The sequence below is a fragment of the Oryza glaberrima genome, chromosome 1 (assembly GCF_000147395.1).
Source record: "Oryza glaberrima chromosome 1, OglaRS2, whole genome shotgun sequence".
Taxonomy (NCBI): domain Eukaryota; kingdom Viridiplantae; phylum Streptophyta; class Magnoliopsida; order Poales; family Poaceae; genus Oryza; species Oryza glaberrima.
The window spans coordinates 31,262,240-31,402,215 of record NC_068326.1 but is presented as its reverse complement, the minus strand read 5'-3'; the positions used below and the strand labels follow the sequence as shown (position 1 = coordinate 31,402,215).

Below are 139,976 nucleotides of genomic sequence, written 5' to 3'. Positions count from 1 at the left end.
CAGCTTGACTAACTTTAACTGAATTCTCTCAAATTATTTCTTTAATTTATGTCAATGTATGACTTACTAATATAAACCCAGTACTCCTTCAGACCAAAATAATTCATGGAAAAATTTTCTTAGTTTCTAACAGCAATATGGATTGCTTGACAATAAAATGTTATTAGTATAGAGTACCGGTGAATGAAATTCCCACCTTTAATTTTCATGCAGCTGTCCACCTCACTTGAATTGTTCGAAAATTTCCATTAGAGTCAGGCTTAATTTTATTAACCCACTTAAATGGCCTATTTTTGACTCATCTAGAAACTTCTACTAAATTCTTTATTACATGGTTCGAAAACCATTTAGATGAACACTTTAATGTCTTATTTTGTTCATCAATCTCAATTTATTCTTACATGGTTCGAAAACCATTTGGATGAATATTTATTTTAAATGTCTTCATCGGGTGAACAAGCTTTATTTAGTGTTTACCACCATAATCCGATCTCATAACTTCATTTGATTTTAGCATTAGTATCTTAAATCTTAAATTTCTTAAAGGAAATCGGAGGTTGCTTATGAGTAAACATAGCCTTATGGGTAAATCCTTAACTTAGTGAATCTTCCCTTAAAGCTTAAATAACATCACTAAAATCAATCCAAGGGAAAGAATATCTCCAACTTATGAGATGTTCTAACCTCCCCTAGAAATGTGACATCAATTACAATGTCACAATTTCAATGACGTCTCATCTTTTGTCATTACAGGCAATTATTATAATAGTCACATGATCATCCAAAAGAACAAATAGGACTGTCGTGCACAAGGACAAGACCAATCACTTTATTATCACACTCAATATATCATGTTCTATTTGGAAAAATAACGGACATGACCCGTTTCTCACATGACTTTAAATAATTAAACTAGTAAAGTTTCTCTTAATAGGGTGAACAAATAAGGCATTATTGCAACTGCTGGAGAAACTAAGTGTGAGGTCTCCAACAACCCTTCACTTTCATCTTCACTCCATCAGTTACTTTGAGTGTTCACTCCCCTCTTTGCTACCGTTTGGACGGTGCGGGTTTCCTATAATGAGTTAGAAACATGCACAGCGGCATTGAGTCAAACTCACTAAGTATTAAGGGAAAATTCATCACAAGGGATTTATTTAATTTCATTTATACCTTTCTTGACTAACCACGCTGTGAAGCGTGTGCAATTTCTCTGTCAATGTCCATCTGACGCACAGAAGTGGCAGTAGGGACTTGTACTTAAAGGAACAGCTGAAGTGGAGGCCTTGATCCCTTCTTGCTTTTGCTCACCCTTTGGCTCGCTATTCTTATTAGAGGATTCCCCTTGATAGATCTTTTTGCCTTTATCAAAGGCATTAGTGAGGTTGAGCCGGTCTTTAATCTTCTGCTTTTCAGCTTTCTGGCGCTCTTCCTCTTCTACGGAGTGTAAGATCAATTCTTGTATGGTCCACTCCTCTTTCTGAGTGTTATATTTTATTTTGAATGGATCATAGTTAGGACCAAGAGATCTCATGATGATGTGCACTAAAAATCCATCAGCTATTTTCATATCCATGGATCTGAGTTGATTTGCCATATGAGTCATCTCAAGGATGTGCTTCCTTATACCACTTTTGCCATCGTAATGACTAGTGATCATCTCATTTACAAGCGTATTGGCATGAGTCTCAGGTGCAAATTCAAAACTTTCTTCAATGTTTGTCAGATACGTCTTAATGTCATTAGAGTCAATGATTCCTCCAATAACTTCTCGAGGGATGGCACCCTTGACAAAAATTAAGCACATTCTGTTGGACTTCTCCTAGTTGGCTAACTTCTTATTGTAGGCCCACATGAGATTATCATATTCTTCCCCAATTATATTGAGTTCTTCGGCCGGTTGAGGTTCCTCGGGAGGATCCTCTCTTATGGCTAAGTCATAATCCAACATGGCTAAGTTAATAAGCACATTATTTCTCCATTCAACGTAATTTGATCCATCAAGAAGCTGAATAGCCTTAAGCTGTCCTAATGCTGAAAAAATTAATTATTAATTAAACATTAGTAATGCAATTAATTTCCATTGGCTTAATTAATAACATACAAATAAATCTTAATTTTCATAATCAAACACCATAGGGTAGAAAAGATTATGAAATGGCAGAGAATAATGAATTACGGAAATTAAAATCCTAAATCAAATTACCAACAGTAGGTAGATATGATATAAGGCATAATGCCATTAGTAAATGACATGAAATTAAGATCCTTAGCCATATCACCGTTGGGCAGAAATGGTAAAGGAATTAAGCTTAGTAACGAATTAGAGATCCTTGATCACATCACTGTAAGGTAAAAGTGATAAAGGAAATAATGCACTAATGGCATAAGTAAAATTCTAAGTCAAATCACCGTAAAGGCCAAAATGACAAAGAAAATGAAAATAATGATTGACGATACTTAGATGTTTCCTTAATTACATCACCGTTGGGTAGAAATAATTAAGGAAATAACAATCTTAATTAAATCATCTTTCTTTCTAGATAAACTTCCCGTTGGTTCCATTAATCTAGAAATAATTTACTCAGTATTGCAACTGATCTTAAATAATAAGCATTGCCAATTGCATAAAGTTAATTTACATTGGCTTAATCGATCATATGCAAAATAAACTTAGAATTTCATAGTCAAAGCACCATAGGTAATAAATGATTATGTATAATCTTAAAATTAATTCCTTAATTATATCACCATTTGGTAGAAAATAACTGAGGAATAAAAATTATAATTGACATGCAATTATAATAAAGTGGGTTAAATATAACTTCACATCTTAATGCTTTCTAGTCGAATTTCTCGATGGTTCCATTCGACTATAAATAATTAATATACTAAGGAAATGACCATCATAATGATGTTGACATGAAATCATAAATACTTTCTAGTTAAATTTCCATTCAACTAGAAATTAAATTAAGTGGCTTAAGGAAATAATAATCTTAATAAATATTGACACGAAATTATATTAATGTTGGTCAAATATAATATCATATCATTAATTTCTTTCTAGCTAAACTTCCCGTTGGTTCCATTTAACTAGAAATAATTTTCTAAGTGATCAAATTGACCATAATTTTCCAGCAATTTAAATGGCTAAGAAAACTCATAAATAAATTTCTGGAAATAAATAAGACATAAATGACGGGCTTAAAACTATAATGCGGCCCATCACTTCCTAAGCCGGCCCATAAAAACGGGCTAAATAAATTCTGAGAAAATTAAATTCACGGGCTTAATAATAAATAAAAGGCCCACTCTTATTGAAAAGGCCGGCCCATTATGTGCGCGCGCGGCGCTTAGGCGGACGCGTCCCAGATCGGCGCGGCCCATGACGGCGACGGCCCGACGCGGGGTTGATCTTTGCCGTCCGATCCGATGGACGGCTCGGATTGATCCTACGCCGATGAAACCGCCAGCCGGTGGGGGGAAAGGGTTTCCAACCCTAACCCTAATCTCTTCCCTCTCTTCGACGGCTCTCTCATCCGGGCGAGTGTTCGAGCGGCGGCGATGGCGATGGCGGTCCGGTGAGGTGGCGCGCGCGCGGCGACAAGCGCCGCAGCGGCTCCATCTCGGCCGGCTGGGGGGCGCGCCCGAAGGATCTTAGGCTTTAGTCTACAAACAATCACCTCTTACTTATGCGGAAAAATAATTGATTTACTGACCTGTGTATGAAGCCATTGTTGTTCTTCTTTCTTCTTCTAGAGATGCCTCACGAACCTCTTCCAGTGTCTAATCGATCGGGCGATTGATTTAGGGTTTAGGGTTGGAGAGAGTTGAGTCGTCACTCAGCCTCCCTCCTTCTCTTTCTTTATATAGCGACACTGGTGGGGCTCGAGGGTTTATCTCAATCTAAAATTCGAATCTATTTTGTAGCGATCACACAAAACAGATTTATTTCTTAGTTTGTTTCTTGTTAGGATGTAGGATTTTAACCTTATCCTAACTAACCGGCATTAGCCGATAAAATCAACCAACAACATGAAGAACCAAGCTATCTATTTATACATCTGTGTACGTATGTTCAAGTTCTGTTGGGTCGCGTTGAGTAACCCAGCCAGTGGTGGAGCCAGGATAAAGCCCAAACCAAAATGACCAAAAGCAACTAAGAGAAATTTAGAATTGGGTTATGATTTTTTTTGGTCTTCTTGACCTTTTGGGCCTTCTAACAACCTCAAACAAAGTCTATATTAGCCCCTCATCTACAAATATACTCCATTCGTACTCGTAAAGAAAATCGTTTAGGACAGCGACACAGTCTCCAAAACACAACTTTGAAAAGTGGTATATGTATACTTTTATGAAAGTATTTTTCAAGACAAATCTATTCATATAATTTTTACATTTTCAAACTCAACAACTTGAGAGTTATTCACGATTTATAATCCAAGGTTTGACTTAAACATTATCCTAAACGACTTTCTTTACGAATATGGAGGGAGTATGATTAGAATTTTAAGAGGTTATTATGGGAACTCTAATGATATATTAGGAGGTAGGAGGTCTAAAGCCGCCCCTGAACCCAGCCTTCATTGATTTACTCATCAGTTACCAATCGAGTAGTAGCAAGTCTTGACAGTCCAGTGAATGATGCATTGACTGTCTTGGTGCTTGCCTATGATAACTGTAACCGATGGTGTGCAATAAAAGTGCCCAATCCTGTAGTGAGCGAAGAAAAGTTGCTCTTTATTAATTGAAAAAAAAAATTATCACATGAATTTAAAGTTTATGGTCTTTGCTAGTGGATATCGAAAGTTAATGAAACAGCCTTAGAACACCATAAAAATTTGATAATTTATTAAAAGACATCGTCACAATTATTTTATTATTTTTAGGCCAAAGGATAGAGAAACATGTCAAAAACATAAAAATAATCCCCTCGGACCATAGCATGTCAACTGGTTAGTATTGCTCACTCTCGTTCCTTCTTGACCAGAAGAGAGAATACAACTAAGGCTCTGTATGTATAGATCTGCATAGGCCCCACCTCAAAATTTTTCACCTTATCACATTAAATGTTTAAACAACTGCATGAAGTATTAAATATAGGCTAAAAAATAACTAATTGCACAAATTACGACTAATTTGCGAGACAAATCTTTTAAACCTAATTGCTCCATGATTTGACAATGTGGTGCTATAGTAAACATTTGCTAATGACGGATTAATTAGGCTTAATAAATTTGTCTCGCGGTTTACTGACATATTCTATAATTTGTTTTTTTATTAGTGCCTGAACACTCCATGCGACACCCTATATAACACCCGATGTGATACGTCGAAACTTTACACCCCTAATATAACCAACCCCTAAGCTATTATTAATCACTTACTCAGCCGTTAGCGACGACATGGCTGATGGCACCCATAAAACAAGAACCTGGCGCAGGAGTAGGATTAGACCCTGTTTAGATGGGACTAAAATTTTTAAGTCCCTATCACATCGGATGTTTGGACACTAATTATAATATTAACGTAGACTATTAATAAAACTCATCCATAATCTTGGACTAATTCGCAAGACGAATTTATTGAGCCTAATTAATTCATGACTAGCCTATGTGATGCTACAGTAAACATTCTCTAATTATAGATTAATTAAGCTTAAAAATTGTCTAGCAAATTATTATCTCTGTTTCGAAATATTTGACGCCGTTGACTTTTTTAAACATGTTTGACCGTTCGTCTTATTCAAAAAAATTTAAGTAATTATTAATTCTTTTCCTATCATTTGATTCATTGTTAAATATATTTTTATATAGGCATATAATTTTACATATTTCATAAAAGTTTTTGAATAAGACGAACGGTCAAATATGTGCTAAAAAGTCAACGGTGTCAAACATTTCGAAACAGAGGGAGTAACTTTATTTATATAATTAGTTTTATAAGTAGTCTATATTTAATCCTCTAAATTAGTGTCTAAATATAGAGACTAAAGTTAAGTCCCAGTATCTAAACACCACCTAAACAAGCAGCACCAATACCAATCTGGCCAAACAGAGCAAGATAACGAGGAGATCGAGAGTGGCCTGCAGGGGATTGACAGCCTCAAGCAGGATCTGGAGGTGCCTCAAGCAGGAGCACGGCGCTTGGAGCCTTGGATGGCCAGCCAGTAGCCACCATGGATCTAGAGACATGGCTGGCTATCCTCTCAAGACAGTCCTCCGGTTCCTCTCTTGCGGCGTGACGCCACCTGACCTGGCATCATCTCAAAGTCGGCCACCACGCTGCCGTTATCAACCTTTGGCATCAGAATGAAGCTTGCTAGGTGGTCGTCGGCAAGCTATCAGCACAGTGCGAGTGCTGTGGATGTGACTGGCGTGTACGAGGTATTGAGTGGTTGGGCTATATAAAACTGGGCCATATAAAGTGAAAAGGATATGGAATTAAGAATAGAGAACGCGCCCAGCCAGAATCTCTACGTCGTCATCTTCCTTGGCTCTCTGCCTTTTTCTTCTTCTCCAACAATCTCTCGGAAATACTCCTTGTATTTCGGAACAACTCCTGGGCCGTGACAAAATTTTGGGTTCCAGTTTGAGTTTTTCTAAGCTTCATCGATTGGATGAGCCATCTTTTTACTCCTATCCGCTTGATTCGCGGGGTACACTCACACGATCGAACCCAATTGGAGCGTAAAAGCACTCCTTGGCTCTTGCACAACTTCCCAACGCATCCAATTCCTAAGGCATTACAAAATCAGATCATGGCAATGCGACCCACTTTAGCCACCTAGCAACGGCTGATCCATCGCCGTACGTGTTGGGCACCCCCTGATCCGTTCTTGCGATTCTTGATAAATTTTCAAGAGGCTTTCTTCACACTGGCACATGATGATTGAAGAAGAGGCAAGCAGCTATTTATCTTGAGAATTTGGGTGCATTAGTAACTCGGCTAGGAGCCTAGGACACCACCACCGGTAGGGATGAAAACGGATCGAATATGGTCGGAAACTAACTTTATCATATTCGTTTTCATATTTTTTCTCGGAATCGAAATCGGAATATAAAACCCGGATACAAAAACGGAATCGAATATTATCGAATACAGATACGGAGCGAATATGAATCGAAACAAATACGGTAACAAATATTAATCGGAACATAAAAGCCCCTCAAACTGACCTTCACAAATCAGCGAAGAAATATAACTTGTTTTTTTTATAATAGAATGTGTTACAATTTCAAAAGATCAACGATTAATAATACCATAACGAGAAACATCTACAAACTTGCACATACTGACAAAGTCACACTGTCACACACATTACCGGTTACAAACTTGCACATGATGGCAGTTACACGCATTAACACATAGGGATAATTTCGTTCTTACCCTTATTTCGATATGCAATTATGATTTTGCCCCTACTTTATAGGGTTTTCGTTTATACCCCTGTTTTTTTTTCAAATTAACCAAGTGTTTACCCCTAGTTCTCACGGAAGTTAGTGGAGCTGTAATTATTGTAGTAAGGAAATAGAAAAGAAAATAAATAATGATTTTGCAAATTATAGATTTACCTTTGTACCCCTGGCCATTGTACAAAATCACGAAACAAAGTCTTGCTGGCATGAGCCGAGCAGTTCCCAAAACCTATCACTAATCCCCACACCGCCGACGGCGGCATCTCAGCCAGCCATGCCATGGGCAGGAGGCCACAGCAGGCGGTGTCCGGGCCAGGAGCAGCTGGCCACGGGCAGGAGGCCACAGCGGTGCTGCTGCCTGCTGGCCCCGTCAATGGTTTCCGGGCTGGGAGCAGGCGGTGGTCCGCAGGAAACCGTTGCGGCGAGCGGGAGGCCGCGGCGGCGGGCAGGAAGCCGCGACAGCGAGCAGGAGGCTGGCGGCTGCACGAGGCGCCGGCGGCAGTGGGTAGCGGCGGCCGCCTAGATGCACGTCATGGGGGATTGGGATTTAGGGGGCAGCGGCTGTTGCCTACTCTAGATACCCGGAAGAAAATCCCGCATAGTTTCCGACCGTTAATCCCGGAAAGTTTCCGATTGTTTTTCGATTTCGTCGGATATCACCTTTACTTATTCGTTTTCTATCCGAGAAAAAAAATCTGAATTCGTTTCCGAATCCGATAAATTCCGGATAGTTCCGACCGAATTTTTCCGAATCCGAAAATTGGTCCGAACGGACGGAAACTATCCGAACAATTCCATCCCTAACCACCAGAGAGTAATGTTCATTTGTAAGGAGAACACCGAGAGAAACAGATGGCAAAAGGACGCCGATTCAATTTCTGCTTCGGACGGTGTGCCTTATGTACAGTCCGAAGATGTAAATTATTTCTACTCCCTCCGTTTCATAATGTAAGACTTTATAGTATTGCTCATATGTATATATATATTAATAAATCTATACACATATATGTCTAGATTCATTAACATCTACATAAATGTGGGCAATGTGGACAATGTTAGAAAGTCTTACATTATGAAACGGAGGGAGTATTATTTAAAAAAATGGGGCAATTGCATCCATACCCTCACTTTCAACTCCAATTACTATTTTACCCTTATTTTTTAGGGTTTGCAATTTTATCCCACTTTTTGAAAACGAAGTGGCTGGTTGCCCTCAGTTTTGACGCCTTGTTTGACTGTGTTAGTTTTAGGGTAAAAGGACATTTATACCCTTGATAGTTGTTGCATTTTTGCATGTATTTACCTATTAACCTCTTCTCCACGAAATCTGCTCCAATTATAGGATTTCGGGCATTTGGTTGGTGCTAGAGAGAAAAACTGCAATTATGATTCAAATGGTTACTGCTAATTAACACATGTGTTCATGGCAAGAAACAAATCTGTGCATAACCGGATCTTGTCTCCAACCAAAATATTGTACTGTCGTCTAGCTTTCAAAAAAAATCATTCGTGAATCAAAGAAAAGAAAAAGAAAGGATAACATGAGGAAAGAGATGAGATCCCCAAATCACATCTGCATCAAGAAGAGAAGGAAGGAGAATACAAGGAAATTAAGAAATCCCCAAAGAATGAATGCATGCTAAGCAAAAATTGAAGGATTTCAAGATCCAGCAGTAATTGCTCCGTACCGACGGCCGGATCTAGCAAAGCAATAGAGAGGACATCTGATGAGAAAATGGTGGTTTTGCTCGACGACGACATCTGATGTAAATTCCGTCTCTCGCTCCTGATCTCCATGGAAGAAAAGAAGCAGCAGCTGCATCCACAGAGAGGGCGCGATGGCCGCTACGCTTGCCGCACGCACGCACGCCGCCGCCTCGCGCACGCCCGCAGCCCCGCGCACGGTGCGCCCGCGGCCGCCGCCGCCGCCTCCGCGCCGCACGCGCTCCCTCGCTGCCGCCGCCTCCCCGCCGCGCTCGCTCCCTCGCCGCCGCCTCCCCGCCGCGCCGCGCCGCCGCCACCCCCGTGCTAGCTAGGGTTTCGACCCGACCAGCTTTTCCCAAACGCACGGGTGGGAGACGCACCGGTGGAAGACTCAACCCTATCCATTCCCTCAGGGTACAAATGTCATTTCATAATTCCTAAAACCTTTTTTTATTTCCTTTTGTATTTCTTTAACACACAACGTGTGACCCACCAAACGGCTGTCACAAGTGAGGTGAGGGTAGACGGCCTGCTTCAGATTAAAAAAGTGGAGGTAAAATTACAAACCATAAAAAGTGAGGGTAAAATAGCAATTGATTTTCAAAATAGAGGTACATATATAATTGTCCCAAAAAAATCCACTTCAGACTACTAGAAAATGCATGTTTTAGGCAACAATTACATTGTTTATTATGCTTTATTCAATAAAGTTGACGGGCTCGCGGTTCCTAAAGAAAAAGAAAAATAAAAACACTGTTTCCATTCCATGAGACCGTCAAACTATGGCCTCGTTTAGTTCCTAACTTTTTCTTCAAACTTTTAACTTTTTCATCACATCAAAACTTTTCTACACACATAAACTTTCAATTTTTCCGTCACATCGTTTCAATTTCAATCAAACTTCTAATTTTAACGTGAGCTAAACACAACCTATGATTCAAGGCATCGGTACTACAAATACATTGTCGGAGGTACGTGGTAGATCTTTGATCACATTAAAATCTATAGGTACTATGGTTTGAACCTTGGTAATATGTACTCCGTTTCAGGTTATAAGATGTTTTGACTTTGGTTAAAGTCAAACTATTTCAAGCTTGACTAAATTTACAAATATAATAATATTTATAATACTAAATTAGTTTCATCAAATCATTTAACGAATATATTTAATAATAAATTTATTTTGGGTTAAAAATATTACTACTTTTTTTCACAAACTTGGTCAAAGTTAAAGCAATTTGACTTTAACCATTAATGTAGTTTGACTTTGACCAAAGTCATGAGTATCTACAACTCCTTCATCATATATCACCCAGAGGTCAATTTACCAGTAAGCCAAAAAAAAAAAAAGCGAGAGAAACTGATGGCAAAAGGACAATGATTCACTGTCTGCGTCGGACTAGAAACAAGACATTTATTTTCAGACTACGGATGTGTTAGTTTTCTGGGTGTAAATTTATTAAGTATACGGATATATATTTAAAGTATTAAACGTATACTAATAATAAAACAAATTATAGATTCCGTCTGTAAACTGCGAGATGAATTTATTAAGTCTAATTAATCCGTCATTAGCAAATGTTTACTGTTGCATCACATTGTTAAATCATGGCGTAATTATGCTCAAAAGATTTGTCTCGCAATTTACATACAAACTGTGCAATCGGTTTTTTTTTCTCCATTTAATGTCCTATACATGTGTCCAAATATTTGATGTGATTTTTTTTTTGCCAAATTTTTTTATCTAAGCAAGGCCTACAATTATTGATTTGATCAACACTGTTAACACGCGGAGACGCGAATCTTACACAACTGTCAAATCGCCCACCATGCAGGCGAGTTTGACACGAGCGCGTGCGGCGTGCGCGCGCGCGTGGAAGGAATGCACACTCTGCGAGGGCGTACGTCCGCGATCGATCATCATGGCTGCCAACAATTCAGTCCATCAAGCAGTCATACGCCAGCACACACGCCAAGCCGGCCGACCATCACGCGTGTGTAGCAGGTGAACCCTCTAGTACTGCTCGTTCAGAACGATCGGACGAGCAGACGGCACGTACGTCCCGCCCGACTTACCGGTCCATCCTGTTCCTATATCGGATGGATCTCGATGGCTGGCACTGCGCAGAATATCACTGCAGGACGGAAGGAAGTGGTTGATGGTGTTCTTTCACTGGGTCAAATCCATGATGCATGTGTGTGGAGAGAGGCTGCTCGGTTGTTGTTGTTGTTGATGGGGTTCATCGGGTGAATGGAGATCACTGACTCAGCCTTCGGTGTTCACTCCATCGGTTTCCAATTGCAGAGGACATTATCAATTGGAATACGGTACGGACTCCGACTGTCACAGTTTCAATGGAAGAAAAACACCATACAGGCACAGCAGAGCTATATATGTCCTACTTTCTTCAGGGTTGGCGGAATGCCAAAATTGCTAATCTCCACGACGTTCAAGTTTGTGTATAGTGCATCAAGGTACGAGGGGATGGGTGTTTCATTACATTGTGCTGCAGGCATCATCAACTCGAGGTGTGTGAGGGTGCACCTGGCTCGTCTCGGTTCTGTGCAGGCGTTAGTTTCACCTGCGGCGACGATGGACTCGCTTCAAACCGCATCAATCACACTGCAATCTGGGTCCAGGGCTCCCAGTGCATCCCATTCCCAAACGCTATAGCTCAATTGGAACTCACTATATGCACCGCTCGTCAGTTTTGCTGTAGTGTCTCGGTGACTAACTGGAGATGGGGAGGAACCCGCGGTTATTTAAAAGCGAGTTTGGGTGAAAAGGCCTACTGGAAATTAACTTTGCTGCTGCCTGCTGGCTCAGTCATATGCTCTTTTTCCCCCAAGATTAATTCCTCGATATATATGGTCACCAAGAACATTTTCAAGAGACTCTCCAAACTAATTTTTGACTATTTTAGTAACAAATCCCATTCCAACAGCCTCTCTATTAAAATGGCTAAGCCAGATGACTAGCCATATTCCTCCCCTCAATGGCCAAACTTGGCCAACCCAAACTACATTGTCATTCATGGGTCCCACGTGGAGAGTCATCTCTCACCCTGCACTACCCGCGCCCTGAGGTTGCGAGTGGAGGAGGATGCGGTGGTGAGGTGGCACGACGGCAAGCGTCACCACGGCCTCCCACTCGCCGGCCACCGGCGTCGAGGGCATGAAGGGAGCGACAGCGGCGAGGTGTTGTCGTCACCCCTCTTTCTCTTTGCCGCAGCTCCTCACCATCACCACAGTTGTGCTTGCCGCCGCCGCTGCTGATCCTACCCGAGTGGACTCCCCCGCAAGCTCCGACGTCGTTGTCTGGAAGCCTCCGCCCTCGCCAGATTCGGCCGATAGCGTTGATTTAGGGGAGCCACGCAACCTCTGCCGCCATCTGGAGCAGCGGCGAGGGACGGGGACGAAGTCGAGGAAGGCAGAAGAGGCGGCGCGTCGAAGGCTTCAGTCTTAGAGCAGTGGCGGCGAACAGGGACGGAGCTGAGGATCCTTCATCGGCGTCGTCGCTACCTCTCGATGGCGTGAGCAGCAACAACAACAACAACATCATCGCCGCCGCCGATTTCCACCACCAATGCCAATTTCCGCCGCTACCTCCGCATCCGCCCACCCACCTGCCGCCTCCCTCGTTGGCGCGAGTAGCCACAGCATGGCCGTGGCCTCTCGCAGGCGCGAGCAGTAGGAATGTCGTCCCCTCCACCTATTTCCGTCAACGCCGTCGCCCACCCGCTGATGGCATGGGAGAATCGACGAGGGACAGTGGCGTCGCCGCTTCCCACCCATGTCGCCTTCTGTTGCCTGGATCTGCTAGCCGCCATCGAGCTTGGAAACCGCCAACTGCCGCCCCTAACATGCGCTATCTTGGAGTGGCGTTGGTAGGTGGGGGTTGGGGTGGGGAGAGGTTGTGCGGAGAAGGGGAAAAACAATGAGAGAGAGATTGACATGTGGGTCCCATTGCTATAGAATAGAGAAATTGTTGGAGCGAAAGACAAATTTAGCTATCCAAATTTTTTACATGTTGGCGAAACGAAAAATTGGAGTCTCTTGGAGATATTCTTGGTGGATTTTGAAACTAATAAGAGCATGGAAAACGAGAAAGCTATCCGTGCATGATTAATTGAGTTTTAATTATTAGAAATTTGAAAAACGAATTTATTTGACATTTTTACAGCAATTTTATATAGAAAGTTTTCATACGAAATTTAATCGCTTAGCGGTTTAAAAAACGTGCTAATGAAAACTGAGATAGAATACGTATCTTAATCAGAAATGTATGCCGCTATACATATATGAATGAATGTATGTTGTCTCAGATTAAGTCTGCCGTGTGTGTCCATGACGAGAAGCTAGCGCTTTACCTGTGCTTAATTGCCGTATTCAGTAGAAAAACGACACCACGAGGCTCGTTACTGGTGTAGAAAAACGTGCTTAATTTTAATTTTCGCACAATCTTTACTGAAGGTAGAACTTCAAGGAAGTTGTTATGGTGCTTTGTAATGCAAATTTTTTAACTTGTACATGTAGTATCTAATTTAACAGGAAATTCAGACGTTTTTCTAAAGTCCCCAGGATTTTTTTCTCGATTAAAGAATCTATAGCAGTTTTCCTTAAGTACAAAAATAGAGAATTGTTTGCCGCTCTGTATATACCATTCGTATTAAATCTACGATAAGTTGGTAGCATGGTTGATCAGAGTTGATCGACGGTGCGCTGGATGGAATTTCACCAGTAGCTTAATCAACTTGCGCAGCACCAATCGGGCAGCCTCATTTTTTGTTTATGCTTATCCTTGTAAGATAAAATTTAAATTTTCAGTCAAAAATTTTGAGTTGATTTCAAGAGTTTTTTTTATCAATGTTTATTTTTCAGTTTTTGCTTTTAGATCACTAAGAATATGTATATAAAAATTGTATTTGCTAATTATTTTTCATTTACAAATGTGCTGAATGATGGAGCCGGGAGACGCACCGCTCGGCTAGTGTGGAGCCCTACCGTTAACAACAACAGGAGTAAATGGGTAGCAATGGGCGAAACACCAGCTCAAATGCACATGAGCTGATGAGCAAGTGTACACAAACAGCTCAGCTGGATTATCTGTTCCAACGAACTCCTGATGCTTCCCATCCGCAGTAGAACGAAACCTATATATTTTTATCAGCTTGCAAATTCTGATTCTGCATACGCCACACGCAACCGCAAGTATATATATATGCACCTTGTTCAGGTCGTATATATATTTGTGGTACCTGAGAGGCTAATCGCCTTGCCAGTTGTAATGCTAGCTCAGCCAACCTGTTCACAACTAGCCAGATACCGCACTCTGACTGAGCTAAGAAGAAATCTGCAGAACGTGTGGTGTTCAGCTAACACACCGGCAGTAACGCTGCATCCATGCACAGAGCAATCAGCTACTGAGGTCAGGTTCACGACGCATCCTATCCCCACGAGATGACGAGACGTCCCACGCTCCATTATTTTCTCTCGTCACAGTTTCACAAAACACAGAGAAAACAATAGCTTGGCTGGATATATAGCAGCTCATGTTGTCTACAGAACTGGATCGACAGTTATTTATCGGTGCAGTCGGTGGCTTAGTTCACGTTAGGGTGGGAACGGTTAGGACTTAGGATCGATCAATTTATCTATTGAATTTATCTATAAATTTGTTCTAAGGGATGTTTAGGATCGCTCTAAAACTGTAAATGGATTAATAGATCAAACTATTATAACTGAGGTCTAAAGGTACGGTTCAATCCAAAATGGCTTCACATATATAAGTGTCTCAGAAGTTTATATAAAATTGCTTCTCTATATAATATAAGTCATTCCTAAACAATTTAACTATTTAATAAGTTTTCATGCTGTGAATGCGAGTTCAAATATTTGAATCCATGTCTTACACACGTCTAGAATTTATGTGTTTATTAGTAATGCATTGTGGCTCGCATGTTTAGATGGCTCAAAAATTATACAAAGTTGCTTCTCCGTATAATAAAGTATTTCTACAAAATTCAATTTAATTTGGTTTTTTTTTATAATTTGAATGCGAGTTAAAAATTTTGGGTCCGAGTGTTACACACATACAATTTCTAGGTCAATTAGTAACGCATTGTGGGCATTGCATGTTTAAATGGCTCAAAATTAGTTTAAAAAAAAAACTTACTCACCCGGCCTTCAGTGATTTACTCACAGTCACCATTCACCAACCGATCGAGCAGTAGCAGACTAGCAGTTAATATTGACAGTACAGTGAATGACTAATCTTGTAGTTGTAGTACTATACCGCTGCTAAATACAATCGGCCATTCTCTTAATTGATGTAGACTCGCTCTTATCCTTTGTTAATTCAATCGCAGTTGTACATGAATGAATAGAGGTTTTTGCCTCTTGCTAACTTGCTTTTTGTGAGCCGAAGAAGACATTTATTTCAGTAAAAATGTCATTTGTAACTTGACTTCGTCGCCAACACAGCTAACACCGCCACCACGCGAACTGTCGCCTGCCTCGCCACCGCCACCTCGATGCGAGCCAACACGCGTGTCGTCGTCTTCGCCACCAGCCTTGTCATTAAACCAGCCAACACTGTCATCACGCGTGTCATCGCCTGTGCTGCCAACACACGAGTCGTCGCCTTCGCTGCCAACACAGCCAGCGCAGCCATCACATGTTTCGTTGCCTGTGCTGCCAACACGCGAGTCGTCGCCTTCACCGCCAACACAGCCAGCACTGCCATCACACGAGGCGTCATCTGCACTGCCAACACTGTCGTCAACCTCGCCTCCTAGTCGACGCGAGCCTCCACAAACCTTGGCAACATCATCACCACTGCATGCAAGTGCGCCACCATTGTCAACGCACGCGCAAACACCACCGGCGTCAACCAAACTTGCAGCAACTGAAGCTCAGCCCATGCATCTACGATTAATGTCCTCTCCTCCTATGCAGCAGGGTGATCTCATGCCGCCGTCAGAGGCCGAAGACTTGGAGCCGCCTCCCTGTGAGGAGGTGATGGGAGCTGACGAGGCGCCTGGCGAGAACACACAGGCGGACGAGACGGGCGACGGCGCCGATGGAGCCGACGCAGTGGACGACGGCGCCGAACATCCGGCGAACGATGATGAGATGCAGACTCCAGCGCCGTTGCGTTCCATTTTCAAGCCGGTGACCCCAGGGCTGCTTCTGCCGCCATCGCCAAGTGTGCGTCGCCGCCGGAACATCTACAGCCAGGAACCACGACGCAGGAGCGCAAGGTTAGCCAAGAAATCAGTTCACTTGCCAGTTGTGATGCAGGCACAAATCACCCTCTGTCGACGCCTCGGTTTGCTCCCGTAGGAAGCGCCTCTGACGGAAGAGGCACTGAATGAGTACAAGGCGCTCTTCAACGACCGTCTGCCGCCAACGGCCATCCAGGCGATCGCCACTCTGCTGAACCTGACAAACTCGGCGTTCACCGGCAGAGATGAGGCGCTGGCACTTGAGCATGGGGATGCAGGATGCCAATGAACTGGTGGAAGCATCGCTGAGGGACGCTGCTGACGAATGATTGACTTCCCCTCATCGCCGACGAACCTGGCAAGAACCAGGACTACTGCTATGAGCCAGCACATGTATCCTTTGTTTCCTCGCTCCAGACATTGGCCCTGCATGAACTCGACAGGCGGCCAAAAGACCTTGATGGCTAGTAGAGACTACTTCTCCGCCGCAATTCCGCGGATAAACCTTAATCGACCTGCTGCAACTCCGTCGACGCTCAAAACATCCGCCACAACTCAGCAGAGTCGACACCACCGCCCACCTTCCTCTTCGTTGACACTCAAAACTTCCGCCGCAACTCAGCGAAGTCGACACCAACGCCCACCGTCCTCTACGCCGCTGTGCTGTGAGTACACGTCAGTTTTCTATGACAGGGCCACATCTTGATATCTTTGTTAGAATAGGTGTCGAATATACTAGTCCTATTTGGTTACAGTTGGACTTAAAGTTGTAATAGGTGTTAAGGGGTAGAGTTAGAGTCAAACTCTGTAACCCGGCATCTCTCTTAAATAGAGAGGGGGACACCACAATGTAACCATGGCGACTACAATATAGCGTAGACACGCAAGGAGATGATGGCGGCGTAGCGATGGACTCGTAGCGGCTAGGAGCTATGTTGGTTGGAGAGGAGTGCCCATAATCAGAGCCCCGGGGATGTAGGCTTCGGCTGAACCTCGTTAACAAATATCGTGTGTTCCTATGTCGTCATCTGGCATGTCTTGGGTGATTAATGATTGAAGCGATCGGGAAGGTTAGTCGTCGTTCCGCTATATGGACTAACTTTTATAACAAGTGGTATCAGAGCAGAAGGTTTCAGCATTGGAGCAAGAAGACATGTGGAGAAGGAAACACGAGGTGGGGATCGCGCATTGACAGGAGATCGTCAGTCGTGGCGATGAGATCGATGGCGACAACAAGGACGTCGCGTAGGCGACGACCTCGCTCGCGATCAGACCGGCGATGGCGGAACGTGATCGGAAGACGAGGCCGGATGTGGCCAAAGGCGACCAGAGAGATCGGAGGGGTAGCGCCATGGATGGCGCGCCCAACGCATGCGGTGAACGCGGATCCGCGGCGGCAGGGAGGCCACTGATGGAAGGGCGAAATTGGCGAGCGTGGCGCGGCACGGCGGACGTGCAGGACCATGACGACGGGGTCGTGGACGGTGAACACGAGGGTTGCGACTGCGGTGCGTGCAAGGGCACGGACGTCGTGCATGGAGGCACGACATACATGCATACGATGGTTATCAAGAGAGCAGAACAAATGTTTGGTACAGGTGCAGAGGTTAGGCGAGGAAGCATGGAGGTATTGCTAGGCTGTTGGGTTCGGAACGGACTTGAATCCGAGCAGTAGTGTAATAAGGAGTCAGACACGGCTAGCATGGACCAAATCTGATGTGGCCACGAGTGACACCTAGTTAAATTGGAAGGATTAAGACGGTAGAGATCCAACGAGCAATCAGCAAAAGACTCAAGCTTCGAATCGATAGAATTTCAGCACAAACCGAAAAGGACTTGAGCTCGCGTTTAACAGATCGGTGGAGCAGCTGAAAGGCGGTAAAGTTCTTCAGGCAGGGAGAGGTGGCACAGGCTCCATTTGGGAGCAGCTGCTATGGGCTCTAGCAGAGAAGACAGGCCGACGGCAGTTCCAGGAGGTACAGATCGGCTTCGGCGAGAAGTGATCAGACGCGTGCTAGCTTGTTCTGATCAACGGGGTTCTGCAGTTCTGTGGTTGTTTGGCTTTTTTGGTTCGCATGGCCAGACCGAGTAAATTGACTTACCTGCATGCAAGAAGTGATTAGTAGAGCAATTAAGTTTTGTGCATGGCCATGGTCACGTGGATCATTAAATGCATGACTGTGCATTACTATGACAAGGTCACATGAATAGCTAGCAACATGCAGAGCTTGTGCGTTGGTGTCGCAGGCCATTGAACGATGCATGGAGATCAAAGCAAGCTAATGGACATTATCAGGAGAGGTTGATGTATATCAAATTTACCTGGAGTCCAGAACTTGATGATTGGTGCAAGACGTTGTTTTGGCGGCGTGGCTCACGGGCACAAGACGAGAGGCATGGTGCAGCTTTGTGGTGATCATGGTGATGCGGTGAGTATACGGCTCCAGAGAAGGTGCGCGAGGTGTGCATGTATGACGGTTAAACTAGGCCGGCAGGGTGGTCAGACCGACGGACTGGTTAGACTGCGGAGTTTGGACGGTTAGACCGGATTCAACGGACGTGTGGTTCGTTGCAGGAACTTGTTAACGGATCCAGAAGAAGGACAAGAAGGTTCTACAGATGGATAGTTTGCAAGTGCGAAGGGCGAGTAGACTAGCGGCAACAGGCTAGTCAGGTCGCATATGGAATTATTTGGTGGAAACATGATATATCTGGGACTTGATGAGGAGTTGAGATATATGGAGTTAGTCCAGAACTGAAGAAAAGATCCCGGGCAACAGCGGATGAAAATCGTTGATGGCGTCAACGGTCTGTTTGGCAGTACAGGATATATCCAGGATCTGCGGGATTTGCATGATGGGGATATATGGAATCTGCGTCACTGAAGAGGAAGAGTGAGCGCTATGATGGTAATTTCTTCAAGTGATTTAAGGCAACGGTGAATTTTCTCAAAATATCATGGATTCAGTCTACGGATGCGGGAAAGCGAGGATGTTGGATTTATTAGCTCGGTTCATAAGACAACAAGGAAGAAAGGGTTCAGTTCTTCAAGTCTGGTGAGTTTGATTTATCTATTTGGTGATGACGCAGGTTATCTGGCCATGGATTAGATCAAGTCAAATTTAAAATGGAAGATGGAGGTGAACATGGTCTTCGGGGAGTCTATGATGTGACAGCTAGAAAGAAATTCAATTTCGCTTGGCAAGACGACTGAGATGATAGGTGAGAAGGTGGAGCACTGTTGCAGGTGGATTCAAGAGGAAGAAATTACAGGGATAGCGGAGTCTCTTGAAGATGGTGGGTCTGGCGTAGACTCGTCGGGCGGCTTGCGGTGAAGCTGCAGAGAAGACAACCCAAGTCTAGAGGACAGGTGGATTGGCATGGTGATTCTACTACTTCTGGGTGGCGTATATTCGCCAAGGTGGAGTTTGTTAGAATAGGTGTCGAATATACTAGTCCTATTTAGTTACAGTTAGACTTCGAGTTGTAATAGGTGTTAGGGGTGGAGTTAGAGTCAAACTCTGTAACCCGGCATCTCTCTTAAATAGAGAGGGGGGCACCACAATGTAACCATGGCGACAACAATATAGTGTAGACACGCAGGGAGATGATGGCGACATGGCCATGGACTCGTAGCAGCTAGGAGCTATATTGGTTGGGGAGGAGCGCCCATAATCAGAGCCCTAGGGATGTAGGCTTCTGCTGAACCTCGTTAACAAATATCGTGTGTTCCTATGTCGTCATCTGGCATGTCTTGGGTGATTAATCATTGAAGCGATCGGGAAGGTTAGTCGTTGTTCCGCTATATCGACTAACTTTTATAACAATCTTGAGTTGGAACGTTCGCGGCTTAAACTTGGAATCGCGCCAAACAACCGTCCATGAGACAATTGCCGGAAATTCCCCTCACATAGCTTGAATGCAAGAAACAAAATGATCACACATCGACACAAACTTGGCCCTGTTGCTGGGAGGTAACAGACTACACAACTTCGAACAAAGGCCGGCGATTGGAACTAGGGGCGGTATCTTAATTCTCTGGGATGATAGCATAGTAGACCTGGAAGACTTTGAGATCAGAGAATTCTCCCTCTCAGCAAAAATCACAGTTAAGCATTGCGGTACCTGCTTCACACTGACAACGGTGTACTGCCCATCTCGTGATGAAGAAAAACCTGACTTCCTCCAGGAGCTCCTTGAAGCCAGGCCGGTTGGCAACACGCCTTGGCTCCTAGCGGGGGACTTCAACCTCATCTACCAAGCAGCCGACAAGAACAACGACAACTTAAACTACAAACTAATGGGGCAATTTAGGAGAGCCATAAATGACTGCGAAATAAGAGAAATCCAGCTCCAAAATCGCCGGTACACCTGGAGCAATGAGAGAGAAGATCCAACCCTTGTCAAACTTGATCGTTTCTTTTGTAATGCAGCTTGGGACCTAAAATTCAACTTGCACGCACTACACGCCCTCGCCACCTCGCTCTCAGATCACTGTCCCTTGCTCCTAGAGAATCAACAACAACCGAGTCTGCCGAAAACCTTCCGCTTCAAGAATTTTTGGGCCAAATTGCCTGGTTTTGAGGAAGAAGTTTCTAAAGCTTGGGCCCTAAGCTCGCCCCACACAAAGCCTTCCCATATTTTGTTTCATAAGCTAGGAAGGACAGCAAAGCACCTGCGCAAATGGGGTAAATCCCTCTGTTCTGATCTCAAGATCCTACTCCACATGGCCTTAAATTTAATCCTTCGCCTCGACACTGCACAAGAATCACGCCGACTAAGTCCGGAGGAGGCAAACCTCAGAAGCATCCTCAAAAAAAGAGTCATCGGCCTTGCGATGATCGAAAGATCGCGGAAACGGCAAGCTTCTAGGATCAAATTCCTAAAAGAGGGCGATGCAAACACTAAATTCTTCCACCTCAAGATTAATGCCAGGCGAAGGAAGAACTTCATCCAGCACATTAAAAAAGGAACCGTATGGGTAGAACGCCATTATGACAAGGCAGCGGCAATCCAGGCTCACTTTGAGCCCCTCATGAGTCCACCTGGTCAACGAGACTTCGACCTAAATTGGGATTCGCTCCAACTAGCCAGCCACAACCTAGAGGCCCTCCAAGAACCTTTCACCGAGGATGAGGTTCGGCAAGCAATTAATCAAATGCCAGGAGATAAGGCGCCTGGGCCGGACGGCTTCACGGGGTTGTTCTATAAGAAATGGTGGCACATCATAAAAGCAGATATCATGGCGGTTGTGAATGCCTTCTACGATTTGCGAACTGTTAGCTTCAAGATCCTAAATTCAGCAAATGTTGTTCTTCTCCCGAAGAAAGTGGGTGCGGAGACAGTGGCCGATTACCGTCCAATAAGCCTTCTACACGGGGTTGGCAAGATCATATCCAAAATCCTTGCGCTGCGCCTTCAGCCTTATATGGCCATGTTAACCTCCCAAGCACAAAGTGCCTTCATAAAAAAGAGAAGTATTCACAACAACTTCATGTATGTCCGCAACCTTGCAAGAAACTTCAATCAAAGAAACATTCCGACCCTTCTTCTCAAACTTGATATTGCAAAGGTCTTTGATTCGGTGCGATGGGATTACCTCCTAGAACTCATGCGCCAAAGGGGCTTCCCACCGAGATGGAGAAATTGGATTGCTAGTATCTTATCCTCGGCCTCATCTTGATTCCTACTAAATGGCCACCCAGGGGCACCGATCCCACATGGTCGACGACTACGTCAAGGCGACCCCCTTTCCCCCTTCCTATTCATTCTAGCAATCGACCCCTTGCACCACATACTGGACAAAGCTACCGATAAAGGTAACCTCACCCGGCTTCAAGGGCGGACAGCAAGACAGCAAGCAAGACTACGAACCTCCCTCTACGCGGATGACGCGGCCATCTTCCTTGCGCCTACCCAACAAGATGTAAACAACTTATCTCAGATCTTAAACCTCTTTGGAGAAACCACAGGATTGCGAACAAACTTTCAGAAAAGCAAAGTGGCACCGATCCGTTGCGGCTCCTTAGACTTGGAAAACATCTTGCTACACCTCCCGGCGCAGGTTATTCCTTTCCCGATGACATATTTGGGCCTCCCCCTCTTCTTGACAAAGCCGCGCAAGGTCCATTTTCAGCCCTTAATAGACAAGGCGGCCGCAAAGTTACCTCTGTGGCAAGGGAAATTTGTAAACCAAGCAGGACGCTCTACCTTGGTTAAAGCCGTCCTGACAGCACAACCAGTCTACCATTTAACCTCGCTAAAGATGCCAAAAGCAACCTTCCAGGCTCTGGATAAGATAAGAAGAAAATACCTTTGGGCGGGCAATGAAAACTTGTCAGGAGGGAAATGCAAGGTGAATTGGGACCGGGTGTGCCGCCTCAAAGACCTCGGCGGGCTAGGTGTGCTGGACCTGCAACTCTTCGCTCGTGCTCTCCGCATCCGATGGCTCTGGCTTGACTGGACCGACCCCGACAAACCCTGGCAAGGTACACAACTCCCGTGTGACGAGGTTGATAAAGAACTCTTCAATGCAGCCACCGAGATAACAATTGGCAATGGAAAAAAGGCCCTCTTTTGGAAATCCAAATGGCTGCAAAACCAATCTCCATGTGTCATGGCACCAACCATCTACCAAACGTCCAAGAGAAAGAACCGGACGGTCAAGGATGCATTAACCAACAACCAATGGGTGGCGGACCTCCAACCAGCGCTCTTCTCTTCGTCACAACATTTCGCAGAATTCGTCAACCTTTGGACCATGATTAGCGAGGTGGAACTACAACCTGAGACAGATGACCAAATAACCTGGCGTTTCGCTTCAAATGGCCAGTACTCGGCAAAATCAGCATACAGGATCCAATTTGAAGGAGCGGTTGAAACAAACTTCGAGAATATCATTTGGAATGCTTGGGCCCCTCCGAAATGCAAATTCTACTCTTGGTTGATTATCCAAAACAGGGTGTGGATTGCAGATAGACTCCAAGCGAGACAGTGGCCAAACCAACTCCTGTGCCCTTTATGCCGCTCTGTGCCAGAAACAGTAATCCACCTACTAGCCCACTGTAGGTTGTCGAAGAGAATTTGGAGTTCAATAGAAGCCTGGCTGCAGTTTGATCTCCACCTCCCTGAATGGACCAACTTCCTCACTGTGCACGACTGGTGGTCCTTCCTACTAACAATTCCAAGCAGCTCGAGGAAAGCCCAAAAATCCCTTGTCATCCTTGTTTCTTGGGAACTTTGGAAGGAGAGGAACTCCAGAATTTTCAACCACTTGGCAAATACCCCGACCAATATCATTGCAAAGATTAAGGAGGAGGCTAAAATGTGGGTGACAGCGGGGGCGAAATGCCTGACGGAGATACAACTATTGGGAGAATAAAAACACTGCTTTCTGTCGGGGAATGACCTAAACTCCCATAATGTATATATTGTTCTGTACTCCCTTCTCTATCAATATATAAGGCAAATTTCTTGCCTTCTTTTCAAAAAAAAAATTGTAACTTGAAATACTTATGGCAGGAAATTCTCGAAAGAAGGAGCTAGTGTTTGTAAAGAAAAATTAAGCTTCAAAACAGTGAAGCCAGGAGCAATCAGGCTGAGCAGCAGAGTGTCGATGTGGACGAATTTATCCAAAACTACGTTGAAAATATCTTAAAATTAGATTTAAATTTTAAGTTTTAAATTTTAACTTTAGTTTATTAGGCCAGCAGATCATCGAGCTTTAGTAAAACAAAAGACGCCATTAGGTCTTTTTCTTTGACTTGATCTCCCAGTACTTCTCATGAATCACCTCGAGCTCATGCTCTAGCTAAGTGTTCCCCAAATTGATCTCTAGCTCCAGATCCTGACGCATCCCATCCCTAGCGAAACATCTCGTCTGCCCATCACGAGATCGCTCATCGTGAACGATGTGAAGCGTGTTAGAAGATATGTGGACTCAAGTACTCGATCCTTGGCTTAATTGTTTCTAGTTTCTCCTATTTCTTCTCTTGCATTTCTGCCATTTGTATCCAGGGCTGTAGCTGTGTCCTCTATAGCTAAGTACTCCCTCTATAGCTAAGTACTCCCTCTCTGTTTCAGGTTATAAGATGTTTTGACTTTAGTCAAAATCAAACTGCTTCAAATTTATCCAAATTTATAGAAATAATAGTAATATTTTCGAACCATGATAAATATATTATAAATATATATTTAATTATTAATTTAATAAAACTAATTTGGTAATATAAGTATTACTATATTTGTCTATAAATTTAGTTAAACCTGAAGAAATTTGACTTTGATCAAAGTTAAAACATCTTATAACTTTAAACGGAGGGAGCAGTCCTTTGTAGTCGTTAGCGTGTAGCTAAGTGGATGGTGATCTTCGGTTGGGCATGGGATGCGACAGGAGTAGCCGTCGAAGCCGCCGGATCGGAAAAGCACTGTCGCCGGAATTCTTTTAGCAATTGTAGATGGGTTGATGGTGAATTGGTGATACTGTGATAGTATCTTGAGAGCACCAGTAAAGGCATGATACCCTTTTAGAGAAAGAAATACTGTAGGCCGAACGCAAGCAAATCAAATAAACATCTGAATTTCTTGTTAAAATGAGTGCAGGTACAAGCTTAAGTGCTACCTTCAGTAATGTGCAACACCTAAAAATTGTAAATCTCGTTAGTAGTTTTTATACATTAGTATAACGAGCGTCACGGCCTAGTTAAACTGAGCCACTTCATTCATTCATTCATGCGCCCAGTACTGGCTGGTAGGTGATGGACCTTTGCTTCAGGGGATAAGCGAAACCGGCACCAGTGTATTGTAAGTACCGTTCAGCTCCTGTGTGCTCTATCAATGTTGATTGTTTGGAGTGGGGTAGATGTATTGATAACTTAAGGTTGTCCAGATCCCAACAGTTTTTAGGCATATCTACTCGGAGAAAGGCCCAATCTTACTAAAATACTAGTCTAATAGGGGAAGGGTGGCTCTCTCTTTTAAGGTGGCTTCCTCCTCCCAAGCTAAGCAAGGTGGGATTATTCAGAGGCTCACACGGTCGCCGCCCGACTTTTGCGTATTTGCCAGTGGGTAATAGTGGAGGATGTCCTCATCATGTATGCACCGTCTCCCAGCACACCGCCTCCAGTTGCTACCCTCGTCTTCCCCACCCTTGCCATTGATCGAGGGGAATGCAAAGGGATAAATGGATTTAGGACATTTAGGGGATTTCGATGACTTCTATAGCAACAAGAGGTTAATACAAAATTACTATATGGCGAGATATGGAGGGAGCTAGATGCAAAATATTGTCTAAGTTGAGCTCCACATCGGTGGTCAGCTCAGATCAAGTGAGGTTCGGACCAGGTATGGTTTATTAAATCGAAATGATGAATATATATAGATGTACAATTTTTAAGTTTACGGATCTAATAGACACATTCTGTCAAGTTTAAGAACCGATCATATATTTTACTGTAACTAAAATAATGCATGACCACTTTCAAGCTAGCTTAAGACAATGGGTTAGTATACATTTTTTTTAAGATAATGGAATATAATTTCGGCTTTTGCTCAATGAGGTTCAGCCAATTATTACAGCAAATCAACAAAATAAAGAAACACAGTCTTAAAGAAACAGGAGCACACCAATTACTAAAGACGCACACATCATGAAAAGTTTATAAAATTATTGAATTCTATTTGTAAATATCCATCCAAAGTTAGTGAAAAAACTGCATAACCGTTGAGTCAATATTACGACATGCAGCCTTCACTAACTTTATATCTTCATAACACTTTAGTAGTTGAGCCTAAGACCGGAGCCAGTATGTTGCCCTGAAAAAAACTTGTATATAAAATACAAGTGGTGACTTGTCAAAAACCATATCATTTCTGCACAATCATATAGCCCAACAAATAACGGATGCTCCAACAAAAATAAGTTTGCTATTTTTTTTATCAACCCCCACCAGCCAATTCTTAAACATATGAGATATACTAAACGGAGTAATTAAACCAGAAGAGAACTGTTACAACGATACTCATCCCATTATACAAGGTGCATGGATGCCGCGTAAAACTAGGGCTGAGCGAGCAATAGTTTAGTGACACATCATCGAAGGAGCTGGGCTAGCGAAGCTAGTTCATTCATCCATGACTGATTGTGCATGGAGTAGCTAGGCACTTGCGATTAGCTCGAAGCGAAGCAAGCGCCGTACGTGATGACCACTTGACCAGCCAGCGAGCTTCTAAGTACTTCGATTCCTTGAGAGCAAGTACCCTGCCATACCATGTCCATGGACGGAGGTAGAGGCGATCCTCCGCGCACAGGAGCCACCGTTTCTCGTGGCGCGCACCAATCCGTGATCGATCCATCCCGTCGTGCCTGCCGTCCAGCCCGAACTCCCGACGCATCCTATCCACAGGAGCCGCGCCCCCATCATCGATCAACCAGCAGAAACGTACCGCGCCCATCGCGATCGCGGCATGGGGATCTTAGTTTTTCGACCTACGATCGATAGCACGCGCGCGGCGAGGGCAGATGATCGATGCGGCGGCCGGCGAGCGGGAATGTCTGCTTTAACCGATGGATGGATGTGGTGTGGGTTTTGATGGTGCGAGGCGTAAGCGTAACCACGGCCTTCAACAACCAGAATTATAGCGAGCTGTCGTGGGTGTTGAGATCGTGTTGATGGTGATGGACTGGCGACGGCATGTGATGGAGTGGAGTAATTTCCACTCGATTTTCCCTTTATCTGACAAACTGGCTGCTGGAACCTCGTGCACGCTTGAGAATTAATTGATCTGAAATACGGAAAGAAAAAGGGCGGCCCGTGATGAACCTACCGTATTGGTTGTTCCGCTACCAGCAAGTGAGTATTTATATCAGTCGGGGGAGTCGGAGGTTTCTCTCATCCTCCCAAGAAAGATTTCATTGTTTGCCACCCAAAATTCACAATCCTTTTAGAATTTGCCACTCACAATACTTAAAAAAAATACCTTTACCATCTTTTATTTTTTTTATGCGGATTGTAAAAAGACAGTATGTAAAAAGATTTAGGAGGTGCCTAGTAAAATGAAAATCAATTTTTACAAGCGGACCTATTATAAAAGGCTCGTCTATGAAAAAAGATTTATTTTCGTAGGCAATTAAGAGACGCATATAAAAATTCTTACGCAGACCACACGTCTTCCTTCCCCCTCTCCATTTCTTTTTTTTAAGTCCTCTACTCCTCTCCCTCTCTTCTCTCTCCCCTCCTCAATGGCCGGCGGACGGCTACAACGATGGGTAGCGGGTCGCGATGGGAGGGAGCTAGGTTGGCCCTGTGACAGGCGGATCCATCGCCGGCAGCCAAGGGAGGTGGCAGTGGAGGAACCGGATCTAGCGGCACGAGAAGGGGTCATGGTCTCAAGACAGCAATGACAACCACGGGATGGCGAATACACCAACACCAACCTAGGGACAGCGATGGTGGCATTTTATTTGATCATTTGGGGTGTAGGTAGAGGTTGGATTTTTGACTGGGGATTGGGGCTAGGGTTTCAAGATTTATGTTGGAATTTTTTTTTGAGGTAAATGCTACAGAACAGTTTCTCGTTCGGACGGGATAATACCTCTAAGGTATATTATGTTTGATACCTGACCATGGTATCATGTGTGATACTTGATACCTCGCAAGTATCATCTTATACCGGTTTGGTATGAGGACATAATACTTCAGATGTATCATCTCGTCCGAACAGGATATATACCGTTATTTAGCGTTTTTTTTTGCTAAAAACTTTTTTTTTAAGATAATACCTCAAATGTATCATCTCGTCCGAATGGGATATATACCATTATTTAGCTCTTTTTTTTTTTGCTAAAAACTTTTTTTTAGACAGGCTTCTCGTAACATGCTAAAGTTTTATTGTCATATGCGGTTCCAGTGCCCGCGTACAAAAATCTCGATTTCAGCAAACATTTGGAGGTGGCCGCCTGGGAAAAGCCAGTTAGCTCGATCAGCAATCTGCTACCTTCATGTTCATCGGTTCCTTCAACACTAACACCGCGTCATACCCCATATTTCAGCGGGTGTAGAGGCGATCCTCCACGCAGAGGATCCATTCCTTCCGTTCGCGCGGCGCACCGATCGGTGAGGGATCCACCGTGTCCAGGTCTTGGTCCAGCCCGAACTCCCGATGCATCCTATCCTCAGGAGCTCATTACCCAGCAGAAGTGCACACCACATCACGTACGCTATCCGCTCAAACCGATGGCAAGGGCAGGGGGTTGATGGTGTGAGCGGAAAGTAACAGGGTCATCGCCTTATATAGCCAGAGATTTTTGTGTACGTTACATGCGAGGATTGATCAGTTATCCATATGTGAGCTAAAATAGAAGGTACGGCCCACGTATTGGCTGCAGCCTGTGAACTCAACAAACCCAACCGTTGTCCAGAGTACAAGTAGAGATAAAAATAGTGCAGATATAGTGTTTTAATGCTTCAGAAAAAAAATACGGATATGATATGATATTGGAACAAATAATTTGGATATAAATACGGATGATTTTTCATGGATATAAACATATGGACAATAATATGGATATTCGGAGATTATTGCTACACGGATATCTGCTTAAGGCATGAATCATACATCATTCTTTTCTAACTCTAGAGTCTAGAACTCCAAGTCACCTCTTCGGATTTCAGTTGTAGCTTAACTCAATAACGCTAGTCCATGTTATTAATACTACTCAGTCTATGATTAAACTATTTATATAAAAGGCCAGTTATGTGTAGTTGTCTATGAGTAGTTTAGGTGGTTTTTGTGTTTAGAGAAATATTTTGTTTCAATATATGAGTTGTTTAAATTTATTTTTATCCAAATAAAAATATAAAAACAAATATGGTATGAGCTTTATCCGTTTATATCCACTCTATTTTCAATCCTAGGTACTCCGCTACCAGCGGAAGGTGAGTATTATACCAGCTTCTAAGTTATATTCTCTCCATCCTAAAAATATAAGAATCTAGAATCGGATGAAACATTTTCTAATACTATGAATCTAAACATGTTGTCTGTTCAGATCGGTCCTAAACCTAGAATCGGATAAGACATTTTCTTGTCTGGACATGCTGTCTGTCCAAATTGATCCTATTTAAATTTCCCTTCATGCTGCAGGTCAGGTTATGGGCTATGACAATCAAAATACACAGATGCCCAAATTGCTTAAGACTGTATGTATTTTCTTTACAAGATAAAAGAAAAATAGATCAGGCAGCCAACGGTATCAACCATCCGAGGAGGATGAACAAAATGCTCGATGGCTTTAGTGCACATCTCGGTTACTTCGAGCATGACAGTCGCGTGCTAGGCTCATAGCACATCGCTGCGACGATGGAAAAGGAAGGTTGTTCCACCGCAGAGTACGCAAGGAGGATCCTTCCGCCTCCGTTGCGTGCCCTGACCAATGATATGCAAGTTACTTGGGGTTTCTCTAGCTCCCGATTCATCACATCCCCAAAACCCAGTTGAAACGCACGCAACGTTGGAAGCTCCGCGACTACTACTGCCAGCAAAGCAGGGGCGTCCCGGAGGCCCGTGTGGCCCGTGCGACCGAACAGGGCCCCTAAAATTATTTTAATATGCCCTATATATAATAATATTAGAGGCTTTAATTTTGTTAATTTGCAGTCTAAATAGTAGCAAACACAAGGTCCAAAACGCTGCAGAAGGTGAATCGATCCATCTTCCATCGTACTCCCGTCCAGGCGTCCGCGTCGTTGCGTATCGCCGAAGTCCCGATACCGCAGCCGCTTCGTCTCCTCTCCCCAGTTCCCTCCGGCCTCCGCTTCTGCTTCATCGCTAATGATCGGCTAATCGCCACGCCCGTTTTTAATTTTACTATAAAAAAATTTACTAGACTGCTAGGGCCCATTTTTATATTTCACACGGGGACCCGATTTGGCCGGGACGCCCCTGCAGCAAACTCATATCAGCAAGAGCTAGGACTGCGCTGTATGCATGAGTAGCTTCCCTCATTTCTCCTCTTTTCTTACCGGGGAAGGGCTCTTTATATAAGTCTTCATCGAGGTTTTCTCCCATCCTATTCTTACCAAAAAAAACAGGCTTTTTATATAAGTTTTCATTGAGATTTTCTCCCATTCTTAAAAAGATATATACTCTCTATGTCCTTTAATATAAGTGATTTTGACATTTTACTTACACTGTTTTATCACTCATCTTATTGAAAAAAGTGCAAATATAAAAAACGTAAAGTTGTGCTTAAAGTACTTTGGATAATAAAGTAAGTCACAAATAAAATAAATAATAATTCTAAATTTTTTTTAAATAAGACGAATGTTCAAACAGTGTAAGCAAAATGTTAAAATCTTTTATATTAAGGGACGGAGGGAGTACCTCCTACTCTTTCATATATAAAAAAGTTAAATTGATTAAACTTATTACTTTAATTTGTCTTTAGAAAACTTCATTTGTGTCTTCATTTGTCCTGCAAAGATTTCATTTTTGACACAATTAATACATTAGAATTTAAGAAGTGGAAGACAAATGCAATGGAACCGGAGATGTTTACTGTAGCAATAATATATGTCCGGTTCCAAATGTTCCATCATGCATAGGCTGATAGCTTATACAAGCCCGTGACATATATTGGAACCGGAGATGTTTACTGTTGCAATTTAACTACCGCTCTTTTAAGTGCCTAGTGCGGTACTACTTAATGCACAAGCTTATCTATGACGAATCTGTCCGTGAATGTTGCCTGTATAAGTTAACTTCCGCCGTGCGAACTTTATTCTTGGTACTTCCGCTCTAGTTCCCGGTGACTCTCATTCCTACGGTCGAGGTCGATCTGATTCTCTCGTCGCCGCGTTGCTCGTATACCTATCCGACGCACACGCCGTTGTCCTGAATTCCACTAGAATTCTCATTGTTGTTGTCGCATACTTGTATCCATGACATGTTGTGGAGAACCCCAGCTGTTTATTTATCGACGGGAATGGGGAGAGTGCGCCAGCAGCTGCAAGTTTTTGTCATCACCGACTTGGTTGAGCCATTGATTATTGCTTGCGCCTATTGGTCCATCAACGGAGCATCCAGGGTCATTGGAATAAGTTCATTTGAGGTACCTTAACTTGACAGCGAGTTTGATTTTCATCTCTAAACCGCAATACCAGATACAACATATCCCTCAACTACCAAAACCGGTTCAGACGAGATCCCTCGGTGGTTTAGATGGCGTTTTTGGCTGATGTGGCGCCTCCGTAGATCCTTTTGACTAGGTCTTTCTCCCATGTGGCGCTTACGTGACAATTTTATCCGGAAATATAATAAAACCCGTGGGGCCCATATGTGAGTCGCACACAAAATAATGGTGGGGTCATTTGGCCCCACTTGTCATCCCTCTTCTCTCTATCCTCTCTCTCTCTCACCTAGGCGGCGCAGGGCGGCCGGAGCAGGTGACAGGCGAGGCGGGTGCGTAACCGCGGTCACCCCCGCCGTAGCCGCGCGCGGTCCCTGCAGCCGCTGGGAAGGGATACGCCGGTGAGCGCGACACCGCCTAGCACGGTTATGTCCACGACCTTGATGTAGCTAAGGTCGTCATCACCGACGACGGCGACTTGCCGGTGCTGTACAACTGGATGGACTACGCACCAACATTGTAGTTTCGCCCGCCGTAGGCCGTGACTTTGCACGCCGCCGCCGCCGCTATCTCGCTGTCGCTACCAAGCAACCGCCGCTTTCTTCCATCTTAAGCCGCTGCCGTCGTGTCCACATCAGCGAGATCCACCGCAACCGCCACTCGCAGCTATGGACCGTCGCGGCCCCCTCCTCGCCGGCCATGCCACTCGAACGCGACGGTGGCCGAGGTCTTCTTGGTTCCCCAACGGCCGTTGCTGCCTAGGTCATTGAGGTAGGAGGCTGAAGAGGATGGCGCCGCTCTTGGCCCTACTGACCGCCACAACATCGCGCGAGGAGGATATGGGGCGCCTGCGCTGGAGAAGCGGAGGGCCATGCGTCGCCCCTGGCCCCGCCGTCCACCCGCGCTCTAGAGAAGCGGAGGGCCGAGCGCTGCCGTGGCCTCGCCATCCGCCGCTGACATGAGGGAGAGAGGAGGAGGCACTAACTCGCCGTGGAGATAGGGAGAGTGTGGAGACAGGTGGGTCCCACTGTTTTTTCCGACTGGTATGTGGTCCCTACATTTTTTAAAAATCTTTTAAAATTTTAAATTTTGCTTTCAATGCCACGTCACTGCCACTTAGGACTAGGACTAAGTCAAACCAGCCACGTAAGCGCCACGTCAGCCAAAACCGTCATCTAAACCACCAAGGGATCTCATCTGAACCGGTTTTGATAGTTGAGGGACCTGTTGTATCTGGTATTACGGTTCAGGGACGAAATCGAACTCGTTGTCAAGTTAAGGGACCTCAAATGAACTTATTTCCAGGGTCATTTGCCTCTGGTTAATTGGGTGGGCTGGAAGTGGGTAGACGTGCCGAGTACAATGGATGAGGCCTGGACCTGTGTGGAGAGGGCCACCGTGGAAGACTGGAAGGCTTGCCTAACTGTAGTTGGGGAAAAATTACATTTGACAAACTCCAGCACTGTTATCATTTAAGTTCGAAGTTAGGCAGGAGTAGAGGAATGTAAGTATATATATATGGATGAAAAACGAGAAGAAATTAATTAGTGGCGGTTAACTTTTTTTTGCCATTTCTTAGGAACAGATGATGAACTTGAAGCTATTCAGGGGAGCCAACTAGCGTGTATACGCAGTGTCTTGTGAGTTGTGGCAAATTCTTGGCGCTGCATCACCAGCTAGCTCGTTCCACAGACCACAGCCGTACACTATCAGCTCGATCGGTTCTCTTCTCGTCGAAATCTGGTGCTCTGTGGTGCAAGCTTCAGGCCTTTGTTAGGTTCAACACTTTGCCAACGATCAACGTTCTTGTGGCATCGGAGGAGCTGACCTAGCTAGCCTGGACCTTGTTCGACCACGATTGGTGCATCGAGTGCGTACTAACTCTACTGGTAGAGAAACCATCTTTGGTCGGTTGCCCAAAAACAACAATAGTCTCGGATGCTTAAAAAACCGGGACTAAAAATCATTTTTAGTCCCGATTTAAAAGTGCAATGATCTTTAGTCCCGGTTAGTGTTATCAACCGGGACTAAAGATCATCTTTTGTCCCGGTTTATTTATTGGCACGACGTAGCAGGTTTCCTAATATTTTTAATCCCGGTTGGTATAAACAACCGGGACTACAAATCAGTTTCTCACGTATCTCTCTCTTTCCTTGTTCTCTCCGCACGCAGAGTAGTCAGTACTCAGTCCTCACCCTTATCTCTTCCTCCCCTACACTCTTTATCTCTCCCTTAGGCCTTATCTCTTTCTCACCTTCCTCTTTCGTTCTCATCTCTTCCTATCCACTTCCTCTTCCACACATCTGATAGAGTTTTTCTCTCTTCTCTTCCACAGATTTGCAGGAGAAGCAGCCGAGGCGGCGGCCGGGCCGTGCCGGGCGGGGGCGGCGGCCGCCGGGCCCGTGCCGGGGAGGGGCGGCCGCGGCCGCGGCCGGGCCGTGCTGGGGAGGGGCGGCGGTGGCCGGGCCCGTGCCGGGGAGGGGCGGTGATGGCCGCGGCCGGGCCGTGCTGGGGAGGGGCAGCGGCGGCCGGGCCCGTGCTGGGCGGCGGCCGCGGCCAGGCCGTGCTGAGCTGGGGCGGCGGCGGCCGGGCCCGTGCCGGAGCGACGGCGGCCCGGCGCTGAAGGCCGCGCGGCGGCAGGCTCCCAGATTTTTTTTCTTTTTTTCTTCTCGTTGTGTGAATAATTGTTTGTTGATTTGATCTGTGATTTGAGATGATGTGTGAATGATATGTGATTTGTTGTTGTGGATGATTTGGGATGTTTGAGATATTGGGTTGTTGGTGTGGATGATTTGAGATGTTGAGATGTGTGGATGATTTGGGATGTTTGTGATATTGGGTTGTTGCTGTGGATGATTTGGGATGTTGAGATGTGTCAACGATATGTGATGAGTGATGTGTGAACACAAATCTGTGACATTTGGTGCCAGAAAAGAAAAAAAAAGAAAAAAAAATAACTTTTGTACTGGTTGTAACATCAACCGGGAGTAAAGATTCTAAATCTTTAGTCCCGGTTGGTGTTACAAACCGGGACTAAAGATCTATTTTTAGTCCCGGTTATTTCAACCGGGACTAAGAATAGACATTTTTAGTCCCGAATTCGTAGTCCCGGTTGGGAAACCGGGACTATAGGGGGGTTTCCAACCGGGACTAAAAAGCGATTCTCCAGCAGTGCTCGAAGGCGATTGAACCAAGCGGACTACCTCGATGACGGCTAGGCTCGCTTTGATCTGTATCTTGGTTCATCCGGGCACGATCGCCACCTGATGACACACTAGAAGTAGGGCTGTTCCAGCGCGGAGTACTTCACAATAATCTGTCGTCTCAATTGCGGCCACCGACCGGCGAGTGAACCAGTCGGCCTGTGTCTCTCCAGCTCCTGATACATCCCATCCCCAGAGCCCGCAGTAAAAGAAATGCAGCCGCCGATCGACATGGTCAACTGAGAAGCTTATGTAGCAAACTGTAACTAGCAGTGTCGATATGGTGTAATGAGTGGCTAAAATGCAGGGCGACTTGGGCCTTCGAGCTTCAGTGATTCACCCCCATTCACCAACAATATATAGCCAGCTTCCTCGATTGGTCCTCATCAGAGTGGCTGAGGGCTTGGATACAAATCCATGCATATTTAAAAAAAACATAAATATTAGAAAATGACCTAATGTTGAATAAATAGAATGGGTCAGGCTTCTAACCCAGACCGACTAACCCACCACCTTGTAGAGCTAGCTAGAGTACCCCTGGGTGTTTCTCCCATGCATATTCTCTTAGATAGTAAAACCCATACATGTCAGTTTTAGGATTATAAATTTGGTATCTAAAATCATTGATAGTTAAAATTTTAAAAGTTTGATCTCATCTCACATGTATTTACTGTTAGAAAACGATAGGCAAATAAACGATAAAATCAATAGATCTATCACAGAAGACACGAGATTTAACGTGGAAAACCCTCATAAAGCAGGAGAGAAAAACCACAGGCGCTAGCTAGAAAATATCATCACTATATCAGGTGAGGTTACAATATCGAACGGTGGCTTACAAGAACTATATATGATGGTGACACCCTAAAAGAATAACGATCCATACCCCGGGTGCACAACACAATGGCTGAAATTTTTTTCATTTTTAAATTTATTTTTTAATATTTACAGAAATATTATATCAGCGGAAAGATTTACAAAAATAGACCTATCGCCCTTTATTTGGGCGGCAAGCTGACGTGGCACACGGCGTCGTGACGGCGCCGTGTGCGCATTTGCGTTTAGACCCTTACAACCCTCTGTAAGGGCGGCAAGGTGCTAAATGCAATTTTTGTCCAGCTAAAAAAGCAATTGGCTAGTTCTTTTTGTATCTGAGCCCCTTACCGCCCTTGTGAATTTTGCACGGAGGTTCCTTGCCGCCCAGACAGAGTGCAGCAAGAGGGCCACGTGCAAAATTCGCAGCCCCCTAAAAAGACCGTCATACGCCCGTGTGCCACGTCAGCTTGCCGCCCAAATGGAGGATGGCAGGGTCTATTTTTTAAATATTTTCGCCGATATAATATTTCTGTAAATATTTAAAAAATAAATTTAAAAATGAAAAAAGCCCATCATGGCTGGTGGATAAATTATGTTTGAGAAATTGCAGTTTCATTAACAACGTTAATTGGGAATTGACGACGGCATCTCGAACTAGTGCCTACGGTTCTCTCCTCTCAAGAAAAAACTAGTAGTGTGATCTATGGATAGAAAAGGGAATAATTTAATTAGTTGTTAATTTTTTTTCTTCAGCTTTCCATTGCGAACTGATGATGAGCTATAGCTATTGAATTCCAGCAATTATCTTGTGATACATCAGCATCACCCTGTTTCAATCAACTAATTTCGTTTGTGTGACACTGTGACGAATAAGACAAAATAAGCAAATTTCGCCCAGCTTAATCACACTGCGCTGTACCTGCTTAGGATATTGAGGTGTGTTTTAGAGTCTTCACTCTTCAGCACCACCTCGCCAATTTAAGAAGAATTCGGCTTCTTTATAAGGGATTGGGATCATCTACAATAAAATACACGATGTCTTTATCATTGACATGTGAATCACGTGACTTCGACTGCAGAGGATCATGATCCCTTTTTAAGACCCGTTGGGGAGCTGCTATCTCCTCTGGCAAGGACTGTAATAGCTTAACTTTTATTTATGTTGTTGCAAAAAAAAATATATACTACTTCCTCCGTCCCAAGATATTGCTACCTACCCATCCTAGGACAACGAATCTGGACACTAGCAATATTTTGGGACGGAGGAAGTAGTATAGTATTGTGCTGGTGATTAATTGCCTGTTCAATTTATAAATACGGAAACTCTGAATGTGGTAATAAAATCACAAGTCCTAACATTGTTTCATTTGTTATAACAAAAAAAATACAAATCATTTTTATTAGGTAATTAATTGGCTGCCCAGTTTCACAAATACATATTCTCTGAATGTATTTTTGTACTAGCTAGTTGATTGCCTGCTCAGTTTCAGAAATACAGAAACTCTGAATGTGGTAACAAAATCACAAATCCTAACATGATTTCATTTGCTCTAACAAAAAATCAAACAACTTTGAACCATTTGTCATGCGAGCTTTGTTTTTTTTCTACCCACCCTTAATCATAACCGAGAGGCTTGACTGAATCTCGTTAGCAAATACGATGTGTTGCTAAGTCATCATTTGTCGTGTATGAGTTGATTAATGGCTTTACCAGATCAAAATTTAGAGGTCTTTATTTTACAATTTGACTAACTTTTATAACATTCATGAAATATCTATACGGTCTTTTTATGTATATACATGGAGTTCCTTTACGGTACGTCATACTACCTTATACCAGTGGATCGTACGAGTGATCGATCGATCCAACTGTTCAGATTCACCTTATACTAGTGAAATCTATACCTGTATGGATAGTGTACATAGTAGTACGTACTAGTATAAGGGTATTGTGGGGAAAATCGCGTGGCATTTTTATAATTTGTTGGATACACACTTAAGTTTGTTTCAAACCTACCCCACTCGTTTTTGTCGTCAAGTCGTCCTCTGTTGCTCATGTGAGGTTGAGCACACCTTGCCAACGATCGACGTTCCAATGGTTTTCATTGGAGGACGAGCTGAGCTAGCTAGGTTGACCTTCCTCTTCCTCCGCGCGCGGTTGGTGCATCGAGTGCGTACTAACTCGAAGCCGATTGAAGCTGGTGGACTGGCTCGATGGCGTGCAGGCTCGCTTCATGTGTCTCGGTGCCTCGACGCACGATGGCCACTCGCTGGTCCGCCGTTGGAGACACCGGACGTAGGGCTCGTCCAGCGCGGAGTATTTCAGCAGAATCCGCCGTCTCCAGTTTTGCCGCCGACCGGCGAGTGAACTACTATGCCGGTGTCTCTCCGCCTCCTGATGCATCTCATCCCTAGAGCCTGGCGAAACAAGAAATGCAATCGCCGACGTGTTAACCGAAGAAACTTTGCGACGTACGCAGAGGGAGGCCTAGCTCCAACCAGATGCATCGGAGGAGGGGAGGAGCCGATGAGCGATACGGCTTTGTAGCCAATTTTTAAGACAATGAATATAAAACCCGGCCTTTGCTTCAATTATAGCTACTAGCGACAGCCACTTATTATAAAGTTATTGACATGAAATCAGGGGCGGATCCAGAAACAAAAAATTAGGGAACTCAATTACACAGTTTCTTCAACCTTCAGCTATCTAGAGACCTTTAGTTTATTATTCATGGTAAAAAAATTGAAGGGGGTGCTCTGGGGGGTATCCATGGGTCTTGTGAATGTACGGGGGACTCGAGTCCCCCCTTCACCCACGTTGGATCCGCCCCTACATGAAATCCAACCATGCTAGAAATAAAGAAAGGTAGATGAAAAGGCGACACAACCGCACCAACCAAAAGGAAAATATCTACTTATTTAAAGTTCAAGTCTATTGCTAAATCTCCATTCAAAATTGACGAAAACCTACATAACTATTGACTCTAAATTCTGGCATCCGGCACATATGATTTCTATTTTCTCATCACAACTGGCCCCAAAACTAAAGCCAATAAATCCCTGGTGACTGATTTTAAGAGTGGAGTTTCAATTTCAAATTGTAAGCTAGTACTCCGATCGTGGCATATATAAGGCATAATTGATGCATCAGATGCGCACAGGACTACAAATGTTTATTATTGCAATTCAACTACCGCAATTCTATACTTCTATCGGCATCGGCCAATGTTTTTTTTTTAATCATCACCGGAGGGGAGGGCTTCCCCACCTAAATTTCCATTGAAGATAAAGCACAGATGTTCATACAATCCCAAATAGAGACAGAAGCATAATAAGGTGGTGTTTGGATCCAGTGACTTAACTTTAGTCTTTATATTTAGACACTAATTTAGAGTATTAAATATAGCCTACTTACAAAACTAATTACATAAATGAAAACTAATTTGCGAGACAAATTTTTTAAGCCTAATTAATCCATAATTAGAAAATATTTACTGTAGCATCACATAGGCTAATCATGGATTAATTAGGCTCAATAGATTCGTCTCGTGAATTAGTCCAAGATTATATATGGGTTTTATTAATAGTCTGCGTTTAATATTTATAATTAGTATCAAACATCCGATATGATAAGGCCTTAAAAGTTTTAGTCCCATCTAAACAGGGTCTAAGCAGGGCCAGCGGCCTGCTGTTACATTTCATCAGAGTTTAGGGGGTGTGAGAGTACTTGCTTCCAGGTGGAAACAACGATTCTGTCCTGGCTCTGTAACCTGTGAGCCCATAGAGTTGCGTCTTCGATACATCGTTGGAGGAGGCGACGATGACAAGGCTCCTGGTTTCTAAGATGACATCATGCCGGTGGTTTCAGAGTCCCCAGAGACAGAGCAGAAAGGAGGGGCGGAAGTGCTTTGTCCGGATGACTGATGGTGGTTGTAATGCATGTAGTTGTTTTATATCATCAATACCTGGATCGATATGGAAAAAGAGAAGAAGCAAAGGGACGGTGGAGAAAGAGGTGGCTTGCTGTTTCAACTGCCGAGCTGCAGAATGCGCAAATTGAGGACGGAGCAATCTTCTTTGCATGTAGGTTTTTGCGTGTGGGGAGACGGTCCTTTGCAAGGAGCCAAGCAAAGAAAAGAACTTTGGGTAGGGCATTGCTTTGCCAGATAAAGGCCCAATTGTAGGATCGAATAAAAAAACTAAGCAGAACTAAAAATTACCCTCGAAATCGACGGAAATCGGTCTGACTGAGATTGATCTGCCGGTCTGACCGAGTAGATGCCGCCGGTCTGACCGGTGTTGAATATCCAGTCTGACCGCCGAGATCGCCTGCTGCGCCTGTAGCCGCCGCCGGTCTGACCGCCGTGCTCCCGCCGGTCTGACCGCCGGTAGATCGCCGGTTAGACCGCCGAAACCCGGTAAACACAAATCGAAGAACTCTTAAAGTAGATGACGACTTTATTGATTCTCTCTGTGTTTACAAAGTGCACCAACACTCCTTACAAAAATTTCGACTAAACTCGAAACCCTAACTCAAAACTCAACTCAATTGCTCTCAAAAGCGATACCGGGAAGCCTCACGCTCCCTCTCTATTTATACATGAGGTAGGTAGCCTAAAGCCACGAACCAAACTCATACTAAGAGTCCTAAACACCTTAGGAAACCCTCTAGTACAAGAAAGAAACTTTACATAACCAATCATATCAAATTCGGACTCCTTCCAAATTCGACTCAGCATCCCATACGCACACAATTCCTCCATCGTATGCCATATGGAATCTCCATCAACCACGTGCATCAACTCTAATCTAAGTATCCCGCATGATCTCTGACCACCACGGACGTCGTCTTATCCCCAAGCCGACTCCCGGTCCATCACCGCAAATACTCTCCCAAGACATCGAGTCACCTACACATGGAACAAACAAAGAAACCATATTCCGAGACCAAGCTATCTCCAACTTGACTTATTAGCAGCAAACAATAGTATTACATACGTATAGTATCCATCTAGAAGTCATAATCATGAAATAAACTCGGATATCCAAATAAACAACCCCAAACCGAAACCGACACAGTGTTGGCCGGTCAGACCGCGGGCTGGCCGGTCTGACCGCTCGATCACCGCCGGTCTGACCGGCAACACCTGCCCGGTCTGACTGGTCACATAACATAACAGCAATATCCTGTAGATTCACCTGTGAAATCCAATCATCTCCAAAACCACTTCGTGAATAAATTCCAAATAACAAAACCAATAATCTCCAATGCCCAATTGTTCATCACAGAATAATAATCAAAAACACCTTTGATTTTACAATCTCCCCCTTGATGAACACATTGGCAAACTCATCAAAATGTTTTGGTGTTTGAAAAAATAAAAACAAAAGTGGTAAAAAGCACACTTCGTACAAACGTACACATCGTGCTCGAACGAAAAATCCAAAAGAAAACTTCTCCCCCTTTTTAAAAGAAAGAAATTCCCAATTGAACCAAAAACATAATTCACCTTGCTTCTCCCAAAAATCTAAAAAATTTTCACATTTCTTCTCCCCCTTTTGACAATGATTTCATCAAGCATAGGAATTATGTTCAATAATGTTAAAGAGCTTAACAGACATATAGCATATCAAGTCATGTATTGCAATAAAAAGAAGATGAACCCATCTAGAACATAACAAGCATGCATTAAAGTATAACCATGAACCAAAGATTTTACAATTAAGCTTGAATCAACAATCAAAATTCATGATTTCATACGATTTATAATGCAACATCTTAACAAGCACATAGGTTTAAGAATAAACACTAAACACATATACCTATTGCATTTACCACTCTTTCCCAAATAAACTTTAGCACAAAATAACCAAGAGAATTTTTTGAACTTTTTCTTTTCTTGAGCTCGTTTGCTCATATTTTTCTCTTTTATTCCAGGTACGTCCCTGTCGTCAAGACTGTTTCCAGGGATTCGGCACCTATTATTTTGCTCACATCGAATGCGTCCTTGTCGTCAAGACTGTTTCCAAGGATTCGGTATTCATTTTTTTATATTTTTATTCTCTTTTTCATAATGAGCAATTAAAGTTATTTGAGGAATAACAGGTCAATAAAGCATATATATAGAGCATTTATAGATCAAACCATATGCTAGCATCAACATTGTATATTTGCTTAATTCAAGTAGAATTTAAATGTCATGCATCATCTCCCTTAAAAGAAAAATCTAAATCTCATGAAAAGACTAGAATACATACAAGCTATGCTAGAGACAAATAAACCTTCAAAGTATTGCTAGCATGCACAAGAAAATACCATATGTTTAAACAAAGCTCTCTTTTATCAATTTTTCTCATTGTCATATTATTGCTTGATAACACCATGAGGTACAAACTCCCCCTCAAACCATGCCAAAAGGATGAATTATGCCCAATGCACCACGAAGAAAAGCAAAGCGATTAGAATCCAAAGGTTTAGTGAAAATATCAGCAATTTGCAACTTTGTGTCCAAAAACTGCAATTCAACATCTCCCTTTTCAACATAATCCCTCAAAAAGTGAAAACGAATATCAATGTGCTTTGTGCGTGAATGTTGAACATGATTCTTAGCAATATTGATAGCACTAGTATTATCACAAAAGAGAGGTACTTTTTCAAAAGTAAGACCATAATCTTTCAAAGTAGATAAAAGCCAAAGAATCTGTGAACAACAACTAGCAGCAGCAACATATTCAGATTCAGCAGTTGATTGAGCAACACTATATTGTTTCCTAGAAGACCATGCAATCAATGATGTACCAAGGAAATGACATGTTCCACTAGTACTTTTCGTATCAATTCTACAACCTCCAAAATCAGCATCTGAATATCCACTTAAGCATATAGAAGATGAAGTAGAATACCAAATTCCAAACTCAAGTGTATGATTCAAATACCTCATTATTCGCTTGACCGCTTGACGATGTGAAGCACGAGGAGAAGCTTGAAAGCGTGCACACAAACACACAGCAAATTGTATGTCTGGCCTAGAAGCAGTTAGATACAACAAAGATCCAATCATACTTCTATACTCTTTTTGATCAACGGCTTCACCATTTTCATTAGGATCCAACACAGCTGTAGAACCAATTGGTGTTGAAATTGGCCTGCAATTCTCCATCTTGAACCGTCTCAAAAGATTCTTCGTATACTTCGTTTGATGCACAGAAGTACCTTGAGGTGTTTGCTTAATTTGCAATCCCAAAAAGTACGATAACTCACCCATCATACTCATCTCAAATTCCCTGCGCATAGTCTCAGCAAAAGCTACAACCAAAGCGTGAGTCGAACAACCAAAGATAATATCATCCACATAAATCTGAACAAAAAGTTGATTATCACCATGCTTAAGAACAAAAAGCGTTTTGTCAACCTTTCCCATTGTAAAACCTTTCGCAAGCAAAAAGTTATTAAGCCTATTATACCATGCCCTAGGAGCTTGTTTCAAACCATACAAAGCTTTAGACAATTTAAAAACATGGTTGGGAAAATCAGGATTTTCAAAACCTGGTGGTTGTTTGACATAAACTTCCTCCTGTATAAAACCATTTAGAAAAGCACTTTTCACATCCATTTGATACAATTTAAATCCTTTTGAAGCAGCAAAAGCCAACAAAAGTCTAATTGCCTCAATTCTAGCAACAGGAGCAAAAGTTTCATCAAAATCCAAACCCTCAACTTGAGTAAAACCTTGAGCAACAAGTCTAGCTTTATTTCTCACAATCAAACCATCCTCATTTTGTTTATTTTTGAAAACCCACTTGGTTCCAATAATATTATGTCCAGAAGGTGGTTCAACTAAAGTCCAAACTTTGTTTCTCTCAAAATTTTCAAGTTCTTCATGCATGGCGTTAATCCACGATTCATCAGTTAATGCATGTGACACATCTTTGGGTTCAAAAGAAGCAACAAATGTAGAATTTGCACAAACATCATGAGTCGTTACCTTAGACCTTGTAGTCCGCTCACCTATATTACCAATAATTTGTTCCGGCGGATGTCGTCGTTGAATGTGCAAAGGAGCAGCAACTTCTGAAGATGATCCACGTTCTGTATCAATACTGGTCGAAGTAGTAATCTCCGAAGGACCATCTCGATCAACATCAACAGAACCCTCAGCCGACGACCCTGGCCGGTCTGACCGCACCTCCTGTGTCGGTCTGACCGGAGGTGTGCCGGCGGTCTGACCGGCCTGGCGCCCGGTCTGACCGGTCAAGCCGACCTCATCGTCGTCGTTGTCGTTGTCGCTCTCGTCTTCAAAAATACGACCATCCTCCCCCTGAACCTGTGACAATGTACCTGCAATATCGGGTCTAGTACCTGGACTAGCCTCATCAAAAGAAACTTCGCAAGTCTCAGCGATTTTGTTAGTCTTCAAAATAAGTACACGATAGCCACGAGTGTGTGTGGGGTAACCAAGAAACAATCCATCGGTAGAACGTGCCTCAAACTTATCCAAATTTCCAGATTTCAAGACAAAGCACTTACAACCAAAAACACGCAAATGTGAAACTTCGGGTTGATGTCCAAATCGAAGTTCATAAGAAGTTTTTCCAAGTTTAGATCTCAAGAAAACCCGATTTGAAATATAACAAGCAGTGTTAATAGCCTCAGCCCAAAATTTTCTAGGAGTTTTATATTCATCCAACATCGTTCTAGCCATCTCAACCAAAACACGGTTTTTCCTTTCAACAACACCGTTTTGTTGAGGAACACAAGGAGAAGAAAATTCATGTTCAAGACCTCTTTCGTTGCAAAATTGTTCAAATGAAGCATTTTTAAACTCACCACCATTATCACTTCGAATTATTTTCAAAGAACCAGGAAATTCAAGATCCAATCGAAGAAACAAACCACGAAAGTGTTGAAAAGCTTCGTCCTTAGTTGCCATAAAGAAAACCCAAGAATATCGAGAAAAATCGTCAACAATAACCAACACATACCACTTTCCTCCAACAGATTGCACTCTAGCTGGACCAACAGTGTCCATGTGTAATAGCTGTCCCGGTGCATCCGTCATCACAGAAACAATAGGAGCATGTGAGGTAGAAACCATCTTAGCGTGACGACACGGTGTACAAACCAAATCAAGATCTTTCTTAAGTTTAGGCAAACCACGAACAAAATCGAAACCACTTAACCTAGTGAGATGATCAAAACCAACATGTCCAAGTCTACGATGCCAAAACATCACATCTTTATCAAACTTAGCAACCAAACATGTTATCACAGGTGAAACAGGATTTTCAAAATCAGCTTTATACACTCTTCCATAGCGAGAAATATTCAACACAGAATCACCACAAGAATCAAAAAATTTACTTCCAGTTTTCTTAAAGTGAACCTCAAAATTTTCATCAACAACTTGTGAAACTGAAAGCAAATTGTACTTTAAGTCCTCAACCAAAGCTACATTCTTCAATTCAAATTTTTCATTTACCTTAACCAAACCTGTAGCGAGAACGGCACTTATAGCAGCATCACCAAAGATAATCGATTCAGTCTTAGATGCTTTCTTTAGGGAGGAGAACCAATTTTTATCACCGGTCATGTGCCGCGAACAACCGGAATCCACGATCCACACGTTCTCCTTCCTTGCCACCAAAGCCTACACACAAGCAGAAGTCGAAGCCTCAGTACTGGGGTTAGATGATAATAAAAATTTAGGAATCCAGTACTGAGGCACACGACCAGAAGATCCAATAGGCATATATCCACGTGCAAAATCAATTTTAGAATTTACAGAAAAATTCCTCCGAGGGCCGGTCTGACCAAGGCATCACCGCCGGTCTGACCGGTGGTCGGTCTGACCGAGGCTGTTCAGCCGGTCTGACCGGCCGCCGGTCCGACCGCGGGACCCACTGCGGTCTGACCGGTTTCCACGAGGGAAAACCAGATTTTTGCCACTTTGATTTTGCAACCTCTTTTTCCAAATTAGCACAATTTTCACAATTTACCATAACACCTTTAGCACAATTTTAACCAAAATCTCACCACTTCTAGCACCAGCACCTAACACAACAGGAGGATGTCTAGAATTATGAGCATAAGGATTAAAACCTAAACCACAGTTATGTGTGCTAACCTTTGATTGATCCAAAATCATGTTGAGGTTCTTTTTACCATCAGAAAATCTTAGCAAAGAATTTTTCAAATAAAAAACCTCTTTTTCCAAATTAGCACAATTTTCACAATCTACCATAACACCTTTGCTTTTACGACATTTAGGGCAAGAAAGCACTTCATTGTTTTTCACAACATCTTCCATGAACTCAACACGACCTAAAGCATCTTTTAGTTTCATCTTATTCAAATTACATGTTGTCACGCCCGGAATTTCTATCCAAAATTCCAAACGCTTACATGTGTGTTAAACCCTCGTCCAGGAATCAACCGAGGCACACAATAACAAATTGATAATAGAGTACAAATAAATAACTATTTAATATTCGCAAATAATAAATTATTACAGAGGTAGATAGTTCCTCTCAAAGAATAACCTTCTACGCAGCGGAAAAATAAAACTATAACAAACTACGGAACAGCTATGGCGACTCCACTCCACAGGCATCTTAACCAGAACAAGCTCAATCCTTCAGATCATCACCTTCGCTGAAATACTCCTCTTCTGATGATTGAATATTGCAAGAATGAGCATATGACATACTCAACAAGCCACACAGCAAATATGCAAGTGCACAGGATAACAAAGGATGGCATAATATAGCTCATTGGCATAACAGCATTTAACAAATATTTAAGAGAATAGTAAAACAGTTGTATAATTAATCAATATTAAATAAACACCATACAACACACCCGTGTTGCATAGGCCCAACCTCATTTGAACAACCAACCCCAGTTGAACAAATTAAACCTCCAAACTAGGAATATACCATTCCAAACCAGGAGTTACATTAACTAACACCGTTACCATTTAATGTGTAATATGAGACTAATCACGAAAAACATTGCTCAACTCACCCATAACCGCGGGTACGGCTATTCGAATAGATTAAACTCTGATCAGAGGTGTACCACTGTACCCACAAGACACAATCCCACAACATGTTACCATGCGCCTTAGTACCACCACGGTACCTCGGAAAAGAACTGTGACAATACCCCTCGCACAACACAACTCACCACAGTGCACCGTTCCTGGATCATAATCTCCCCCTCAAAACCAGAGGCAATGGACTCCCCAGCGACCCCCACGGACTTCTCGCCGCTTCACAGTCTGGCACACTATAATGAATCATGCTACACAAAAGATAAAGCCGTTGCCCACGCTGGCTTGTGGTTGGCACGATAAATGTTTCACAACAGTAGCTCGCGAACCGGTCCTTAATTGTCATGAGCACAACCATCAAAACCATATGCTCACAACCCACCTTAACCGGTTTTAATTAGCAATTATTTACCATCACACGATTAACCATCGTGAGCTACCATTGAATTTAACCATAATTAACAATAACAGTATAGTATAATTTATATTTAACCCCTTTAGTTAGCTAATGTTTCTAGGCATGGCTAAGCAAACATACATATAGCATTTAGCTGAACCAATCCAATATATAAGGTTCACGCTAATCAAATTATAACCCATAGGAAAATAAAGTCATCTTCGGCCAATAACTAACTGGGAAAGGTTCACCACCCGATGACATTCGAAAATAATGCATAGTTGAAATAAAATAATAGCTTTAAACGGGTTCAACATGCTCAAAGGGTTGTTTGGGATCTGTGTGACTTGCCTTGGGCTTCCGCAAACGCTTCGGAACCTTCCTCAACAGAAACGCTCTCCTCCGGAACGTCGGAAACTAAAGCAATTAAACAAAAATCAACAAAACAGTACAAAAACAAGCATTAACAGTACATGTGGATATTTTTAGCATGTGGATCTCAATTTTAGAAAAGTTTAGCAACTTGAACCACCTGAAACGGATCTACGATTATTTAGTTATGATTTTCCGAAGATTTAATCTATTAGAAAAAGGGAAAAGGAAAAGATGATGATGTCATGATGACATCATCAATGGTGGCCGGCTCGGTTTGCACCCTCGCCGGAGCTAGGGTGATCGGCTGCGAATTTGGAGGACATGTACACGTAGAGGACGACGAGACGAACGCAACGGTGCTCACCAACACGTCTAACGACGACCGATGACGGCCGGCGGCGAGCTTGTGCGGCGGCGGCGGTTCGGTCGACGGCGGCGACGGGTCTCCGGCGACCGGCGACAGCGGGGAGAGGGCGGCCGAGGTTCCTCACCTCCTTGCACACCTAACGGCGGCGAGGGGAAGCGGCGGCGACGACGGAAACGAAGGCGCGGCGCGGCTGAGCGTCGGCCGGCGACGGCGGCGGCTTTCTCGGCGTGGCGACGGCGCTACGGAGCACGAGAGAACTCGGGAGATGGGGCAAACAAAAGAGGAGGACTATGGGGTCCTATTTATAGCCTTGGATTGAAGAGATCGGACTCCTCCCGCAAGAAATCGATCCGGGAAATCAAAAACTCGGTTTTGGAGATAAACTCGAAACGAGTTCGATTCGGGCAAGATACTCAACCATTTGCTCCGATTCTTGAGGGGAAAGATAGAGGAGGATGTGGGGATAAAAACCCCCCTAACAATCGGACTCGGGATGGCCGGATTAGACGCGGATTTGAGGGAGAAAAGGGGCGGCTCGGGCGACTTGCTTGGCTCGGCCGGCCGGCTGCTAGAGGAGGAAGAAGGGCCTGACATGTGGGCCCCACATGTCAGTGCCTAGAGAGGAGGGGGCGGCGGCGACGGGCTGGGCCGGCTTTGCCGCGCGGGAGAGAGGGAGTGTTGGGCCAAAAACGGCCCAACAACTTAAGGAAGGGTTTTTTGAACTTTTTAATTAAAATATTTTGTGAAATATTGTTCCAATTATTAAAAATACTTCCCTTGCTCAAATAATTCCCAGAAAATTCTAGAAAATAGAGGAACAAGCAAAGTATTTAATAAAATTTCATCTAGCTCCTTTTTTTGTTGAAAATTTTCCTAGATTATTAGAGTTTAGCTTGTAGGCTTTTAATTTAATTTCTAAAGAATGATTTAAACAACGTATTTTTAAATTAGGCGATTTTTAGGGCGTGACACATGTTGAGCAATCCAAAACATCATGAGGTTGTTTTAACTTTTTAGCAGAAATCATGTTAAACATCAAACTAGCATGAAAAGCAATTTGATATTTTTGCAACAACTTTTTAGTTAAAAACAACTCATCCAAAGTGCGTGTGTGCAAAGCAAAACTACAAGCAAGAGAAGATCTATTTTTCAAATCATGTGCAGCATTAACATCTCTAATTTTTGAAATCTCATTCATTAAAACCTCACAATTTGAACAATCATCATCATTAGGAATAAGAGATTTTAATCTATCAATTTTAAATTTTAGAGATTCAATAGTAAATTCCTGTTTTCTATACATCTCTTGACGAAAAAATCGAACACACTGGCCTGGGAGAACTGCTTAGCTCCTGTGCAGGTCCAAATATGGTGAGATGCGGGCGTGCCAGCCAGTTTAATCCTGCAACTGACAAGATATGCAAATAGTAGATCAAAACAGCCGATCGGCTGACAAGCCGATGGAGTAGTTCCAGCCGATAGCCGATAATAGGCAATGCCGATACCAGCCAATAGTGATAGGGTTTAAGCAATCGGCTATATGTCCAATGTAGATAATGATATAAAGGCAATCGGCTGATGACGATGTAATGAAATAACAATATAATCCAGTATAAACCAATCGGCTAGCAATATGATATAATAAAACATCGATCCGAAGGTTAAAGCACACATCGGCTGGAGGTCCGATGTCATGAAATCCACAAGATTAGATTAAACAGTGAAACCTTTGTTGTTATCGGCTAAATCCAGCTTATATGTATATGCAATCCTTATGAGCCGATGCAACGTCCAGATAACTCACCGGCTAAAACCCCGATGAGACCCTTATTGGCAATCAAGAAGCAGGCTAGAAATTATGTTTCTAAGCACGACTTAGTAGATCAAACTTAACTGATGCAGCACTAAGTATGAAAAGAAACATAATATCTAGACAATCAAGCCGTTGACTGAGTTTTCAGGGTGGTAGATGTCTAAGCTAATCTAATCTAGCAACACGATTTAGCCGATACCGGCAGAAACCCTAAAACAAGAAGCAGCCGATAGAGCTAAATTGATATGCTAAGACTAGATTAACAGAGACATATGATAAATAGGTAGGCAAATATATCATCCAAACCAGAGCAATCCAAGAGGTCGAATGTACTGATGCAGCCTTGAACGACGCCGATGTAGATGAGACAATTGCATGGGCCAACGGAACATTGGACTTACCCATTCGCCGGAGATCAAACACCGATGTAGCCCCGCGTCGGGTGCCAAGTCCCGCCGGACGATAAAATAAAGTAGAAAAGGTAAAAGGTGGCGATGCGCCGAATTGTATTGATCGTGAAGATATATTACATAGACCCTGGGTGTACATATTTATACCCATGGGTTGATATAAGTCCTTGTCGGACAAGAAATAAACTTTCCTAAAGATAAAAGGAAACTAACAAACTATTCCTAATTAATAGATAAACTACCATGCCACATCCTCTTTAAACTCGGTCACTTAGGGATAAGCTTCCTTTAGTAGATTGATTTCCTTAACCGAATATAGCAGGAATCCGACTATTGGCGACTTGATAACTCCCATCGGCTAATTCCGAGATGCTGCAGCCGATAATGATTCTAAGTCGATGACGTCTTTGCCGATTACCAAATTTCACTGTTAACAACATCTTCTCACACTTCTTATTTTCTACACTCAAAATATTAATAGCTTCCTCAAAAGCACTCGCCTCATTATATTCATACTCTGTGTCAGATTCACCACGCGCCATGAAGCAAACATCGGAGATGTTCTTTCCCTTGTCATCATCTCCACTTTCACCATCTACATCACTTAGTGGCTCGAAGGCGGTGCAAACTTGTTGAAAAGCCTTCCTGAGATTGTCCAGCTTCCTCCCTTGGGATGAACCCTTCAACTTGTTGTTGTTGGTCTTCTCAACATCTTTGTCTTCTCTTTTCCCTCTCCCAAGCTTAGGACAATGCGAACGAAGATGATCAATTGAACCACATTCAAAGCAATGATTTGGACCACCTCTTTTCCTGTTCCTGGCATTATTCATAGCTCGAGCAATTCTGTTAGCGACTAAAGCCAAATCCTCCTCCTCGATTTGTTCGAGTTGATCATCGGATGTGGCATTAAAAACAGCAAGAAAAGAAGACTTAGATGAAGAAGCATCAACATCCAAAGAGGAAACCAAAGCACTTGACTTAGAATCAACTTTTCGAGAAAGAACATTCATCTCATGTGTTTTCAATTTTGTATAAAGTGAATCCAAAGTCAAAGTAGACATGTTAACAGATTCCTGAATAGATGTAACTTTCATCTCCCAAATAGACATGTCAAGACCATTCAAAAAGTGGCGAGAACTCTCAGATTGTGGATAATTAGCATCATAAGAAGAATCAACAGATCTAAGATCACTCAAAATTTTATTAAACCGAGAAAGATAGTCATCCAAAACTTCTCCAGGTTTCATCTCAAATTTAATATACTCCTTTTTGAAAAGATCACGACGAAGTTCTTTAATATTATTTGTTCCTTGATGAAAATTACTCAAAGCAGTCCAAATCTCATGAGCAGTTTGAAGATGAGCAACACGATCATAATCCGAACGAGAAATACCACTCAAAAGAATATTGCGAGCTTTGCAGTTTTGTTCAAAAGCAGTTTTTTCAGCAGCAGTATTAATAGCTTCAGGAATCACATAAGGATGAGAAACTTTTCTCCAAATATCATAATCTTCAGCCATAATATAAGATTGCATCCTACTACACCAATGAGAAAAATCCGTTCCATCGAAAACACGAGGCTTAGTTGAAAACCTAGCGGGAGTAGCCATAGCAAAAACTCTAGATTGATAAAAATCCAAAGAAGAAAATAAGGCTCTGATACCACTTGTAGGATCGAATCACAAGAACTAAGCCAACCAGAGGGGGAGTGAATAGTTGGTATACCCAAAAACCAAAAACTTTTGGCGGAAATAAAAATTACCCTCGAAATCGACGGAAGTCGGTCTGACCGAGATTGATCTGCCGGTCTGACCGAGTAGATGCCGCCGGTCTGACTGCTGAGATCGCCTGCCGCGCCTGTAGCTGCCGCCGGTCTGACCACCGTGCTCCCACCGGTCTGACCGCCGCTTGCCGCCGGTCTAACTGCCGGTAGATCGCCGGTCTGACCGCCGAAACCCGGTAAACACAAATCGAAGAACTCTTAAAGTAGATGACGACTTTATTGATTCTCTCTGTGTTTACAAAGTGCACCAACAACACTCCTTACAAAAATTTCGACTAAACTCGAAACCCTAACTCAAAACTCAACTCAATTGCTCTCAAAAGCGATACCGGGAAGCCTCACGCTCCCTCTCTATTTATACATGAGGTAGGTAGCCTAAAGCCACGAACCAAACTCATACTAAGAGTCCTAAACACCTTAGGAAACCCTCTAGTACAAGAAAGAAACTTTACATAACCAATCATATCAAATTCAGACTCCTTCCAAATTCGACTCCGCATCCCATACGCACACAATTCCTCCATCGTATGCCATATGGAATCTCCATCAACCACGTGCATCAACTCTAGCCTAAGTATCCCGCATGATCTCTAACCACCACGGACGTCGTCTTATCCCCAAGCCGACTCCCGGTCCATCACCACAAATACTCTCCCGAGACATCGAGTCACCTACACATGAAACAAACAAAGTATTGGGAACCTCCGCTTGTATAGTTTGTGCCACTGTTGCTTGTTGTTCCTTGGAATGGGAGAATAGAGCTGGGAATTTCTCTTGCACCGGCATTTTTAAGCCATCTATCTTTCCAAAAGCTGGTTCTGATGCAAACTATGCTGGCGTGGACCATGTTTACCAGATTGCCTTCGGGTGAACTTCTCGGTGGCTCTCATTCCCACGATCTAGATCTCTCATTTTCTCACCACCGAATTGCTCGCACCTCTATCCGACGCAGTTGTCGTGCTCCTAACCTCAGCTCTTGAACTCCTCTCGAATTCTCCTTGCTGTGTATCCATTTACACATTGTGCAGAAGCCGGCTGCTTATTTATCGACCATTAATGGGAATGTGAAGCAGCTTCAATGCGAGTTTTACACTAACTCGATGGAGCCATTGAGTACTGCCTTACCACTGGTGAGCGACAGACAGAGCGAGGGATCAGCTGCAGTGCTCCATCAATGGCATTTTGCTCTGGTTTGGCTGGGCTTTGGGCCACATGGGAGGGATCAGGGAAGGAATTGGAACTGGGCTGGAAGTGAGTAAACAAACAGACTGAGTAGATAGATAGGGCCTGTGTGGAGAAAGCTACCGTAAAAGGCTTTGCCTAATTATAGCTGGTGGATAATTATGTTTGAGAAACTCCAGTATCATTAACAGGCAACATATCCTATGCACACAGGCCCTCACGTGTACACACGTGCACACCAACTAAAAAATGTCACCAAAAAATCTAGAAAAAATCATACACATACTTTCAATTATATTACACCTAGGGTTAAAATCTTAACGTCAAATTCATTATATTTTAGTCGTAACAAAAAAAACAAAAAATCTGACAGTTTTAAGGTTGTAATTTTGTCAGAATTTTATCTTTTTTGTTATTCTCTATGTAGAATGAATTTGAAGATGCGACTTTGCACGTAGATATAATACTATTGAAAGTACATGTATAAATTTTCCTAGAATTTTTTGTGATAATTTTTAGTTGGTGTATACAGTGTGTACACGCGAGATCCTGTGTGCATAGGATACGCTCCCTCATTAACAAAGCTAAACAGGAGTTGACGACGGCATCTTTAACTAGTAGATATGGTTCTCTCTCCTCTCAAGAAGAAACTAGTCGGGTCTACGAATAGAAAAGGGAAATAATTTAATTAGTTGTTATTTTTTCTTCACCTTTTTTTACGAACTGACGATGAACTAAAGCTATTCAATACCAACTAGCTAGTATCTTGTGAGATATCCGCATCACCCTGTTTCAACCAACCAACTTTAGTTTTGTGCGACACTTAAGTATTAAGAGAACAACAAGCAGGCAAATTTCGCCGAGCTTAATCATACTGTGCTGTACTCGCTCGCTCGGAGTCTTTAGTACCACCTCGCCAATTTGAGAAGAAGTCCACTTCCTTATAAGGCCCAGCGGGCAACTACTAGCCGTGTTCGTAGAAAGGAGAGACGGTTGGCATCTCCCCTGATAGGGACGGGAACAGCTTTCGGGCTTTCCTCCATCACATTGCGGTTAAGGCTACCCGCTTCGGCGGATCTTACCCAAATTTTTTTTTAAAAACCTTTATTTATGCTGTTACAAATGTTGTTCATACTACTGGTGATTAATTGACTGCTCAGTTTTCAGAAATGCAAACTCTCTGAATGTATTTTTTTGCTAGCTGATTGCCTGCTCAGATTCACAAATACGAAACTCTGAATGTGGTAACAAAATCACAGGTCCTAACATTATTTCATTTGTTCTAACAAAAAAAACTACAAATCCTTTTTTTTTTGTAATTAATTGACTGCTCAGTTTCACAAATACAGATTCTCTGAAAGTCTGAATGTATTTTTGTACTGAGCTGATTGCCTGCTCAGTTTCAGAAATACAGAAACTCTGAATGTGGTAACAAAATCACAACTCCTAGATCCTAACAAGATTTTATTTGTCCTAAAAAAAAGCAAACAACTTTGAACCATGATCGACGTGATCACAAATTAATGAAAGAAACCAGAAATCGATCTGCAGATGCAAGTGCCGCATCTAATTTTGAATCCCCCATGTCAAGAGTTACAGCGTTGTAAACTACGCTATTGTCATCTGCAACTGCAAGCACACGAGTCTAAGACCACAGGAGAGAACTAGCAGAATTCTCATCATATTCTAATGAAGAAGATGCTGAGCTCCGGCCCATTGTTGCCGTCGGGGTTAAGCATGTAGAACGACTCGGAGTCGCGGGAGCCAACGACGCGGTCGAAACGCGCGCGCATGTACGCGAGGTCACCGGCGTCCTGCACCTCGGCGCCGGCGTCGCCTCCCATGACGTCGGTGGGCAGAACGCCGGCGCCGACCGACACGGTGCGCAGCAGCTGCATGACGGTGAGGTCGCCCTCCGTGGGCTCCCGGCGCATGGCGTACCCGATCTTGCGCCCGTTCACGTACGCCGTCCACAGCGGCTCGTCGAGCAGCCGCGTGCGGCCGATGCCGGCGCCGGCGCCCGGCGGCTTCTTCTCGCACTCGAGCGCCACGCGCAGGTGCTCGGCGCCCATCTCCTGCATGAACCTGCCGGTCTGCATGGCGAGCTCCAGCAGCAGGATGGGCACGCTCCCGGGTGTCTCCTGCACCGCCAGGGTCACCCGCGCCTTGCGGTACCCGAACAGGGTCCCCGTCGTGCGCGACGCGCCGCTGACGTGGCCGTCGTGCGCCCGCGACGCGCCGCCGGGGGCGCGGATGGCGCCGTGGAAGCGGCACGCCGGGGCGAGGATCGGGAGCGACCGGAACAGCGCGCGCACGGCGCGGATGGCGCGGAGGGAGCGCGCGGCGGCGCCGCCGCGGCGCTTCTTCTTGGAAGGGGGCGCGGTGAGCGTGATCGCCGGGCGTGGCGTGTGCGGCGAGGGCGGAGGCAGCTGATCCGGGGTGGTCGCCGCGCCGCCGAGGGGAGTGCGTGGCGTCGGCGGCGGGCGCAGCGGCGACATCGGCGGCGAGGCCTTCGGCGTTGCGTTGTAGCGTAGCATGCTTGTTGCCGCCCGCCCGGACTGACACGTTTGACACAGGGGGAGAGCAATGTTGTGCCCTGTGGTGTTTTTGAAGGGGAGACGCCGAGACGAGAGGACACGTCTCGTCAATTTTTCTTTTTTAGACGGTGTGTCGGCGACTCGGCGTGTCGCTAGCTTCAGGGTTGTTGGTGGAATGCACGTACGTGGGATGTATGAGGCATGCACGTTGGGCATACATTTCTTTTTCTTTCTTACTTTGGGTTTTGTTTGTTATGGAGTGCACTTCATTTTGCTTTTATCGTTTTGATTTCGACTTTCGAGGATGGTTAGCATCATGGCAATGTTTCGACGTCTTAAGATTTCTGCTTCGGGGTGGGATATCAAGGAAAACGCTTCTCACCAAGAAGGCATCCTTTTTTGCTGCTACATTTGCGTACCTGTGCTACCTTTCCTTTTTTTGGTGCAAGGGCAATGGAAATTTGTTTTCCGATATGTAGGTGGTGTTTGGATCCAGGGACTTAACTTTAATCCCTATATTTAGACACTAATTTAGAGTATTAAATATAGACTACTTACAAAACTAATTACATAAATGAAAGCTAATTCACGAGATAAATTTTTTGAGCCTAATTAATCCATAATTAGATAATGTTTACTGTAGCATCACTAGATTCATCTCGCGAATTAGTCCAAGATTATGGATGAGTTTTATTAATAGTCTACGTTTAATATTTATAATTAGTATCCAAACATCCGATGTGATAGGGACTTGAAAGTTTTAGTCCCATCTAAACAGGGTCTCCCCTGCTTGACAGGGTTTTGTCCTGTTGCGGCTGTTGCCTAGTAGAATCAGATACTCCCTCCGTCAAAAAAAAAAAAGGCAAACCCTGGGTTTTCGTGTCCAATTTTGATTATCCGTTTTATGTGAAATTTTTTTATAATTCATATTTTCATTGTTGTTAGATGATAAAACATGATTAATATTTTATGCGTGACTTGTCTTTTTAATTTTTTTCAAAATTTTTTCAAATAAGATGGACGGTCAAACGTTGGGCACGGAAACCAGGATTTGTCTTTTTTTGGGACGGAGGGAGTACATGGCTGACCGTCATCGTTGTTAGGTGGTCGGCTTGAAGTAAAAGTTGAAGATTTGACCCCCAGAGTGAAGGAAGAGCCAAATGACTGAGATATTTTTATGATTTTTTGTTGGGGTGAAAACAGAGCGGATATTATCCACTCCGATCCGCTCCGAATCCGTCCAATGTGAGGATATGGTAAGGGATTTTAATATCCGGCCGGATGCGGATGTGGTATCAACGATATCCAACGGATGCGGATTATCCAATATTTTGATCGGATTATCCGATGTACTATTTGGCGGATAATCCGCAACTTTTAGTCTTTCAGCCCATCTATTGTAGCCCATCTATTGTGACCTAATCCACTCAGTCCTCCCCAAATCTCTCTCTCTCTCTCTCTCTCTCTGCCGAATGCCTGCGCCGTCGCCCGTCTGTCTCTTCTCAAGTCCGCGAGTCGCCTCTTCCTCTTCGCATCTTTTCCCACACGCGCCGCCGGAGCTCCACTGCACGCTGGTGGCGCTCGGCTTCTCGGCGCCGCTGCCAGCGCCAGTACACACAGTTGCCAGCGCCATCCAATTTGTGACGGCCAACGACATATTAGGTATTGATTTTGAACTATTGATGTATTGTTTTCTTGTACACTTGCAATCCAATTTGATTATTTGAAGTTTCAAATTTGGGATTTAGAAATGTACAGAAGAGATTTGCTTGCGGAAATTACATCAATAGCAAGTTATAATTTGATTAATTGTTCATCATTTATTCATTTCTTCATTTATTATATTATGTTTTTGATGCATCATGGATGCATCTTGGATTATTTTGACTAGTGAGCTATTGAACTGAAGTACTGAACACTTATAGTTATACTATTGAACTGAACATAGTGAACTAATGATGTTTTGCTATTGTATTGGGGCTAATTATATTGTTGCCCTCTTGCTGTATGGATTGAATACAAACTTGACATCCGACAACTTTTTGTCCGTTTCCGAACCAAGTCCGCACCGACTCCGCACCGAATCCGACGTCCAAAATAATCCGCTCCGCATCCGCATCCGCACGTCATCCGCATCCGCTTAAAAAAAATGGTTTAGGATATGGTATAGCTATTATCCGTCCGAATCTGATCCGCTTTCACCCCTAATTTTTGGATGTTTCAGTCTACTTTATCTTAACTAGCACGGTGGCCCACGCAGATTGCGCGGCTAGCATTATTATATTTTCTCTCATATAATACCATATATGTTTTCTCATTATATTATTCAAATATATTAAAATGACAACATAATTTTAAATTTTACAATAACTTTACAAAACTACTAATGTGTAATATTTATATTGTTTTTTATATACGTGTTAGTTATTAATTATTTTTAATATCAAAATTTAGTTATTTCTAAATTATATATATTCCTATATGGAATCTAGATTCGCCTTTTAATATTTGTTTTTTTAATTCCGAATTTTCTGTAAATTGTATTTTCATATAGACTCTATGCTCTTCTTCCAATATTGTTTATTTTTATTTCTGATTTTTTATTATTTCTAATTGTATTTCTATGTGGACTCTAAACTCATCTTTCAATATTCTTTAATTTTTAATTTCGAATTTTAGTTACTTCTAAATTGTATTCCTATATTTACTTTAAACTCTTCTTCCCATGTTTTTCTTAATTTCGAATTTGAGTTATTTGTAAATTATATTTTTATACGGACTCTAAACTCTACTTTTAATTTTATTATGTTTATTCCAAATTTTAGTTAGTTTTAAATTCCTAAACGGACTCTATACTCTACTTCTAATATTCCTTATTTTTTAATTCCGAATATTTATTTTTTTTCTTAATGTATTTCTATATGAACTCTATACTCTACTTCTAATATTCCTTATTTTTAATTCCAAATTTCTATTATTTCCTAATTATATTTACTCTATACTCTACTTCTAATATTCCTTATTTTTAATTCCGAATTTCAGTTATTTCCTAATTGTATTTCTATATGGACTCTAGTCTCCTCTTCTAATATTCCTTATTTTTCAATTCCGAATTTCAGTTATTTCCTAATTGTATTTCTATATGGACTCTAGTCTCCTCTTCTAATTTTCCTTATTTTTTAATTCCGAATTTCAACTACTTCTAAATTGTATTTTTATATGGACTCCGTTTTTCTTTTTCTCCGATTAATGTGAGAATTTCTAGGCCATGAGAGCGAACGTGGAGGCTCCTTTTTCTATTCCTTTAATAATATAACTAGCATGGTGGCCCGCTCAAATTGCGCGGCTAGCATCATTATATTTTTTCTCATACAATAGCATATATGTTTTCTCATTATATTATTAAAATATATTACAATGACAACATAATTTTAAATTTTGCAATAACTTTAAGAAACTATTAATGTGTAATATTCATATTGTATTTTATATACGTGTTAGTTATTATTTATTTTTAATATCAAATTTTAGTTATTTGTAAATTATATATATTCCTATATGGACTCTAGACTCGTCTTTAAATATTTCTTTTTTTAATTCTGAATTTTTATTATTTCTAATTGTATTTGTATGTGGACTCTAAACTCATCTTTCAATAATCTTTAATTTTTAATTTCAAATTTCAGTTATTTCTAAATTGTATTCCTATATTGACTTTAAACTCTTCTTCTTGTGTTTTTCTTAATTTCAAATTTTAGTTATTTGTAAATTGTATTTTTATACGGACTCTAAACACTACTTTTTATTTATTTTATTATGTTTATTCTGAATTTTAGTTAGTTTTAAATTCTTATATGGACTCTATACTCTACTTCTAATATTCCTTATTTTTTTAATTCTGAATTTCTATTTTTCTTTCTTAATTGTATTTCTAACTTCCCTCATCTGGGATCCCTGGGGAAGAGGATCAAGTTGGCCCTTGCGAATAGCTTATGGACTCTATACTCTACTTCTAATATTCGTTATTTTTAATTCCGAATTATTATTATTTCCTAATTGTATTTCTATATGGATTCTATACTCTACTTCTAATATTTCTTATTTTTAATTCCAAATTTCAGTTATTTCCTAATTGTATTTATATATGGACTCTAGTCTCCTCTTCAAATATTCCTTATTTTTTAATTCCAAATTTCAACTATTTCTAAATTGTATTTCTATATGGACTCTAGTCGCCTCTTCTGATAATCCTTATTTTTTAATTCCGAATTTCAGCTATTTCTAAATTGTATTTCTATATAAACTCATATTTCAATATTCTTTAATTTTTAATTTCAAATTTCAGTTACTTCTAAATTGTATTCCTATATTGATTTTAAACTCTTCTTCTCATGTTTTTCTTAATTTTGAATTTTAGTTACTTGTAAATTGTATTTTTATATGGACTCTAAACTCTACTTTTAATTTTATTACTTTTATTCCAAATTTTAGTTAGTTTTAAATTCCTATATTGACTCTATACTCTACTTCTAATATTCCTTATTTTTAAATTCCGAATTTCTATTTTTTTTTCTTAATTGTATTTCTATATGCACTCTATACTCTACTTCTAATATTCCTTATTTTTAATTCCAAATTTCTATTATTTCCTAATTGTATTTCTTTATAGACTCTATACTTTACTTCTAATATTCTTTATTTTTAATTCATAATTTCAGTTATTTCCTAATTGTATTTCTATATGGACTCTAGTCTCCTCTTCTAATATTCCTTATTTTTTAATTCCAAATTTCAACTATTTCTAAATTATATTTCTATATGGACTCTAGTCTCCTCTTCTAATATTCCTTATTTTTTAATTCCAAATTTCAGCTATTACTAAATTGTATTTCTATATGGACTCTGCTTTTTCTTTTTCTCCGATTAATGTGAGAATTTCTAAACCATGAGAGCGAACGTGGAGGCTACTTTTTCTATTCCTTTAATAACATAATAGATAGATATTTCTCTTTGTTAAATCAAAATATTACACTGCGTATTATTTTAATGGTGTATCACATTTTTATGATCTATATTTTAGGAATCGTTGATGTTTCATGAGTGAGACAAAAATGTTTCAAATCTTTGATTCCATTGTGTTTCATCATTTTAATTATTTGAAATATTTTTTATACAGAGACGAAATTTTTTTTTTACCAGCGGTGCAACATTATCTGATTTTTAGGAGAAAAATTAGACGTCTGATACGTAGTCTTCCCGTGAATATCAAGTGCAAAATGTGCATCACAATTCACAGAAAAGTGAAAATACGAGACAGCAGAGCAGGCCTACTGGCTACAGCTTCGGGATTATGGGCCAACTCGGAGTAGCAGATTTCAGAGAATTTTTTTATTTATATACATTTTTTATTAAAATATTTACAAAAATAATTTTTTGTTTTGAAAATTTACAAATTTAATCGCCTGCCGCCTTAAAATCACCCTCCCAAAGGGCGGCAAGGGACCTAAATGCAAATTTTCCAGCACAACTTGTTAGCTCTATGATTTTATAATTTAAAATTATATTATATAAAGTCAGATGAAATAAAACTTTATATCAAAATTGTAGAGCTCAAGTAGATCTACAACTTTGTAGTTAACAACTTTTTCATTTAAGATGTTTTAGATATCCAAATATTCGTTACAAAATATAAAACACATTTAAAAAAATCTCAGATCTACATTTCAAACGACATTGAAAGGAGATAAACTTTATATATAAGTTGTAGATCTTGATGAGGTCTATAACTTTGTAGTTTATCACTTTTTCATTTAAAATCATTTGGAGTATCGAATAAGCATTATTAGTTTTTAAGCAATTAAAACCAGTGGAAAGAGTTTGAACACAAATAAAAATTTTGCATTTAGATCCCTTGCCGCCCTTTGGGAGGGCGATTTTTAAAAATCTCCGGCGGCAGGCGATTAGATTTGTAAATTTTCGAAAAAAAAATTATTTTTGTAAATATTTTAATAAAAAATGTATAAATAAAAAAAAATCGATTCCAGATCCATCGTTATGGCTTCATGGGCTTTGGCCTTTCGGCCTGACAGCCCACGGAGCAGACTCGATAAGCTATGGGCTAGAATTAAGCTTTAGCCCAAGAATAGTAACAGCTTTTTATGTTCCCTTGCTGATTTGTCTTTCTTAGGGCAATAGCAATGTAGGACACATATTTTATAGACCAAAGCTGCCATCTAGGTCTCAGACCTTAAAAAGACAGAGACACCACAGTGTAATGCGGCTTCAAATAGGATCCATTATATCTGTAGGCTCACATAGAAGACACTGAACCTATGATGTGTGTGACACATCTTGCGTTGTTTCCTTGCTAGGCCAATTGAAATGTGTGTTAAATCCCATGCCTACCCCGCTATCCTCTTCGACCGAATAGTACTTTCTCCCTCTCGGTTCCTCCGTAGATTTTAGAGTGGCTATCACACTGTGCTGCCATGCAGATCTGGAGCCTCGCAATGATGTGTTGTCCCAGTCGTTGTGGTTGTTGCCAGCTAAAGTGGCACGGGAGGGGCCTATGGTTGCGTGTAGACTATCAGATACAGTGCAGACAGAAAAGGGGAACACCGGGTAGGTTGTAGGTAGGGAAGGGAATAGGTTGACTGATGGTTTCACATGCTCAAACTGGTTAAATCCACATGCACGGCTCGGATCTATCGAAGCTGATTCACCAAGAGAGGCCAAAGCGGAACTTCAAGAGCAAGCAACGCATGATTCAGCCATCTATTAGGGTTTACCGGCAACATACCTTCGAGATGCTGATCCTGACAATGCCTCTAGCCACCGGCGAAGAGCGAGGCAACGACTGCCGACGAGATGGAAGCTGGTCGCGAGGGCAAATGTGAGCACGGGACAGCGAAAGCGAGCGCAAGAGTTTATCGATCCAGTGCCGTGCAGAGGGGCGGTTTTGAGGATTGGGCAGGATCGGTGTCATGAGGACATGACGGCCACACCATGAGTGTCAGCCGATTCCCGAGTTCCGATTTTGCCCGCGTGAGTTAGAGAATGTGTCTCTAAAGAATATGCATTATATTTCTTCCCGAGGACCCAACGATCGCGCTCATGAAGGTAAAATGCCGAGCTGGCGCATCGGGATATGTACGTGTTGTGAACGCCCTTAGAGCAAACATACATGCAACTTTAGACCGTAGATTTTGTGTCGATGATTCTCATGAACTGCGTAGTGATGTCTAAATTTATTTATAAAACTAGATGAAGCCCCACACGTTGCTGCAGGAGTTTTTTATATGATATTAGAAGAAATAATAGTTACACTCATATAATTTTCAACTCTAATCAACTATTGAAAAAAAACTATAAATAATTAAGATGGTGAGGTTTATAACAATTTATATCATATAGTATTGATGGTTGAAACAAATGTGGTTTAATATTGCTGCTGAAATACATACGTAGCATTCTAAGATTAATCTTTGCATATAGATAACTGATGGAAGTGCCTAGTAAATTGAAATTGCATTTGGTCAAAATGAATCGGGTGGGTCTACTGTATATATATTTTTAGATTGAACCAATATGTAACCAATTCATTTCCATATAAGACAGCTAGTGCTATGCTAAAGTAGTGCAAATCAATGAATAAAGGGAATATATCCATACATACACAAAAAAAGATTAAGTGCTGACCTTGTTGTGTTGCTTAACTAAACACAATAAGTTTGAATCCTTAGAATCTTGCCTCCTTATTTGCTCAACCTACACAAAAGGGACCAACTGATTAGCTCACCAACGTACTGTCAGAAAAATGTTCAGGATAAGTAAGAACTTAACTGGGTTTGCAAGATAAACGCTGGTCATTGATTCATGGCGTCAGTCAAGAGGGAATTAACATATTTTTTATTTAGAACCCACAATGGATAAACTAATTAATTAATGAAATGGAAGAGAAAAATTAGGAACACACATAGCAGTAAAATAAAAATGGGCTTACTGCTGCTCAGAACCGAAAATAGAAGGCATCACAGGCAATAGGCATTCTCGATATGCGACGGAGAGACGGAGAGTACTCATCTGCACATAGAGCTGCAAAAACAAATAAATCTCAGAAATCATATGCCACGACCGTTGTTGCCGGCTTGCCGCCCTCGTCTGCGTTCGCCGTGACCGACGCTGCCGCCTTCGTCCGTGTCCGCGTCCGCCGCCGCCCTCGTCCGCGTCCACCACGCCATCGACCACTGCCGCCGCCCTCAACCGCTGCCGTCCTCGTCCACGACCTCCGCCGCTGCCGCCCTCGTCCGCGTTCGCCGTGACCAACGCAGCCGTCATCGTCCGCGTCCGCCGTCGTCGCCGCCGCCGCCCTCGACCGCTGCCACCGCCCTCGTCCGCGACCGTCGCCGCCCTCGTCCGCGTCCACCGCGCCCTAGACCGCTGTCGCCTCCCTCATCCGCGTCTGATGCCGTCGTCGCCGCGCTCGTCCGCGTCCGCCGAGCACGGCGGCTGGCGCGCGGGGATGGGGGAGGAGAAGAGCGGATGTTGTGATGCGATGGAGGGTGAAGAAACCCTGGAGAGAGAGGACATGGGCCGTGATGGGCTGGGCTTCACCCGGGAACCTTCTCATCCAACGGTTCATATGCGATCTCATCCACCGATCGAACGGCTGAGAATTAGTGACGATGTGGAACGCTGAGGTTTCAACTTTGAGGGCCCCTTTGAATCAAAGGATTTATGTAGGAATTTCATAGGATTCAAATCCTATAGGAAATTGTCCTATTTGGCCCTTTGATTCAAAGGATTGAAGCTTTCCAAATCCTATGAAATTCCTATGGAGTGGCACATTGCATGTGGATTTCGGAGGAAATTTAGCAAGAGCTCCAACCTCTTGGAAAATTTCCTTTGAGTCTATCTCTCTCATCCGATTCCTGCGTTTTTCCTGCGCTCCAATCAAATGACCATTCCTGTGTTTTTCCTGTGTTTTGCAATCCTCTGTTTTACACATCAATTCCTGTCATAATCCTGTGTTTTTCCTATTACTCCGTTTTTTTTACCCTGCGATTCAAAGGAGCCCTGAGTCTTAACTTTATATAAAGAAGGGATTGATGTTTTCTTAAGATGGATGTAGTACTCTCTTTGTCGAAAAATATAGGATGCACGTAGTACTCTACATATTTTGACTTTCTACAGTGTGCTGTTCTTATCATTGACGTGGTACAAATGCATGGTATATTGATACGACATACAGTTTTGTAGGTACTGAGAACTGTATTACCGTACGATACATTTAATTCGACTTCAAGTCTTCACAAACTTCTCACATCATATCGTCATTCTTTGTCGCCTTCCAGTTAAGGTCTTGCATTGACCTGCTACTCTATTAGCACTTGATCAATTCAACAGGCAGCCCACAACATCGATTACGCTCTCACATTGACTGGCCGCACTGTACATGACAAATTAAAGAGGCACGGGAGCCCATCGCTTGCGACAGGCGCCCATGCTGCCACGGTCCCGCCCACGCTGGGAAGACGGCAAGAAACGCGCAAGTAGACGTAGTAGGCACTGTCCCGGCCAACCCAGCGAAAATGGCCCTGTTTCTCGTCGACCGAACTCGGCGGTTGCTCACTAAAACCCCCGCGCGCATCGCACCGCAGACCGCACCGCGTCGAGCCGTGCGCTGCGCAACACCAACTGGACCGATGTCAACGATCCGCCTTTCACCGTTTCCACGGAACGCGCGGTGCGCCCCGTGCGCGGGTCCCTCCCGCTCTCCCACGGGCGCATCCCGTGTATAACCGACTCCTCGGCTACTCACAGCATCACACGCTCCCCCCGCGCACGCGCACTCCCTCACCCCCCGCAGAGTGGCCCATGTGACCGGTCCATGCCGCGGTGCCGCTGCGTGGGGGAGAAGTCGAGCCGTGGGCAAGGGGAGGGAGACCCATCCCGTCACGTACTCAAGTAGGAGTACTTCACCGCACACGGGCGGGTGGAGATCAGCAGACGCCAGTGGCCACGCCTCGCGCCATGCGTGGGCATGCGACCCCTCCCGTCCCGTCCCGGTCGCCGCCGCCCTTTATTCCCCGTCGCCTTCCGTCCCCTGTACTCTGCCCCCCTCTTCACGCCGCGTTCGCTGTACCATACAAGCCACTGCTAATGCTAATCCTCGTCCCGTCAGGCCGTCACGCTAGTCGACACGCCCCGCCGTAACGTGTCCATCGCACTGCAGTTGTCTTCCTCGTCGATCGATCTACTACAGCTATGCCTATCCGCGGCCCGCGGCCGGGCACTGCAAGCACAGGCTGTACGGGGTTGTTTGGTTGATGGCTAAGTTTACCGCATCTCACTTTGTCACAAATATGTTATGCCACACAAAGTGAGGCTAGCAATTAGTTAGCCACAAGTGTGGCTAAGTTTGGCAAGAATTTAAGTCTATGACGCGTAGGTCTAATGACTAGCAAAGTGAGGCATCACACAATTGTGACAACCAACCAAACACTATACTAAGAAATTGTGGTATGCCTAAGATTTGGCATGGCAACCTTTGGGAGCGAACCAAACAGCCCCTACGTACGTTCGGCCAATGGCACCGCAGCGTATAGTTTAACCGCTCGTGATTCTCGGTTGATTTGTCTGAAGCAGCAGGGCGCCATTGTCGGATCAATCATCATCGGCATCAACAGAACTCGCGGTGCATGCAAGCATGGTCCAAGCGGTGGATCTGGCGATCGATCAGTCATCAGTCGGCAGAGTTTGTTGGTTAACTATTTGTAGCACTATTGCGCCGCATGGCTTGGTTGAGAGCAATGATAGGGGCCGATTCCGATCACGGATCACCGCACTTGTCGATGCATTATAACAGCTCCGTCGAGCGCGTCCATGGGCCACAGCCCCACAACAACACACGTCCGTGAAAAAGGACGGTTCTGTTTTTCCCTTATCTTGCCACATATCCACTGATCGCCTTGCCGGGGCACTACACACTTGGGCAGCGATAGGAAGGAAGCCACCGGTGGATGGACAGGCGAACATGCGTGCGGTTTCTAGGCGATATTTGTCATCGATGGCTTCCTAGTACACAACAAATTAAGCTGGCTGCTGGCGCATTTACAAGCGTCAGTCCAGCATTGGCGCTTTGGCAGCGTCGATCTATCCAACCAAACCTTATCATCGAATTCTCAAAGGGTAATACGATATGCGCCACTGTTAGGACGCGAGCAAAGTTCCCCTGTAGATCGCAGCTGCACATGTCGGCTAGCTGTACCACCTTTCCTCAACATGATAAGGCCTATCACTGCCGTAAAGCGTCAAACCCATTCTTCTGGGCTGGAACATGACTCCAAGCAGAGGACGAATCGTGCGAGTTCCGTCGGTTCTCTTCTCTAACCTGAAATATAATTTATCGCAATCAGATCACCCAGTTGCGCTGTGCCCATGTCCACAGCTGCAGACTTCAGACCACACTAGCACAGTACACTATTATAGTGTGGAGCGGCCGCGAGTGACAGCCACATTGGCGACACGGCCAACATCAGACGGGAATAAGGAATAACCCGGGAACAAACTGGATCCCAACTTTAGGTGAACACCGTCGATTTGACGTCGCAATTGGGTAGAACACAGGAGTGCCGTGCAGCCGCGGCACGCCCGGCCGGGGCCCCCCGGGTCCCGGACTCATCGTGGCGATCTGCCTAATGCGCCGCCCGCGTCCGCATCGGCATATCACGACGCGACGTCGATGCACATGTACGGGAACTCGCATGACTGGTTCATTGCCTGACCGGATGACGATTTAAATTACTTTGTACTATCAGATATGATTTACAAGCTGTAGATAATACTGTAGCTGGATTTGAGAGCACCGTAACGGGATTCCTCTCCTCCTCTGGTCGCAACTTCGCAAGCCGTTTTTTAGTTTTTCTCCATACCTAGAGGACGCGCGGTTGAGAGTTGAGACAACTTGAGGCCGGGCACATGCTGCTCCACAATCAATTCCGTCGACGTCTTAATCATGGTTCCGCCGCCGGCGGGCGGGCGGGCGGGCGGGCGGCCATGGCGGTGCGTTGATTGCTATGGGCCGTAGCGGGCGCGCGAGACGATCGTTTGGAGATCGGCAAAGCATTTATGGTTTATCATGCTCATCTGGCGTGGTGAACTGGTGATTCGATCACGTCGATCCGGAACAGTGGTGCACCTGTTACGCCCTGTTTGCGTCACATGGCGTCGTGCTCGAGAACAGTCAGGCACCAGCGATAATAACTTAACAAACAGAGTTTAGCAACTGAAACCTAGGGTTTGTTTAGTTCACGCTAAAATTAAAAGTTTAGTTGAAATTAAAATGATGTGACAGAAAAGTTAAAAGTTTGTATCTGTAGAAAATTTTAATATGATAGAAAAATTAAAAGTTTGAAGAAAATGTTTGTAACTAAACTCGGCCCAAGAACCGTCACCAATGAAGCTTCCTTTGCGTGCCCAGCTAGCATCGAAATGGATCCGCCGGAACGGATCATATATTCATATGTCAGCATCGAATTTTGTCTCCATACCGGACTTTACACTTTCGGCAGAGGTAGGATGATAAACGTTTTCGCTTTGGGCATTTGTAAATTTACCACCAGTTATTTTAATTTTACAAGGATGCCACTTGAATGATAGTAATATTTTTATAATTTATTAGTGGCAGTTTTATAATAACGATTTAAAGTAGTGGTAAATTTACAATTGCCCCTTTCGCTTATTGTTGGCTGCTCCAGCTTTTCAGAGTCATTTCTGAATCTACCAATCTAGCACGGCACCTCGACGGCTCGATTGGTGTTTCTCTGAAGCCATCCCCTATGAACCTTGTGATTATTGCTGACTGAAAGCCGCCTCTTGGCCCAGTTCGAGCACGTGATCTGTTGCTACCAAAAAGAGGCAGTAGAGTAACACATTATCTTTCGCTTTTCTACCACGATTAAAGCGAATAAATATAGTAGGAACGTTCCTGCTCTCTTTGAGCTGAAAAAGAAAAACAAAAAGTCCTTCAGGAGCATTCCATTTCCAACACGTGTAAAGACATGTTTTGGGTTAAAGAATCGAATCATGAACTAAACATGCAGGGTATCGCATCGCCGCAGGATGAAGAAACCAGATCAAATCGTCCATAAATAAAAGGTTTTTTAATTCACAGAAGATAATACTCCCACCGGTTTAAAATACTTATACTTGTAAATTTGTTTAAATCAAACATTTCTAACTTTAATCAATATATATTTTTTCTACTATATTAATATAAAATCTCACAATGTTTGGTATAGTTAATTTTAAAGAAAAAAATAACTTTGATCATTAATTTTTAGAAATTCATAGTCTAACATAATAAAATTTATGATACTTCACAATATATAATTCGCATGTTGCTAAATTATATAACTTTTTTAAAAATATTGATTAAATTATAAAATGATTAACTTAGAGTAAAACTGAAATGATAAATAGTTTAAAGTGAAAGGATTAAGACGAGTAGTTATAAACTGCGACCAGCATGTGGTTGTTTGTTTTGCAATCTTGCAGAATCTCCTCTATTTATGTTGAGAACTTCGGATAGGCCGGTCAATTTGAGTACACTCAGTTCGTGTGGCTGTTCAGATGTCATTTTTGAAACCTAAGATGAAACTTTGTTCCACTTTTATATTTAGAAGAAAAGAATTGATCCAGTTTATAAGGAAAATCGGGCCCGAAAATCATACAATTTTACGGTTAATTACATGAAAACCTGCTGAAACCCATCGCTACACAACTAACAACGATGGCGGAGCCCAAATGCAAGACGTCACTGTCAAGCTAAACACAAAAGCGACATAACAGCTCCCATATCGCGGTAGAGGTGTTATCGTTGCCGAACTAGCCGCCCAAGCGACCCAGCAGTGCCGGTTCAGATGTCAGGTAGTACTGTACAGTAGTACTTGTCCAATTAGTCAACCAAAAATCAAAGAATAAGAAAATGGCACCCGTACTTGTAATCCTCCTTTTTCTCGTTTATCCCTTGCGCTTAAAATAAGTGCATATCCGTGCTGGTTCAGTTTTGATCGTATCTCGTAAAGAGAACAAAAGACGGAATCCCTATTCTTGTATGCACCGTTCAGTTAGCACGAGAAAAAGCATGCCACAGATCGTGCATTGCATTGGTGCACAGTCCATGCAAAAAAATAATAATAGTACCATGCGGTGGAAGCCTCTCGGCGAAGCACAATGAGCTACACCAAACTAATGGTGGCCGGATTAATTAGTTAACTTGGTATCTTTCCACAAAAGGCCACCCTGAGTAGATTAACCACAACATGACACCAAATCTTGCCCCCCATCCACCCCGGCCGGAAGGGGAAAGAATAGTTTTTAAACAGAGCAGCGTGTCGTCGCTAGCTGCTGCGTGCGTGCGTGCGTGCGTGCGTATCTCAAATTCTCAATCCAACTTTTGACCGCTGCAGTGTGCAGCACTGCAGCAGCTATAGGCTGATGCGCTACAAAACGCCAGGTTTTGTGCGCGTCGCGCTCGCGAGATCTGAGCAAACGAGGCGTTTGGGACTTTTGGTGGTGGGACGTGCTCGTGCCAGCATCATCGTCGCATTGTTTTCTCCGTACCCTCGCTTGCACACATGCGCACACACGGCCACGTTTAAGTTTGGCTGCTTAGCTTAACCAACTCTCACCAGCCGACCTAAACAATCTTTCCGAAACGAACACGTAATGTCATAGTATATTTTTTTTTGAGTGCACAAGGAGTGAGATCTTGACGCAAGGGTCATCCATCCCAGTGAAAGACGAAAAGAAAAAGAAGAAGAAAGAGCGAGTACTGCTGGTTGCTGACGTGCAATAGAGATAAAATACTGTTGGTTTGCTGCTGGTTGCTTACATGTTGCGGCAGCAGGGAGAAAAAATTTGGTGGTTTGGTACAAGGTGTTCGTCGGAGTTGGCAAGTAGAAGCAGGTGGTTTTCTTCACCCACCAACTGCCGTCTCCGAACCTACAAAAGGAGGAGATCACCATCATTTTTCTCGGAAAACTTCATGTTCACAGCATTAACCCACAAATTGCCCTCCCCTCCCCCCTCCTCTTCACCGAGCCAAATCCGCACACATATATATATATCCCACCTAAAACCCACCAACCAAATCCTCCACGAACAAAAACAAAGGCGCACAACGAACCCGCAGCCAGCCAACCGCGGCAGTGGTACTATGTTGTTTGCCATGGGCAAAGGCAAGGTGATCACCAGCAAGCAGGCCATGACCATGTTCTCTTCTCCGTGGTAGGAGTATACTGGTAGACGACTACGAGACTACTAGAGTACTAGTGCTGCTACTGTGGGAAGCTTTTGGGTGGGGGCAGCGGTGGCTGTGGCTGGCGCCAAGAAAGCAGAAGAGGGCAGTGGCATCGGCGAGCGACGACGCGACGCGAGGCGAGGTAGAGGAGGGCGGCAGGGGGAGGCAGGAATCATTCGGCTGCAAAGCTGCCGTCGCCACCTCGTCGCCACTGTCCCCGCTTTCCGGGGCCGCGTGGGGCCGCGCCCTATCCTGCCACCTCTCCCTCTCTCGCCCGCGCAGTCCACGCACGCAGCGCTGTCGTTCGTTGCACCACCACCACCACCTCCACCACCACCGCGCGCACCGGCACCGCATCGCATCGCGCCCGCAACGCACCACTCCACCACCACCAACAACAACAGCAAGATTACAAGAGGCTGCTCGTCCGCGGGCGCGGGCGCGGGAGCGCGTCGTCCTCGGTAGACAAGAAAGAAGAAGGCGGCTTTACTTGGATTGGTGCTCGCTTTTTTTTTTCTCTCTCCTTTTTTCTTTTTCTTCTCCCTGAGATGCTTCAGCTGCTCCTTATATCCACCCTCCCGGCCTTCACGCTGATGCTCGTCGCGCCCGCCGCCACGCACAAGCACTGCAAGCTCGTGCGGGAGCTCGGCCTCGTCGCGCTCCTGCTCGTGCGCGAGCTGCTGCACCACTCCGCCTCCGCCGCGTGTGCGTGGGGCGGCGAAGGCGGCGGAAGCAGCAACAAGGAGAGGGAGCGGGAGCGGGGGGTGAGGATAATGCCGTCCAAGGCGAAGCCGGAGCCCGCATTGGCGGCGAGGGAGGAGGGGGAGACGGAGGCGGAGCTGAACGCCGCCGCGCTCCCGCTGCTCGACCTGCCGGAGCTTGCGCTGGAGCGCGTCCTCGAGGAGCTGGAGCCGCCGTCGCTCGCGGCGATGGCGTGCGTGTGCGTCGCGCTCAGGGACCGCTGCTCCGCGGACACCCTGTGGGGGCGCCACGTCAACCGGAAGTGGGGGCGCGTGCTCGGCGCCGCCGCGCGCAAGGAGTGGGAGGCGGAGCTGGCCGCACGGCGGAGCTCCGGCGCGCTGCCGCGGCCGGCCAGGCGGAGGAGCTTGGCGGACTCGCTGGCCTGCGCGTGGCCCTTCTCTTGGATCACCTGTCGCTGGCTCAAGGGCAACGCCGTCGCCGCCGAGCCCGCCGCCGCCACGCCGTCGCCACTCCCCTCGCCGGCGACCGACACGGTGGCCGCCTGGTACCGCGCGGTGGAGTGCGGCGAGTTCTCGTTCCCCGCACAGGTGTACAACCGCGAGGTAAAAATCTAAAAATCCATTCTCAAAAAAAAAAAATCTAAAAATCCACTCGTTTTCTAGCTGTAATAAAGGCTCAACTTTTTTTTTAGTAATGGAAACAACTTCCTATTAAGGCCTTAACTACTCGTATTCAATTGAGGTTTAACTATCTTGACACAGTACTATTGATTATGGCTATCAGCCTATCACTACATTTTAGGTAGGAGTATCACGGTTTCGTTTTGGTTTAACAATTGAAGAATATCTTTAGCAGGACGGGCATGTCGGGTTCGTGCTGTCGTGCTACGACGCCCACCTCCGCTATGACAGGCGTACTGACACATTCACTGCAAGGTACGTAACCAACCTGATCAAAGTGATCATGCTGCTATTAACTCACTGTCACGAACTCACGATTGCACTAACCTCAACCACCAAAAGCTAGCTAATTAATTAATCCATGCGCTGGTGATCAGTTTCGGTTTATTTAGCAGAGCTGCTAGTGGTTAGTTGCTGCACATGTATGTTAGACGAGCAATCGATAGCATGCCATGATTGGAATTTATGAGTGCGATAAGGAAACCTTCTTGGGCTGATATTGGCTGCGAACATCGATTAGGATGGCTTTGATATTTTGAGATCGATTGGTGATGGGCGATGGCTTGGCTTTGACTGTTTTTTACAGGTACCCGCCACACGGGCGGAAGCCGGCGAAGGAGGAGAGCGGCGTGCAGTGGAGCAGGGTCCGCTCGCCGCCGGTGAGCACGCCGGCGCACGACCTCCACGCCTCCGGCTGCCTCGGTGATCTTCGCCCCGGTGACCACTTCGAGATTCAGTGGAGGAAGAACAAGGATTTCCCTTACGGTATGGTTCAGAGTTCACACTTCAGCAAGCCAAGATTAACTACTAGTAGCACACACATTTTGGTCACTGAAAATTGGGGGAGAAAAAAAGAGAGTACCTGCTTGGGCAATTTGGGTTATTATGCCATTGCACATTGATGATTCTAGCGTTGGATTAGCTGACGGATTGGATATGATTTAGTGGTGATGGATCGATTGATTGATGCTTTTGTCTCTGATGGGCTACAGGCTGGTGGTATGGTGTCGTGGGTCACCAGGAGACATGCAACGCCAACGAGCATCTGTGTCGCTGCCATGAGGACGGTAAAGATCCCGTTTACTTTCTCCCGCCATCTTTTGTTTTACCTTTATCTGATGTCGGCACTCGGCAGCGACACGTGCGGCCGAGATAAATCTCAAAAACATTAGGAAAAGAGCACAGGCTATACCGTACGGGAAGAGCGTGGCTATCACATTATCAATCTTCTGTCTGCTCGTTATGCTATATTCTGATGATCAGATGGAAGATGAGGGCATAATAATTGCATAAAGGAGGAAGAAATTGATATTCGGAGGGGACATATCGGAGACAGTAAAGATTCTTGGCCTTTTTCTTCTTTGGAGAAATCGGATCAAGATTCTTTGCCTCCAAACCACAACTTGCGTGATACTTCGTAGTACACTCTGGCTACAGTATTATTCCCCTTTTGTTTGCATCTCGTGCCATTCATATCCACAAGAGACTGTACATGGACCATCATTGTCAGCTGATTACAGTTGATGCATCCCAGCGATCATTCTGTATGTTGCTGAGCTCTTTCTGAATCTCGTTGTGCATTTCTGGCAGATATGGTTGTCCTGGAGTTCAAGCACTACGCGGCCGGCTCGCGGTGGAGGCAGACGACGGTGAGCAGGAAGGATCACAGGGAGAAAGGCGACGAGACGGACGGGTTCTACGGCGGCATCAGGAAGCTCCAGACGAGCGACGAGATCTCGACTTGGCGAAAGTTCTGGCCGGTCGATGTCCTCAACTGATCAGGACAATGTGAATGAAATACGCATCTGATCTGCCTGCCCGCTATATGTGCATCCTGGTGGTGTTGCCGTTGTATAGCCCGTACGTCGAGCGGCAGCGCTGCGTGACCCTGTCTGAAAGGCTCCGCTCACCGGCTGCTCTGTTCTTACTGAAATTTTTTTGGTAGCGAGATGAGGTGAAAAATTGATGGAGGATTCGAGGATTTGTTCAGCGCAAGATCCGTCGGAACGGAAGGAACAACTATAGGCTATTGATGATGATGTACAGATTTACTCAGCTTGTCCCGTGCTGTTGCTGGACTGAATCCTTCAGTCCATATGTCGTGTAAGATCATGTTTCCTTCTGAATGTTATCCTGTTCAATCTTAGCCGGTGTTTGTACCGTGTTAGTCAAGGACCTCACCTGGTGTGGCGTGGCGTGGCGGAGTCGGCCGGGTGCGTGGAAAGCGTGCCTCTTTTTGCTGGAATTTTTCTGCATGGGTCTGAGGGTCATGTGCCTAATTTCTGGCAAGCGAGAATTTATGCTGACGAGTCTGCTCATCTAACCTGGATTGGTGCATTGGTGCTGGACAGAGTCGTGCCTAACTCTCCTGTGACCACAGCATCTGGAACGGAGACGCAACTCCGCGACTGTTGGAACGGAGAACTACTACATGGTGGTAAATTTTTGAGGGGACGGCGTGTGGAAACTGATATGGCACCGGCCACACCTGGAGGCAGCGGCCAACTGGTTGAAAACAGGCGGTGCCAACTGCCAAGTTCCCAAATAACTGTGAGCCTCTCTAGTTTCTACGGCACTACCTGCCCAGTCTCCTGTAGACGCCGTGAGGCGGTGCCAACTGCCATGTGCCCAAATAACTGTGAGCCTCTCTAGGTGCTATTGCATCAGCAGTACTGCAGACAATCCCCACTGGTCGTTGAGGGTTCCTTCACAGCCTCTGTAGCCTGTAGGATAGGGAAGACTTTGGAGCCGAACAAAGCCTTTTTTTCACTGTATACATATTTATGTTCAGCATACGACATACACTAGTTTAAACGACCATACCTAACCTAGCTAGAATCTTTAGTGAAGTGGGATGGTGATCCATAAACTTGTATGGATATGTTATCTAGATATTCGATCTTAAAATACACTTTTGAGTCCCAAACTTATCGTGGGTGTTATATATGTCTGAACAAGTCTTAACAACCATAGTGACGCCTGCGTGTTAGTGGGAAAATAATACATATCTTCTTCCCTCTTTCTCTTCCCCTAACTCCTGTAGATATCAGTGAGGAGCAGTGTGCGGCCTCTATCATCACCTCCGGCTTTGGGATCTTGAGGCCACTAGCTCACCGACATAACTTCTTCTTCAGTGACGTTGACCTATGTTTCTCTAGCGCCACTGTAGCCCTCCATCAACCCTGTCTCCGAAGCCGGTCTCCGTTAGCTCTACCCCTGAAACTTGCCTCTGCTAGCCCTAACCCTGAAACTTGCAGATAAATCATCCACTACACACGTGTCATAAAATTTTCATCCATAAAAGAGACAAGAGTGAGGGAGGGAGAGAGAAGGCCATAATAACAAGAAAACAACATTGTATTTTTCTAAACTGTTTGTATAAATAAAGTTGCACGTTTGCTAGTCTATTGTAAGACCGAGATTTCGTAAAACCTCAAACATGTCATTCACAAGTTCAATAAAATGGAAATAAAACAAAATTTAATAGCGCAATGAGTGTAGCTCAATTGGTTAGCTTTCTTGTGATCTAAGATTAATACGTTATGAGCATTTATATTTTGTACTGTGTTTTAATAATGAAAAATTTAGTGCTAAGGTTAAAATGACAAGACGGAACACACCCACAGGCAAAAAACCGTAGCAGAAAAGCCGTCCGCTGGCCTGCTCACGGGCTCATGGCGCAGCCACGAAGGTATTGGATCGACGACCAACCGAGTGATCGAATCGGCCCAAGTGTGAGGGCCTGTTTGGTACAGCTCCAACTCCTAAATATTGCTCCAGGAGTTGAGTCTGGAGTGGAGTTGTGGAGCTGCTTAAACCCAGCTCCACAACTCTAGTACATTTTGTGAGAGAGCTCCACCCAACTCCACTCCTAGTTTTGGTGGAGCTGAAACTGTTTGGCTGAGCTCCAGCTCTAGAAGGGGTGGAGCTGGAGCTATGCCAAACAGGCCCTGAGTGTCCAACCGACTCCGCCGCTGGGCGTTCCAGAAGCCGCTGGTCGCTGGGCACCGACCCGCCCTCTCTCCTTCCTTCCGGCCATCGCGGCGGCGCGGCTGCCGGCGATGAGCGGCGGGCTCCCCGGATTCCGTACGCCATCTCTCTCCCGCCCCCCTCTTTAACCCCCCTCCAAAAAACCGAATCGAACTCTGAATCGTTAAGGCTTCTCAACTGTTGCAAATCTCAGTAGCAGCGCGATTTCACTTGGATCAACCGACCCGATTCGATTTTTTTTTTTTTGGCCTCGCAGACAATGCGCCGGTGTCGAGGGCCGTGGTGGTCGCCGCCGCGCTCTTCTCCGTCGCCTTCGGCTTCCGCGGCCGCTTCCTCGACCTCGGCCTCTCCTACGAGGCAAGTCTCCCTGCCCCTACCCGGTGCTCGTAGCCTCGCACTAGATCCACCCTGCTCCTGCGAGCGCTCTGCACGCGCGTGGAGGCGCCACTTGTTTGTTGTGTTTTTGGGATCAGCAAGTGGGAGCCGCACGGGCAAATTCTGCGTTGTGATGCAGTATTAACTGGTGTTTTGAATCCTCGTTGGCCATGTCGAATTGGTTCAGTTTGAGCTGCAGTGGGTTATGTTAATGGGGGATCTTATACAATGTTGCTTTAGACAGCTGATGAGGTTACCCTTACCATCCCTTCCAATGCAGAATGTTTATGGAAAGCTGCGGATTTGGAAGCTGATCACCTCGTTGTTTGCTTTTTCATCAACGCCTGAACTTATCTTTGGAGCTGCCTTGCTGTACTACTTTAGGGTGTTTGAACGGCAAATAGGTTCAAACAAGTATTCTGTAAGTGGTTCTTGTGCCTAAGATGCCATGCATCATCTTTGCCTGCTTCATTAGCTAATATTGATGAGCTTATTTAAACATGTAGGTTTTCATAGTCTTCTCCACAGCGGTGTCCGTACTGCTTCAGATCCTTTCTTTGGCTTACCTGAAAGGTATGATTTTGCCTTTAGCTTTCTTCACAATATATTGCCCTGTTAAATACTGCTCAAATGAGTGCCCCACTTTATTTATCTTCAGTTTCATTGATAATTCGTAGGAATGCTTATTTGCCACATTTGTGCATAAACATTAGAAGTTGATGTCCTTGTGGATCCCAGCTATAAACAGAAGGTGCTTTGCATTTTATGATGGCAATCAATTGACAAACTAAACATTACTGCATAAGTAAAATCACTAAGAACAACATTTATGTTGAGATCCTTAGGATTAACAACATTTATGTTGAGATCCTTAGGATTATAGTCACTCTGAAGAGCAATATGGAAAGCTGAAGGTAAAACTTTGACAATTTCTGGGAGTTGGCAATGGATTTCTTACACATAGCGAGGCAATAGATTCTTTTTATCATGTGTGCAAAAGATTTGAATTTCTAATTACTGTTTGCCACATTCCTACCTGTGGTGACAAGCGCTAGGTTCCTTATATTTTCAAGGGACATAGTGCTAATTTGGATTGTTTCCTGTGTGCCTAGTATCAACAATGAGCTCTTTTGTATTCATTCAAGCATTGATAATTTTAAGTTTTTTTTACACCACTCCTAACTGGATCAATAAATGTTTCGCATAAGTCATTTCCTGCGTATAAACTTCCCTTGAAAGATGCTAGTTGATGAGAACAACTAATACTAAGGCTAGTTTGCATGACATTAGATTTTATTTATCTTCTATAATTTGCTAGCTTCCATAACAAATCAATTGGTTGTTCTGCTTGTTTTTCTTTTGCTGGTTTTTTCTTTTTGGTGATTTTTGTACTTCTTCTGTTTCTTTCGTGTTTTGCAATGACATGAATTTTATATATTTCTTTTTTTTTTCATCTGACATGTTAATGCTTGGAGTGCAGGTCCTTCTTTAAATCCATTGACATCTGGGCCATATGGCCTCATATTTGCGTCTTACATACCATTCTTCTTTGACATTCCAATCACAACAAAGTTTCGCATATTTGGGTTGCGCTTAAGTGACAAGTCATTCATATATTTGGCAGGACTCCAGGTCAATTCTAACTTCCATGATAACTTCTATCCTCGTCTTATCTCTTCCCCAGTTCCTCTGTCTTGTAGCTTATGTATCTTCGATTTTCAGCTACTTTTCTCATCTGGATGGCGTTCAATTATACCTGGACTTTCTGGTATACTGGCTGGGCTTTTGTATCGTCTGAATATATTTGGCATCCGCAGGTTGAAGGTAAACTAACTTCTTTCTAGAACTGTATATAGTATTTCTAGTTTCTACACCATGTTGAAGTATCAATTAATAACCACACTCTCTGCATGCAATTACCGTTGCTAGTCTAGTCTATATCCAATGTGTGATCCAGATGGTACAATAGTTCTGTAGGCATGTGCAGTCTCTAAAATCATGTTTATATTCATCTTGAGGTGGCAGATGACCTTGTTTTGCTATTCTTGTTTTGTTGTTATGGCTTGTCATGCCATTATTTGTACTTATCTCATCTGTGGTAAGTTCCTATAATGGTATGTATAAACAAATATCTGTTGCCACATTGTAAAAGAAACTTCGAATCACTGCAGCTCCCAGATTCGATGACATCACTGCTCTCGCGGTTTTCATGCCCCTTCTTGAACAACTCTTATCAACGACTACCAGTTACAGAAAATGATGGAAACATTCCTTCTAACCAGACTCGTCAAACTGAGGCAAGTATTTATACTGTATTTGTTACAATAGCTCATGTTCAGCATTATTTGTGTTGATGTTAGAGGGACATTTGATGATAAATTCGTTTTTTTGGGTAAATGGGGGATAGTGCCAAAAGTTGTAAAAGGAACACTCAATCAAAGGCGTCATGTTCCATTTAGCATCTGTATGGCACAATAATATAAATGATTAATCTAGTAACTAGATTATGCCGGTAATCATGTTCTATATAATCTCCTTTAAAGATGAAAATCTTGAAACAAGCTTCAATGCTTACTTTTTAGCACCTTGCTGCTGCTGCTCTTGTATCTAAAGTTACCCTGTAACTGATCTTAGTATTGAATATTTCCAGTAGTTCATTTCTTTTACATAGAAAGAACAATTGTCTTAATGTTCATGCCAGTTCTCCAATCTTCAACGCATTCCTCGTTTAGGGATCAAAGTACTGGTTCTGGCCTCCAAGGAACGCATCACTGTGCTAATTAAAGCACATAAAGCTTATGGCTACAGACATTTGAGTTTTCCTTGGTGCAGTACGGTAGTAGTGATAATACGAGGCATCTTGGACAGCCAACAAATTTACTGCTCGTCTGTACTTTTTCCCCAGTTTATTACTACGGTCTCTTTAGCGAGGCTAGATGGTTCTCTTTATCCTGATTATTGAACATATAATGCATTCCCTGGTATACGTGATCTTTCTATTGAAACTTCTCTCTTATTATTGTTATCATATCCAGGGTGTGCACCCAACTACAGAAGATCCAATGGAGTCTTCAATCGCTACACTTGTTTCCATGGGTTTTGATCGTGGTTCTGCAATACGGGCTCTTGCACTGACAAATTATGATGTTAATTTGGCCTCAAACATTCTTCTTGAAGCACAATCCATGTAGAAAATTATCGTCCGGAGCAAAAGATTCTATGCCTCGTAAATTAAAGGATGTGAATCATTTCATTCTTACAAAAGCTCTAGGTTTTGAGGACATGTCACAAGATGTTATTGTGTAGCAAAGGAATTAGAAAGATGAAAAGAAAGAATCTACATATGTGCCAGTGTCCCCTCCATTCTGTCAAAAATTCTGCATGGTCATAATTTACAACCTGCATTTCCAGACAGAAAATCCGAAATGTCTTTGGCAAGCGTCCCAATTCAAAAAATGTCACTACAATATCTGGAAATACCAGCTTACAAGCGTCTTTGTTATAGAAATGCCATCGTCATTAGGTTTTCATTAGCAGCATACGTTAAGTGCTATAAAATGATCATTTTACCCCTATAAATTAACAGAAAAAGCAAAAGTTTTAATAAGCTTTTAACAATTCAATGGACTAAAATGATCTTTTTATAACACTTAACGGAAGGTTGCTAATAGAATTCTATTTCCTCCATCCCAAAATATAAGATATTTTAGGTGCATGTGACATATATTAGGACGATGAATATGAACATTTTCTATCCAGATTCATAGTTCTAAAATATGTTACATCCGCATAAAATCCCTTATATTTTAGGATATATAGAGTAATAGCTTAGGGTCCCTTTGAATCAAAGGATTTATGTAGGAATTTCGTAGGATTCAAATCCTATAGGAAATTTTCATATTTGGCTCTTTGATTCAAAGGATTGATGCTTTCTAAATCCTATGAAATTCCTATGGAATGGCACATTGTATGTAGATTTTAGAGGAAATTTAGTAAGAGCTCCAACCTCTTGGAAAATTTCCTTTGAGTCTATCTCTCTCATCCGATTCCTCCATTTTTCCTGCGCTCCAATCAAATGACCATTCCTGCGTTTTTCCTGTGTTTTGCAATCCTCTGTTTTACACTTCAATTCCTGTCAAAATCCTGTGTTTTTCCTATTCCTCCGTTTTTTCTACCCTGCGATTCAAAGGGGCCCTTAATAGAAGGGTGCTAATAGAATCATAATATTGATGATATTTTTAGGACAAAGGCGATTTACGATGAACATTTCTATCAAGTTGGGTTTATTGATGGTATTTTTTGAATTGGGACGCTTGTCGTTAGTATTTTGTATATTATGTGCTTCCCTGCGTGCGCATACATGTCAAATCAGCATGATAAATGGTACTAATTGGTAATCCCCCAGCACGTGATGAAGCGAATGCTATTTATAGCTACTCCCTCCATTCTCAAATATAATATAAATATTTTTAAGATTTGAATTTTGTATTCAATATAAACAATTCTAGGACATTGATTTCAATGCATAGAAATCTAAGCGTTTTTAGCCAATTAGATGTTTATTAGGAGGTGATCAAAGCAATAGAGAATTTAACCAATAAGGCAACTGAGAAGTTTCATCTTTTAACCTTAATTTTTCCTAAACAACTTAGAACAGGTACAATAGCAGGCTATAAGCTAGCTGCAAACATATTTTAAGAAGATAAATAAGGAGAGAGAAGCAGCGGATTACAAATTTGTAGCCAGCTGTAACACGAATTCCAAGACGAAGTGTGTGTATAATAGGTGGGACTAGGTATTAATAGTGTAGTATGTAACTATTGTATGGATAAGCTATTATATTGGTTATAGACGAATTGGAGCTAGTAGTTGATTATACTATTAAACTTACTCTTAGGAATGCTAATGCTTAATCCTATCTTACTATAAAGTTATCCCCCACTAACTTCTTAAGCTTAACATGCAAAGATAACACATCATCATCCACTAACAAAATGCCACATCATCATCCACTAATTAACAAGATGCCACATCATCATCCACTAACAATTATCACATTTAAACATCATGCAAACATGCTATATCTTTATAGTTTTTATAATTTAAGAGCTTTCAAATACAAACATGTTAAATTATCATCCAACATAATTCACATAATGTTTTAATGTATATCTTTATTATGTTTTATGATATCCTATATACTTATATAGTTCATCCTCACTTAGTTAGTGCTTAAATGATTAATCTATGGTTTAAATTATCTTTCTCCTTTTTTCCTCTAATTAAGTCATATCACATCAATTGTTTTTAGCCTTTAAATGATTAATTTACGGTCCAAACTATCTCCCTACTTTTCTTCTTCCATAAAATCATACCACCTTACTTATTTTTTATGTTTGAATCACCATTCTACATACTATTTAAATTTAAATTAGCATAAACCACATTAATTTACTTAATCTGATGTTATCTAGCTATCTTACACGTTATTTTTTTATTGTTATCATACTAAATTCCCGCAGCAATGCGGGGGGTTTCACCTAGTATTTAGGAATAGAGGTTGCACTACTGAACGGAGGACAAATTACTCAACCTAACCAATTGATGTTTCCTTTGGTTCCACATTACCCGAATCAGGATAGGAAAAGGGCATTAGAACTAGAATGTTTTTTTTTGCCAGGAAAGTTGTTTTTAGAACCAGTCGATTATCATCTATCTATCTATCTATTATATACTAAAAGTCCATTAACTTTCCTATAAACGCTCTCAATCCGCCACGTGTCAGTCCTACAAACACTCATAGACCGCCACATGGCACTGTATAATCTCACCATCGATTTTCACTTAAATTGGTGGATCCGATATTTTAGACCATTGAATTAGATTTATTATTTAAGAAAATAATCCCTTCCTCTGCTGTGGGCCAGAAAAAGAAAAAAAAACTACGTACGTACGTGTGACTTCGTATAACCGTGGGCCACAAAAAGAAAAAAACATAAGAACGTAGTACGCTCTCCCTGTCTCTTCCTATTCCTATTCTTTTATATCTCCATCTCTCTCCTCCTAATTCTTTTATGTTACCAAATTAAAAACGAGTTAAGTTGACCATAATTTAAATGTACATAGCTAATTTATATTCTATTAAAACGTTGCTCTATTTATAATTAAATTGACAATTTTACATCCAATGTTTTGCTATATATAAGCAATTTGTTATTGTGGTATAGACTCTGCATTTTGCAAGTTTGCATGCCATCTAAATAAATTAAATACTTATTAACAACATATATTATATATCTATCTATATATCTATCTATTATATACTAAAAGTCCATTAAACTTCCTACAAACACTCTTAATTTGCCACGTGAGACTCCTATAAACACTCCTAAGCCACCACGTGGTACTCTAATAAATTAGAAAAAAATATATAACTTGAACTGGTGAGCCAATTGGATTTATCTCATAAAAAAAATCCTTCCTCAACTACTACCGTACGTTCTCATCTCCTTCCCCTCAATCCCTTCTCCTCGTCTCTTTCCTTTTTTCTGTATGGTAGTTAAGATTTTTGTTTTATTACTTAATAATTAATTTCTTCACTTCTATCTCACCAGAATGGCTGTCGACTCTTGATTGCATGTCCCATGCCTAAATATGTAAATGATTAATGATTTGATGCATGCTTTTATAAATAACAAATCTATTTTTAACTAAAAATTTAGAAAAAAGATAATAGTTACATAGCAAAATAATCATAATTTTAAAAAGTTACTCCCTCTATTTCATATTATAAGCCATTTTAACTTTTTTCTTAATTAAATTTCTTTAGATTTGACCAAATGTATAAAAATTTTTTAACAACATCTATCACACAAAATTGTTTTGTTAGATATAACGTTCCATATATATCCATAATATGTTTTGAAAATTTTACTATATTTTCTATAAACTTGGTCAAACTTAAAAATTGACTAAAAAAAGTCAAAATGACTTATAATATGAAACGGGCCAGTATATCTGTTTTTATTTAGTTTGTTTGAACGGTTGTTTCATAATTAGACAGCTAAATAATTTAAAATCAGTATTACCAATATTTCACTATAAAAAATAAAATATGTTATTTGAACTGCCACCTATTCTTTACATGACAACCCAAATAACATCCTATTTTTAATTTATTTGAATTGTTGATTTATGTTACTCATATTTTACCATGTAAAATTTAAAATACGTAATTTGAACATAGACCAACAAGCAAACAACACTGAAACATTAAAAAATTGACAACATGTATTATGTCATCTTAATCATTCTACATAATAAAAATTAGAAAAATACAAAGTCACCATGTATGACCTTTTAGAGACATGTTAAATTACCAAGTGTCACATTTTAAAAATTAGTAAAATCTTATATATTAAAAGAAAAAATAAAACATCTAGCTAACGGTTTTCACCAAGATCGATGACCTATTAACATTATATCACTACACACCCAATCCTTCCCGTCTCTGGCTCAAGCTCTACACTTTTCATTCCTCTTACGTTCCTATTTAACTAAAATATAAATAATCTATAATTATAAGTTTCACGTCTGATTTCTAATCTAACTATTGCAATGTTTATAATCAAACCAACGATATAAGATCCATATGCCTATAGTTTACTATATAACAAATACAACATTTTAACACAATCAACCTATTACTTACGAGTATCTCAAATACAGCCTACGATACATGCCCGCGCGAATGCGCGGGCTACCTTCCTAGTTCCTTGTAATTTGCAAATATTGCACACGAGGACCAACGCGGAAAGGTAAAATTCATCCGAAATATCAACAATCGCAGACCAGCATCAAGTAATACAGTACCCAAAAAGGTTCCCATAGCACAGACGAAAATACAAAGCGAAGACATAGGAAGCGGGCGGTGGCGTACGAGGCGGTAATACGGTGATAATGTAAGACGGAAACACCAAGCACACAAAACCCTGCCCTAGAACCACCAAGCAAAAGCCACCTTACATGTCGTCAGCCTCCTGCTGCTCCTCGTCCTCGTACTCGCCCTCCTCATCGGCGGTGGCATCCTGGTACTGCTGGTACTCAGAGACAAGGTCGTTCATGTTGCTCTCTGCCTCGGTGAACTCCATCTCGTCCATGCCTTCGCCAGTGTACCAGTGCAAGAAAGCCTTCCTCCTGAACATAGCAGTGAACTGCTCGCTCACCCTCCGGAACATCTCCTGGATGGATGTTGAGTTGCCAATGAAGGTCGATGCCATGGAGAGGCCTCTCGGTGGAATGTCACAGACACTGGACTTCACATTGTTGGGGATCCACTCGACGAAGTAGGATGAGTTCTTGTTCTGGACATTGATCATCTGCTCATCAACCTCCTTGGTGCTCATCTTTCCACGGAACATGGCAGAGGCGGTGAGGTAACGGCCATGGCGAGGATCAGCAGCGCACATCATGTTCTTGGCATCCCACATCTGCTGTGTGAGCTCAGGAACAGTAAGGGCACGGTACTGCTGGGAGCCACGTGATGTCAGCGGGGCGAATCCGACCATGAAGAAGTGGAGACGGGGAAAGGGGATAAGGTTCACTGCCAGCTTACGGAGGTCAGAGTTCAGCTGACCAGGGAACCTTAGGCAGCATGTGACTCCACTCATGGTGGCAGAAATCAAATGGTTCAAATCCCCAACTGCATAAAATGGCAAACATGTGGAAAATGTTATATGGCGCAATGGTTAAAAATTATGTGGGTATATGTTGATAACAAAAATATAACATGTCCAAACAAACAACAATATGACAAAGCAAATCACTAACTGGAGTCAACGCCTTTATGTTTAGCATGAATCCTGCTCTAAAAGTGTAGTTTTCATAATTATATACAGTTATACACACCAAACAGCAAGACTATGAATAAGTGTATTGTTAATTCTAGATTATAGTGCAAAAATAATGACGGATTGTTTAGCATGTAGTAGAGAAGCTGCTAGAACAAGAATGTGTATATCTGCATAGCCAAGTATATGCAAATAATGATTACAAACACACAAATGTTGCACCAGTTTGTATTCAGTAAAACTGGAAAAGTTGAAGCAGCTTACAGCTAGGTGTGGTCAGCTTGAGAGTCCTGAAGCAAATGTCGTAGAGAGCCTCATTATCAAGAACCATACACTCATCAGCATTCTCAACCAACTGATGGACTGAGAGTGTAGCATTGTATGGCTCAACCACAGTATCAGATACTTTTGGTGAGGGGAAAACTGAGAATGTCAGCATCATGCGGTCAGGGTACTCCTCCCTGATCTTTGATATCAACAGTGTACCCATACCAGATCCAGTACCACCACCAAGAGAGTGGCATACTTGGAATCCTGATTATAGAGGTAGAGGGCTTTAGAAATGATTGCAACATAATATAATGAAGTATGGTTGCTCAGATGTAAAAAAATACAGTACATTCGTTGAGCAAAGTGCATTATAAGCACAAATTTCTTAAATAGGGTTAATCATATAATTGTTGCTGATCACTAGATTATCTAACATGGACATTTCACTGATAAAAGGCTTGTTGTGCAAAGTCTTTGGTTGACTAAATAATTTGAAGAACAGAATGCTGAATGTGCATACCCTATTGCATGGACTGTAAAATAGTGCTGAATATGTATTCATATGGCACACATGCTACCTTAGACAGAGGGACCTATCAGAATACACAACCATCTAAATATTGATATGATTTGCATCGGGGTACAAAATCAATGAATAACTGCATAGTAAAATGACAAGGAACCATGGATATAAATTCAATTGGGGCACTACACAATTTGCAAGGATAATCAATGTCCTTTGAACCAATAAAGAATGTCACAATAGCTCATCTGCAATATGTTTCATACTAACAAATAGATACACTACATTGGTACAACATTACTTATATGGTCTATGATGGCACTACCATGCATCATATTGCGAGATTCACAGCATGTTAAAGGATGAACCTCAAGTAAGCGTCTGCATCCTAATCAATTTAAAAAGAAATTATCTAGCAACTATCAGAAATTTAGTTACCAATTTACCTTGCAGGCAGTCACAGTTCTCAGCCTCCTTCCTCACAACATCTAAAACAGAATCAATTAGCTCGGCACCCTCAGTGTAGTGTCCCTTGGCCCAGTTGTTACCAGCACCAGATTGCCCGAAGACAAAGTTGTCAGGGCGGAAGATCTGGCCATAGGGTCCAGTGCGGACACTGTCCATAGTACCAGGCTCAAGGTCCATGAGAACAGCACGGGGCACAAAGCGACCGCAGGAGGCCTCATTGTAGTACACATTGACACGCTCCAACTGCAGATCTGAGTTGCCTGTGTACCGCCCGGTAGGGTCAATGCCATGCTCATCACACACCACCTCCCAGAATTTGGCACCGATCTGGTTGCCACATTGCCCGCCTTGGATGTGCAGGATCTCTCTCATCTTTGCCCTGCAAAGGGAAGTGGAACAGCACTGGTGAGTGAATCACAGATATTGAGCTTACAACAAGCAATGCTAATGGCAGCTCAAGTACTCAAAGCACAAAGGAGGTGGTCGCACAGTATAATTTACTTAGCCGACAGATCTAAACATCCCATAAAAGCAGGAAAAGTAATCATTCATGTTGTGCTACTACTAGATAAGAAATGTCACTGAATTTCTTCACAGATCAAGTTGAGCAGAGCCAGATCTGGAGTTTCGTATGCTAAAATGGCTAAAACCTAGTGTCTTCACAGTTCAATCACCGATGGTCCATCTAAATGCATCATCATACACACCAGACCACCTAAAAATGGATCGGTATTCTGGCATCGGATTTATAGGCTAAAAGCTAAATACACTCGAAATGCCTCATAGTGAAGCAGAACTGCAGGAATAGCTTATACATATCCCAGTTAAAATCCCCCAAAATCAAAAGTCCACAAGTATCTTATTTCAAAAAAAAAAAAAGGAAGTCCACAAGTATCTACATTATCCCAGCCCAGCCATCCACGAGATAGAGATGGCATAAAGCACTCGAAATTCTACAGATCCAGTGCGGCCTACCAACATTTTCACCAAACCAACCAAAACAAAACTACAAGGGGCTAAATTTCACGGGCTACGCAGTTCTACGGAACAATGAAATCGGCGAAAATCCCCGCGGATCCCAATACATTACCGGTTTCCTCGACCAAATATACCCTAAACATTCGAAAAACAAAATTTATGCCACCAAAATTCGCACCAAAACAACGGATCCGATCACAAACACATCTCGAAGACTCGAACCCAAACCTAACAGATCTACAATCCTCCGATACATCACGAGAGAGTCGAAGAGATTTTTCTTACGAGTTGTGATGATCCAACCACGCGATCCGATCGGCGGCGAGCGAGCGAGAGATCGAGGGGTGGGTGGAGAGGCCGGGGAGAGTGAGGCCGAACGGAGTGTGCATTAAATAGCCGTAGGCGGCGCAGCCAGCGGCCGGCATCCGACGGCCCACGTTTCCTCCCTCCAACCCATCCTGGGAACGGACGGCCCAGATCTCTCCCCCCTTGAGTAATTTTCAAAACTCCCCCCGTTGCGGCGAACTGCCCAAACTGCCCCCCGGATATTTCGCTTCGCTGGCCCCCGCCTGTCGGTGTGCAACTGGCTCCAGCGCTGGCCGACCAACCACACCCACAACCCACTGACAGGTGGGGCACAACGCGTCGTCGCCCCCACATGTCAGTGAGGTGGGGGACGTGCGGTGCGGGGCGAGGTGGGCCAGAGCTGCGTTGCTGGTCTGGCCCCACGTGGGTTTGGGTTCAGATGCGGTGCGGCGTCGGGGTCATCATGGGTGGGTCGGGCACAAGCATTATTGGTGGGGTGGGGACGTGGGGTGCCTGGTTTGGTGCGAGGGCCAGTCCAAGGCGTCCACCTCACGGCTCGAGCTGGGAAACAGAAAGTGGGCCCGGGGGGACAGGGACATGTGACCTCTCTCACCTCGCCCACCTCGCTCGGCTTTCTCGGGGACCGCACGTGTGGGGCACGTGCCCGCTGGCGTCACCCCTTCTATACTCTTCTTCTCTTCCTGCAACAACGGTACAAGCAGTGATGAGGAGGAAGGAGATCGGATCTAGTACTAGCTGCAGGAGTAGCAGCCTCACTTCTTGTTGCTTACAAGCTGTTTACTTACGCTCCACTTTGCCGCTGTAACTGCAGTGTACGAGCTGGTGTGTGTTTCTCTCCGTTTCGTTTCGGGCCTGTTCACTTCGATGCCATTTTCAACCTTACTAAATTTTATTAAAGTTGCTAAAAAAGTAGCTATATTTAATTTGCTGCCAAATTTTGGTAACTATATAAGAAATCTTGCTAAAATTTTAGCAAGTTGTCAAAATTTTGGTAATGTTAAAATTTGGTAAGGTTTTTCTTACGTCAAAGTGAATATGCCCTTCTTTTTTGGGAATGGACAGGATGTCGTTGTGGAGAATCTCTTTGCCAGCGGGGCGTAGGTTGAGATCAGATCGGTGGATCGATTGATAGGCAGATAAACGTTACTATTGGGAATGGCTACTTGTAGGAGGAGTAATATATTGTTGATTCTATTGCGCAACAAACCGTGGAGCACACAGCACAGGGTGGCGTTGATGATTGCAATTGGCCAAAACAAATCTACGAAAATGTCCTCGCAACTAAGCGAGCAATTTGCTTTGATTAAGGTTCTCTCAACAAGAGGAAGAGACGGTTCTGGTACTTTGTCCAATCATTTTGTGTCTTGTAGGTGATCATTCTTTCTTTCTTTTCCTTTTTTGTCTTCGTTGCTACTCATGTTAGAGTTTGGAAAAAGGCCGGCCCAAGATCTGTACTACAAGGCCCAATGTGACAAAGCCCGCCAATGACGTTTCCCGCCTGGCTGCAGGGGCCCACGCGTCATCCACCGCGGCGGCTTGCGCCGCACGTTCCACACGCATATCCGCACCCAACTCCACTCGCACGTGCCCGTCGTCCCCCTCCCCTCTCCACTCCACTCCAACTTGAGCTCTAGCTCTCGCACTCGCAAGCAAGGGAAAGCGAGGCGGAAGGAAGCTATCGCCTAGCAGCGGAGACCGGGAGATCGAGATGTCGGCGGGGCTCGTGACGGAGGAGGTGATGGTGGGGCGGCTGGTGCGGATCCGGCGGACGGTGATGCAGATGCTGCGGGACAGAGGGTACCTGGTGGTGGAGCACGAGCTCGCCATGGGCCGCCGCGACTTCCTCCGCAAGTACGGCGAGTCCTTCCACCGCGAGGACCTCCTCATCAACAAGTACAAGAAGAACGATCCCTCCGACCAGGTCAGCCATATGCATCCTCACCCCCACTTCGCCCGATCGATCCATCCATCCGCAAGCTAGCTACGCAAGATCGATCAAGCCCAGCAGCTAGCTCTCTCTGTTTTTCTTGTGGATCGATCGGGGAATTCGGGATCGGCCGGCATCCCTTCCCTCCTGCGTTGATCGACTTCTTAGATTCGGATTGGTAGCTGGCTCGATTAGTCGATTGTGTGTGTGTGTGTTTTTCTTTTTTTTTTTTTGCACGTGGTGGATCGGCTCGAGTTCGCATCTGCAGTCAATCGAGCGTTGACCATTGTGGCAGACGAATTACTTGTGTATCCGTACGCGGTTGCTGCTTGTAAGCTTCCCTGCTACTCTTTGTCAAGCTCGTCTCCCGGTAATAGCTAGTACATGCTTAGCAATCACTAGCCAGTGAAGAAGAAAAGTTTTGATTGTTCTTGGCAGCGTCTTGTGAAACTGCTTGAAGCGTGCCGCGTCAACGCAGCTAGCAATACCGATCGCTGCAATGCTGAATTGCTTGCTGTTTTCTAGTAGGATGAAAGAGTGACACTTCGTGTTGCCAAAGTTGAACTGTCACCTGTATATATAGCTCAGTGACAGAGTCTCTGTCTCTCTGAACTCAAACCATAGAAGACTGCAGAACTTCATGTGGCGATACTGCGGAGTGGTTGCTACTTCGCTATTCCTTTTCGACAGGTTATGACTTACCGCTTAAGTAGTTATTTTTTCTTTTCGGAATCAGATATACGTTTTCTTCCCTAACGATGACAAGGTGGGAATGAAACACATAAAGAAGTACGTCGAGATGATGAAAGCTGAGAACGTCTCCAGAGCGGTATTGGTTCTTCAACAGAACCTCACTCCATTTGCAAGGTCATTTCTTCAAGAATTAGAGCCAAAGATCCACTTGGAAATTTTCCAGGTTAGTCCTGAACAACAAGAAACTATTGCCTCTATTCAGTTCAACAATCCTATTCTTTTTTCCCCAATGAGCACTGGCATTTCACCTAAATGGCTACATGATATGCTGCCTATATTCTGTTTTTTTTTTTTTACTGATAACCGAGGCAAATGTTTAGGAAGCCGAATTGCTTATAAATATCAAGGAACATGTTCTCGTTCCTGAACATCAAGTGCTTAACAATGAGGAAAAGAAGACATTATTGGAGCGGTACACTCTAAAGGAAACTCAGGTATTGCCACTTGTGGACTTGCAACTTTATAATATGCTTTTGGTATCAGAGGAACCAACCATTTACGTGCTTTCCTAACATAGCAATTTCGGGGACAAAAAAAAGGAGTTTTTTGTAACCACTAAAGTTTTTATACATTTATTTGTAAAGAAAATGATAGATTTGACCTCAACCATTTCATGTAGACAATTGCTGACTTCTTTGTTAATTTTCGGCTCCATTAACTGCAATATGTTGCCCTATGGCCATTGCATTTCTAGTGGATGTTACTGCATTTTTTAGATAACGGAAGTGATGGATATTATTACCTGATCAGGTAGGCATATTTTTTCATTTCATTTTTTGGGACAAAACTGAATGTCTTTTGTACTTGTAAGATAATAAAGATTACAATTTAGATTAGCGCAATGCTTTTACTCTGTTTTATAGGAATTCGAATCAATAGCAATGTGTAGGGATAAATACATATAGGAAAAATCACATAACACTAAATAGGCATAAATACATATGAAGTCAGAAAAGGATCTTTCCATAACACATTTCTGTCCTCTTTCTTCATTTTTTCTCTAAAGAAAGCTGATCCATGCCCATTGGAAAGGTGCAAGAACAATAGTCCATTAACTTTGCCTAGTAACCGGTACATCCATTGGTCCATAGTATTTTCTTGGTTCTTTTAACTTGTATGCATGGTGCGCTCTGCATTTGTCAGTATGTTGCTAGCAATACGCAGTATTAATAGTATGTAACTAATTTCTTTTCTGAATGTGATGGGACAAATAGCTTCCAAGAATACAAATTACGGACCCTATTGCAAGGTACTATGGCCTCAGACGAGGACAGGTTGTGAAGATCATCAGGCCCAGCGAGACAGCCGGCAGATATGTTACATATCGTTATGTTGTATAATAGCAGAAAAATGAGATGGAGAGCACCATAAATCTGGTGATTTTTGCAGGTATACATACATGACCATATGCTTGGAGAAATCATATTTCTAAGGAGAAGCCATGTTAATGATCCCATGGCTGTTATGTAAGTGAATTCTCGTGAGTTAAGCATATGGACCATACATAATTCCTCATGTTGTACACTTTGTTTCAAGAAATGTATAAACAGTACAGAATAAAAACACCAGTTTTCAGAGGCTCAGAGCAATAAATGTTTCTGATTATGGGGTATTATCTGCGAGAATTATGCATAAAGAGCCTGTTAATGAGTAACATCAAGATTTCTTTCTCTTCCGAAGATCGCAAGGCATGCTCCTAGTGGTTGTAAATGATGTTTAAGGTTGCTGAGACACCATAGTCTAGAACAAAATTGTTTAACTGCTGCCATTGATGATTACTTTAGCTCTGGCCTTTTCATTATTTGGGATAAAATGAAACCGGCTCATTAGTTGAAAAGAACTTGCAGGAATAAGTGGGTTTAAGTGCTGGTTCCATTACAAGCGTCTTCACTTGTTTGTGGGTCACGCTTAGTATTAACATTTGAATTATTTGACTGAAAATGGATTTTATTAGCTTCATAGGCTGATAGGCATCGCGCGATGTCAATAACTATACCTTTTGCCGTTCGTAGAATGGAAGCGTTGCTTGTCTACATCTAATCTTCCTAATGAATGCGTGGTTTGTGGTTCAAGCAGACAACTCAATACGCTAGGACAGGGATAACCTCCTAGTATATCTCATCAATATCATCTTCATCATTCATATATGGTGCTTCATTTCATTTTCATGTCACAGTGTCGGAAATCTGAATTACCTATCTCATATTCAACTTGCCATAGCACCAAATATGTCTACCTATGGCAAGTACTGCATGGAGGCTGGACTTGTCCCTTAGCTTGATGCAGCCAATTCTGGAGCTGGACAGACAACTGAATTCCAGTAGAGACCACAGAGGGACCATTTATGCCTAACAGACAGTAGTAGCAGCTAAGAACAACTTTCAGAGTACACAAAGGCAACAACTTTCAGAGTACTAGTACTAAACACTACGCGTTTATCTGAAGATTGAGTATTACACAATAAGCTTGTACTGGCAATTGCAGCATTCTTAATGATCACTCGGTGGATCCAATAGTAGGCATCATTGGCCACCAACCCAAGCTAACATAATCAATGGAAAAGTGAAAAAGGAGAGGAAAAAAGAGCATAATTAAAGATGTCGAATAGATTTATTCCCATAGTGTCCTGCTTATTCTATACCGTCTTCTCAAGTGGAGACGATGGAGACTGAATTTTTGCATAAAATTAACAAGTCAGAATGCACACAGAAAAAAAAAAGCCGGAAAAAATGATTCTCCAAGGCATAAAATCAACAGAGAATTGACCACTCATGCTCTCCCGTCTTCGTCCTAATCCTCTCTTCAGCATCTGGATCAATAATTCGTTCGTTCCTGACCGAATCAATTAGTGTCCTCTACAACTGCAACCCAATCAACACCTTTTCTATTTCCCCCTTTCTGATGAGCACTTAACCCTGGCCAAAACTTGTGACGCTGACAAGCCAACACGCACACATGCTGGCCCGTTGTCCGTTAGTTAGAGAGAGAGAGAGAGAGAGACGAATCAGACGATGGTCATCAGCTATCCATCAGGCACACTTGGATACGCAGATTGATTGGCTCAAATTATGCTGTCTCTCGCATCCGTGTCCGTGACCGAATCAAACCATCCAGCAAGATGTTGACGAGGCCCAGAAAATCGGATCGGATAGGAGGCGTAGCAGTGCTAAAACAGAAAGGGGGCTAAACACACAAGTGAAAGACTGATCTGATCATCCGAGTCGGATACTGTGCCTCGTTCTCCCTAATCGGTCACTGTCCAGGCGGTTGAATGGATCGCCCTAGCCGGATCAACTGGCCAGTTTGGTGAGCCATTTATTACCGGTCTTTAAAGGTTCGTTTCTGAATAGCGATTTGGATCGTCCTTTTAGAGCAAGTTTAATAGGACAGCCAACTACTAGCTTCAATTCAACTATAGCCAATCTAATAGCTTATTCATATAATGTATACTACACTATTAATATCTGGTTCCATTTGTCATACACACACTGTGTCTTGGAGTCCATGTTACAGCTGGCTACAAATCTGTAGCCCGCTGCTCCTCTCTCTTTTTATTTATCTCCTTAAAATATGTTTGCAGCTGGCTTATAGCCTCCTATTATACCTGCTCTTAGAGAAGGTTAATAGTATAGCCAACTACTAGCTCCATTTTATTTATAGCCAATATAATAGTCAATTCATACAATAATTGCTTACTATAATATTAAGTATATGGTCCTACCTGTCATACACGCTTTGCGTCTTGAAGTCCGTGCTGCAGCTGGCTACAGATCTGTAACCCGTTGCTCTTCTCTCTTATCTTTTATCTCATTAAAATATTTTTGTAGCTGGCTATAGTTTGCTATTGTACCTGCTCTTAGGGTGTGTTTAGGTCACGCTAAAATTGGAAGTTTTGTTGAAATTGGAACGATGTGATGAAAAAGTTAAAATTTTATGTGTGTAGAAAAGTTTTGATGTGATGAAAAAGTTGGAAGTTTGGAAAAAACTAAACAAGGTCTTACCGTAAAAGCCAGGACCATTTTCATGCTATAATTGTTACTGTTAATTGAGGTGGGAAATACCAGGTGACAAAAAAGATAAAAGGACCGTTTCATACTGTTAGTAGTGGACAATTAGCTAGTAGTACTACCACAGCTAAAGCACGCTGCTTTTCTTTTTTTTTTCATTATTCTAACTTATCTCTTTTTCACGTACACCCTTTTTTAATCTGCTAAATGATACATATTTTTTAAAAAATTCTATATAAAAATTGTTTTAAAAAAATTATATTAATCTATTTTTTAAAAAAATTAGCTAATACCAAGTTAGTTACGTGCGGGAGAGGAGGGCTTCCTCCGGAACACAGCCTAACACACAGAAAAAAGGAAAGAAAAACTAAAGGACGGGTTCATACTTCATACTGTATCACTGTGCTATTAGCAGCGACTATCAAAAATGGAAAATAAAAATACACTAAACGCGTCCAAAACGTGTCGATGTCTCGATGCATTAGCCACAAGCGAACTCGCCGCCGTCGCCGCCCTGCACCGGCCAGACGCGAAGTCTCCAGCAAAATAAAAAAAAACAAAATAAAAAGAAAAAGAGAGGAAAAAAAAAGTCTCCAGCTACTTGCTTTGCTTTACTCTCTCATCAACTTTTTTTTTTCTTCTTCTTCTTCTTCATTCCAAAACCACCTCGCGTGGCCTCCTCCGTCCCCTCGCCGGCAGTAGCCTCCTCCTCCGTTCATCCACCACAGGCGACCGCCCGGCCGCCAGCCTGCCGCCTTGAAGCCTAGGAGGTTCTCTCGTGCGCGCCCCCCCTCCGCTCCGCCGGTTCGTTCTGGTGGAGTGGACTTGGCGTGGCGGTGGAGTGGGGGGATCCATCGGGGGCTTGCAGTGATTCCCTTCTTCCTTCGGCTTTCCTAGCGCCTCCGCCGGCCTAGCCGATCGCCTCGAGAGCCGCCGCACACCTCCGCTTCGCGCCGCCGGCCCCCGCAAGGAGCCCCCGCACCGCCGACCTCGGGAACCCGCCGCCTCGCGCACCTGGGTGGTAAGGAATCCCTAGGCTGTTTGAATTTTTGTTCTTTTCTTTTACCTGGTGGGTGGTGTGTTTCTTCGTTTCTGCGAGCAGTCCAGTTCGTTGTGGGTGGATCTGCACCCTGCTAATTAATCCAACTCATCCTTTTTTTTGTGTGTATGTGAATTTATTACACCCAACTGAACCACCACCATGTCCCTCGTTTATAGACTACCTCTGATACATGAGTGTGGTTTAGTTGTGGTTAGTTTGAATCGATGCTCTATACTACTGTTTTAGCAATTTGGCTTTGCTACTGTTTCACAAAATTTCATGGCTAAAGTTGTTGGGATGGGCTTGTGAAATCCGAGACGTACCAAATAAAAATCTGCGTGAATTTAAATGATTTTTGGATTTGAAAAGGTAGACCTTTGACGCATCTTGTTTTTTTATGGCCATGACTTGTATGAACTATAAGTTTGATTGCAGAGAAAATTTATTATCAACTCACATATGCAAACACCATTGTAGTTTTGTCGAACACTAAAAATAGATGTTCTTGGTCAAGTTAGGATCGGAGTACTTCAAATGACAAGGGTCATCCATGACTCTGGAGAAGGCATGCAGAAGGAGGCACTTGCTATGGTATCCTCTGATGTTAACTTCCCCAAGGGCCATTTTCCAGACTACAAGATTGGGCCAAACAACCAAATCATTGATCCAGAAGAGATACATGAGGCTGTACCTTTGAAGGAGATCGTTGCGAAGGAAACAGCACAGCTGCTAGAGCAGCGAAGGCGGCTTTCAGTGCGTGACCTGAAGGAGAAGTTTGAGAAGGGTCTATCAGGTGCCTCAAAACTGTCTGAAGAGGTATTTTACTCAGTTCTGTACTTCACTTTGCCTTTATTAATTCTTACCAATAATATGTAGTAGCAGTTTAATCCAACGTCCAAAATTCCTGCGATTGTCTTCAACAAGTTTTACTGTATACATCAAGTGCCAATTAATATATCCTCATAATGTTTTATACAGATTTACAACTAGATAGAGAAAACTATTGATTTTTATTGAGTCACAATAATGGACAGAATCAGTCTATGTTCAGCATTATCTGTTAGCTTTCTGAAATTCCTGCCACCTTTGCTCAGTTGCTTCCACCAGACCATTTCTTTTTTCAAAGCAGGCAGGTGCATTGCCAATCAGTTAAAGAGAAATAAACTACTAAGGCTTATCAATCCATTTCCCAAAACAGTAAATTGCTTAGAAGGTGTTGAATGACAGGGGAAGATATAAGAGGTGTTTCCATGGCGTGTGGCCCATAATTAACGTCTTTCCTTGCCTACTAGAAACTTTTTATTCTAACTAGGCACATTCTACTTCATGTAACTCCTTTTGCAATGAAATTTCATGTTGGGACTACTTGTTTCACATTTCAGGCTAAGCGCCGAGAAGCAGCTTCGTTGGACAGGCAGGTTCTTCTGAAGAAGCTTAGAGATGTTTTAGACACTCTGAAAGGCCGTGTGGCTGGTAGAAATAGAGACGATGCTGATGAAGCTATTTCACTGGTTAAACTCTCTAACTTGACTTCTGGGAGAACTTTCTTAAACCGTTGCGCTTGTTGTTAATTATTAGACCTAAAAGAGCCAAATTGATTTTTTTTCCTGAATGCCCTTGAAAAAACATATGAAAAAGTTTAGTAAAGCTTGGAAACATTTATTTGCAGTACCTGAAAATCTTGCCAAGTGCCAACATTACTAGTTCACTGCAGTTATCTGTGTTTACACTGTAAACATTACATTGAACTCCTGCAAATGACCTAAATTTGGAAGTAGCTTAATGTAATGTTCCAAAGGGAAGTGATCTTTTGAATATTGGTTTTTATATTTCTTATTATAGTGTATAATCCCATGGAAGTTACTCATTCTCTTCCTGTCTTCCAGTTGTGCGGAGCTTTAACAGTTTTGTCCTTTGTCAACACTACTTTAGTTTGGAAAACATGATGTGATTATGACGAATTGTGCACTATCAGGTGGAAGCATTAGCAGTCCAGCTGACCCAAAGAGAAGGGGAGTTAATATATGAAAAGGCTGAAGTAAAGAAGTTAGCTAGCTTCCTCAAGCAGGTATTCTTAATGATCTAATTAGCTATCTGTGACCTAGTTAGATTGTGTAATGTACCAAACCTGGAAGCCTGAAAGCCAATATGACATGTCCGGCCTCATAAAGATAAATACTATTCTTTTCCTTATAATATCGCCACATTAAATGGTCAAGGGTGGATATGATATTTGTCTTAACTGTTAATGTGTGTATCAAGTTAAAAGTATGGTTCCATTGTTTGGTTAGTAATAATGCTACTGTTTTCTTCTGTGTCTTAGGCTACTGAAGATGCCCGGAAGGTGGCAGAGGAGGAAAGAGCTCTTGCATTAGCGGAAATTGAGAAGGCCAGAACTGCAATTGCTATAGTCGAGAAAGGATTGCAGGAGCATGATGCAGCATCAAGTAGCAGGGAAAAGGAGGTGCTTTCTCAATATTAACGAACATGGATATTTCTGTATCCTTTTTGTGAACTTGTTTTGTAGTAAATTTCATGTACCGTGCTCCTGAGTGATTCACATTCTGACAAGTGACTATTGTATGATTGTTACCCTTGTGCTTTGAGTTGCTGCCACATTTATTGTGTACCTTTTTTTCCTGGCCAGGAGATAGAGGGACTCAGGAAAGAGGTCCGTGAGGCCAGAAGAATAAAAATGCTACACCAGCCAAGCAAGGTTTGTTTCACTATCAATTCTCATGTTTAATTTATGGAATAGCAGTTTCTTTTTTGTGTATTTCTCTAGATCTTTAATGTTAATTAACCCTTTTCTTCTCTTTCCTCCAGTGAGTTCAAATAGAGACCGTCTTCCTCAATGTCTTAAGTTCTATAAAAATTTCATGCCCTTTCTTATGCTATGTTATTTGATTTTTTTTAACACTTTTTTTTAAAAAAATAAATCTGCAGTGTCTATTCTTTCATAAAGCTAGTAATGAATAGAGCAGCTCATGGTGATTTGCTTATATTCACATACCCTGATTAATAATGGCCATGAAAAAAACATCACAGGTAATGGACATGGAATTTGAGCTTAAGGCACTGCGAACTCTCATTGCAGAGAAAAATCAGCTTTGCAATCAGCTAATGAAAGAGGTAATTCTTTTGACATGGTTTGTATTATTTGTGTTTTCTTGTTTTTAGTGTTGTTGAGTTATAGCCATCCTTTTTCTTTTCATGTCCAGCTTGCAATGATCAAGAGGCTAGAAGAAGATAGCTCTGACCTCTATGATCTTGAAGGTTCTGATATCCTTGGATCACAGTTTTGTATTATCCCTCGATTTGATGATGCTCCAGACATCAGCAGCTGTCCAACTCAATGGTACCGTGTAATTTCTGGAGGCAATAGAAATCTTATATTGGGTATGTTATCAGATCAACATTACATGGAGCTAGTGGGTTCTCCTAAATTCATTTTAATATCATTCATTTGCAAAGCAATCATTGCAGTAATATCTTTTTGCTTATTATGCAGTCATGTAAAAACTGTACATCATTGTTTTCTTCTCACTTATTACCATATACTAAAGATGTTGAGATCGCTTTCTGCAGGAGCAACAAAACCTACATATGCTCCAGAACCATTTGATGTTGGCCGACTGTTACAGGCAGAGATAGTTTTGAGTGCAGAGAAAGTTACGATACAAACAATGGGACCTATAAATCCTGGTTAGGCCTTCCCACTGCTCTCTTAAAATTTCTAATGGTGATCCTATTTATTTTATCAGGTAGATTGATATGCACAGTTGCGTTTCTTTCAGAAGTATTTAAACTGTCCATTTCTCTTGCAATATTTTCTGTAGCTTATTTCACATTTCTTTTTTGTCTACATGTTCTTGATATTTGTTTCGAACTTTGGAAGTTAAAAGTAGAACTAAGCTTAATGCCATAGTATGGAGTATCTATTTTCATATATTGTGGCATAATACTTTAATTGCTTAACTGTGTAAGTAATGCATGGTTTATCCTATCATATCATATGGATTAGCCCCATGATGCATTCTGCCATATGGCACATGCTTTCTCAGGGCAAAAGCCCCCGTTTTTTTTTTCTACAATAGAAGTGCAGCAGGACATTCGATTTTCCCTCCTTTTTCAAATACACATCTTTAGAGCACTCAAATTGTGTTCCCAAATACCTCATTCTACAGTTTTGAGATGACCTTTTATCATCTTTTTTCGTGGTATATCCATCCATCCCTTTACCTATTTCCAGTGTTGTTTATAATTATGGACTAGAGCACACACACCATCCGAAAAACAATGAGATATCAGATATATTAAGGAATTGAGGGAATACAAGCTCGTGGTTTCACCAAAGTTGCACTTAAATAGCTGACTTTGACATACTTTTTGAACAGCTGCCGGACTGGAACGTTATGTGGAGTCTCTAATGAAAAGAGCAGATGTGGAGTTTAATGTATGGATTCTTCTCCTGTGTCTTATACTAATTTAAGAAGCCACCTCTCTAATTTTGCTAAATCCACAATCACCATTTTTATTTGGATGTGGGGGATCTTGGCACAATGTCCAAACTCCAATCAGCCCCCCCTCCCCCCCACCCACCCAAAGTACTTAAGACTGAAGTGAAACTGCAGCCTGAGTTTGATTGTAGTTGACATGAATATTGTCAAGCTTTGAATTTGTTATTTGTGGAAAAATCAGTGTGGTTTGCTTCCGTGTTTCCTTGTAGGTGGTTGTCACCCAAATGAATGGGAATGATTACTCATCGAACTCTGTCCATGCATTTCATATCGGAAAAATGAGAATAAAGCTTCGAAAAGGATGGTCTACAAAAGCAAGAGAGTCATACTCGACCACAATGAAGGTACGCGTGTAGTTTAAATTCTGTTCATTTCTCAACTATGTTGTGTTCTTTGAACTGCTGTTTGATGTTATACAGTCCTCCTTAAAATATGTCTACACTTTTTCTTGTTTATTCTATAAGAATATTGAGAATATTGGTTTCCCCTCTAGAGCTTCCAATCGTATTTTTAGAACAAGCAAGGGTTCCAATATTCCATATCTCATGGTCCTGATTGGGCTAAGGACCCTAAGGCCTTATTGAGGTGTCCCTGGACCAGGTCATTTAATGGTGCCATAGTTGTTACCACAAGGGCGTCAAAATATAGACTAAGCCATTGAGGCGTATGCACTTCAGTTGAGTTTTCTACACATTTGGATATACCAGCTATCACTAAAGAAATTAGGAATATGAAACTTTCAGGAACAACAAAAATAGAAAAGAAGTTTGCAGAATTTATCCAATCTTGTTCTCAGGGCTCTGTTTTTTTATGGTGCATGCTATGAATCACATCTTTTTTCATGAAAAGATGTGCATAGCCGCATAGGATTTTGTTAGACTTGCTGAAGCTGATAGAGAACAAAAACATTCCAGTCCAAGCATTTCTGCAAGTCTGCATTCTAAGAGTATTTTTTTGTAACTTATGTTTTCCATGGTCAATCTTCAGTTGTGTGGGAGCCGTGGTGGGGGTAATGCTGCAGCTACGGCAGTTTTCTGGCAGGCAAGGAAAGGCCTGTCCTACACCTTAGCTTTTGAAACGGACAGGGATAGGAACGCAGCAATCATGCTTGCTCGTAAATTTGCCTCAAATTGCAATGTAAGTGCTTTTGCCTTAAAATTGCATTTTGTTTCTAATGATAATGTGGTCAAGAATCCGTTTCATTCACTTGATGTTAGGAAGCAAGTTATTTTATACCCTTTTGTTTGCTCAATGCAGATTACGCTCACTGGTCCAGGTGATGAAGTTCATGCTGGTAGCTGAATTTACAGTGTTCACGGTGTGACAGCAGGAGTATACATGTAGGCTGTGAATTGTGTACTGTGTCAGTTTGTGTTTTCGAGAGTAGAGGTTGTACACTAGGCTTTCCTCTTTCAGCATACATTCTCAAGGCAATTCTTTTTATTTGCCTGCCAGCAGCTGTTTGTGGTGTTCGTCAAACATGCTGTGCAAAATGATGATTATTCTTGAGCATTATATCTATTAACGTTCGAAAAGTGATAGTTTGCTTAGAAGGAGCTTCCCTTGAATAATCAAGAAATGTACATATAATCACTTCCATCTATGGTGCGTAACTGGTCGCACGAAGTCAGTGGTGATTGTGTTGTATTCAAAGGATCAACTATTGTGTTATCTGGCAAGTGATTTTAATAGGGCGTTTTGCCACAGTAATTCTTCTAATGGAGTCATTTGTTTGCCTCATGGAGAATTCACCCCTACTGAAAACCTTGTCCTGTTGAACTAATGCTGTATATGAGGCATTCTGATAAACCCCTGTAAAATCGTCCTAATTTCCAGTTTGACCGTTTTATTCTGTTCACCCACATTTTCAGTAGTACTACTGCATAGGAGTATGCACTGATGTACTCCGTATCCTCCCCGAGACGTCTGTCCACTGTCATAGTCACATGCAAGTCAATTCAAGTCTTGAGATACACTAATCTTCAATCCAAAGCTAGCTGTACTGGCCTTTTGTCAGTGCACAATTTGGACCACATATTCACATGCCTCTCTCATGCTCTCAGCAAAATTCTCAGCAGTGTACAGTATACTCTTGTATGCGGTGTACTTCCTCGTGGGTGTAAATAAGGCTTTTGCTTAATTCCATCAGAAATTGCTGCTCCACTCTTCTCGCTCAAAGTGTTCTCTCTTTTATTTTGGAGATGCTTTTCTTGCCCAAAGTTGAGCTCAAGCTCACTTTCATCTCCTGGGAAGTTTGCACAGTGCCCTGTATGACACATGCTCGCTCAAATCAACCTTTTTCTCTTATGATTTTTCATCGTCAGTAAATTCCAAGCAGGTCTGTATATGTTAATAAAAAGAAAACTCGAATGAAAATGAAACTTCCAGCCTACTACGTACGAGTACATAGTATTGTGTTGTTAATGGCAACTCCACTAAAATGGAAGGCTTTTCCAGCTCGATGGGCTCAATCCATACCCATACCTACACCTAACGGCTAGTTTCGCGTGGCAGCCGCGGCCAATCATAGCCGTCCGATGCTCCGCTTCCTGACCGTTGCGATTCGAAGCCCTCCCGACCGTTGGAGCGGCCGCTCCCCCTCCGCTCCACGTAAAAAAGGCAACGCCACCCGACACAGAGGACGCGCCCTGCCCTAGCTCGCTATATCTCGCCCCTCCTCCACGCGCCGCCTCCAAGAACTGTATACCACCACGCATCAATCACACGCCGCACGCCGACGCCGATTGGTTGATTTGATTGATTGATTGGGCAAGAGGAGGAGGAGGAAGGGGATTGTTTGCTGCTGGTGCTGCTCCAGAGCTCGCCGGAGCCGCGGTGGCTGCAGCGCTCGACGGCGGGGAAGAGGGGTCGCGGGCGGCGCGGCTGCACTCGTTCTTCGCCTCGGTGATCTCCGGGATCTTCGGCCAGGGCGAGGAGGAGGAGGAAGGGGAGATGGCGACACGCAGCCAGAACGTCGCTGCCGCTCCGCAGCCGCCGCAGAACAGAGGTGAGCGAAAACAGCGTGTCTCAGATCTTTGGGGCTTTGGCGGCTGCGCGGATTCGAGTTCTTGTCGTGTTCCTCGTTAGTTTCCTGTTCGGATCCTGTCCCAAGATTGGGGTTTTTTTTTTTACACGAGTTGCCTTATCTTTGGGTAGGCTTCTCTTCCCCCCAAACTTGGTACTCATCGGTTCGTTGTCCAGCTCCAGCAGTTGATCTTTGTTCTTGTTCTTATTATTTCATTTACCTGCTTTTTGATTGGATTTCTGAAGAAAAGATTCCAATTTGATCCCTATTTGGTGGTGTTGTTCAGTCCGACTTCTCAAAATCGCGAAATTCTCATAGCGTCTGTCTCCTGCTCAATTTCAGGCAATGTTGCCGCTCTGGGAAAGCAGAAGGCCGTCGTGGCCGGCAGGCCCGACGCGAAGAACCGGCGAGCCCTTGGCGAGATCGGCAACGTCATGAACGTCCGCCTACCGGAAGGGTACGTGATACGACCAATCGCTTAGCCTCACGCTGTCATAATTTCTTCTGCTCTTTCTCTGAAACCTTCACTTGTGTTCTTGTAAACAGCAAGCCTCTGCAGCAGGCGCCGGCCGGCCGCACCGCCAACTTTGGTGCCCAACTGCTGAAGAACGCGCAGGCAAATGCTGCGGCAAACAAGGTACATCGGCCAACCAAATCCTTCTTTCATTCTTTGTCTTGATTCTTGAAGCATCTGAATCTGAACCTTACTGAAACTATTGGGTCTGCAGCAGAGTGCAGTTGCACCTGCTGCCGTGGCGAGGCCTGCGCAGAGGCAGGCCAGGAAGGCGCCTGTCAAGCCCGCGCCTCCTCCGCCCGAGCATGTCATCGAGATCAGCTCTGATTCTGACCAGAGCATGAGGCAGCAGTCGGAGGGCAGCGCCAGCTCTGTCCGCAAGTGCTCGAGGAAGAAGGTCATCAACACCCTCACCTCCGTGCTCACTGCACGATCAAAGGTGGGTTATCCACTGAAAATTTCAAAAAGAAAAAAAAAATTCTGCATACCAATCACTGACAGGTTATCTTAAGTTCTTAACCTGTATTTACTCCATGCTAATGCCAGGTTGCCTGTGGAATCACTGACAAACCTCGAGAAGTGATTAAGGACATTGACAAGCTCGACTGTGACAATGAGCTGGCTGTGGTGGACTACATTGAGGATATCTACAAGTTCTACAAGGTCGCTGAGGTAACTGAGTCGCTCTCTCTGCTTGATCCTTCTTCGATGCCTACGCAAATGCTGTATGTGCTTGGTCACTGAAAGGTGCAATCTTTCCTGGCCTTGCTGCAGAACGAGTGCCGCCCGTGTGATTACATCGACACCCAGGTGGAGATCAATTCCAAGATGAGGGCCATCCTGGCAGACTGGATAATTGAAGTGCATCACAAGTTTGAGCTCATGCCAGAGACCCTATACCTCTCCATGTATGTCATCGACCGGTACCTCTCGATGCAGCAAGTGCAGCGGAGGGAGCTGCAGCTGGTAGGTGTCTCTGCCATGCTAATAGCTTGCAAGTACGAGGAGATTTGGGCCCCAGAGGTAGCAACATTTTTAGCCCCTTTGCTCTGCACTGCCCATTTCTAGCAGGGATTTGTTCTGATTGGATCTCTGTCTATGTATTTGCAGGTGAACGACTTCATCTTGATATCAGATAGTGCATACACTAGGGAACAGATTCTTGCAATGGAGAAGGGGATTCTGAATAAGCTTCAGTGGAATCTCACCGTTCCTACAGCATATGTCTTCATTATGCGCTATCTGAAGGCGGGGGCGTCTGCAGATAACAAAAGTGACAAGGAGGTAAAGAGCCATGGCTTCTGTTTGTTTCTGTTTACCATCGGATTATATTTCATTGCTAAGCAACAAGTTTGAGCGTGTAATCAAAATTTCTTTTGGTGAATGCAGATGGAGCACATGGCCTTCTTCTTCGCTGAATTGGCACTGATGCAGTACGGGCTGGTGGCATCCCTGCCTTCCAAGGTTGCTGCCTCTGCTGTCTATGCAGCCAGGCTCACCCTGAAGAAGAGCCCTCTATGGACTGACACTCTCAAGCACCACACTGGATTTACCGAGTCACAGCTATTGTAAGCACTACATGACTCGATGACTTGTTTAACTAGCATCACTGAAATTCTCCATTGAGCAGATATACTGAACTTTATTTTTCTGCGATGATTTCAGGGACTCTGCAAAGCTTCTTGTTACCTCACACTCTACTGCCCCTGAGAGCAAGCTGAGGGTTGTGTACAAGAAGTATTCCAGTGAGCAGCTTGGAGGAGTGGCACTTCGCTCACCAGCAGTGGAACTCTGCAAATAAATGGAGATTAGCTTTGTCTCGTATTTCGTTTGCTTATTTGGTTTAGAGTGCAATGGAAGGCGAGTCTGACATTCATTAGGCGTTTGCTTGTTTTGGAGTCAAGAAAGTTTGGAATCTTGACACGCTTGCTATGACTTCTAATGGCCAGGATTTGGCCTTTATGTGATAATACACCTTGGTGTATATAAACTGTCATCTGAATCTTATCAATAACGGTCCTTGATAAGTATGAATGATGATCGAATTACATGTTTGCATACAACAATCTCGTGTCTTGAATCGATCCCATACTCCTGGAAATGTTTTAATAGCTCTGGCAACCTAAAAAAACTGGTAATCACCATGGAGATATGGTTTGCATCTGTAGTCTCTTGAAGAAGGTTATAGCCACTGGTAATCAAGAAACTTGTGTCTGTGATGTTTGCCAATCGAAGGTTTACTATCATATTCTTGGTGCCTGACAGTAGCAGTTTTGAAACCTTAGATAATCCATGTAATTTTCAACTCACATATAAGATTTATAAAAATGAATTAAGTATAGAGCAAGATATGGTTATAATAGAGTAATTCGAATAAGGTTAAACAAATGATACATTAATTAGACTTTCATCGGCACATTCAAAATACTGGCGTTCATCTTGATGGGCATATCATCTCCATCAGTGAAGCCAGATTACAATGCGAAGATCCACCCTTGTCGACTGCTCTATGAGAAATCTCTTTCCACTCCAGAGCGTGCCTCCTTATTGCTTTCATCTCAGCTTCTTCAGATGCCATCAGCCTCTTAACAGCCCTTGCAATCTCCTCCCTTCTGATCAGGCGATCCTTGTCTGTCGAGTCCCTCAAGTTCACTCCAATCTTCCACTCTTCCACAATTAGCCGGCCATCAATTGGTTGATCAAAGAACAATGGTAAGGTGAGCATAGGTACCCCAGCGAAGACAGCTTCCAGCGTCGAGTTCATTCCACAATGGGTCAGGAAGCCCCCGACTGAAGGGTGGCACAGAACCTTCAGCTGATCACACCATGGAAGTATCATGCCCTTGTTGGTGTTACCGACAAGTTCTCGCACTCGAGTGGATTGTTCACGAAGAATCCACAAGAATCTGACCTCACTTGTGGCAAGGCCCAAGGCGATCTCATCAAGCTGAGAGGATGACACCGAGACAAAACTGCCAAGAGAAACATATAGCACTGAGTTCTCAGGTTGACAATCCAGCCACGCGAAGTAATCTATCCGTCCAGGAGCTTCTCCATTGGACTTGGTATGCTCGTTTTCAAGGGTCATATACGGAATGCAGGGCCCAATTGGGTACACTGGGCAGGTGACTAATGATTCAAGAGAGTCGATTACACTGGCCTCAAGCTCATATATGGTGGTGAATAGGAGGCACTGTGCTTTTCTGATGCTAGAGATACATGCTAGGATATACTCCACTGTTCTCTCACTGTGAATTAAAGGCTTGAGATCAGATAACATTATTGAACTTGAAGCCAAGCTTGAGATATAGTGCTCAAGTCTCTGATCAGGGTTATCTGCTGATCAAAAGTAGATAAGATCGTAAGAGTGAATAATTTTGTAAACTGTTAGCAGTAGATGATTCAGATGCACAGAAACTTACATCTCTCAAATGTTAGTACAAAACAACAAAACACTAAGACTACTCAAGTTTGGTACAGAAAGTGGATTCATCTTAATAGAGAAATTAAAAAGAAGCGATACCTCTCAAGATTGGGGTGAAGTGGCGATGTGTTCTGCGATTAAACCCCGACTAGGGGATTTGTTGATTGGAGAGCCAAAATGAGAAAGACAACCATTTTGACGACTTAAAAGATTTTGTTAGCTGAATCACGTGAGCTTTGTTCCAGACTCGCAATAATGGATTTATGTGAAAGAACACTAACAAATTGTTCTCCTATTTGACGGTGTTTCATTTACCACGCTATATTCACACCTACAACTGCCTATATTCAACCACCTTTTTGAACGAATTAAACCCAAAGCACTCAAACACTTCGGAATGTGCGTATAAGTAACAAACAAAGCTAAGTGTCTGCGCGAGTTCATTCCGCACCTTGTATAGTGTATAGATTTCGATGATCTCACATTTTTTCCACACCTTGTCAGCTCTGCTTCAGAAACCTTGAGACCGCCCAACACCTCTTCAAAGAATGTCCCTTTGTGCAGCAGATTTGGAATGAGGTTGGGCGTCAGATCAGGCCACGGCGCTTCCAAGACTCATCAGAGGACAGTACACTGCTTGACTGGTGGCATAGCCAAACAAGCAATGCAGAGAAAATTCAGAAAAAAGGACTACGCTCTGCTTTCCTGACGGTGCTCTGGGAAATTTGTACGGAAAGAAACAACCGCATCTTCCGAAGCACAGAGTCGACACCGCCGGCGATTGCAAGCAAGATTGTGGACGAGATGCAGCTTTGGGGAATGGCAGGCGCCAAGGGAGTGCAGAATGTAATATCGCGAGAGTAGTTCTTTTATCACCTTAATGTAGGCGGGAAGTGTTTTTCAAGTACTACACCGCACCCCCTGTACAGTGTTTTTCTAACCTCTCTACAATATAAAACCAGCTCCGCTGGGTTCTTTCAAAAAACATTTTTTCTTTCCCCCTAGGGGTTGTATTTTCTCGTGCTATATTCAATGAAAAGGCACGCTAATGCTATTTTTCCGTTCAGAAAAAAAAAACAAACAAACAAAGCAAGAAGTAAGTAACATTGTATTCACAGCACCGAGTAATAGCCAACATATGTCTCTCTTGGAGCCTTATCTAGTAAACAGGCAGAAATCAGATTCAGTAAATCTCCTAACTCATCAGTTCATGGATGTAACAATGTGGGTAAATCTCTAAATTGATTCGTATGTGGGTGATTCAGTAAAAAATGAGATTCAGGAGAGGGTAAGCTTGACAGTAACAGGCAATGGAAGCAATGAAGAGACCTCACCAGTTGTGGCACCGGCGACCGGCTGGTGCGGCGGTTTAGCGAGCCACGACGGGAGGCTGTCGAAGTGGTAGTAGGCGGAGAAGAACACGGCGGCCATGGGGAAGAGGGAGCAGACGGGCACGCCCCTCCGGTTGCCGACGTCCACGACCCACGGCACGTAGAAGTCGGCCACGAAGGCCGCGACGGGCACCGCTGTCTCCTCCTTCTCCTCGAGCCGGAGCCGGTCGAGCAGTCGCTCGAAGGGCGCCTCCATCCTGGCGCCGACGGCGTCGAGGAAGCCCGCGTGGTCGGCGGCGCGGCCGTTCTCGGAGGGGATGACGTTGGGGATGGCGCGCAGCCGCACGCCGGGCGGCGCGGAGGAGGAGGAGAGGAGGCCGAGCCACTCCTCGGTGACTACGAAGGTGACCGTGGCGGCGCCCCGCGCGGCGAGGAGCCGGCTCAGGTTCATCATGGCGTTCACGTGCCCGCGCCCCGGGAACGGCACCGCCACGACATGGCAGCGGCACGGCTCGTCCCCGGCGGCGGCGGCGGAGGTGGAGGCGGCCATCGCGCTCGCAATCTCTCCCCTGTTGTGGCTGCGTGCGTGCGTGCGTGTGGTTCTCGCTCTCCCCTCTCCCTTTGTGTGTGCCGGCGCCACGCTGCCCACACACGCATGCCCACATGTGCACGTGTCGATGGATATTGATACGATCATGTGTGATGGCATGATCATAATATAACATTTTGAGTAATTCTCATTTCGGATCATATTTCATTACTGATAGTTTACTTTAAAACATCTTTTAATCGACGTTCTTATTTTGGACAGGGTAGTCTTGTTTTTTCTTTTTCACTTTTGACTACCGACCCTCGTCTCAAACATATGAAACTCTTAAATCTCACAGCTATATGCAAGTTATTTCTTTTTGCATGTAACAAGTTAGATGTAGATAATTAAAATTAAGGATGGTCTAAAACACCATGAAAATAAAAATACCCAATCCAAAACAAAAAAATTGGTTAAGGAACTATTCAAAGCAAAACATTGATAATAAAATATTATTTCGTGACCTTGGGTAACAGATCAACAGAGGATAGGCGGAAAAGTATCGTTTTTCCCGCCTATTCTGAGAACGAGATGAGTTCGAGTCGTAAAGCCCAATATATTGTATGGTATTTTACTATGAGATTAGGACTGGTTTATATAGTCCCCAAACATAAATGTGGAGTTATAACCTTAACCCCGATGGTGCACAGGAAGTTACTACAATACCCCTATGATGCTAGAAACCCACATTGATGTGGTCCTCCAGAGTTCCTGCCGCTAGTTTGTAAGTGTGGTTGGAGCGGCCCAGTGATATCTTCTCGAGAAATATTCCTCACTAGCGACGTAACCTTCAAGCTTCATTTGCCATGATCGAATAGTACATTTCTCTTGCAGTGGGCTCAAATATTTTCTTTTCCGAACACCGGTTATTTAGTATTTAACTGTCACATTAAGTTAGCCGCAAGTAAAAATCAGGTTGGTCAGTAAAAAGGGTATCTGCCATAAGTAAAAGCCTCTTAGGCTGGTAATCTAAGAGAGTGTTTCGATAGAACAGGGATGATGTTTGCCTCGTACAACAGATTACCTAAAGTAAAATTTTCTCTTCCATTATTCTCCACGTGGATACTGATACACAACAAGCATTCACGCTAGTACATTTATTTACTTTTTTGGTTTAATTCACGCTGTTCTCTCACTGGAAATTAAGTCTCCCGTCGGCGAGATCTTTCACGAATCCGTTCAACGAGCGGCGCGACGAGCCACCGTCCTGCACGGCGCCACGGCAAGCCTCGCGCAGCAGCGCGGCCCTCCTCCTCATCTCTCGGCTCTCGCCGTCGTCCGGATCCATCAGCCTCGCCGCGGCGGCACGGATCGCGTCCCTGCCGACGACGACGCCGCCGCCGTCGTCCTCCTCCCTCCTCTGCTCCGACAGGTTGACGCCGATCCTCCACTCGTCGGCCACGACGCGGGCGTCCACCACCTGATCCCAGACGACGGGGAGCGCGAGCAGCGGCACGCCGGCGAACACGGCCTCGAGCAGCGAGTTCCACCCGCAGTGGCTGAGGAAGCCGCCGACGGAGCGGTGGCACAGCACGCCCAGCTGGTCGCACCACGGCACCACCAACCCGTTGCCGCCGGCGATCCGTCGCAGGTCACCGGCGCTGGCGCTGTCCCTGGCCACCCAGAAGAACCTGACCGCGCTGTCGCGCAGCGCCACGGCGACCTCCTCCAGCTGCGACGGCCACATGGAGACGACGCTGCCGAACGAGACGTACAGCACGGAGCGCTCCGGCTGCGCGTCCAGCCAGGCACGGTGCTCCTCGTCGTCGATCTTGCTGGCGCCGCCGTCCAGCGGCATGTCCGAGATTGAAGGTCCGACTGGGTACACCGGGAACGGAACCGCCTGCGTGATTCTGTCCATGGCGCAGGGTTCGAGCTCGTAAAAGGAAGTGAAGAGGACACACTGCGCTTTACGCACGTTGACGAACGCCTCCGTTGTCAGCTTCATTGACCGTTCCCAAGACCGGAAGATCTTGACGTCAGAGAGCCTGACTGATGAGCAGCCTGGGACATATTGCTCCAAGGACTTGCGGCTTAGGTCTGCAAAGAAAAGAAGTAGAGCATATAATAAGTTATGCAATGTTAGGCCCTGTTTAGTTGCAAAGTTTTTTTTTCCAAACTTCCAACTTTCCATCAGATCAAACCTTTCATACACACACAACTTTTCAGTCACATCGTTCCAATTTCAACCAAACTTCCAAACTTCAATGTGAACACCAAAATTGGAAGTGTGGTTGAAATTGGAACAATGTGACAGAAAAGTTGAAAGTTTGTATCAGAAGATGCAATTGCAAATATGCATGATGATAGGAATGCTTTAGCATAAGAATTTTAAAAATGCATTGTGACTATTAGTTCCATACTTGTATCTTTTTATGACTGAAAACTGAAATATGTTTCATCCAAAAAAGGGGGAAAAGAGGAAACTTCTCATGTACTAGAATCAAATACAAATATATTGTGGAATAAATCACTCATTTTCCATTATTTTATTGATAACAAGTACTTGTAGTCACTGAAAAAGCAAAGGACTTTACTTACTCAGGACACACCGACAAAGAAATATAAAGTTTATGAGAAAGGGTTGTGCACAATAAGCTAAGGAAGGGCTCTGTTTGTGACCTCATTTAATACAAGTAAAAATCTCTGTTTTGGCATCACGGCAGTAGACACGTTTCAGCAAACATTCCTAAAGTTCTTTCGACTGCATCTAACTTCAACACTTATGAACCTATGAAAAAGTTAATTGAGACAAAATGCATTTTGGTTTAGTTATATCCAACTTCAGAACTTATGAACCTGTGGAAAAGTTGACTGATAAAAAAAAAAGCATTTTGGTTTAGTTGTCCTAGTAATCAGATTATCTACTTCTTTGGTTTCTCCGCAATTCTACATTTTAATAGTGCTGTAGGGGCAACTAATTTATCATTTATGGACAATGTAGCAGAATAATGTTTTGACAATGGTGTACTTCCCAAAATTGAGGACCTCAAAGTCAAATCCCTGTAAGTTTCAGCCCCTATCTTCATTAAAAGAAGGTGCAGTTTTCATCTTAGGCCTTGTTAGATCCAAAAAATTTTGGCAAAAAACGTCACATCAAATGTTTGGACACGTACATGGGATATTAAATGGAAAAAAACCAATTGCACAGTTTGCATGTAAATTGTGAGACGAATTTTTTGAGCCTAATTACGCTATGATTTGACAATGTGATGCTACAGTAAACATTTGTTAATGACAGATTAATTAGGCTTAATAAATTCGTCTCGCAGTTTATAGGTGGAATCTGTAATTTGTTTTTGTTACTAGTCTCCGTTTAATACTTCGAATGTGTATATGTATACTTCAAAAAATTTACGCCCAAAGAACTAAACACACTCTTAGGAAAGAACAGTAGGACACTATTTCAATTAGAATTCACGAAGTAGCAGAATTCACTGACTGTGCATTTATAATTTGATTTCAGAAACATTAAAACATAAGATGATTCAGTTAGAAATTGTCTAGACCAAACTGAATATTGAAACAGTATGTTTGGATCATCCAAAGTTCTTGGAAGCATACGATATCTTAATTTGTTTCAACAAGAACATACCCCTATATTTGAAATCCCCAATATTTGTCATTTTCAAGAGTAGAAAAGGTGCTACACACTCGAAATTTGACGTAGATGTCTAGAAACTATTGTGGAAATCTCACATGAAGTCGGAGACATCGTGGAAACTACAGTAGTGTTGATTTAAAGAGAGAAAATTCAAAGCGAGAAAATCGGAGACAAGGACTGAAGCCAAATACCTTGCTCGCCCTCCCGGTCATCCACCGGCGGCCAGAGGTGGATGTTGTAGAGCGCCCAGAAGAACGTGGCCGCCATGGTCCACAGCGAGCACACCGGGATCCCGCGCGCCGCGCCGGCCGGCACGCCCCACGCCAGGTAGGTGTCGGCCACGATCGCGTCGGGCCTCCGCTCCAGCCGGTCGAGCAGCTGCTCGACGGCCACCCCCATCTTGGCGTCCACGGCCTCGAAGAAGCCGGCGGGGTCGGCGCCGCGGCCGTGCTCGGAGGGGATGACGTTGGGGATGGTGGCGAGGCGGACGCGGCCCGCCGGCGGCAGCGTGGCGGGCACACCGGCGGAGGCCAGCAGCCCGTGCCACTCCTCCGTGACGACGACGGTGACGGTGAGCTCGCCGTCCGCGGCCGCGAGGAGGCGGCACGCGGCCAGCATGGGGTTGATGTGGCCGCGGCCCGGGTACGGCACCGCGACCACGTGCCGGGACACGGCTGTCGACGCCATGCTAATCTCTATCGGACTATCTCTGCTGGAATTTGTGTCTTCTTGGTGGAACTAATATAAAGGCAGCACAGATTGGAGAGCTTTTGATACACTGTAGTACTTGATAAGTGATACATAGACCCAGCTGTGAATTGTGAGGTCAGAGCAAACAAAGGAGAACAAATTGGCTTGTCATTTCTTCTGCTCCCTCCGTCGTAGCAACCGACGATCCAATCCTATATGTCCAAATTCGCAGTGGTTGCTACATATTGAGATGAAGAGAGTACAAACTAGTTATATAAGGTTTACTTTGTGGAACCCAAATATCGATAGTTATGTGAGGTTCACTTTGTGGGACCCAAATATTAGTGGGGTGGTGCTTGTGACTAGCGAACATTTCTTGCTTCCATATCCCAAATTACATGCTATTCCGGAGTTGAACTCCATTGTTGCTCTTCTAGTGAACAATTAACAGCAAAATTATAGCCCTTAAGGGTTTATTCGGTTTGGAGGGGATCCGGTTTGGAGGGGATAGAAGAGTATTAGAGGGGATGTGGAATAAATCTCCTTCAATCTCTTTTTTATGGGGATTAACCGAACAAGGCCTAACGATGTTATATTTCCCTACAGTACTGCCATGGTGTCACCTTATTAAAACTGATTATATTTAATCTTAACATAGTATTTAATCTTATATTGAAAAAATAATCCCTGTGCGTTGGGTGCACTGTACACTTAGTTCTCACATAAACAGATAAGCTATAACAGTACTGCCATGGTGTCACCTTACCAATTACAGTACTAGCTCTCTACTATGGTTTCCATGCTTCACAAGCAACGCCGCTTCTCTTGTAAAAATGCCTCTAGTTTACTTCAGATAAGTTACCCAAGCTCAAGGCTGGGAAGTACTCATCAACAAAATCACCACAAACAGATCGTACTAGCAGACCTGCAGCGATCATCATACTTTAAATGAATCCACTATGGTCTTGAGAACTTTCTCCGACGACTGCCACTGCTTGTCGCTGGCACTTGCGACGAAGAGCACCACCGTGTTCCCCTTGGCAGTCGCCTTCGCCAGATTGTGAGAACCGGTCAGTGCCAATGGAGTCTCTAGCACATAGCTGTAGTACTGCACCTCAGAAGAATTGCCCGTGCATCAGAGTTCAGAAACATTTAGCACTCCAAAGACCGTTGATTCAAATAGCTGCACAAGTAGTGTGCAAGTTGTTAGGGAAGTGATCAAGTGAAGCTTACAGTTTGGCCATCGATCTTCTCCACGGAGGTATCGACGAGCTCGTCGGAGTCGAAGGTGTTCCCGGTGACAAAAGGCCCCAGAGAGGCGATTAGCCTCTCAGGGCTACCGATGTCCTCAATCGTGGCGTTCGGCCTGTTCGTCAGGCGGATCAACGGCGAGGCCACCACCTGCACCTTGCCCTGCTTGTCGTCCTCGAATTTCACCTCCACCCACGGCTCGGCGCACTTGGGCTGGCAGTAGTTGCCGGACAGAATGTTGGCCACTCGCGTTTGCTTCCAGGTGGGTGGCAGAATGAACTCGTAAGGTTGCACATTGCCTGGAATTGGTGAACAATCATATTGAGTGGATTCAACACATCTCAGTATGTCACACAACTAAATCAATTTCTCCAGGCAGAGACGACAGCTAACCAAATCAGAAGCCAGAAGCCAAGCAAGCACTTACCAGCTCGAAGTGCAGGAGTGTCCTTGGAAGTAGCCCGGAAGAACACGAACCCGGGGTTGGACGCCGCCGGCGGCAGGACCGCGCCGACCTCGACCTCACGCGCCTCGGCCGGCAAAGGCGCCTTCAGGAACGCCGCGCCCAATGCCGCCCCCAGCAACAGCTCCCTCCTGTGGCTGACAACCGCCGCGAGGGGCGCCGGCCGCGGGGCAGCGCCACCAGCGGCAACGACAGCGGCGGCGCTGTTGTCGTGGGTGGCAGAAGAGCGCCCCGAGCAGGAGGTGGACGGCCGGAGTGCACGGAGTAGCGGGGAGAAGACGGAAGAGGAGGCCATGAATGAGGACGCGTCCGCGCGGGCTCCGTGTCGTGTCTGGTCCGCGCGCGCGAGCGCCACCGGCTCTTTATCCAGACGCCGAGCGCGATATTTTTCTCTCTCGCAGGAAACGAGACCGCAACGACCCGTAGACGTACGTACGCGCGGCTCAGCCGTGTCCTCTTGTCAAACTGGTTGGGATAAGATAAAGGAGCGGAGCCCGGCAAAGCCGAGCGGCAGCAGAGAGCACAGCTCGGCAACACCATGGCGCCGGCAGCGCTAGCCGCTCCCATCGCGTCCATTTCCCCCAGCTCCGCCGGGAGGGTCACCGCCGCCGCCGCCGGCCTCCGCTCTGCCAGGATGGCCAGCTCACCTGTAGCCCAGCCCATTGGTATTGATTGCTCCTTCCTTTTCTTGCCCTCGCCTCTCGGCCTTCTTCACGGATGTCACCTGTCTAACCTTTGTTGCTGTTCTTGCAAAGGCGAGGCAGTTGTGTTACGGCCCAACCAGATGTTCAGATCAGTGCTGCGACAGCGGAGGCGTCTGGTGGTCCGAAGCAGCAGCTCAGATGAAACCAATTCCACCACCGAAGAGAAGGTATATCCACACGACCACACGCCTGATGAATTGAAAAAAAATTAAAGCCTGAACCCAACTGTGACGACCATGTTTTGTTCACAGACGCCATTCGGATACACGAGGAAGGACGTGCTGCTCATCGGCGTCGGCGTGACACTCTTAGGCTACGGCCTCAAATACGGGCTGGAGGTGACGTCTGTTCTTTCTCTCTTCTCCATCACTACTCCAGTTCGCTGCTTCTTGGCTTTGACTTCATCATCAAGTACACTTCACTGACGAACATGTATGCCTTCCCTTTCACATCCTTGCCACAACTGAACACAGCTGGTCGGAGTCGATCCCTTGCAAGCAGGAAACGCCGTCCAGCTGATCATCGTGCTCGGGATGACGGTGGGGTGGATCTCGACGTACATGTTCAGGGTGGCCAACAAGGACATGACCTACGCCCAGCAGCTCAGGGACTATGAGAAGCAAGTCATGGAGGTTTGACACTTGTTCATTCTAGTATGCAGTGTTTGCTACTACCAAGAGTATGAGTGACTGACCTGAAGTTTCTTGCTCTTTGTTCCAGAAACGATTGGAGAGCTTGACAGAGGCTGAACTGCAAGTTCTGCTCGAGCAAGTAGAGGAAGAGAAGCAGCGGCTGACTCCAGTGAGGGATCAGGGTGTTACCTTCACTAGGAAAACGGAGGATCAGGCGAATGCCAGCTAGAACACCTTGATTCTGTAATTAGCTAGCTCTCCTGCACTGTTAGATAGCTTGAATTAAGAACTAGCGGTGGATGTGGATCGTACGTCATACGAATGACCAGCTAATGTCTTCCATGTTTGTGCATCATTCTGAAATAAAAATAGTTGGTAATTCTGCTTATCCAGATTTCCAGACACGTTTATCTTTGGATAACCCAATATTTGAACAAAATAAACATCTGAATACATAAATTGCTTTCACAACAAACATTTCGGCGTGCTCCACCGCTCTTACACTCTAAACTTGCTAATAAAACAGTAATGAATAGATAAACTACTTGTGCAGTAGAACAATATCATTATTTAAATCTCATCAGAACTGCAGCGAAATTTTTTTGTTAGAAATAACGAGATAAATGCATTAACATATGAATTTCCATGTTATACTTCAATTGCTTTGGTATTGTGTCGGGCAAAGAGGAATGTGCAGAAAAATCCAGAGGGTTCTGAGCAACCGTAGGAAGTATAACATGGAAATTATTCATCACTTTATCTACTCCCAATACCAGGGAAAAAAAAGAACTAGATGTAATGGTATATGTATCTTACGAATTTGATTGAATGAATCTGAATCTTTAGCTGACGTTGATCCTCAGCAGGGACTGATCAAATCCCAGCATAGCATGATTCACTAATAAAAATGCCTCTTATGGTTAGTACAAGGTAAAAACAACTGTAGGATGCATGTAGTACTACATTAAGGTTAACGAAATTTCCTTGGAAACGATCTTGACTGAATAATTCTTTGTTTAAGGAAAAGAAATAGGGTACAATACTTGCACTGTTGCCTATTAAGCAGCACTGAGTATATGCACTTCACCTGAAGGTTAACAAAATTTCCTTGCAAGTGGTTTCTACTGAATCGCCATTTATGTTAAGGAAGAAAAATATCTATACAATACTTGTCTATAGAAACACTGAGCTCATGAAGATTAACAAAGGAAATGCGATCTTTACTGAATCACCCTTCTTTAAGGAAAAGATATATACATAATGCTATCAAGTAACACTGAGCTACATGTATTACAACTGAAGGTTAACAAAATTTCCTTGGAAGGGATTTTGACTGAATCGCCTTTGGTGAAGGAAAAGATTTACACATTACTAGTGCTCTTGAGCAGCAGTGGGTTGCATGTGCTACATTGAACATCAACAAAAAAAAAAAAATCTCCTAAGCAATGTTTGACTGAATCATCTAGTGATGTAGAGAGAAAATATCAGATAAGAGTAGAAGATTCCCTTGGATACATACCATGTTCTTCGACACCTTAATCTCAGAGAGTAGATCAGACGAGCACTTCGACCTTCTTCTTCCCCTTGAGGAAGACCTCCCTGTCAACAAGCTCACGCATGTATCCATCAAACTCCACAGGAACTCCACCATTGAGCCTCTTCATCTCCAGAAACCACTTGCTATCTCTCGCCCAGAGTTCCTCAAACGCATCTAGGTAATGCACACTGCTGTACTTTGCCTTCAGCGCATCCAACAAGACCACGTTGATGCCCTCTCCCGCAACATACACCTGCCTTCCTCCTCCATTGAGACTCTCCTCAATCCTTCTTCTGAGGTTCCCATCATTGCCACCAACATGAACAGAGTCAAAATCTACTTGCATCCTTGATATGATACCATCAACAATGTCCATCAAGCTTGGCGCCGTGCGTATTGCTCCCTGCGGTGGACGGAGGACATGCTCAGCTTCGCCCTCGCACACATTGTACCAATAATTTCCTGGCTCCACGTCCCCAAATTTCCTAACGATCAGGGGATCCCTCGACTTGGAGAACTTGGTGGGCGCAACCCTGCTGTCCTCGATGATGCGGACTCCAAGCTGACCCTGTGCTCCCCACTTGTCCCAATCCTCCCAGAACCGCTTGTGTTCAACGATCCCGACCACGGATTGCAGGTGCTCAATGTCAATATAGAAGGCGAGGCGCTTGCCCTCCTCGGGCATGCCCCCGGCGTAGGCGGCGGCGAGACAGACGCTGAGATCGAGGACGAGGGTGCGGTTGAGGTAGCGGGCCTCGGCGATGGAGCAGAGGAGACTACGAAGATAATGCGGCATGGGCTTGCACCGGTCGCCGCCGCCAAGGTAAGAGAGGTACTTGCCCGCGGCGAACTGGGAGCGCGAGAGCGCGGGTGGGGGCGGCGGGGCGGTGGCGTTGGTCCCGCCGCGGCGGGGCTTGCGGGCGAGGGGGCCGGAGTGGTATTCCCCGATGGAGGTAACGGAGTAGGCGCAGGTGACGGGGTCGCGGGCGACGGAGAAGCGGCGGTAATCCTTGTAGTTGGCGGAGGCGGTGGATCGGGCGCGCCAGGCCATGTCGCAGGAGGACGACGGCGGGTCGCCGGGGACGGGGCGGCCGAAGCGGTTGAAGTGGACGTCGGGGAAGGCGTCGATGGCGCGGCGCATCATGAGGTGGAAGAGCTGCGGGTCGGCGCAGTCGAGCGTGGAGGTGGTGTCGCAGCTGGCCTGATCCTGCTGCTCCAGGTGGGACGTGGTGGGCGTCAAGGCGGCGGTGGGAGGGGAGAGGGAGATGGGGAGGTTGCGGAGGGTGAGGAAGAGGAAGGCGACGAGCAAGAGGGCGGCGGCGGCGTGGGCGGAGGAGGTGATGAGGGCGCCCCGCCCCAGCAACGGCCGGCTCGGGTCCATCCGGCGACGGCGACGGCCGACGGCGATGAGATCTGGTGGCTGATTGTGTAATAAAGCCCCGTCTGCAGGCGGCGGACGGTGGTGAACTTGTTTCTAGGAAGACGACGAACTGTTCCTCTTAATGGGCCTAACATGAGTGGGCCTAAGACGAAGGCCCATGATTTGGCCCAAGAATCGCATCTCGTCGTGGATAAGACGATAAAGCAACATTGTGTGGGGATAGCCATAGCCCTGCACCGCACCTCGACTCCCCAAACATGGCGCTCGCCCTCGTCTCGCCAATGGCGGCTCTCTCACTCCACTCCGGGAGGATCTCAGCGGCGGCTATCGGCGGCGGCCTCCGCTCTCGCAGGGCATCCCCGATGGGCGCCGCCGCCACCCCGTTCCTCCGGAGCTCCTTCGTCTCCTCCTCCTCCACGTCATCCGCCTCCGCCTCCCCCGCCGCGCTCTCTGCCGCGGTCTCGGCGTCGCTGACCTTCACCTCTGCCTCCTCATTTGCTGGTGAGAATGTGTACTTTACTCGTTCCTGATTCGCTTCGTTCTGTTGCTACCATTTGGGTTGGGGAACTAGATGGAGGAGAGAGTTGCCTGCAAAGAGAAAGGGAGGAATGAACTTTTGTGCTGCTGGTTTCGGCTTTAAGTACTGTACAATGGAGTGTTTATACTGTCAGATAGGTAGCGTGTACAGTTAATCAGTGCTTAATGTCAGAAGATAACTAAACTAAACTAGCGATTTTAATGCAATTGATATATTTGAAAGTTCTGATGGTATTCTGGCAATTTCCTGAGAAATCTTAAATTCAAACTCTGCCGTACTTGTTAGCTGCTGTACGCAGCTTGTTATAATCTGCAATGTCTGATCCTAAAGCCCACGCATTCTTATAGTTAACCATGTGCTAGAGAATTTTGCTTAAGATGTGGATTCCGATTAAGATTAAAAAAATTCACTTGTTTACACATCCAGTTTTTTAGTGTAAGAACGTGTATATATTCATAATTCAGTGATTAGTTCTAGATGGTTCCATGTTAGGAAACCTACACGGCTGAAAGTTTCTTTTCTTCCTCCATGTACTGTGATACTGATATTGTGATTTCCAGTAGTGCCAGATGGACTGTAGATTGTAGTACATTCTTGCGACAGGATCATGAAAACATCACAAAAACTCAGGAAACTCCACTTTTTGGAGCGAGCGCATGAGCTTAATTTAGTAAACTCATTATGAAATATATCATCTAACATAATTATACTACGAACTAACGAAATCACTGAATCAAGAATGTTTAACTGGACAACTCAACTTTTTAAACAGTTCAGTTACAATTAATAGCCTTGCCACCTAAAGCAAAACCAAAATGCTTCTAAAACAAGCCAATAACGTTAGATTAAAGGAACTATTGCAATGATATTATCCTTTTGGAAAATGAACTGTACTTTACATACTAGAGTTTTTTTCCAAATGATCTTAGAGAACAAAAACACAAACTAAGGGCAATCAAATAGCCGGTTTCTGTGCTGTACTGTTGTATTTAGCAAATCCATGTTCTTATGTATCAAACCATATTTGTTCCAACCTACAAATGATTTCAGTATCCTAATATGTTACATATTTCAGGTTCATCTTTGGGAATTGAATTCAGCTACAACAGAGTTACAACAGGAAGATCCCGGATTCTGCAGATTAGGGCTGGAAAGGCTGCTCTGTGCATGACCAAGAGAAATAGATCTAGGAAGTCGCTTGCCCGTACACATGGTTTTCGCAGACGGATGAGGACTACTGCCGGAAGAAAGGTCCTGAAGCGCAGACGCGCCAAAGGAAGAAGGGTTCTCTGCACAAAGACGAACTCCCCCACTGGGAAGAAACGAATGTTCTGATTGAATCGCATTCTAAGTCGCTCTTTGTCACAATTGTAAGTGTATTTTTTTATCCCACGTTCTCGGTTATACTCAACCATAACAATTGGTGCGAATCCTTCACCCGGTGTCCGGTTAATGTGTGAAGTACATTATCAACACAAATTCAAGTTAGCCTTTTTGCTTGTGCAGTATTTAGTAGTTGTTTGCTGTGGGAATATGTTCTCCTTGATCTGCATTGCCATGGTTTTCCTCTGATCTATCTTGACTGCATTCTGAGCATAGATTTTGTCAAAGGGCCTAAATGCTAACTTGAGCAGTTGCTCAAATAAACTCATCAATTTTTCTATTCTGTAGTAGAACGTCCCTTTTATTTTCTGATACAGTCCAGTGAATTTTAATATTCAGATCATCTCATCATAGTCACTCCATGCTCCACTGTGTAACACAATTTATCCACCAACTCTGTGCCAATCTCTTTGGTACACACTTATTTGTAAAACAACCTGATTGCCCATCCAATCCTCTGTCACCTTATAATTTTGCTACTATCAGGCGAAAAAATGGATAATATCCAGAACTCAACCTGGAATAAATGAAAGGCAACAAGTAGCAAAGAGAACATTTACATTCTAACAAACTGAATCCCTCCTCTTCTTCACTCGCATCGGCAAGCCGCCTTCCATCCTCAAGGTCACCGAGAACACAAGCCCTGGCCGTCCCTCGCCGCCGACGAACCTGAAGCTGAACCTCTCGAACACGCACGCCGCGATGGACTTCATCTGTATGTATGCCATCTCCTTGCCGAGGCACATCCTCGGCCCGCCGTGGAACACCGGGTACTTGAACGGGCTCTCCGGCCGGAACACGCCGTCCTCGTCGAGCCACCGCTCCGGCCTGAACTCCTCGCAGTCCGCGCCCCATAACTCCTCCAAGCGCGCCATGGCGTACGCGCTGTAGGTGACCTGCCATCCTTTGCCGACGAACGTGCCGTCCGGCAAGACGTCGTCGTTCTGGCAGCAGTGCGAGTCCATGGCCACGGGCGGGTACAGCCGCATCGCCTCCGTGATGGCCGCGTGCAGGTAGTGCATCTCGCGCAGCTCGTCAAAGCTGAACGCCGCCGCGTCCGTGCTCCCGCTCGACGCGCGCACCGCGCGGATCTCGCGCGCGATCCTGTCCTCCACGTCCGGCTGGCCGGACACCAGCCAGAAGAACCAGGTCAGCGCCGACGACGTCGTGTCGCGCCCGGCGAGGACGAAGTTGGTGACCACGTCGCGGAGGCTCTCGTCGCTGTGCTCGCCGGTCGCGGCGAAGCGCGACAGGAAGTCGTCCTTGCGCGCCAGCCCCGCCGCGCCCCTCTCCCTCCGCTCGCGGACGATCCTGTCGGCGTAGCCATGGATCGTGGCGAGCGCCTCCCGCATCCGCCTCTCCGGCTCCAAGTCGAGCAGCCTCTTGGCGCGCCACGCCCACTCGACCGGCGACAAACCGCGCCATGAGGATGTTCTGCGCGTCGTTGAAGGCGCGCAGGAACTCGGTCCGCGCGTTCGTCCCCATCCCCTCCTCGGTGAGGCACGCCGGGTCCTCGTCGAAGGCGACGCAGCAGACGTTGTCGAACGCGAAGCGCTCGAGCACGTCCTGCACGTCCAGCGTCCGGCCGTCGCGCTCCGCCCGCGTGAGCAGCGGCAGCAGCCTATCGACGACCTCGGACCTGACGGTGTCGACCACGAAGTTCCTCAGCGAGCGCTTGTTGAACTCGTAGCTGGCGGCCTTCCGCTGCCACAGCCACTGGTCGCCGTCGGAGTTGAAGATGCCGTGGCCGAGGAAGTCCTCCATGACTGACACCACGTACTCCCCCTTGGAGTAGTTCTGGAAGTTGGTCTTGACGATGTGTTCGACGTTGGCCGGGTTGCCGGTGATGGCGCCGGCGATGAGGCCGAAGCCCTTGAAGTTGAAGGACATGGTGTGCGTGGGGCAGCGCGCCACGACGCCGGCCGACCACTCGAGGAGGCGGTGCTGGTTCCTGACGAAGTGTGGCAGTATGCCGACGATCGGGTAGGCCTTGAGGCCGTCGGCGCGAGGCTGCTTCCTGGTGCTGCCATGGCGCAGGCAGAGGAAACAGAGCAAAGGAAACAGCAAGAGGAGGAGCAGGGGAACGAATGAAGTCAACGAGAGCTCTGTGCCCATGTCGAATTGGTGATTTTGGATTGGACGATGGAGATGCCAGCCTCGTGAAGTCCGCAGAGGCGCAGATTATGGAGTGATGTTGCTTATTTGATTAAGTTAGTCGATTTGTTGAGTGTGAGAATTTTCAGAATATGCCATCGAATTCGCACTACTTTCAAAATATGCCATCCAATTCATGCTACTTTCAGAATACGCCATCGGAGCACGAATTTCCTTTGTTCCGTGCCACTCCGTCTCTTCCGTCCGTAGCACCGTCGTCTTCTCCGCCCGGCACCGCCGTCGTCAGTCCGCCACCGCCCGCGCCGACGCCCGTCCGTCGCCGGCATCGTCCATCCTCGTTGGCGTCCATCGTCGTCGTCCACGGCATGGCATGGGCGTGGAGGGAGGCGAGCGCGACGCGAGTGCTAGCAGCGGGGCGAGCGCGGCCGCGAGTGCTAGCAGCGGCTGCGGCGGCGGGCGAAGCTGACTGTCTGCGTCTGCGTCTACTACCGCCCGAGACTGGACCTCGTGTGCGCGCCTTGTGAATTTTGAGAGTAGAGGGCGGCCGGTAAAAACTCCCTGTATGTTGTTGCTGCTGCACGTACTTGGTCCAGATGATGAGTGTGAATTGGCAAGGACGGAAGGGAACGGAATGGGTAGGTAGTAGTTGGATACTTGGATTGTTCAGAGGAGGACGTCGGACTTGGCGGGGAGTCGCTTGTAGAAGTTGAAGGGGACGGATGGCGAACGCGGCCGCGAGTGCTAGCAGCGGCTGCGGCGGCGGGCGAAGCGGCGGCTGCGGCTGCGGGCGAAGCGGCTGCGGCTGCAGAATAGGGCGGCTGCGGCGGCGGGGAAGGGGTGGGGGAGAAGCCCCTTGTGGATGGTGGGGCGAGGCGGAATGCGGCGGCTGTGTACAATGGGGGGGCGGCGTCCGTGGTGGTGGGGAGGAAGATGAGGAGGACGAGGACAGGGCACCCTCGCCGGCATGCTCCAACCGGAGGACGCGATGCGCGGGCGGTGGAGGACGACGATGGCGGTGACGGCGAACGGACAACGCCGTGGCTGACACAGGCGCGCGCGGCGCGGGCGGTGGACAACGACGATGCCGACGACTGACGCCGGCGCGGGCGGTGGCAGACTCCTTCCCTCCGCGCCCACCGAGCCGTGGACGACGACGACGACGACGGACGCCGACGAGGATGGACGATGCCGGTGACGGACGGACGCCGGCGCGGCTGACACGGGCGCCGGCGCGGGCGGTGGCGAACGGCGCCGGGCGGAGAAGACGACGGAGCTATGGACGGAAGAGACGGAGTGGCACGGAACGAAGGAAATTCGTGCTCCGATGGCGTATTCTGAAAGTAGCACGAATTGGGTGGCATATCCTGAAAGTAGTGCGAATTCGATGGCATATTCTGAAAATTCTCAACTGTTGATGCTTAATCAACGGTCCAACATTGAACTGGGTTACTACTTTGGCCTCAGTAAGTTAGACGAAAAATGCTTCGTGTTCTTATCCAAATATCTCAGTCACCTCCTCCACCACACATTCCCTCTTCTCAAAGTCTCTCTCTTTTCAACGCCTCTACACAGGGGGTTGCAAGCCAAGGCGAGGCGTCGTCGCTGGTGTCGACACCGGAGCAAGGCGGCACGTGATAGGGAGGAGGTACTCGACCTTGCTGGCGGCCACATGACGACAGCGGGGCAAGGCTGCGCGTGGTAGAGAGGAGGCGATGGACCTCGTCGGCAACCACACGACAGCGGCGGGGCAAGGCGACGCGTGGGAGGGAGGAGGCGATGGACCTCGTCAGCGGCTACACGGCGGGGTAGACAACATAGGATTGAGGAGGAGGTGCTGGACCTCGCCAGCGATCACACGACGGCAGAGTGCAGATAACGCAGGATTGGGGAAGAGGCGCTGGACCTCGCTGACGGCCACACAACAACGATGGTGATGTGGCAGAGGTGCTAGATTTGGCTGTCGGTGAGGACTGGACAATGCGACTGGTCTTGGGCAAGGTCGCCCTCCTCGTGCCACTATTCTTCTCCCACAAGCATCAATTTCTTGGTTCTAGCAGCTAGCCGTAGAAGAAGAAGACAAAGATGGGTTCATTTTATTGGAGTTTTAGTGATGTTGCAGCATATTGTTTTATCTTGTTGCATTTTATTGTATTAAGGTGTTTAATTTTGTTTGGATTCGGTGTTGCATTTTACTGATTCTTAGTGTTGCAAGCAACCTATTTCAGATGTTGCATTTGATTGAAACAATTTTGTTCAAGCAATGAAACATTTTTCCTCGATTGATGAAACATCTGAAACATTTTCATTGAAACATTTTTCGTGGAGTGGTGCAACATGTGAAACACTTTGTGATAATATAGTGCAACACCGTCCGATCTTTTGCAATAGTTGAGAGTGCTTCTAGATATAAATTTCTACACACTTTTGTGGACTTCTATGTTTACAAACTGTTTTTCTTTCTTTTTTTTTTTGCAAACCGGGCTAGAGATGCCGGCCAATTTTATTAAGGATTAGGAGATAGTTTTGTATGGTAAAGCAACAAACATAGTTGTGCATATCATCTACTATCCTTTACAACACACCGAAGAAAAGAGGAGAAGATGAACAATGTTAAATGTGGCAAAGAATAACGGTCATGAAATTAGTTTGAGCTAATTCAAATCCCATGAGAAGCAACGGTCTACTTCTTATCTACTTCCTCCACCTCAGAATAGGTTAATCTATTACAGATGTGATATATTCGTCAGATTTACAGAACTAGAATATGTGACATCCCGTAATAGATTAACTTATTCTGGTACGGAAAAAGTATAGTTTCAAGGGAAATCCTCCCCCCCCCCAAAAAAAAAAGAAGACTCTTTGATCACGAAGGGCCAGACGATGAACATTGGATGCAATCAGAAACGAGTTTGTCCTCGTCCTTGGTTCCCGCGCCGCTCTACCACGTAAGAGCTTTGATTGGGATAATATTAGAATTTTCCCAACATGGGCACGCCGAAAGTCATGTGGACTTCGGGAGCTCATGTAGTCATATGTAATGATGATGAGAGAGGGCAAGAATATGCGACCTTCAGATGTTGGCCAAAGATTCGCATATCATTGGTCATCCTCTCCATCTCTGGTGAACTCCAATGAGCTAATTTTGTGATAACAAATGGTTGAGTTGGGTTACAGGGTGGGAGGAGAAATGAATTCTCTAGCATTTGATTCTTTACTAACAAAGAATTTATTGGTACACTTGCAAAGTACCCTAGAAAATCGAAGCAAGAGTTTGCTAATTGATTTAGATGGATCCTTTGTGGTTGAGTCCAAAAAGAGAAAGAATATTGCCACAAACGGACAAGGTTAGGAGGAGGAAGAGGGGGAGCTTTTGAGTCTAGAAGGATGCTCGGAACGACAACTACGAGACGGTTGGTGATGAGCACAGTGGAAAAAACGAGGACGTGGTGGTGCCATCGGTGTAAATGGTTAGAAGACGATATGTAAGATCAATGATAAGGGAACCAAGGGAAAAGTGGTCAGGAGGCCCGGCAACTTGATGTGGCTGGGGAGGAAGAGGTAGTGGTTATGAGGTGACGATTGTCCGCGATGATGGTGCCATTGGAGTGGCCAACAGAGATGAGGACAATGCAACAGATGAAGAGCCCAGTAGAGGTGACGATGACATGTTGTCTTCTCATTTGGATTTGTTTATTAGATGAAAAATAGGTAGAGAATGGTGTCCATGGTTTGATCTTGATTCAAGGATCATAGAGACAACTGTTTGGAGGAGGAAAAACATTTCAATGCCATTTGGATGATCCCTTTACATAGAGTCCTTATATATAATTGTTATCACTTTTTGACGGATCCGGCTCCTCTGCTAAAGGCAGAGGAGCCTTTAGGTGCTAAAGGCAGAGGAGCAAAGTAAAATGTGTCTTGTGCTACAGAGTAAAACAGTGATTTGCAGTTATTTATTGTAGCAACTGTGACAAACAATAGCGATCGATCTCGTTCGTTCGCTGTAAATCAGACGGCTGAGAATACCCTAAAGTCACAACACTGTATTTCTCTGACTTCACTGTGGGATCTTGTTTCCTTTTCGACGTATGAGAGTTGTAACTACATCTCGATGGTAGAAAGTATTTTTTTAACATCTAAGATCACTAGGTGTATGCATGTTTTTCTATAGTTGTATAATTTGTTTTATAAAATTTGACAGGATATATTTTAAAATTTTGGAAAGGGAGAGACCGGATAGTCAGATAGATTTTAAAATTTCGCTCGTGTTGCCAACCGCCAAACGCAGCTGCAGAACTAACTTAAGCCCGGCCCCCAACTGCCCAATATGTGTGGCCGTGTGGGCTATAACGCCCATTCGCCGCTCGGAGAAAAACAAGAACATCAATCAGGGCAAGTTTTATAAAAGAGGTGAATGTTGCATCTAATCTTGACCACATCATCAACTAATAAATGTAGAGGTAACATGTACAATATATCACATCTATACTAATTCTAATACACTAGCCCCAATATTTGTTTGCCTAATCTACTCTTCCTCTCTCTCCTTTTGTCTTGAATTTTGTGTAGTGGTTGCCTCTTGCATAAGAGGTGGCTCCTTTTCTCTCTCATCTCATCTCTCCACCTATAGATGGCCATGTGGGCCGCCCGGCACGGCACGGCCCAGCCCAGCCGTGCCTGGGCCGAGGATTGTCAGGCCGACACAGCCCGACCGACGCACCGGGCCGTGCCGTGCCAGCCCACGTGCCGCACTCGCGGCCCAGGCATGGCCCAACACGTCTCGGGCCGGCCCAAAGGCATGATGGGCCATCGTGCGTTTCCTCAGAATAAGTCTAATTTTCCTCCCTCCTATTGGGCTATGACATATATATATATATATATATATATATATATATATATATATATATATATATATATATATATATATATATATATATATATATATATATATATATATATATATATACATACTCATCTTCTTCTATGGCAATAACAAAGCCAACATCAAGCTCGATAACATTGATATCGAAGTCTGAGATTGAAGGTTCGTCGGAGTTGTCTTCATAGGTAGCATAGACAACATTTTGAGGTTTTGTCCTAGGCCTAGAATCTAGACTGACAGAAGGTCTAGACTGGAGAAAGGCTTTTTGTTTTGAAGCAAATGTTATCTCAACTTCTCCGTCTGGTGTTTCAATCAAGGATTCGACTTCTGATTGATCCATAGACTTAGGTTCAACAGCTTGAGATAAAACCCATTTCTCAGGCAGGGTGATCTCATCCCATTTCAGGGTTTTGGGGGTAGTACATCTGTTATTAGGATTGGTTTGAAGGAGAGTGGTTAGGTCTTTTGGTGTATAATGTTTGGCACAAGGTGCTTAAGTTGTCATGGCTTTGTAGTAAACCCTGTAGGTAACGGAGATGTTTTCACTCCCTGGTTCTAGTTCATAACCAGATGTTTGTAAGTTGAGAGTGAGAACTTTATGGATATTTGTGTCTAGGGCAGGGCAGTGACTAGGGGTCTAGTCACCAGATATGAGGATAGGAATGCAGTGTTTATATGCAATCTTGGATGTGAGATTAGTATGAGACAATTGGATGGCAATCCAGGTTGTTCATTTTTTTATTTTTTTTTATTTTTATATTATTATGCAAACATAAATGCAGTACAGGAAATAAAGACAAGCTGTAAATACGAATTATGTACAAGATATAAAATTAGATATTTAGAACATAGTAGGTTTATATAGAACGGTCCAGGTGTTCATTCATATACCTTGGTAGGTTGAAGGTAGATCCTTCTGAAGATTACACCAAGGACTTGGTACAACACGTTCGTAATTATATAGGTACAGGACTCTCACAAGGACTCTTACATAGACTCTCACACTTAGACTCTCATGAGTCTTTTATTTAGGTTATACTATAGTACTAACACTTAGATGGAGTGGAGTGGAGTGTGATGGCTGGTGGAGAGGTTAGAGGAATGGTTGAGTGAGATGTGTTGTGTGCGAAATGCGATGCCTGTGAAATGTGATGGTGAGCCCCTTATATAGCGCTCGGTAGAGAATCTTCATGATATCTCTTCTTGACCTCAAAGAGTTTATGATACCCCTTTAGACTTTATGGAGAGAATCTTTGGTGATGACGCTTTAGACCTTTAATAAAGATGTCATAATATCGCCTTTTGACTATGGACTTATCTTATCTGGAATAGTGTAGATTCCTTATCTTGAATAGTGATCTTTGTCGGGGATGACAAGATCTTTATTCATTATCTTCGTTGATTATCATGGGTGTTGATTGCACCGTGTCGATCTCTGACGGCTCTGTTTTCTGAAACCACTGAGCCAGGCTTCTGTAGTAACTTTTCTTGGAGCATTCATTTCCAAAATCCGGTTTAATTATGCGCCCTGCTCCCTTGAAGTATTCATAACTTTGGTTGTAATATTTGCTGATAAAAATCCTTGTGATCTTGTTTTGGAAAACCAGCTGATATTCATAATCTGTAGTGATAGCTTCTTCAATTTCTGCAGCTTCAGAAAATAATCTCCAATTTTCATGATTAGCAATTGTTGTATATATTTCTTCCTCTTCATCCGATAGTTTGCTAGGACAGTCTTCTTGAAAATTAAATTGTCCATTCATGATATACATATATATAATGAATTGCTAGACGAACAGGTGGTGTGAATTTTGGTGGTATGGAGGAGAAGATAATCCTGTATCTTCCATGTCCAAGTCTAAGAGGGATATTTGTGTCTGAGAGGGATACAGAAAAATCAGGAAAGGTGTTAAAATAAACAGGACCATTACTGAGGCTGGCTTCCACCATGCCAAGTAATGAATCTTTGAACCTTTTATTTCTGCAATCTCTTAGACAAGCCAGAACAGAGACGTTCAAACCCTTTCTAGTCAAGGATCTGATAGCAACTTGTATAAGACCAAAGTGAAGGTAGTGATATTGATGTTTAGCTCTTATAGAATTGATTTCTCTTTCTGAAAGAAGATGCAGGGTTTCATGCGAAGAACTAATTGGAATAGTTTTTTCAATTGTTTTAATATAGTAGTCACTAAGTAACGAAAAAGTACCTACATGATATATTTCCTTAATATTAACCTTAGGAATCTTCTAGTTGGAAATACTTTTCTCAATATCCTCATAAGATATAGATGAAGCATTTAGACTAAAGATAAGAGAACTTTGGCACAAAGAAATGAGAGAACAAAGGAAGAACATCTTTTTCTTTGATTGGTATGAAAGTAGCCAAGTCAGACACTTCGAAGAATTCTTCAAAGGAAAAAACATGATGAAAAAAGAGCAAAAATCCGAAGCAGAAGATTTAACTGTTATCAAGAAGGTTTCTACAGAATGGGAGACAACCAGTGGAAACAAGGTAGACTCTGTTCATCCTCCATTTGAATCCATTCAATTATCTCATAATGGAGGAAAAGCTTGTCCACTAAAAAGTATTTCTAAAAATACATATAGAGAAACAGCAAAAGGTTGAACACATAGGACATTTGGTAGAACAACAAAATTATGCAAATATATCTCTACGTTCTCTTGGTCAACAAACAGATCGAATAGAGACAATCCTTATGGAAGGCTACAAAACAGAAAGACCTGAGGTAAAGATAAATATTCCCTCTAATTCTCAGTCTTCTAGTTCTCAGTCTGTTAGTCCTATGTTTGTCCCAACAATTGATCCTAACATCAAACTTGGAAAACAAAAGGCTTTTGGACCCGCGATTTCTGAAGAACTAGTCAGTGAGCTAGCCTAAAAACTAAATAATTTAAAAGTAAATAAAAATATCAATGAGATTTCTGATAATGAAAAATATGATATGGTCAACAAGATTTTTAAACCTTCTACTCTTACTTCCACAACTAGGAATTATTACCCTCGACCAACTTATGCAGACCTACAGTTTGAGGAAATGCCTCAGATTCAAAATATGACTTACTACAATGGCAAAGAAATTGTAGAATGGAACTTAGATGGCTTTACTGAATATCAAATCTTTACTTTATGTCATCAAATGGTTATGTATGCTAATGCCTGCATAGCTAATGGAAACAAAGAAAGAGAAGCTGCCAATATGATTGTCATTGGGTTTTCTGGTCAATTAAAAGGATGGTGGAATAATTATTTAAATGAAACTCAAAGACAGGAGATTCTTTGCGCAGTTAAAAGGGATGATCAAGGAAGGCCATTGCCCGATAGAGATGGTAATGGGAATCCAACCGGTAACATTTCTGATGCCTTAGCCACTTTAATCTATAACATAATTTATCACTTTGCCGGAAACTATCATGATATCTATAAAAAAAATAGAGAGCAATTGATAAATTTAAAATGTAAAACAATGTCAGATTTTAGATGGTATAAAGATACTTTCTTGTCAAAACTATATACCCTACCAGAACCTAATCAAGACTTTTGGAAAGAAAAATATATTTCTGGTTTACCTCCTTTATTTGCTGAAAAGGTTAGAAATTCCCTAAGAAAAGAAGGGGGAGGGAGTATAAATTATCACTATCTAGATATTGGAAAAATCACACAAAAGATACAATTAGTAGGGGCTGAGCTTTGCAATGACCTAAAAATCAAAGATCAACTCAAAAAACAAAGGATTCTTGGTAAAAGAGAAATGGGAGATTTTTGTTATCAGTTTGGTTTTCAAGATCCTTATGTCTATAGAAAAAGAAAAACCCATTCCAAACCTATGACAAAACCAAATGATAAAAGCAAGATGAGCTTTCAAGCTACCAAAAGAAAACCAAAAAGAATTTACAATAAGAATATAAGAACACAAGACACTAAAAGCAAAGAAACCATTTGTTACAGATGTGGCTTGAAAGGACACATAGCTAACAGATGTTTCAAATCCAAAGTTAAAAAAGAGATCCAAGCCTTGTTAGATTTAGAATCAGAAGATGTTAAAGAAAAACTTGAAGCAATACTAAATAATATAGACAATGACTCAAGTTCAGATGAAGAAAAAAAATGCAGAGATTAATTGTTGCCAAGACAGTGGTTGCTCTTGCTATGAGCCAGATAATTAAGAAGAAGAGTCTGATGAAAATATACTCGTTTTAACCAGTTTAGAAGAATTTGTTCTCGATACTTTTGAAACCATTCAAGATCCAGAAGAAAAAAGAAGAGTTCTCGAAAAATTCCTTTCAAGAGTCAAGACTGATAAGGATAAACTAAAAAAGGATATTCAAAAGAGCAAATTCCTCTCTATTGATGAAGTGTTCAAAAGATTAGATGAACAGAAAAAGAAGAATGAGAAACCAGATTTGATCAGCCTATTCGAAGACCAAAAAATTATGAAACAAGATTTAGAAGAAATAAGAAAGCGTCTATACATGTTAGAATTAAAAGAAGGATTCCATATGGAAGAAAAGGACGAACCAATTCAAGAAGATGATCAGGTTGTTGGAACCATTCAAAAATATATGAAGCAAAAATGGTACACAGAAGTTATGTATCGTTTTATTGACGGATCCTACTTTCAGCATATCACTTTAATTGATTATGGTGCTGATGTCAATTGCATTCGAGAAGGTATTATCCCTCATAAATATTTCTGTAAAGCCGCCCACAGAATTCGTGGGGCAGATGGAGGACTTTTAATAGTAGAATATCAAATCCCTGAAATCTATATTTGCATATCTGAAGTTTGCATTAAAACATCTTTTCTACTCGTTAAAAATCTTAAGCAAGATGTTATTTTAGGAACACCGTTTTTATCAATCATTCGTCCCTTCCTTGTCACAAACGAAGATATTCAATTTGAGATAATGGGCAAACAGGTGAGCCTAAGATTTTCGTCTAACACAGATGAGATTCTTGACCAGCTTGTTCAGACCAAAAGAGAACAAGTTGTGAATACAATATATCTACATGACAATTCCTTCCCATCATATCTTCCAAAATCTATGGACTTGCCAGGTAAGACATCATGGGAAGATAGATATTTATTAAAAGCTACTAAAAATTTTGAATATATATGCAGGGAAATGGCATCACAGAAGTCTGAATGGTTCACGAATATGAGTTCATGGAGACTGCCCCAACTGCCCAGAGGCCATGGAGAACGACTTAATCACAATTTCAGAGTAACAGAGCTACAACAAGGGTTATTAAACCTCTTGTGGCAGGCAAAAAACAAAAAAGAAAAAACTCATGCCTTAAATGGCCTGGCATATTATTTCAAAAATTTCGTGCCCTCAGATCAAAAGATAACAGAAAAAAGGGCTAAACTACAAGATATCCCTCATCATGAGGAGACGTTACTAGATTATCGCGAGGAGAAATCCCGTGATGGCCAAGATAAACTTCCCATGGAAGTTGAACAATCTATGGCAATAGATAAGAATACCAAGGTATTCTCAGATAAGATTTTGATCTCAACAGATCCTGCTTCGAGCATGGTTGCTTTCCACATAAATATCAATAACCTATTGCAATCTTTTCACATAATAAACCATCATCATCCACAAAAAGGCATGATACCATTCCCCAAACACTATACATACTGCATAATCATCCCAATTCATTCCTTCCACAATATATACTCCGGACCCAGCCAAAAGCACCATGTAGATCTTGTGCCTACAAAGATTCTTGCCAAAAGAAACTTAAAAGCCAAAATCCCATGAGTACCACATACGAAAATCTCCAACCTAGATTAAGCTTCAAGACGGAGCAAACTTTATCTTGCTTTGGGCAAGACATCCTCGATCTTGTTTGGCAAAAGTTTAAGGAGAGACAAATGAAAATATTCCTTGGACTCCAAGATTATTTCTTTGATCTCTTAGAAGGAAGAGAAAGAAACTCAGCCATACGAGTAATCATATATATGCTCCCTCTCTTAAGGCTAGATGATCAAGCAATCTCTGACCCATCCTATAGATTCCTGGTTCTCAAAGCTGAGATAAATCTCCAAAGATTCCGGAACCTACCCACATACAACCATGAAGAAATATCTCTCCAAACTATTATAGATCATGGTCTTGTGAATTCCTTCTATGCAACCCTCGATCAGATCCTACAATCTGATTTAGGAAGCGTTGTGAAAGATGTCTGCAGGAGACTTGGACATGGAAGATACAGGATTATCTTCTCCTCCATACCACCAAAATTCACACCACCTGTTCGTCCAGCAATTCATTATATATATATATCATTAATGGACAATTTAATTTTCAAGAAGACGGTCCTAGCAAACTATCGGATGAAGAGGAAGAAATATATACAACAATTGCTAATCATGAAAATTGGAGATTATTTTCTGAAGCTGCAGAAATGGAAGAAGCTATCACCACAGATTATGAATATCAGCTGGTTTTCCAAAACAAGATCACAAGGATTTTTATCAGCAAATATTACAACCAAAGTTATGAATACTTCAAGGGAGTAGGGCGCATAATTAAACCGGATTTTGGAAATGAATGCTCCAAAAAAAGTTACTACAGAAGCCTGGCTCAGTGGTTTCAGAAAACAGAGCCGTCAGAGATCGACACGGTGCAATCAGCACCCATGATAATCAACGAAGATAATGAATAAAGATCTTGTCATCCCCGACAAAGATCACTATTCAAGATAAGGAATCTACACTATTCCAGATAAGATAAGTCCATAGTCAAAAGGTGATATTATGACATCTTTATTAAAGGTCTAAAGCGTCATCACCAAAGATTCTCTCCATGAAGTCTAAAGGGGTATCATAAACTCTTTGAGGTCAAGAAGAGATATCATGAAGATTCTCTACCGAGCGCTATATAAGGGGCTCACCATCACATTTCACAGGCATCGCATTTCGCACACAACACATCTCACTCAACCATTCCTCTAACCTCTCCACCAGCCATCACACTCCACTCCACTCCATCTAAGTGTTAGTACTATAGTATAACCTAAATAAAAGACTCATGAGAGTCTAAGTGTGAGAGTCTATGTAAGAGTCCTTGTGAGAGTCCTGTACCTGTATAATTATGATCGTGTTGTACCAAGTCCTTGGTGTAATCTTCAGAAGGATCTACCTTCAACCTATCAAGGTATATGAATGAACACCTGGACCGTTCTATATAAACCTACTATGTTCTAAATATCTAATTTTATATCTTGTACATAACTCGTATTTACAGCTTGTCTTTATTTCCTGTACTGTATTTATGTTTGCATAATAATATAAAAATAAAAAAATAAAAAAATGAACAACCTGGATTGCCATCCAATTGTCACATACTAATCTCACATCCAAGATTGCATATAGATACTGCATTCCTATCCTCATATATATATATATATCCTCATATATATATAGAGAGAGAGAGTTAAAACAAGTCTATTTTACCTCCCTCTTCTTTGGGCTGTGGTACATAAATAGCTAAAATAAGTCTATTTAAGGTCCCTATTCTTTGGACAGTACATTTATATGTCTATTTTTAGTGCCAATACTTTGTGTGCCGGGCCTGGCCTGCCGGCTGTCACGCCCTAAAGTTTTCTGGGCGTGACACCGGCCTATCGTGCCGGGCCGGCTCGACCGTACCGGGCCAGCCCAGCGTGCCGGTGGGGAGGCCCAGGCACGGCACGGCGGTCAGGTCGGGCCGGCACGGGCCCGGCCAAAAAGCCGTGCCATGGGCCGGGCCTTCGGGCCTCGGGCCTTATGGCCATCTATACCTCCACCTCACTATTTAAAGCTTCGATTTTGCTATAGATTTGTCGTGTGATTTTTTCTCTCAGATTTCTCGTTTTTTAGGCCGTTCCATGTGTGCGAAGATCCGTGCGTATATATTGGGCTGGGAACCGCATAGGATTCGGTTGGGCCGATTCAGTCAGACGGTTAGAGTCGCTATTTTGTTTTTTTTTCGCTCTGAACAATCGACATGCACGATTTTCTCTCTCCTTCTCTCATTTGAAACTAAAATAAAAAAAAATTAAAAATTTACAGTCCTATATAACTAAAATTATATTTGTAAATTTAGTTGATATGGTATGGAAGTGCAATGTAATTTTGATAACAATATTGTGTAAGTAAATATCTATTTGTTATTTTCTTTAAAATATAAAATTACAGTCCCATATAACTAAAATTACATTTGTAAATTCAGTGGATATGACATGTAAGTGCACTGTAATTTTGATAACAATGTTGTGTAAGTAAATATCTATTTGTATTTTCTTTAAAATATAAAATTACAGTCCTATATAACTAAAATTATATAATTAAAATTACATTAGTAAATTCAGTTAATATGATATGTAAATGCACTGTAATTTTGATAACAATGTTATGTAAGTAAATATCTATTTGTTATTTTCTTTAAAATATAAAATTACAGTCCTATAAAACTAAAATTACATTTGTAAATTCAGTTAATATGATATGTAAGTGCATTGTAATTTTGATAAAAATGTTGTGTAAGTAAATATGTTTTTTTATTTTCTTTTGTAGTCCGTTGAATATAAATATAAAGGTAGAAAAAATCTGGGTGATTTTTTTTTTTAGAAATCACCCGACAAATGGATAGGTAATCCCCATTGCTACTTAGTGGATTGTGTTTTGATACCTATAGTACTTGCCCTCAGCCCCTCACTACAGGATACACGACTACACCAGTTCTGTTTTTATTCTCGAATAAGGTGAGATGAACGACACAAAAGTATTCTCGAATAAATCCAGTACTACTGTAGCAACTAAGTCGACCGTGAGCACAGTGCGCCTAGCAACACGCTGCTTGTTTACTCCCTGCTGGTCACTTTCATCGGCAAGCCGGCCTCCATGCGCAGTGTCAGCGAGAGGACAAGTCCTGGGTGCCCCTCTTCGCGGGCGTACCGGAGGCCACGATAGACTTCATCTGTATGTAGGCCATCTCCTTACCGATGCACATCCTTGGCCCAGCGTGGAATATATATGGGGTACTTGAACGGGCTCTCCGGCCGGAACACGCCCGCTTCGTCCAGCCACCGCTCCGGCCTAAACTCCTCGCAGTCCGCGCCCCAGATGTCCTCCATCCGCCCCATGGCGTACGCGCAGTACGTGACATGCCACCCTTTCCCCACGAACGTGCCATCCGGCAAGGAGTCCTCCTCCTTGCAGGTGCGCGCGTTGATGGGCACCGGAGGGTATAGCCGCATGGACTCGGTGATAGCCGCGTGGAGGTAGTGCATGTCGCGCAGCTCGTCAAGGCTGAACGTCGTGCTGCCCATGCCGCCGCTGATCGACGCGCTCCGCACCGCGCGGATCTCGTGCACGATCTTGCCCTCCACGTCGGGCCGGTCGGATAGCAGCCAGAAGAACCAGGTCAGCGCCGACGACGTCGAGTCGCGCCCGGCCATAAGGAAGTTGGTCACCACGTCGCGGAGGCTCTCGTCGCTGTGCTCGCCGCCCGCAGCGAAGCGCGATAGGAAGTCGTCACGGCGCGCCAGCCCGGCCTCCTCTCTCTCCCTGCGCTCCCGGACGATCCGCTCGGTGTACGTGTGGACCGTGTTGATCGCCTCCCGCATCCGCCTCTCCGGCTCCATGTTGAACAGCCTCTTGGCGCGCCACAACGACTTCGCCGGCGATAAGAACCGGGACAAGATGGTGTTCTGCGCGTCGTTGAACGCGCGCATGAACTCCGCGCTCTGGGGCGTGGCCATGCTCTCCTCGGTGAGGCACGCCGGGTCCTCGTCGAAGGCCACGCGGCAGATGTTGTCGAACGCGAAGCGCTCCAGCACGTCCTGCACGTCCAGCGTTCTGCCGTCACGCCCCGCCGCCTGCTCCAGCAGCGGCAGAAGCCTCTCAACGACCTCGAACCTGACGCTGTCCACCACGAAGTTTCTCAGCGAGCGCTTGTTGAACTCATAACTGGCGGCCTTCCGCTGCCACAGCCACTGCTCACCGTCGGAGCTGAAGATGCCGCGGCCAAGAAAGTCCTCGGCCAGGGAGATGAGCCCTTCCCTGGGGTAGTTATCAAAGTTTGTCTTCAGCACACGTGCTCGACGTTGGCCGGGTTGGCTGTGATGGCGCCAGCGGTGAGGCCGAGCCCCTTGAACGAGATGGTGTGAGTGGGGCTACGCTTCATGATGCCGGTCGACCACTCGAGGAAGCGGTCCCGATTCTTGACGAAGTGCGGCAGCGTGCCAACCACGGGGTAGGACTTGAGTCCATGGGCGTGAGGCTGCTTCCTAGGGTCCAGGTGCATGCAGGTAGAGAAAGTATAGGAGAGGCAGGAAGGGGATGAGGATGAAGAAGAGAGAGGTTGAGGTCGAAGAGAGTTCCATGGCAACACAGAGCGAAGTGATTTTGGCTTCCTACTTGCGTGTGGCGCTCTGCCGCTCCGATCTCTGGATCCTTGTAAATTGTAACAGCACATATGAATTCCTCGGTTTTTATAGCTAACTGGAGATTGCGGCAGTTTCTGTTACGCGAGATACGCAAGCACCTTCGCACTAAATTGGATGATAGCAGCCGGCGATTCCACGTTGTTTTTAGCGATGATAGGTGAGAAAGAGCAAGCCGCCGCATGCTCACGTACTCTAGAGAACACTTGCCGGCATCCGCGGCCCATGCCGACACCATTAACGATATGGCGTGCTCGCCTGCTCCCGGCGCTCGATCGGCCCGCTCAGTGGCATCTTCGGCGTGCATGCTGTGGAGTTCGACGGCAGCACGCTTGGCTGCCGTATTCCCGATCGATTCCCGACTCGGCAGCGACGTGCTCAACCCGCACGCTCCCTGGATCAGCCGCGGTGATCTTGAGCTCTGCTAAGCTGCAGTGGATGCTTTGCTTGCGGCTCGGAGCTCAAGCTAGTTCATCGTGAAAACGGTAACCCAGGAAGAAAGAAGAAGGGTGAAGAATGTTGGACAGAAGAGGAAAGTGGAATGTGAAGAATAGAATAATGCATTCAAAATTGTTATGCATATTTTTATTTTTTTTTTCAAAAGAAATGATCATGTCTATGTACTAAATTAATTGTTCATCAGAATCTATACACGCATCTAGGAAGTGGATTTTTATTGCTCGAGGGACACGTCCCCTCGTTTTGTGCATGTTATTCAAAAAGTTATCAAAAATTTTAAAAATATTTGTTAAGATATATCAATATATGATATATCTTTTCGCAAACATGCAAGTTAAAATTCGACTTGTACAATTCGAAACAAAAATAACAAATTTGACCGTGAATTACTCGTTCTATTCATAGTCAAATTTGTTATAATTATTTCTACTTGTATAGGTTGAATTTAAATTTGCATGTTTGTTAAGCGACATATCACATGTTGATCTATCATACTAAATTTTTTTATAACTTTTTTAGTGACATTAAAAAATGAGTGAATATCCTCTTAAGGGATGAATTGAGTTTTCCCATCTAAATATATTGGTTGTATGCAAACATAGAGTTTTTTATTTAATTATTTTATTGAATTTGATGGCAAAAGAAACATATTCTAAACTACATTTTTGGATGGTGGGAGTACTATTCTTTGAGGTGGAAGTGACATGTGTGCCAAGAGTTTTTTATTTAATTATTTTATTGATTTTGATGGCAAAAGAAACATATTCTAAACTACATTTTTGGATGGTGGGAGTACTATTCTTTGAGGTGGAAGTGACATGTGTGCCACATCAATTAAGGCATGCTACCATCGTTTGGTGCTCCAAGCCTC

The 139,976-nt window shown here is 43.7% G+C and overlaps 13 protein-coding genes, 1 non-coding gene and 2 pseudogenes across 23 annotated transcripts; 8 read left to right on the top strand and 8 right to left on the bottom strand.

Moving 5' to 3' along the window:
- Window positions 1–53,845: 53,845 nt before the first annotated feature.
- LOC127760911 (U6atac minor spliceosomal RNA) lies at window positions 53,846–53,969 on the top strand. The gene has a single exon (XR_008015186.1). It is a non-coding gene; the product is annotated as a U6atac minor spliceosomal RNA (small nuclear RNA).
- Window positions 53,970–54,177: 208 nt separating this feature from the next.
- On the bottom strand, window positions 54,178–61,185 carry LOC127764292 (protein MIZU-KUSSEI 1-like). Its single transcript, XM_052289152.1, has one exon. It carries the CDS (start codon window positions 55,626–55,628, stop codon window positions 54,555–54,557), a length of 1,074 nt encoding a protein of 357 aa, XP_052145112.1. The 5' UTR covers window positions 55,629–61,185; the 3' UTR covers window positions 54,178–54,554.
- A 9,261-nt stretch (window positions 61,186–70,446) lies between these two features.
- LOC127754722 (F-box protein At2g26850-like) lies at window positions 70,447–74,244 on the top strand. 3 transcript variants are annotated; one of them, XR_008012884.1, is made up of 6 exons: window positions 70,447–72,020; window positions 72,271–72,353; window positions 72,685–72,863; window positions 73,091–73,165; window positions 73,234–73,515; window positions 73,689–73,785. XR_008012884.1 is itself a non-coding variant. In XM_052280289.1 (5 exons), the coding sequence occupies exons 1-5, from the start codon at window positions 71,265–71,267 to the stop codon at window positions 73,874–73,876; spliced, it is 1,281 nt and encodes a 426-aa protein (XP_052136249.1). In that variant the 5' UTR covers window positions 70,461–71,264; the 3' UTR covers window positions 73,877–74,244. The 3 variants fall into 3 exon arrangements, 2 of the variants coding, with proteins under 2 accessions (XP_052136249.1, XP_052136255.1); XM_052280289.1 differs by lacking the exon at window positions 73,234–73,515 and having other exon boundaries at window positions 70,461–72,020; window positions 73,689–74,244; XM_052280295.1 differs by lacking the exon at window positions 73,234–73,515 and having other exon boundaries at window positions 70,462–72,020; window positions 72,274–72,353; window positions 73,689–74,244.
- A 1,797-nt stretch (window positions 74,245–76,041) lies between these two features.
- On the top strand, window positions 76,042–79,933 carry LOC127763360 (rhomboid-like protein 20). The gene is made up of 8 exons (XM_052288033.1): window positions 76,042–76,184; window positions 76,345–76,445; window positions 76,744–76,884; window positions 76,970–77,036; window positions 77,944–78,095; window positions 78,186–78,287; window positions 78,635–78,760; window positions 79,499–79,933. Exons 1-8 carry the CDS (start codon window positions 76,160–76,162, stop codon window positions 79,652–79,654), a joined length of 870 nt encoding a protein of 289 aa, XP_052143993.1. The 5' UTR covers window positions 76,042–76,159; the 3' UTR covers window positions 79,655–79,933.
- A 4,342-nt stretch (window positions 79,934–84,275) lies between these two features.
- LOC127773763 (tubulin beta-4 chain) lies at window positions 84,276–87,989 on the bottom strand. The gene is made up of 4 exons (XM_052299940.1): window positions 87,837–87,989; window positions 86,552–86,952; window positions 85,577–85,846; window positions 84,276–85,164 (listed from the first exon to the last, which is right to left on the bottom strand). Exons 1-4 carry the CDS (start codon window positions 87,974–87,976, stop codon window positions 84,485–84,487), a joined length of 1,491 nt encoding a protein of 496 aa, XP_052155900.1. The 5' UTR covers window positions 87,977–87,989; the 3' UTR covers window positions 84,276–84,484.
- A 1,489-nt stretch (window positions 87,990–89,478) lies between these two features.
- On the top strand, window positions 89,479–92,343 carry LOC127760852 (DNA-directed RNA polymerases II and IV subunit 5A-like). Its single transcript, XM_052285174.1, has 4 exons — window positions 89,479–89,799; window positions 90,542–90,721; window positions 90,879–90,992; window positions 91,773–92,343. Exons 1-4 carry the CDS (start codon window positions 89,587–89,589, stop codon window positions 91,896–91,898), a joined length of 633 nt encoding a protein of 210 aa, XP_052141134.1. The 5' UTR covers window positions 89,479–89,586; the 3' UTR covers window positions 91,899–92,343.
- Window positions 92,344–95,177: 2,834 nt separating this feature from the next.
- LOC127762210 (stomatal closure-related actin-binding protein 1-like) lies at window positions 95,178–101,854 on the top strand. Of its 4 annotated transcripts, none has more exons than XM_052286642.1 (13): window positions 95,178–95,583; window positions 96,126–96,423; window positions 96,990–97,118; window positions 97,583–97,675; window positions 97,931–98,071; window positions 98,255–98,323; window positions 98,656–98,739; window positions 98,829–99,006; window positions 99,196–99,312; window positions 100,005–100,063; window positions 100,337–100,471; window positions 101,115–101,264; window positions 101,385–101,854. In XM_052286642.1, the coding sequence occupies exons 2-13, from the start codon at window positions 96,142–96,144 to the stop codon at window positions 101,427–101,429; spliced, it is 1,482 nt and encodes a 493-aa protein (XP_052142602.1). In that variant the 5' UTR covers window positions 95,178–95,583; window positions 96,126–96,141; the 3' UTR covers window positions 101,430–101,854. The 4 variants fall into 4 exon arrangements, with proteins under 4 accessions (XP_052142602.1, XP_052142612.1, XP_052142594.1 ...); XM_052286652.1 differs by having other exon boundaries at window positions 96,122–96,423; XM_052286634.1 differs by having other exon boundaries at window positions 95,178–95,586.
- Window positions 101,855–102,781: 927 nt separating this feature from the next.
- LOC127762247 (cyclin-B1-1) lies at window positions 102,782–105,859 on the top strand. Of its 3 annotated transcripts, none has more exons than XM_052286694.1 (9): window positions 102,782–103,134; window positions 103,495–103,609; window positions 103,699–103,789; window positions 103,884–104,105; window positions 104,213–104,338; window positions 104,441–104,689; window positions 104,777–104,950; window positions 105,056–105,234; window positions 105,332–105,859. In XM_052286694.1, exons 1-9 carry the CDS (start codon window positions 103,080–103,082, stop codon window positions 105,465–105,467), a joined length of 1,347 nt encoding a protein of 448 aa, XP_052142654.1. In that variant the 5' UTR covers window positions 102,782–103,079; the 3' UTR covers window positions 105,468–105,859. The 3 variants fall into 3 exon arrangements, with proteins under 3 accessions (XP_052142654.1, XP_052142663.1, XP_052142647.1); XM_052286703.1 differs by having other exon boundaries at window positions 103,881–104,105; window positions 104,441–104,632; XM_052286687.1 differs by having other exon boundaries at window positions 103,881–104,105.
- A 120-nt stretch (window positions 105,860–105,979) lies between these two features.
- On the bottom strand, window positions 105,980–108,994 carry LOC127762235 (UDP-glycosyltransferase 87A2-like). Of its 2 annotated transcripts, none has more exons than XM_052286669.1 (2): window positions 108,425–108,994; window positions 105,980–107,005 (listed from the first exon to the last, which is right to left on the bottom strand). In XM_052286669.1, exons 1-2 carry the CDS (start codon window positions 108,969–108,971, stop codon window positions 106,101–106,103), a joined length of 1,452 nt encoding a protein of 483 aa, XP_052142629.1. In that variant the 5' UTR covers window positions 108,972–108,994; the 3' UTR covers window positions 105,980–106,100. The 2 variants fall into 2 exon arrangements, with proteins under 2 accessions (XP_052142629.1, XP_052142637.1); XM_052286677.1 differs by having other exon boundaries at window positions 105,980–107,002.
- A 960-nt stretch (window positions 108,995–109,954) lies between these two features.
- LOC127766954 (UDP-glycosyltransferase 87A1-like) lies at window positions 109,955–113,802 on the bottom strand. Its single transcript, XM_052292139.1, has 2 exons — window positions 112,806–113,802; window positions 109,955–111,050 (listed from the first exon to the last, which is right to left on the bottom strand). The coding sequence occupies exons 1-2, from the start codon at window positions 113,299–113,301 to the stop codon at window positions 110,143–110,145; spliced, it is 1,404 nt and encodes a 467-aa protein (XP_052148099.1). The 5' UTR covers window positions 113,302–113,802; the 3' UTR covers window positions 109,955–110,142.
- Window positions 113,803–113,971: 169 nt separating this feature from the next.
- Window positions 113,972–115,454, bottom strand: LOC127766975 (psbP domain-containing protein 6, chloroplastic). The gene is made up of 3 exons (XM_052292171.1): window positions 114,983–115,454; window positions 114,538–114,854; window positions 113,972–114,412 (listed from the first exon to the last, which is right to left on the bottom strand). Exons 1-3 carry the CDS (start codon window positions 115,311–115,313, stop codon window positions 114,242–114,244), a joined length of 819 nt encoding a protein of 272 aa, XP_052148131.1. The 5' UTR covers window positions 115,314–115,454; the 3' UTR covers window positions 113,972–114,241.
- Window positions 115,455–115,462: 8 nt separating this feature from the next.
- Window positions 115,463–116,742, top strand: LOC127766986 (uncharacterized). The gene is made up of 5 exons (XM_052292182.1): window positions 115,463–115,683; window positions 115,774–115,889; window positions 115,974–116,060; window positions 116,196–116,354; window positions 116,443–116,742. Exons 1-5 carry the CDS (start codon window positions 115,557–115,559, stop codon window positions 116,581–116,583), a joined length of 630 nt encoding a protein of 209 aa, XP_052148142.1. The 5' UTR covers window positions 115,463–115,556; the 3' UTR covers window positions 116,584–116,742.
- A 120-nt stretch (window positions 116,743–116,862) lies between these two features.
- Window positions 116,863–119,402, bottom strand: LOC127766962 (uncharacterized). Of its 2 annotated transcripts, none has more exons than XM_052292159.1 (2): window positions 117,874–119,402; window positions 116,863–117,252 (listed from the first exon to the last, which is right to left on the bottom strand). In XM_052292159.1, the coding sequence occupies exon 1, from the start codon at window positions 119,270–119,272 to the stop codon at window positions 117,908–117,910; it is 1,365 nt and encodes a 454-aa protein (XP_052148119.1). In that variant the 5' UTR covers window positions 119,273–119,402; the 3' UTR covers window positions 116,863–117,252; window positions 117,874–117,907. The 2 variants fall into 2 exon arrangements, with proteins under 2 accessions (XP_052148119.1, XP_052148110.1); XM_052292150.1 differs by lacking the exon at window positions 116,863–117,252 and adding an exon at window positions 117,260–117,758.
- Window positions 119,403–119,477: 75 nt separating this feature from the next.
- Window positions 119,478–121,318, top strand: LOC127766995 (50S ribosomal protein L34, chloroplastic). Its single transcript, XM_052292194.1, has 2 exons — window positions 119,478–119,773; window positions 120,886–121,318. The coding sequence occupies exons 1-2, from the start codon at window positions 119,530–119,532 to the stop codon at window positions 121,143–121,145; spliced, it is 504 nt and encodes a 167-aa protein (XP_052148154.1). The 5' UTR covers window positions 119,478–119,529; the 3' UTR covers window positions 121,146–121,318.
- A 177-nt stretch (window positions 121,319–121,495) lies between these two features.
- Window positions 121,496–123,409, bottom strand: LOC127766946 (cytochrome P450 CYP94D108-like; annotated as a pseudogene).
- A 13,653-nt stretch (window positions 123,410–137,062) lies between these two features.
- LOC127760526 (cytochrome P450 CYP94D108-like) lies at window positions 137,063–138,610 on the bottom strand (annotated as a pseudogene).
- Window positions 138,611–139,976: the final 1,366 nt, after the last annotated feature.

What these genes read in the sequence shown, in the direction of transcription:
- LOC127764292 (XM_052289152.1), bottom strand. Translation starts at nt 55,628, where the DNA reads ATGCCCAACGTGCATGCCTCATACATCCCACGTACGTGCATTCCACCA.
- LOC127754722 (XM_052280289.1), top strand. Translation starts at nt 71,265, where the DNA reads ATGCTTCAGCTGCTCCTTATATCCACCCTCCCGGCCTTCACGCTGATG. An exon ending in CACAGGTGTACAACCGCGAG is followed by an intron (nt 72,021 to 72,270) that starts GTAAAAATCTAA and finishes GAATATCTTTAG; the next exon opens with CAGGACGGGCATGTCGGGTT. An exon ending in ACTGACACATTCACTGCAAG is followed by an intron (nt 72,354 to 72,684) that starts GTACGTAACCAA and finishes TGTTTTTTACAG; the next exon opens with GTACCCGCCACACGGGCGGA.
- LOC127763360 (XM_052288033.1), top strand. Translation starts at nt 76,160, where the DNA reads ATGAGCGGCGGGCTCCCCGGATTCC. An exon ending in CGGCGGGCTCCCCGGATTCC is followed by an intron (nt 76,185 to 76,344) that starts GTACGCCATCTC and finishes TTGGCCTCGCAG; the next exon opens with ACAATGCGCCGGTGTCGAGG. An exon ending in TTCTTTGGCTTACCTGAAAG is followed by an intron (nt 77,037 to 77,943) that starts GTATGATTTTGC and finishes CTTGGAGTGCAG; the next exon opens with GTCCTTCTTTAAATCCATTG.
- LOC127773763 (XM_052299940.1), bottom strand. Translation starts at nt 87,976, where the DNA reads ATGCCGGCCGCTGGCTGCGCCGCCTACGGCTATTTAATGCACACTCCG. An exon ending in GAACTGTGACTGCCTGCAAG is followed by an intron (nt 85,847 to 86,551) that starts GTAAATTGGTAA and finishes CTCTATAATCAG; the next exon opens with GATTCCAAGTATGCCACTCT. An exon ending in CAAGCTGACCACACCTAGCT is followed by an intron (nt 85,165 to 85,576) that starts GTAAGCTGCTTC and finishes CATTTTATGCAG; the next exon opens with TTGGGGATTTGAACCATTTG.
- LOC127760852 (XM_052285174.1), top strand. Translation starts at nt 89,587, where the DNA reads ATGTCGGCGGGGCTCGTGACGGAGGAGGTGATGGTGGGGCGGCTGGTG. An exon ending in AGAACGATCCCTCCGACCAG is followed by an intron (nt 89,800 to 90,541) that starts GTCAGCCATATG and finishes TTTCGGAATCAG; the next exon opens with ATATACGTTTTCTTCCCTAA. An exon ending in ACACTCTAAAGGAAACTCAG is followed by an intron (nt 90,993 to 91,772) that starts GTATTGCCACTT and finishes TGGGACAAATAG; the next exon opens with CTTCCAAGAATACAAATTAC.
- LOC127762210 (XM_052286642.1), top strand. Translation starts at nt 96,142, where the DNA reads ATGACAAGGGTCATCCATGACTCTGGAGAAGGCATGCAGAAGGAGGCA. An exon ending in GAGCAGATGTGGAGTTTAAT is followed by an intron (nt 100,064 to 100,336) that starts GTATGGATTCTT and finishes GTTTCCTTGTAG; the next exon opens with GTGGTTGTCACCCAAATGAA. An exon ending in CATACTCGACCACAATGAAG is followed by an intron (nt 100,472 to 101,114) that starts GTACGCGTGTAG and finishes GTCAATCTTCAG; the next exon opens with TTGTGTGGGAGCCGTGGTGG.
- LOC127762247 (XM_052286687.1), top strand. Translation starts at nt 103,080, where the DNA reads ATGGCGACACGCAGCCAGAACGTCGCTGCCGCTCCGCAGCCGCCGCAG. An exon ending in AACGTCCGCCTACCGGAAGG is followed by an intron (nt 103,610 to 103,698) that starts GTACGTGATACG and finishes TCTTGTAAACAG; the next exon opens with CAAGCCTCTGCAGCAGGCGC. An exon ending in ATAACAAAAGTGACAAGGAG is followed by an intron (nt 104,951 to 105,055) that starts GTAAAGAGCCAT and finishes TGGTGAATGCAG; the next exon opens with ATGGAGCACATGGCCTTCTT.
- LOC127762235 (XM_052286669.1), bottom strand. Translation starts at nt 108,971, where the DNA reads ATGGCCGCCTCCACCTCCGCCGCCGCCGCCGGGGACGAGCCGTGCCGC. An exon ending in GGTCGCCGGTGCCACAACTG is followed by an intron (nt 107,006 to 108,424) that starts GTGAGGTCTCTT and finishes ACTTTTGATCAG; the next exon opens with CAGATAACCCTGATCAGAGA.
- LOC127766954 (XM_052292139.1), bottom strand. Translation starts at nt 113,301, where the DNA reads ATGGCGTCGACAGCCGTGTCCCGGCACGTGGTCGCGGTGCCGTACCCG. An exon ending in TGACCGGGAGGGCGAGCAAG is followed by an intron (nt 111,051 to 112,805) that starts GTATTTGGCTTC and finishes TTTTCTTTGCAG; the next exon opens with ACCTAAGCCGCAAGTCCTTG.
- LOC127766975 (XM_052292171.1), bottom strand. Translation starts at nt 115,313, where the DNA reads ATGGCCTCCTCTTCCGTCTTCTCCCCGCTACTCCGTGCACTCCGGCCG. An exon ending in CACTCCTGCACTTCGAGCTG is followed by an intron (nt 114,855 to 114,982) that starts GTAAGTGCTTGC and finishes CACCAATTCCAG; the next exon opens with GCAATGTGCAACCTTACGAG. An exon ending in AGAAGATCGATGGCCAAACT is followed by an intron (nt 114,413 to 114,537) that starts GTAAGCTTCACT and finishes TCTGAGGTGCAG; the next exon opens with TACTACAGCTATGTGCTAGA.
- LOC127766986 (XM_052292182.1), top strand. Translation starts at nt 115,557, where the DNA reads ATGGCGCCGGCAGCGCTAGCCGCTCCCATCGCGTCCATTTCCCCCAGC. An exon ending in ACCTGTAGCCCAGCCCATTG is followed by an intron (nt 115,684 to 115,773) that starts GTATTGATTGCT and finishes GTTCTTGCAAAG; the next exon opens with GCGAGGCAGTTGTGTTACGG. An exon ending in ATGAGAAGCAAGTCATGGAG is followed by an intron (nt 116,355 to 116,442) that starts GTTTGACACTTG and finishes TCTTTGTTCCAG; the next exon opens with AAACGATTGGAGAGCTTGAC.
- LOC127766962 (XM_052292159.1), bottom strand. Translation starts at nt 119,272, where the DNA reads ATGGACCCGAGCCGGCCGTTGCTGGGGCGGGGCGCCCTCATCACCTCC.
- LOC127766995 (XM_052292194.1), top strand. Translation starts at nt 119,530, where the DNA reads ATGGCGCTCGCCCTCGTCTCGCCAATGGCGGCTCTCTCACTCCACTCC. An exon ending in CTCTGCCTCCTCATTTGCTG is followed by an intron (nt 119,774 to 120,885) that starts GTGAGAATGTGT and finishes TACATATTTCAG; the next exon opens with GTTCATCTTTGGGAATTGAA.